The sequence below is a fragment of the Microtus oregoni genome, unplaced genomic scaffold, assembly GCF_018167655.1.
Source record: "Microtus oregoni isolate MIOR12 unplaced genomic scaffold, Mior012 000038F_ref0000394, whole genome shotgun sequence".
Lineage (NCBI taxonomy): Eukaryota > Metazoa > Chordata > Mammalia > Rodentia > Cricetidae > Microtus > Microtus oregoni.
The window spans coordinates 62501-204415 of record NW_024543097.1 but is presented as its reverse complement, the minus strand read 5'-3'; the positions used below and the strand labels follow the sequence as shown (position 1 = coordinate 204415).

General features: G+C 44.0%; 2 protein-coding genes and 1 pseudogene across 8 annotated transcripts; 1 reads left to right on the top strand and 2 right to left on the bottom strand.

Moving 5' to 3' along the window:
* Positions 1–32155: 32155 nt before the first annotated feature.
* Positions 32156–34638, bottom strand: LOC121433528 (cuticle collagen 2C-like). Of its 2 annotated transcripts, none has more exons than XM_041631995.1 (2): positions 33912–34638; positions 32156–33718 (listed from the first exon to the last, which is right to left on the bottom strand). In XM_041631995.1, the coding sequence occupies exons 1-2, from the start codon at positions 34235–34237 to the stop codon at positions 33697–33699; spliced, it is 348 nt and encodes a 115-aa protein (XP_041487929.1). In that variant the 5' UTR covers positions 34238–34638; the 3' UTR covers positions 32156–33696. The 2 variants fall into 2 exon arrangements, with proteins under 2 accessions (XP_041487929.1, XP_041487928.1); XM_041631994.1 differs by having other exon boundaries at positions 33585–33723.
* On the top strand, positions 33684–109880 carry Ino80d (INO80 complex subunit D). 6 transcript variants are annotated; one of them, XM_041631989.1, is made up of 12 exons: positions 33684–33814; positions 42369–42470; positions 54532–54622; positions 54731–54977; positions 63569–64299; positions 70684–70792; positions 78362–78586; positions 83648–83757; positions 86124–86257; positions 94012–94229; positions 94896–95053; positions 96936–109880. In XM_041631989.1, exons 4-12 carry the CDS (start codon positions 54760–54762, stop codon positions 98096–98098), a joined length of 3066 nt encoding a protein of 1021 aa, XP_041487923.1. In that variant the 5' UTR covers positions 33684–33814; positions 42369–42470; positions 54532–54622; positions 54731–54759; the 3' UTR covers positions 98099–109880. The 6 variants fall into 6 exon arrangements, with proteins under 6 accessions (XP_041487923.1, XP_041487925.1, XP_041487922.1 ...); XM_041631991.1 differs by having other exon boundaries at positions 33776–33964; positions 54822–54977; XM_041631988.1 differs by having other exon boundaries at positions 33776–33964.
* LOC121433359 lies at positions 100996–102198 on the bottom strand (annotated as a pseudogene).
* Positions 109881–141915: the final 32035 nt, after the last annotated feature.

Here is a 141915-nt window from a genome sequence, read left to right as displayed (position 1 = left end):
TTACCATTCTATCGGGCTTTACTACTGCGGTGCGGGGGGGCTGTACCACCACCAGCTTTTTAGCTGTGAGTTCTCAGGTCCTCATACTTGCAAGGCTGAACTTTCCCTGGCCCCTCTTGTATTATTTAGCAAAATAAGTAAGTTCCCTGCCAGAAAGTGGGATGTTACATTAACACCGAGATGAAAATTACTCTGTGAACAAGTGAAATAAAGTCAGGACCACTGAGCCTGTGGTCTGACCCGCAGGGTGAATTTGCCTCACTGTTAAAGAGCAGAAGCATCTGTTTGTTTTGGAAGCTCTGGGATAGTGTTGAAATATAAAAGGAAGCTGCACGGTGGTGGTGCACACCTTTAATCCCAGCACTTGGGAGGCAGAAGCAGGAGGATCTCTGTGACTTCGAGTCCAGCCTGGTCTATAAAGTGAGTTCCAGGACAGCAGCAAGATCTGTTACACAAAGAAACTCTGTCTCGGAAGAGGGGGGGGGGGGGGACAGGCATGACTTATATTCACCAATCTACTTGCCAAAGAGAAAAGCGTGCACACACAACACACACACACACAGTGCCTGTGCGTTGTGACAGTTATTTTTTCACTCAGAATCAGGAACATCACAAGTTCCAAGCTAATCTGAGTGACATAGTTTTTTTTTTTTTTTAAGATTTATTTATTTCTTATATAAACTGTATTCTGGACCAGATCTCATTACAGATGGTTGTGAGCCACCATGTGGTTGCTGGGAATTGAACTCAGGACCTTCGGAAGAACAGGCAGTGCTCCTAACCTCTGAGCCATCTCTCCAGGCCCTGAGTGACACAGTTTTAAAAATAATTGTGAACTAGTAGATGGTAAAGGCACTTGCTACCAACCCTGGGTTTGACCCCTGGGACTCCTCATGGTGGAAGGAGAGAACTCTCCAAAGTTGTCCTGAGACCATGACACTTGCACACACATACATGAATAAATGTATTTTATTTTGTTTTGGATTTGGGTGTTTGAAACAGGCCTTTCTATGTGGCTGGCCCTAATCAAGTAGATCAGGCTGGCCTTGAAATCAGAGGTCCTCCTGTCTCTGTACCCCCAGTGCTGGGATTAAAGGTGTGCACCACCATGCCCAACTTGTAATAGATCTTTTTTTAAGCCTTTTTTTCTTTCAGTGCTGGGAGAAAATGCACTCATCTGCGGTGTGTCGTTGAATTGATAGAGCTCAATAATAGAGCTTCTCTCTTTCTGTAGCTTCCCAGGCTACAGTGTCCAGAAAGCAGACACTTGGTGTTTGCTTAGCAAGAATTACACAGCCACATCTCTTCATGGGGTGGGGTTTGTTCTGCCTCTGCGAACCTTAGAAATGGTTGGGGATATGTATCCCCGTACAGCACTGTTCTCTTGGGATCTACACCCTTCATGATTAGCCTAGTTTGTGTCCTTAATGTGTTTGCTCCATCTCTTTTCAAAGCCTTGTTCCCTGTGGAAGGGAAAGGCGTTTTACCCTCTCGCCAACTGTGTCTCTGTGGCTTCCCGCTAATGGGCTTCCCTCATGTTTTCCACTCACCTTCCCATCTTGTGTATCAGTGACTAAGGCCAGGAGTGATGGCACACGCCTCTAATCACAACACTTGAGAGACAGAGGCAGGAGGATACCTCAGGCTATTCCAGCCAGTGCCTACATGAGCCCCTGAAAGAGGCACAGTTTCAAGACAGGGTTTCTCTGTGTAACAGCTCTGGCTGTCCTGGAACTCACTTTGAACTGGCTTTGACCTCACAGAGATTCGCCTTCTTCTGCCTCCCCTGCCTCTCCCTCCCGCAAGCTGGGATTAAAGGCGTGTGCCAGTACTACCTGGCTGCCTTATGTGCTTTATTTAGGCTTGACTTACAAAATATATTACTCTTTGGTAAAAATGAAATGATTCCTGTCGCAAAATGGGATAGTGGGACAAACAGTATGATTTTTAGAAAAATCTGATTTCCTGTGTAAGATCCATTTTTTATGTAAAAAACAAAAAGAAATCTCCAATCTTTTTTTCCCTAGATTTTATTTGTATGAGTTTTCTGCCTGCATGTATGTATATATGTGTGCCAAGGAGGTAGGAAGAGGGACTCAGATCACCTTGTACTGGAGTTAAAGGTGCTTGTGAACCCCGTATGGATGTTGAGAATTGAACTCCAGTTCTCTGGGCGAGCACTGAGCCGTCTCTGGAGCTCTAATCCCTAATATATTTGGTGCCAGCTATAGGGGTACAATCCTGTAATGCCAACACTCAGGGGGGTAAGACAGGAAGGAGGGTGTAGGAGTTGGAAGCCCACAGCAACTACACAATGCGTTCAAGTCCAGCCTGGGACATAGAGCAAAACTCTCAGAAACAACAAAAGCCTTCACACAGGTAAGAACGACATCTTACCCATTGTAAACTTCCTACCAGGAGTTGGTTCTTCCAATCATCTTTCTGGTTTAACCCTGTAAGTACATGTAAAAAAAGAGAAAATGAAATACAACATGCAATAGGGTAGAGAGAGATCCCTAGGGGCTTTTACTGCTTCTGATACAACCTGCTGTTACCACTAGCTTAAACCAAGGCCACTAGTAAGGACTGTGCTGACTCATGCTATATTATGGGAAGCATGCAGTGTGCTCTTAAATGTAAACACTGTTGTTTACTCTTCATGCCTGCTGCTAGTGCTGAATAGAACAATCCGAATGCTTACTCCTGAAATAAGGTCATTTTGCCTAGGCATTAAAATGTAAGGGACAGGCCAAGACAGTTATTAAATAGGTTCTTCTGTCCTGGAAGAGACCATTCCTCTCTCACTGAGACCACTTCCTTCAGGCTTTCCGACTCAGCATGGTCAGACAGAGTTAAGTTGTGTCTGTCAGTGTCTATTGCAGGCTGGTATCTGGACACATTGCTGGCCAGAGGGATGCCGCACATCCATCCCCTTCTCCTCTCCTGATCCCACATTGCTCACTCTTTTCTTCCCAATTGGTAAGTTCATTATCATTAGACCTTCTTGGTTGCTAAGTAGGTTTGACTAAGTCAGTTACATTCTTAAATGTAGTTAACTATGTTGTGCCTTATACTTTTTCTTAGTAAGCATTTGTTTCAAGGCTCTGGTTTCAATTCCTAGCTCCAGGAAAGCAAAACAAAACAGATATGTTTTTCTTTTGTAACAGCTACTATAATCATTAACTTTCTCCATTTATTTATTCCACTGATTTCTTTTAGCTTGTTAGCCACTATGATTCTCATATGGTTTATTTTGTTGTTGTCCAGGTATTAACTAGTCAGCCTTTTGTTATCTAGTACAATTTATTGGTTTACTGGAATGCTATCTTTGATTGCTTTAATTTTATAGGTAACCAAAATTGATTTAAAAAATCACTTGTAAGCATTAGCAACCCTGAGTATATTATGCATAGTTAGTTATGCATATGCTCATATTATAAACCAGTCATGGTGGGATAGACGTGACCGTGATCCCAGCACTCCTCAGATGCAAACAAGTGAAAAACCCTACAGACTTGTTCCGAAGGCCTGGAGCAATAACTCAGTAGGTGAGGACACTTACTGTAAGTATGACAACCTGATTTGAATTCCCAACAGCCACATAAAAAGTCACAGACACCTATAACCCAGTGTGTGTGTATGCTGGAGACAGGAAGGTTTGCAGGGTCCTCCTGACCATCAGTTTAGGTCCTGCTTCACAGTCGTACGACAGGGGTGGTAGAGAACATCCAGCATTGCCCTCCAGCCCTAAGTGTACATGGATATGTCTACCTCCCCATAGACCACATACACACACACAACATTTTTAATAGGTTTTTACTTTGTGGATATTTTGTTTGATTTCTAAGTCATATTTTGTGTAGTCCAATTTTATAAAACTTTCAGTTATCTTGAATAATATGCCTTCTTAGTGTCTACCTCCACATTTCAAAGACTTCTACAAGTGTGAATTAAAAACAACTTTTCCGGGCTGGAGAGATGGCTCAGAAGTTAAGAGCACTTGACTGCTCTTCCAGAGGTCCTGAGTTCAATTCCCAGCAACCACATGGTGGCTCACAGCCATCTGTCATGAGATCTGGTGCCCTCTTCTGGCCAGCAGGCATACAGAACACTGTATACATAATAAATAAATCTTTAAAAAAAATAAAAACAACTTTTCCTTATCACATGATGTGGGTTTCTGTTGTCATTTTTTATGTATTTTGACACAGGGTCTTACTTTGTAGCCCTGGATGGCCTGAAACTCACTATGTAGACCAGGCTGGCATCAAACTCACAAGAGACTTGCTTACCTTTGCCTGGAGTGCTGGGATTAAAGACATGTGGTAACCTTACCTGGCCTATTTTTCTGAGACGGGGTCTCGTGTAGCCCAGACTGGCCTTGAACTTGCTATGTAGCCAAAGACAATCTTGAACTGATTTTATTGTTTCTATCTTCCCAGTGCTGGTACAGGTATGCCAACAATACCACGCCTGGCTTGGGTTTCTTTCCCTTTCTTTCTTTCCTTTTTGTTTTTCTGCTCTTTTCATTTATTTTATTTTTGAAGAAGGATCAAATTATGTACCTTGTTACAGAACTCAACTCAATCAAAGCAGTTCTCCTGCCTCAGCCACTGCATACTCAGATTACAGACAGTTACCTCCACACCTGCTTAACACAGCCTTTAAAATGTAGGATCGGGCCGGGAGATGACTAAGTGATTAAGACTTCCAGAAAAAGATGAGGACCTGAGTTCAGATCCCCAGAATCTGTATAAATGCTGGGCAGCGGAGGTAGCCACCTGTAATTCCAGTCTTGGAAGGTTAGAGACAAAGTCCCCAGGGCAAACTGACTAGCCCAGGCAGCCAGCTTTGGGTTTCAATGAGAAACCCTGATATCAACTGTTCACACACGTGTCCTGCACACCCCACACCTAAACCTGGGAATACACACATGTGCCCTGAACATGAGAAGAAAGAGAAAACTCCCTGGAGGGCTGGGAAACTGGCTTTAAGACCTTCAGTCTCAGCACCTCCGGGGTAGAGGCCACAGAGCAAGTGCCAGGATATCCAGGGCTCCACAGAGATAGACACAGACAGGCTATCCTGTCTCAAGGGGGGGGGGGGAAAGAAGAGAAAAGCATGAAGACATTATCCTCTTGCGGTCCTGAAGCAGGAAGACACATTTCCATACATGAAATGTTGTGTTGTCACGTGTAGACAGGAAGCTAGTGTGGAAACTGTAGGGTGAGGAAGGCAGAGCGCTGGCCTAGCATGTGTGAAGCCTGGGCACCGCATCAACCCGGCCACGCTGATAACATATGTGTGATCCCAACTCTCAGGAACGTCTTCCTCAACTACATAGTACCTAGGACAGGAGACCCTATCTCAGAAGAATCCTTCTATGTAAGCAGAATTTTGATGTAAATCTAAGTCTGTACAACACTTAGTTTGTGAGATTTGCACCTTGTATATTTTCTGTGGAAAATAGTTTTTCGTCTATGACAACGTTGGGAGAAGTTGAAGCAGCCGTGCCGTCTAGTACTACTTCCTGGTGGAGCACTGACACCCCTTCATTCATGTATAGAGAGGAAGCCATCAGGTCGTTCTCAAGTGCAGCTTCTAGCTGCAGTTATAAGCTACTGTCATTGTTTTAGACGTTTTCACTATTGTAGCAGAGAAACAACTAGGGAGGAAAATTATGTTTTGATTTTGTATCTGGGAAGACGTAGTGGGCAGTGCTGCTCCTTCACGACCCCCAGGAGGCAGATGGAGAAATGACCGTTTTCTTTACCCCTTCCCTTCATTTCTTTCTGGCCCCCACACATTGAGCGGTGTCATCCACATTCAAAGAAGCCCCCCCACACACACACACACACATACCTTAGCCTGTGCTCTGGAAATGTCCTCACGTGTGCTCTACAAATCTAGGCACTTCTTAATCTAACCAAGTTGGCAATATTAACAGTCAATCAGGTATGGAGAAGTAGCTCAGGTAGTAGAGTGGTGGATGAGTCTGTACAAGGCTCTGGGCTCTGTGTTTAGCACTGACTAAGCATCAGCCAGGTGTGGTAGCACCGGGTGATGGCACACGCCTTTAATCCCAGCACCAGGTTGGCAGAGGCAGGCAAATCTCTGGGTTCAAGGACAGCCTGGTCTACAGAGTGAGTTCCAAGACAGCCAGGGCTACACAGAGAAACCTTGTCTCAAAAAACAAACAAACAAAATTAATTGGGGTGGCTTGCTTACAGTTTCAGACTTTCAGTCCATTCCCATCTGATGGGGAATCTTTGTCAACCAATTATCTTTATGAGGTGGGACCAAGTTAGGGTGTGGCTTTCTGGGACCTGGAGGGGTGCATGGGCCAGGTGTGCTCTCTCTGTCTGGTTCCCTCACAACACAGCTGAGCTTGGACTTCTCATTTCTGTTTCATGAGTTTTCGCCTTATAATAAATAAAAATATAACTGTTTTATCTTTTAGCTAGCCTGGTTATTTCCTGAATCCAGCTAACTTCTACAGTAGGCGCTGAGTCGTGGGGCTCGGGTCCCCAGCGGCTGTAGCCAGCCACTGGTGCATTTGGGTATAGGATTCCCACTGCAGCAACCCTGAGTAGCTGTTGGCTGTGGTAACGTCTTGGAGCCACTCCTTGGCCACCGGTGACTGCGTGGCTGGCTTCTGGGTCCAGCTTTTCTGTGCTGCGGAAACTCAGGGGGGACACGGGCTTTCCTGGGTGTCTCTGTTTGGCATTGCTGCCTTGCTGTTTTTGTACTTGTGTGGCTGCTGACCAGTCAGGGACCTCCATGGAGCACACAGTCTGTGATTTACACTAAATTACTGTTTTTAATTGAGATATATTTCAGTATTTAAGGCTAAAATCAGGTTCAAGCCGGCCAAGGGGCTATAACTGTGCCGCAACACCTACTGACAGATAACGGTTATTGCACCTACTCCTACTCCAACTCAACCACAAGTAAGATTTATAATTTAAAATGTAAATTATAAAATTATAATTTAAAAGGGCAAAATGATGGATAATTTAATAATACAGGAGTTCAATGCCTTTTTTACTTATACCATGTATGATATTATGCAAGGTTTATATGATTTCTCTCCTATATCCCTCTATTTGATTCTGGGGATTAGCTTTGTCCTTCATATTTTCTCCTTAAAAGCATGGTTTGATAATAGGACCAAGAATGAGGCGCTGTTAGAAATGATACAGTCTTTACAGGCTGATAATGATCAACTAAAAGGGAAATTCAGCACTCTGGAAGGATACAACCAATTTGACAAACAAAACCCAGGCAATGACAGAGGGGTCTGAGAGAATTTGTACTGTTGAATGTATTAATCAGACTCTGGTTATGATAGACTGATAGAATGTCTTTCCAAGAAGGTGATATGCATGCTATAAAAATTATCTCCAAGGGGGCTGGAGAGATGGCTTAGCAGTTAAGAGCACTGATTGTTCTTCCAGAGGTCCTGAGTTCAATTCCCAGCAACTACATGGAGGCTTACAACCATCCGTAATGAGATCTGGTGCCCTCTTCTGGCCTGCAGAGATACATAACGGGCAGAACACTGTATATATAATAAATAAATCTAAAAGCAAAATCAAATAATTATTTCTTTAAAAAAATTATGTCCAAGGATAAGATATTATCTTTACTGGACAGACTTCACACTTTGAAATCCTCAATGAGGGCATTAGAACAAAACACCAGACAGGAGATCCAGACTTTACAAAAGACAGGGGTAAAAAGATTTAAAAAGATTGAGGGATTTATCGAATTTGATGACCAGGGACAAAAGGTACAAAGACAAAATGTAGCCTCATCAGTAGGTACCCAGAGTTCTACCTGCTTTTCCAGTGACATCATCGAAAAGATCATCTGGCACCAAATACCCTAAGGTAATCAAAGAATATACATGGGAGCCCATATATATGACTGACCTAAAGAAAATTAAACAAGCAATAGTTTCTTATGGAATACATTTGTTTACAGATTACTTAATATTCTGAATTCATGAAGTCTTTGTCTTTAAGTGATACAGGTATTAAATATTATAGGTCAATAGTTGTTCATGTTTGTTATACATATGGTCAGATTATAGATTCTTTAGATACATAGAGATTGTATTCGGCCTAGATAGGTAATCTTCAACCACTTCAAGGAACTGTAGAACATGGCATTTAAATAAATTAGGTTTCTATTGACATGAGACATGATTGCTCCCGACAGCACCAATCTATTGCTGAGAGAATGTTGAGCACCAAAGATACTCTACTTGGAGCTTGTTTTCTTCTGGGCACAATTGGCCTTTGAGCAAGGAACTGCCCATACATCGACCACTGACAAAGTACATGGTATCCGAATTGGACAAGCAGGACACAGGGAAAGGGATTGCCAAACCTTGCCAAGACAGGGTAAGATGGTTCTGAAAAATTTTCCTGCCTCTGAAAATGGTCTGCCAGTTATGCTAGGCCTTAGCCAAAGCTGGTTGCTTCAACATTGCAAATGAGACTTTGGGTGATTGCTCAAGTAGCCAGTTGTCTCCATCATATACTGCTTGACTCCAGTAATATATATTTTTTTAATTATGTATACTGTTCTGTCTGCTTGTATGCCTGAGGGCCAGAAGAGGGCGCCAGATCTCATTACAGATGGTTGTGAGCCACCACGTGGTTGCTGGGGATTGAGCTCAGGATTTCTGGAAGGGCAGAGGGCTCTTAACCACTGAGCCGTCTCTCCAGCTCTCGACTCCAGTAATATTATCTCCCTTCTCAGGTCTTCGATGGGGTTGAAGATGAGATAGTCCTAGTTACCTTCCTCTTATGATTTAGCCAAGCTTATTTCCATTGCAAGACTTAGACTCTGGAATAGGATGTTTATTAAAACATTTGTCATGTGTTCCTTGCTTAATATTGTTTATGTTTGTTGTAATTTTATACTTGATATCTGTTCCTTTTGTGTACAGGTTTGTATTGGGTTTGGATCGCTCTTGTTTAGACAAGGGGGTGGGGGTGATGGGGAATCTTTGTCAACCAATTATCTTTAAGAGGTGGGATCAAGTTAGTGTGTGGCTTTCTGAGACCCGGAGCAAAACAGGCACGTGACCCAGGTGCACTCTCTCTGTGTGGTTCCCTCACAACACAGCTGAGCTTGGACTTCTTGTTCCTGTTTCATGAATTTTCCCCTTATAATAAATAAAAATATAATTGTCTCATCTTTTAGTTAGCCTGGCTATTTCCCAAATTGAGCTAACTTCAACACTCGTCATGGTGGGGAGCATGGCAGTGTGAAGGCAGATGTGCTAGCTACATCTTGGTTTGCAGGGAGGAAGTTCACTGAAACACTGGGCAGTATCCTAAGCATAGGAAACCTCAAAGCCTGTCCCCATAGTGACACACTTCTTCCAAAAAGCTCATACCCATTTCAACAGAGCCACACCTCCTAATAGTGCCACTCCCCATGAGATTATGGGCACCAGATTCATTCAGACTACTGTTGGAGGAGGCCGCTTGTTGGATCTCGGCCGCCCACAGTTTGTAATCCCGGCTCTTCAGAGGTGGCTGTAGGAGGATTGGAAGTAGAAGGCCCAGCCTGAGAGATAGCCCGGCAGTTCAGAACTCTGGCTGCTCTTCCTGAGACTCCAGGTTTGATTCCCAGCACCCTGTGGCAGCTCACAGCTGTCTGTAACTCCAGTCCCAGAGATCCAGTGCCCCTTTCTGACCTCCATGGACACAAGGCAAGCGCGTGGCCTACAGACTCCCGGAAGCTCATATGTTTATTTTTCGAGACAGGGTTTCTCTGTAGCTTTGGAGTCCTGACACTCTCTCTGTAGACCAGGCTGCCCTTGAACTCAGAGAGATCTGCCTCACCCTGCCTCCTGAGTGCTGGGATTAAAGGCGTGTGCCACCACCGCCCGGCCGCTTGACTTGTTTCTTGCCAGTTTCTCTTAACTAATTATCCTGTCTACCTTATGCCTCTGGGCTTTTACCTTTTGCTATTTGTATTTTTTTCCTTCTTATTTTATGTCTGACTAGGTGACTGGCCCCCTGGCATCCTCCTCTCCTACTTTCTTTCTTGCTCCTCCTTTCACAGTCTTCTTCTATTTATTTATTTAAGGTAGAAGAGTTGGGGGTGGGGGGCTGGAGAGACGGCTCAGCAATTAAGAGCACAGCACTGGCTACACTTCCATAGGATCTGGGTTCAATTCCGAGCATCCACATGACAGCTCACAGCTGTCTGTAACTCCTGTTCCAGGGTATCTGAGTCCCACACACAAACAAACTTGCAGACAAAACACCAATGCATTTAAAAATAAAAATAAATTATATATATATATTAAAAAAGCAAGCAGCATAAACAAATGAAACACATTTCGACATAGTTAAAGTAATATTTGACAACAGCACACCCCAGCAAGTGTGGCGGTGTTAAGCATTAAGCAGTTCTAGGAGTTACACATCATGAGTCTGTTTGCTGACTTTGAGACAGGGCCTTCCAGTGTAATCCAGGCTTCCCTTGAACACGTGTGTGCCACCAGGAATGGCTATAGGAATTCCACTTTCGTTTTTCTTCTTTGGTACTCTTGGGGTACGTCAGTGCCTTGCCCAGACTAGGCATTGTTCTACACTGAACTAATCTCCAGTCCTTTTTGAATAGTCTGGCATTTAGAAACCTCTTGCCTCATTTCCTGAGGACCTTGGATTATAGAACTAAATGGCAGAGTCATTCCCAGGAGTTTGATCTTTGGAAAGGAATGGAAGTGGGGGCTGAAACTGCTCACAGTTAAGAACACTTGCTGCTCTTGCAAAGGGCTCGATTCAGTTGCCAGCACCCACATCAGGTGGCTCACAATGGTCTGTAACTCCAGTTTGGGGGTATCTGATACCTTTTTCTGGACCTCCAAGGACACATTCAGGCAAAATGCCTATACACATAAGATTTAAAACAAGTTTCAAAGAATAGAAGTGGACACTGAGAATCCTATGGCTTTCAAAACAAGGTTTATTTTATGTGTGGAAGTGTTTTGCCTCACATACGTATGTGCACTGTATTCATGCCTAATGCCCTTGGAGGCCAGAAGAGGCTGCTGGTTCCTAGAACTGGTCCCTGGAGCAGTTGTTCTGGGAATTAAACGTGGTTCCTCTGCAACAGCAGCGAGTGCTGAGCTGTCCCTCCAGTTCCAGAATGATTTCTTTGGCGTTTTCTCTTTCTTTCTTTTCCTTTTTCTTTTTTTCCTTTCTTTCAAGACATGGTTTCTCTGTGTAGGCCTGGCTGTGCTGGAACTCATTATGTAGACCAGGCTGGCCTCAAACTCAGAGATCCTCCTGTCTATGTACTGGGATTAAAGGTGTGCACCACCACTGCCCAACTCCCAACCAATGTACACTTCAGTATTAAAACAGAAAGTGTTTCATGACTTCCTTGTGTGTGTGTGGTGGTGGTGGTGGGGTATTGTGAAAGAGGTTCTCACTACATAGTCGAGGCTATCCTTGAACACTTTTTGTTGTTGTTTCTGTTTTCGAGACAGGGTTTCTCTGCGTAGTTTTTGGAGCCTGTCTTGGAACTCTGTCTGTAGCCCAGGCTGGCCTCGAAATCAGAGGTCTGCATGCTTCTTCCTCCAGAGTGCTGGGATTAAAGTGTGTGCCACCACTGTCCAGCTACCCTTGAACTTTTTTAAACAAGCACCTTTACCTACTCATACATCTCTCGGAACAGGGTCTCAAGTGCCCCAGACTGGCTTGAGTCTTCCCGGTCCTCTTGCCTCCACTGTCTACCACCACACATGGTTGCACACAACGTCTTACATCAAGATCCTTATTTCTCGTCAGTTGAAATAGTAAGGGGGAGACAGTTTATAAACTGCTCATAGGAAGATTATATTAGATACTTGAACTATTCCTAAGATTAAGCTACTAGAGGCATCTATTCTGCAATTTAAATTATGATTTATTACATCTTACTGTTTATATTTACTGTAGTGCTTCTAACGTAGATACTCAGTAAACATTTATTTATTGAATAAGTGAATATAAAAATAAAAATGCATTGCAGCCAAGAGTATGATGAGAACATTTATTTTAAAATGTTTTTCTTTTGAGATAGGATCTTAACATGTTGCCTAGTAGGACTTCAAATTCTCCAGCTTATATGAACCCCTGGGTTGCTTCCTGGGTCATTGTCGCTACCTGCATGCATGACTGTGCCTGCCTTAGATTATTTAACTTTTTCACTTGATTCTGAGGATGTGGTTCCCAGCCAGGGATTGTGTGTAGGGTTTATAAACCACTCACTTTCTATAGCAGAGTAACATAGCAGGGTATATTAGAATCACTGCTTTTACAGCTGGGTAAAAATCTGTGCTTCTGTTACAAAGATGAAAGATAAGAACAGACAGATGGATCGACAGTTTTTCACTGTTGCTGGAGAACAAAATTAAACCAGTGTCCTGGCAGTGAGGAACTGGTGACATTGACCTTCATGGAGGGTTTAGACAAATGTACAGCTACAATTTCTTAAAAGTGCCAGACAGACAAGGTCGTGGCTAATGCCTGTCATCTCAGTACTTGATTGCCTGAAACAGGAGAGTTACTGTGCATTTGGGGCCATTGTGAGTTCCAGTCTAGACTGGACTAGAGTGAGAACTTGTCACAAAACAAAACACAACAGACAAGGCAGTTGCTTGGCAGAATGTTTCCCTTGTGTGCAGGTCTCCAGCACCACACAAATGGGCCATGATGGCAAGTGTCTAGGATCAGAAACGCAAGGTCATACCTGTTAAGATCTGCTGGCCTGGTCTGTCACCTGGGTACCCTGTCCCTTTAAGAGACAAGCCTCGCCCTCTCTTTCCACCAAGGGAAGTGGCTATTCTGCCTCCTCCAGCCTGCACTCTCTCTTTCTATCTCTCTCTGAAAACTTTTGCTCGCTCTCTCTTTCTTCCCCCTTCCTTCCCCTTTCCCTTCCATAACCCACTGAATAAACTCTATACTCAGTCTATGTATCTGTCTGTCTCTCACCCACCCATCTCCCACCTGCCCTCTGAGGCCTTGGGCTCTGGTCACCCGCAACTACCCCTCATGGGACCAGCTGCCCCTCGTTGGACCGGCCTTCCCCCCTTATATCTTTAAAAAAGAGTAACAATCCCTACATAGGGAATTTGAGATAGGCTAGAGACCCTATTTAAAAAGCAAACAAAAGTATAGCATGAGCTCTAGTTGGTCTTAAATAATAAAAACCCAGAGCCAGATATAGGGGTTAATGCTGAAGATCATAGGAACAGAGAGGCCAGCCACTAGAAAGTTCTTTTACCTCACCAATTCCCAGACCAAAGGGGTGATCCTGTCCTCAGACTGCATCTCCTGACTGCATCTATCTCCACCAAACCTCAGGCTACACTGAGCTGCTGTCTCCTTTTACCTTATATTCCTCTCTCTACCCAGCCACATCACTCCTGTCTCCACCTCCCTAGTGCTGGGATTAAAGGTATGTGGTTCAAAGTGCTGGGATTACCTTTGTGTGAGTTCTATTTCTCTGCCTTGAACTAACAGAGATCCCTCTGCCTCTGTCTCCGGAATCCTGGGATTAAAGGTGTGTGTCCCCATTGCCTGGCCTCTAGTAGCTTAGCTCTGCACTCTGATCTTCAGGCAAGTTTTATTTGTTACAACATAAATAAAATACCACTACACAAAAGAGCATGGAGTTTATTCTCAATGGTAGAGTACTCACTTCTTAGTATCTACAAATTCCTGGTTCGATCTACAACACTAACAAAATCATTTTCTAAGCAGGGCATGATGACCCCTTGCAAGTTTGGGCTGCATAGCAGGGACCCCATTTTAAAACAAAAAGGTTTTATGTTGGATTGATCAATTATCTCATGAGCCCAAATATGTTTATGTGAGAAGCAGGATAGTGGCTCCTAAAGGCATCACGTCTTGATCCCCTGGGCCTGTGAACAAGGCCTGCATAGCAAAAGAGATCCTGAATGGGGAGATGTAATGGGGAGATGACCCTGTATTATCCAGGCAGGTCTAACACAAACAAAGGGTCCTTGTAAAAGCAAGCAAGTCATATGGGTCAGAGTCAGAGAGAGACAAGGCTGCTGGCTGTGAAGATGAAGACAAGAATGCCCGTGAAGAGGAGAGGCTGTAGATTGCCCCTGCTGACTCTGGGGACACTGGGGCCTTACTACTCTCTTCTTGTTTATTTGTCTTGAGATAGAGTGTAACTATATAGTCCAGGCTAGCCAGGAACTAGCTGTTGTATAGACTGGAATAGCCTTTTTCTAAGTTCCAGGATTAAATTAACTACAGGCATGAGTAGAACACGTGTGCAGGTCGGAGGTCACCACACCTGACCTCTTCCTAACATCTTAATTTCACCAAGTAAATATTTGGGTTCTGTTTCCAGAACGATTCCGGGTATGGTAGCATACGCCTTTAATTCTAGCACTTGGGAGGCAGAGACAGTCAGATTTCTGTGAATTCAATACCAGCCAAATCCTGTCTTGAAAAAACAAAACAAAACAAAAAGCCTCAATAGGAGATAACCATTTTCCCTCCCTCTCTTCTTTCCCACTCTTTTCCTCCCTTTGAAATAGGAACTCACTGTGGTCTCACTTTGAAGTCCAGGCTGGACTCAAATTTGCAGCAATCTTTGCTTCAGGCGTTCTTCCAAGCAGTGGGATGACAGGAATGTGCCACATGTCCAGCTTTATGCAGCATCTCAAACTGAGTCTAGAAGTAGGCAAAGTGTGAGAGGGCTGTGCGCAGGGGGATCTGCTGCCTCTGTAGATGTGGGACCACGTGACAACCGACCAACAATCTGACTCGGGTGAGAAGGCAGTCCAACCCACACATGGACTTTGGCTTTATGCTGATTCCCAGGTAGATGCAGAAGGTCACCCATTCTCTTTTGACCCCCAGAGACAGATAATAAAGGGTGTTGCTTTCAAATGTTAAATCTGTGATGATTGATTATGGCAACAATAGTAAATGGTATAATTATTAATAATACATTGGCATGTGTATGTCATTACAGCTGAGATTCTTCTATCACCCCCATGAACACAAACAAGAAACACTGGGAAAAACCCAAAGTATGAGGCATTCTACCAAATGAAGAGCAGTACTCTGCAGAGTGATGAGTTAGAAAAGACAGGAAGGACTGAGTCACTGGGACTCAGAGGAAATGAATGGGAGACTGATGACATCTGAGTGCAGAGTGCTCGCCAGGACACAAAAACATACCGGAGTTATTTCTCCCAGAACCAGAGGGACACTGTAACTTAAGCAACTCACCTACTGGAACTGGTTTTCTCCAATTGTTTTATTAGTTTTAAAATCCTGTGTGTGGCCGGGCGATGGTGGCACATGTCTTTAATCCCAGCACTCAGGAGGCAGACGCAGGCGGATCTCTGTGAGTTCGAGACCAGCCTGGTCTACAAGAGCTAGTTCCAGGACAGGCTTCAAAGCCACAGAGAAACCCTGTCTCGAAAAGAAAAAAAAAAAAACTGTCTGTCTGTCTGTGTACACTGTAGCACACAAGTAGAGACCAGAGGACAATTTACAGGCTTTGGCTCTTTTTCTGCCATGTGGGTTCTCAGGCCGTCATGCTTGGTGTCAGGTGCCTTTACCTGCTGAGCCATCTTCCTCGTCCTTCCAATTGTTAAGATGGAAACGTGTAGGGGTTGGAGCGGTGGCTCAATGGTTAAGAGCACATTCTGCACTTGGAGAGGGCTCAAGTTTGGATCCTAGCACCCACACAGAGCAGTCCACAACCACCTTAACTCCGGGTCCAGTTGACTCTTGTCCCCAAGGGACATGCACTCATTTGCACATATGCATATCTGTAAGTAAAAATAAAGTTTGTTTGTTTTCTCATAATGGGGATTCTTTGTGTAGCCTTTGTTCTGGAACTCGATCTGTAGACCAGGCTGGCCTCGAACTCACAGATTCATCTGCCTCTACCTCCTGAGTGCCCAGATCAAAGGCACGCACTGTTCCGTTGTTTTCTTTTTAAGTTTCCACTGTGTAGCTCTGTCTGGCCTTGAACTCAGAGATCTGCCTGCCTCTGTCTCCTGTGTGCTGCAGTTACAAAAGGTAAGATCTTAGGGGACAGCCGGTGAGATGGCTCAGTTGGTAAAGACACCAGGTCAGCCCGGAGAAACCATGAAGTGACAAGACTGACCCTTGAAAGTTGTCCTCTGTGCTGGGCACATGTAAACACACATAAACATAACCCTCTGGCCTCCACGTCTGTGCTGGGCACATGTAAACACACATAAACATAACCCTCTGATCTCCACATCTGTGCCGGGCACATGTAAACACACATAAACATAACCCTCTGGCCTCCACGTCTGTGCTGGGCACATGTAAACACACATAAACATAACCCTCTGATCTCCACATCTGTGCCGGGCACATGTAAACACACATAAACATAACCCTCTGGCCTCCATGTCTGTGCCGGGCACATGTAAACACACATAAACATAACCCTCTGGCCTCCACGTCTGTTCTGGGCACATGTAAACACACATAAACACAACCCTCTGATCTCCACGTTTGTGCTGGGCACATGTAAACACACACGTAAACATAACCCTCTGGCCTCCACGTCTGTGCCGGGCACATGTAAACACACATAAACATAATCCTCTGGCCTCCATGTCTGTGCTGGGCACATGTAAACACATGTAAACATAAAAAAAGTTTTGAGGGGGACTGGAGAGATGGCTCAGTGGTTAAGAGCATTGCCTGCTCTTCCAAAGGTCCTGAGTTCAATCCCAGCAACCACATGGTGGCTCACAACCATCTGTAATGAGGTCTGGTGCCCTCTTCTGGCCTGCAGACATACACACAGACAGAATATTGTATGCATAATAAATAAATATTTAAAAAAAAAGTTTTGAGGGGCTGGAGAGACGGCTCAGTGGTTAAGAGCATTGTCTGCTCTTCCATTGATCCTGAGTTCAATTCCCAGCAACCACATGGTGGCTCACAACCATCTATAGTGGGATTGGATGCCCTCTCTGGCATAAAGATGTACATGCAGATAGAGCTCTCATACATAAAACAAGTAAATAAATCTTGAAAAGAAAAAAATTAAACACAGATTTTTGGGAAGGGCAGTCACCCCTGAAACCCTACAGTTTCATTTGCAAGTGGATCTCCGTGAGTTCGAGGCCAGCCTGGTCTACAAGAGCTAGTTCCAGGACAGGCTCCAAAGCTACAGAGAAACCAAAAAAAAAAAAAAGTTTTGAAAAAAGATTTCGGACTGAAACATTGCTATGTTTCATAGTGTGCATGTCAATAGTTCTAATTTCATTTCCCGTAGATTAATGTTTTTATCTTCTTTTGTAGGTTTGTTTCATCTCATGTGGTTCAAACTGGCTTTAAACTCCACATGTTGCTGAAGATCGCTCGGAACTCTCCCTCTTGCCTCCACTTGCCAAAGGCTGGGATTATGGAGACAGTTTATGTGCCCAGCAAGGTAGTTTGATTTTGGAAGAGATAAAGAATCTCAAAAATCAGGGGAAAAAAAAAGAGTAAATGTTCAAATATTTGGTCATTATCCCTGGTTTCTCACAGATTTCTGAAAGCTCTTGGAATTCATGGGTCAAAGAAGTATCTTTCTAATATGTGGCTCTTGACCTTCTTCCAAACCCCTTCAGAATAGTGGTGACCAGAAAGACCAACCTTGGTCAGAGGCCTGAAACCATCATCGCCTACCCTGTGGCCCCAGGGAAGGAAAAGGGAATTAATAATTAAGCATGTCACGTGACTGACCCTCCAGCAGGACTCCACATGCCAGGGTATGGAAGCTTCCAGGACGGAGAACACACACCGAAGCTCAGGGTGGTGTGTCCAGAGAGGCCATGGAAACCCTGGGCCTCTCTGGCCCCTCTGAAGTGCACTGCCCAGCTTGCTCTTGCCTTTGGCTGTCCGGTAGCCAGGACTGTTCCTGTTTGTATAAGCAGTTCTAGCAAATCATCAGTCTAGAAGTTGTGGTACTCCTGACTCTGTGGCCACGTGGGACACAAGTGTGGGTCGCCTGGGACCTGATGCTTGTACCTTAAGAGAGGGTTATCTTGTGGAACTGAGTCACCAAACCTGTGGAATCTGATGACAACTTTTGGTAACTAGTGTCACAGTGCCACTTTTTTTTTTTTTATTGAGAAAAGGAAAAAAAACAAGTTTCCGCCTCCTCCCAGCCTCCCATTTCCCTCCCCCTCCTCCCTCCCTTCTCCCCCTCCTCCGACCCTTCTCCCCCTCCCCCTACTCCTCTCCCCTTCCCTCTCCAGTCCAAAGAGCAGTCAGGGTTCCCTGCCCTGTGGAAAGTCCAAGGTCCTCCCCCCTCCGTCCATGTCTAGGAAGGTGAACATCCAAACTGGCTAGGCTCCCACAAAGCCAGCACATTACGTAGGATCAAACCCCCGTGCCATTGTCCTTTGCGTCTCATCAGCCCTCATTGTTTGCCATGTTCAGAGAGTCCGGTTTTTTCCCATGCTTTTTTAGTCATAGTCCAGCTGGCCTTGGTGAGCTCCCAATAGATCAGCTCCACTGTCTCAGTGGGTGGGTGCACCCCTCGTGGTCCTGACTTCCTTGCTCATCTTCTCCCTCCTTCTGCTCCTCATTGGGACTTGGGAGCTCAGTCCAGTGCTCCAGTGTGGGTCTCTGTCTCTATCTCCATCCATCACCAGATGAAGGTTCTATGGTGATATGCAAGATATTCATCAGTATTGCTATAGGATAGGGTCATTTCAGGTTCCCTATCCTTAGCTGCCCAAGGAACTAACTGGGGACATAACCTTGGGCTCCTGGGAGCCACTCTAGGTTCAAGTCTCTTGCCAACCCTAAGGTGGCTCCCTTAACTAAGAATTGTGCTTCCGTGCTCCCCTATCCAACCTTCCTTTATCCCAATCATCCTTTTTCCCCAAGTTGCCCCCATCCTCCCCTTCTCCCTTTTCTCTCCCCATCTTCCCTTACTCCCATCCCACCCCACCCCCAAGATCCCCATTTTCTCCCCGGCAATTTTGTCTACTTCCCATAACCAAGAGGATAACTATATGTTTTTCCTTGGGTTCACCTTCTTACTTAGCTTCTTTAGGTTCACCAATTGTAGACTCCGTGACCCTTATTTATGACTAGAAACCAATTATGAGTGAGTACATCCCATGTTCATCTTTTTGGGTCTGGGTTACCTCACTCAGTATAGTGTTTTCTATTTCCATCCAGGAAATTCGGGTTCAACCTACCCCTGGACCCAGCAATACCACTCCTGGGAATATACCCAAGAGATGCCCTATCATATGACAAGAGCATTTGTTCAACTATGTTCATAGCAGTATTATTTGTAATAGCCAGAACCTGGAAACAACCTAGATGCCCTTCAGTGGAAGAATGGATGAAGAAAGTGTGGAATATCTACACATTAGAGTACTACGCTGCGGTAAAAAACAACGACTTCTCGAATTTCACAGTGTCACTTTTGAGTGAGCTACAGGACACCATTATATCCAGAGAACTGAGAAACCCAGCCCAAGTCCAGAACATGTTTACATGTTGTTACACATGTTCTTGTCACCTCCCACTGCCACCCTGACCACAAACTCTGGGTCTTACTCTACTGTCCAGACTGACTTCAAACTTGGGCGCTAGAGAAGTTGGAACACACACACACCAACAAGCAAACAAACAAAAAACAACAGAGAAAAGAATCTTTCACTTTTCTTACTGCTTTTGTGGGAGACCCAGGTTCCTTTCCCAGCACCCACACGTCTGCTTACAACTTAATACCTCTAGCCTCAGGATCCAGCTCTCTCTTCTGGTCTCTAAGGGGACCAACGCTTACATTCATGCAGGTATAACAAACACATAAATATATCTTTAAAGAATCTTACATTTTCAGCTGGGTGATGGTGGCACACACCTTTAATCCCAGTCTCAGGAGGCAGGCAGAACTTTGTGAGTTTGAGGCCAGCCTGGTCTACAGAGCTAGTGCCAGGACAGCCAGGGCTGTTACACAGAGAAACCCTGTCTCAAAAAACCAAAAATAAAAAAGAATCTTACATTTTTCTCATCTCAGCTAAGATAGCTCTAGAAGCAAAAGAGAATAATAGCAAACTATTCTGGTAGAAAATAAAGATTCCATATTGGAATACATATGAACTCTATGTACATATATATATATATATATATATTTATGTATGTATATATATACATATACATTTGATCAGAACAGAAACTCCCTTCTAACAGGAAAGAGAAAGGAAGGAAGGAAGGAAGGAAGGAAAAAAGACAAATAGCCTGAGAGAACAGTTACATGGTATTTCTTAGAGTTTAAGGCCACCTGGTCTACAGAGCGTGTTCCAGGACAGGCTCTAAAGCTACACAGAGAAACCCTGTTTCAAAAAACCAAAGGGGTGCGGGGACAGTGGTATCTTGAATTCTCTGCAATTCTATTTACTATCTCCCCGACGCCCCACCACATGGTCTGGAACACAGGCTGGCTTTAGATTTTGTATGTAACTGAGGATGTCCTTGAACTTCTGGTCTTCCTTGCTTTTAGCTGCTGGGATTGTAAGTGTGTACCGCTGCATCCTGTTTACCGGGGCTTTCTGCATGCTAGGCAAACATCACCAACACAACTATATCCTCAGCCCTCCTTATTTGTTTTCACATGGAGCTGCACCATGGTGGTCAAGCTGGTCTTGAACTCCGGAACAAACTCACAGGATCAGCCTGCCTCAGCCCCTCTGGTCTGGGATGTGCGTGTGCACTGCCATGCTTGCCTGAGATAAACTCAGACAGAGGTAGACACACACTCACTTATGACAGCTCATCTCGCCATTAGGTGTATAAAGCACTCAGATTCATTGTGCTTCGATTTTATTTATTTTTATTTTATGAGTATGGGTATTTTGCCTATATGGATGTCTGTGTACCACATGCATGCCTGGTACCCACAAAGGCCAGAAGAAGGTTTGATCCCTGGGACTGGAGTTTACAGAGAGTTGTACGTCACCATGAGGGTGCTGGGAATTAAATCCAGGTCCATTGGAAGAGTACTTGGTGTTTTTAATTGCCTGGGCACCTTTTCAGCCCTGCTCTTAAATCTTAGGCAACAGGAGCTGAGGAGATGGCTCATTGGTTAAGAGCACTGACTGCTCTTCCAGAGGTCCTGAGTTCAATTCCCAGCAACCACATGGTGGCTCACAACCATCTGTAATGAGAGCTGGTGCCTTCTTCTGGTGTGTACATATTAGCAGAACATTGTGTGCATAATAAATAAATCTTTAAATAATTTTAGGTAACAGTTGGGCATAGGTGCACATGTCTGTGATTGTAGTATTAGTCAGGTTAAATTGGAAGGTTGTCAGCCTGGACTGCGTAGTATGTGTGAGGCTACAGAGCAATACAGAGAATATGGTCTTGTTTCATAAACAGAAACACGTAAGTAAAATTTAAGTAACAGTTCTCCCTCCCTCCTCAATGTAGACAGTAATTGTGCTGATATTTTTTTGGTTTTTCAAGACAGGGTTTCTCTGTAGCTTTGGTGCCTGTCCCAGAACTAGCTCTTGTAGACCAGGCTGGCCTCGAACTCCCAGAGTTCCCCCTACCTCTGCCTCCCGAGTGCTGGGATTAAAGGCGTGCGCCATCACCGCCTGGCTATTTTTTTTATGTTTTAACAAATAAAACTTGCCTGAAGATCAGAGTGCAGAGCTAAGCTACTAGAGGTCAGGCAATGGTGGCTCACACCTTTAATCCTAGGCAGACAGATGTGTGTTAGTTTAAGGCCACCCTGAGCTGCGCGAGATCGACTCTGTCTAAAAGAGAGACAGCTCACACAAAGGTGATTCCAGCATTAGGGAGATGGAGACAGGAGTGATATGGCTGGGTGCAGAGAGGCCTATAAGGCGGGAGGAGACGGAATCTCAGTGCAGTCTGCAGTCTGAGGATGGGGTGAGCACTGGTGGAGGTGAGAACTCTAGCGCCTGGCTGCACCGCTTCTCTGATTGCTCAGCTTTCACCCCGATATCTGACTCCAAGTTTTTATTACTAAGAACAATTAGAAGTCGTGTTACACACAGTGGCTACCCTTTGGCTGAAGGCTGCCTAACGGCCTTCCCTGACATTGATGTCAACACCATCCTGTACAGGCGACAGGAAGCATCTGTACATCCGCCCACAAACGGAGGTAACCCATTGCTGCAACATGTGAAGGGTAAATTCTGTCCGCATTAGTCTACATAGTTGCTCTTAATACATTTAAAATAGACACACAACTTCTGTGAAAATAGAAATGGTTTATGAGGATACTTAGTTTTTTTCCCAGTTGAAAGATTGCCTCCCCCCCCCCCCCCGCCACTACAATGATTTAAAGGAAAGTTGTATAATGAAAGATATTCTTACAAATATTTTATTGGGGTATAGAACCATCTATATTGACAGAAAAACTCAGGGTAAAAAGAAAAAGTTAATTTTTTTTTTTATTATGTATACATATTCTGTCTGCCTGTATGTCTGCAGGCCAGAAGAGGGCACCAGACCTCATTACAGATGGTTGTGAGCCACCATGTGGTTGCTGGGAATTGAACTCAGGACCTTTGGAAGAGCAGGCAATGCTCTTAACCACTGAGCCATCTCTCCAGCCCGAAAAAGTTAATGTTTAAATCAATTTCCATTTATGCCAATTTTTAAAATAAACTATATATGGGGCCGAGTGTGGTGTTGTGCCTTTAATCCCAGCACTCAGGAGGTGGAGGCAGGCGGACAACCAGCCTGTTACAGAGAAACCCTGTCTGGAAAACACATACACACACACACACACACACAAAACCAGAGCTGTTACACAGAGAAACCCTGTCTGGAAAACACGCACACACAAGCTATGTAGGATTGGGACTTGCTGCATGAAGAATGCCTTATTTTGGACTGGGGCTATGGCTCTGTTGGCAAAGGTCTCTTCTAGCAGGTATGAAGTCTTGGGTTCTATTACCAGGCCTGGATAAACTGAGGATGCTGGTTTATGTCTGCAGTGCCAGGATGCTAGAAGTCATGGCAAAAGGATCAAAAAATTTCAAGGCTATCCTTAGCTACAAAGAGTTCTAGGCTGTCTGTCTTGAGGTGGGGTATATGAACCCCTGGCTCAAATAACACAAAACCCAAAACTCCACACCTTTGTCCCCCTCCCCCCTCTTCCCTAGTCCCTTCTTTCTTACACCATTCTCTTTAGATCCAAGTATCTTTCTGACTCATAGATAAACAACGTTCAGGGACTCATAACACAGCTGCGTTAAGACTTCCATTGAAGGGCCACATATCTGAAAGAAACAACTTAAAGAGTGAGCAGATTTATTCTCGTTTATTTATTTACTGTTTCAGAGGCCTCGGTTTGGCACAGCATCATGGTAGACGAGTAGGCAGGAGTCAAGTTGCTTACCTCCAGGCAACCAGGAAGACGGAGAAGGGCAGCTGGGGACAAGAGAGGTCTCTCAAAGGCACACCCTCAGTGGCCCACTTCATTCACAAAGTCAGGGCTCCCTCAAGGATCTAACCCTTTTCTACAAGTGTAGTGAAAATTCTAATTAATAAAACCTGGAGTCAGAAATTAGGGGGTGAAAGCTGAAAAATCAGAGAAGCAGAGCAGCCAGTCACTAATTCTTCCCTCTCTGAATGCTTAGACCGAAAAGACAAGATGCTGTCTCTGCAAGTCCTCAGACTAAAAGCCCTGAGCCTTATATCCCTCTCTCTGCCCAGCCATAGCCCTTCCTGTCTCCACCTCCCTAGTGCTGGGATTAAAGGTGTGAGCCACCAGCGCTTTACTCTGTTCCTTTTTTTAGACTGATTAAATCACTTGTAGCTCCGAACTCACAGAGATCCTGCCTCTATCTCCCCAGTGCTGGGACTAAAGCTGTGTGCCACCACTCCCTGGCGTCTATGGCTAACTAGTGTGGTTAGCTCCACACTCTAATCTTCAGGCAGGCTTATGTTAAAGCACAAATAAAATTATCACCACACACAAGCTCATCAGTTGGGAAATAAACCCAGTGTACATGATAGGGGTGGCATTCCCATTCAAATCCTAAAACCCATTTTACTTCCTTTTCCACAAGAGAAGCCTTTGCATTGCCAGTTTTTTTGTTTTGTTTTGTTTTATGACAACACAGTTATTTCATGCATCTTGTCTGGCTCCTTTGTGAAGCGGGGTGACCTAAATTGCATGGACACACTACATTTTGATGAGATGCTCTAGCCAGGGTGACACATGTTAATTAGTTAACAAATTTCCCATGGATGTGTGTTTAGCTCTGCCAGTGACTGTGTGTGTGTGTGGGGGGGGTGCATAATTTAAAACTGGTAACCTCAAGTTTTTCCTCAGATTCCATCATTCCTGTGGATTTAAATGTAAGTCAAGAATGGGGCACATCTATCTACCCATCTACCCACCCATCCACCTGTACCATCTACGTTACTACGTGTACCATAGTACTACTCCTGTGCTGCGTGTTTGCGAGCCGGGCAAGGGCCTGGAGATTTAAACACAAAGACACAGAGACATGAGTCATCCTTGAAACAAGAATTCTCCCTTTATTGTGTTCAGGGGCAGCTTATATAGTGCAGCTGGCCATGCCCCAGCTCTCAGGATCTTTCAGCTGCAGGGCCACCAGAAACCACTGCCCTGCCATCAGGGTCTCGTGCTTAGAGCAGCTGCAGGCTGCTCAGAGCAAAGGAAAACAAGTTGTTTACGGGAAATTCAGGGTGTGATGGTCTGCAGTCCCCAACACCCACCTATCTATCTATCTATCTATCTATCTACCTACCTACCTACCTATCTATCTATTATATCTATCTATCTATCTATCTATCTATCTATCTATCTATCTATCCATCTATCATCTGTCTATCCACCCACCCATCTATTATCTCTATCTGTCTATCTGTCTGTCTGTCTATCCACCCACCACCCACCTACCTTTCTTGCTCACTGCTCAGTGACAGAAGATACCACACATTTCACCTTTAAAAACACAGCAGCAGTGTTTCACTTCACGTTTCTTTCTTCTTTTTTTTTTTGGTCCCAGTTCAGGCACACCCATACATGTGATATGTTAATACTTTTTTCCCTCCAATGCTGGGGACCAAACTCTAGGCCTTGGTTATGCCGAGTGATGTTCTGCCATGGGGCCTCATGGCAGAGACGGCAAAAGAGTACCAGCAAATAGGAGGGCAGGGTGAATTTTACCTGCTTTTGTCTCACTTCTTTTTTTAATTATACTTTATTTTTATTTTCTGTGCACTGGTATTTTGCCTGTATGTATATCTGTGTGAGGACAGTAGATCTTGGAGTTACAGACCATTGTGAGCTGCCCTGTGGGGGAATTGAACCCAGGTCCTCTGGAAGAGCAGTCAGTACTCTTAACGACTGAGGCCTCTCCCCAGCCCCTGCTCATGTCTTTCTTATTCTGATTTGAAAGGGATTATTAACTATCTGTGTGGTGGTGGAGGAGGCTGACTGTGCAGGTGTGAAGCCAGGGGAAAGCTCTGTGGAGCCCGTTCACTCCTCCTGCAGCCAGAGGGAGAGAAGCTAGGTTGCCCGGTAAGTATTTCTCTGCTGAGCCATGGCACTGGCCTGCCTTCCGGTTTTAAGTCTAAAACACAGTCAGATAGGGTGGATTATGCCTTTATCATAGCACTTCGAAGGCCGGGACTGAAAGATTGCCACAATTTCCTGGCCAGTCTGGTTTACACAGTTAATCCCAGGCTAGTTTGAGAGACAGTGTCTCTCATAGAGAAAAAACAAGAATAAAATGAAATGCAAATGTCTATAAGACCACATAACAGCCAGGAGCTGCAACGCACACAGATAAACAGTCTGATTTGAGTCACAGAGGTTTTTCCTCTTCTTCTGCAGCACGACCGTTCAGTCTCTGACAGTCTTCTCCTCTGAGTTCCTCCTTTTATCCCGAGCCAATGGGTTTGCTCCTGCACTGCCCTGCCTTACTCTGAACTCTGGAAGTCTATCAGAATGGTGTGCTGAGGACTCAGGAGCGCAGGTCTAAACTGATTAGTGGCTGTGGTCCACAACGTCCCATGGAAATCGTGATTACATTCCTAGCAGGTCTACAAAAGCTTGTTTAGCCAGAAATGCCAAAGAAATGAGCACTGTCACCTTGTGCTAAATCATGCTTATTATCCTGAGGTCTCTAGGGATTTCTCTCTTTACTCCATTTTACTAACCATCACTTTGGGGACACTTCTTTTTCCCCATTGTAAATTACAGAAAAGGTTGACTATCATTACTAATTCTACCTAGATCCAATCTCTAATCTTGCTTTGAAGCTTTTTTAAAAAAAACTAATAATCCCTTACATCGTGACTTGTGGTGGAGAGTTACCTTCCTGTCCCCCAATGTCTACAGTTGAGGCTACATTGTCACCTACGTTCTCCGCCTATAGCTTGAAGAGGGCCACAGTCTTGGCCTGCTATCAGCACAGCCCCTGACTATCGCGGTCTGGAAGGACTTTGAGACGAGACCTACAAAATAAACAGCCTCCTCCCTCCAGAACTCTCAAATTCCTTTCATAAATGTACATACACATATACGAGAGAAAGAGAGTGCAAGAGAGATTCACTAAATAGTCCTGGTTGTCTGGAGAGAGAGAGAGAGAGAGAGAGAGAGAGAGAGAGAGAACACAAGAGAGATTCATTAAATAGTCCTGGTTGTCTGGAGAGAGAGAGAGAGAGAGAGAGAGAGAGAGAGAGAGAGAGAACACAAGAGAGATTCATTCACTAAATAGTCCTGGTTGTCCTGGAACTGCAGACCAGGCTGGCCTTGAACTTGAAGAGATCTTCTTGCCTCTGCCTACCAAGTTGCTGAGATTAAAAGGCATGTGCCACCATGCCTAGCTTAAACTCATATATATTTTACATATATTTACAGAAATTTCACACTGAAATAATCTAAAGCTTTGTGTCTGCCCTATACAATGTGTACCCGAGACAGTTTTTCTTTCTCTGTTTACTTCTTTCATTGAGCGCGTGCGCACACACACACATATCTCAAAACATAGATTGTATTTTTATATTCTATATAGACTATATAATATATAGAATATATTTATTCTATATAGAATATCTTGATATATATCAATGAATGAGATAGTTTCTTGCAAGACCCAGTAACCACAGTAAAACCCAGTCTTTTTTTTAGATAGAAATACTATCAATGGCTGTTTCTAAAACAGGCTTAGAACTGTCTGTGGTCAGTGTTAGGCACACGGTACCTCCACCTATGCACTTCAGGGTCTTGGGATCTGCTGCCCAGTAGATACTGATGAGTCATAACCCCACAGAGCCACGAGCTGGCTCAGCTTAGCTGCCCAGCCAGCCTCTGCAATAACTGCAGCACTGTGCTGCGACACTCATTCATCCATGCAAGCAAGGTCTCTGGATCTGTCTGTCCATCCTCCTGCCTGGCATTAGCTACCAAGCCAGTGCTTAGCATGGAGCCTGTCCTCAGTGTTTAATATGCTGGATGTGGTATACATGTCCATGATCCCAGCACTTCAAAGTTGGGGGGAGGAGAATCAGCTATATACAGTTTGATGCTAGCCTAGGTCACATGAGACCCTTTCTCAAAAAAGAATAAAACCCAAGCGACCCACAAAACAAGCTCCCTCCAAATCAAACAAAAGTCTTAGTAAAACTGAGTAACAATGTCTATTGTCAGTGGATTCTTTCTTTAAAGAAAAAAAAAAAAGAATTGATGATTCTGTCACCAGACATTTGCCAGGGAAGAGATGGCTTTTTTACTGATGGCACACATGAATGTTTTTCTTTAAATCTACAATCTCTAAATGAGATTTTTAAAACTAATTCTTTAGTAAGCAAACAAAATAATGGCTATTGTTGTATTTCCATATATATCACCGTATAAAGGAGAACTTTTACAGACAGGATCTAGTTGTCAATTTCTTAATAACTTCATTATAATATTCACAATGAGGTACTCAAATTTCAGGTTTATGTGTGTGTTTTGCCTGCATGTATGCATATATACTACATGCATTTCTGGTGCCCACTGAGGTCAAAAGAGGACATTGAAATCCCCAGAACTTGAGATATACATGTTTGGGGCCTACTCTGTGGGTGTGAGGAACTGAACTTGGGTCCTCTGAAAGAGCAGTAGCTGCTCTTAACCACTGAGCCATCTCTCCAGCCAAGTACTCAATTTTTTTTTTTTTTTTGTTTTTGTTTTTCGAGACAGTGTTTCTCTGTGGTTTTGGAGCCTGTCCTGGAACTAGCTCTTGTAGACCCGGCTGGTCTCGAACTCACAGAGATCCGCCTGCCTCTGCCTCCCGAGTGCTGGGATTAAAGGCGTGCGCCACCACCGCCCGGCCCAAGTACTCAATTTTTACAAAACTAAAATCGTAAGTAGCAAACGGCAGATCCAGCAAGCTATCTTGGTGTATATAATTTTAACACTGTAGATAGGCTGTGGTAAAAGGGTTATGAATTCAAGACTACCTTGGGCCACAAAGGGAGTTCAAGCCATCCTGGACTACAGGGAAAGACCCTTCTTCAAAAAGGGGAGAAGACAGTGGTATACAGATTTAATTCCAGCACTCACGAGGCAGAGGTAAAGGGGATCTCTGTGAACTCAAGGGCAGCGTAGTCTACAGAGTGAGTTCTAGACCAGCCTGGCTAACATAGTGGAACAGTCTCAAACTAAACCAAACCCAAAACAACAAATAAATAACACATACATTAAAGTGTCTAACCAGGTGGCGCTGGTGCACACAGATCCCAGCATTCTGGAGACAGAGGCAGGCGGATCTCTGAGTTCGAGACCAGTCAGTCTACAGCATGAGTTCCAGGACAGTCAGGGATACACAGAGAAATCCCGTCTCGAAAAACCAATAAAATAAAATAAATAAACAGAAATGAAGAGTCTAGAAATGTTCCCAAGGTCTGTCAAGGGCTCAGCAATATCACTGGGGAAAACAAGGGCTCCTCCATTGTTATTAATTTGTATTAGCACCCACAGTTCCTAGGAATCACACATGGCATTGGAATGCTTTTAACTGTCAGCCTAAACAAATCCTGGGCTGGTAAGATGGTTCATGGGTAAAGTCTCTTTCTGCCAAACCTGATGACCTGAGTTTGATCCCTGAGATGGATCGATGGTGGAAGGAAAGACTCCCACAGACTGACTTCTGACCTCCACTTGAGGAACTCAGGGCCTCTCCACATGCTAAATCTAACAAATCTTCACAATTAGCTTCTCTAACAGTAGATTTAGTAGGATTTCTTCCTTCTTGGCTGAACTGTAATTTCCCAAATTTTGGCTAGCTGGGATGATGGGGTACACATGGGTTATGACAATGTAAAACCCGGGGCACGAAACAGCAATGAAATCCTAAAGTCAAGCGCCACGGCCTTTGCTGGTCACACAAGAAGGTCTGCGGTGACAGGAGGGCTGATTGCACACTGGCTGAATACTAAGGCTGCTTCAGCACACGGCATGCTGGGACCATCGTCTATATAAAGTTAAGGCACGCACAGGGTTTGCACACTGCTGGCAACCGTGCTTTCCAGTTCCAACAGTGGTCTCTGTCGTGGAAACTCTCTCGTAACAACCACTGGGCTTCGTGTCCACGTGATAAAGAACAAATACGGGTTAGGTGGTATGGTATGCGACTAATACTAGCACGTGAGAGGCAGGAGGATTGCTAGGTGTTCGACGCAGGTCTGAACTACACATTGAGTTCAGGGCCAGCTTGGGTTATACAGCAAGATCCTATCTCAAAACAAACAAAACAAAGCAAAAGAAACAATAAAACTGTAAATATAAGACAACTTCACAAGTAAGGTTTCCAAGGTGTGAGAAACTGGCTAATTTTAATGCCTATAGTTTTTCCCATCAAAGGGATGTAAAACTCTCAGAAGATATTACATGCAAATTTAGATAATAAAGATCTACAAAGAGTATCTGAATTAATCTTAAAGTGGTAACTCAGAAGTAGGCATTTTAAACTTGAGTTATCAGTTACTCCTAAATGACTTGTAATGAATTTAAATGAAAACTCCTCATTCCCTTGGAACATACGAACAGCCTGGTCACTTCCTATTGCGCTCCTCATGCCTCAGCAAGTAACCCTCCACTATGCAGAAGTAAAAGCCAGCATGTAACCCTCCACTATGCAGGAGTAAAAGCCTGCATGCAGCACCTCGGTGTCACCGCCACACCGCACACGTTAACTTTGACACTCTTTATGTACTAAAGTTTGCTCTTAAGGAAAAAGAAAAAGGAAATTCTGGGGCTGGAGAGAGGACTTAGTGGTTAAGAGCACTCCCTGGCTGCTCTTCCAGAGATCCTAGGTTCAATTCCCAGCACCCACATGGCAGCTCCCAACTGTCTGTAACTCCAGTTCCAGGGGACTCCACACTTTCACACAGACACACATGCAGGTAAAACATCAATGCACATAAAATAAAAATAAATAAATCATTTTTTAAAAAAGTAAATTCAATCCCTGACTTCAAACTCTACTACAGAGCTACAGTACTGAAAACAGCCTGGTATTGGCAAAAGAACAGATAGGAGGATCAATGGAACCAAATAGAAGACCCGGATATCAATCCACACATCTTCGAACACCTGATATTTGATAAAGAAGCAAAAAATAACAAATGAAAAAAGAAAGCATATTTAACAAGTGGTGCTGGCATAACTGGATATTAACATATAGAAAAATGAAAATAGACCCATATCTATCACCAGGCACCAAACTCAAGTCTAAATGGATCAAAGACCTCTACATAAAGCCAGTCACACTGAATCTTATAGAAGAGAAAGTGGAAAGTACACTTGAATGCATTGGCACAGGGAACCATGAAGGAGGCAGAGGCAGGAGGATCAATGTCCCAGGCAACAGCCCTCTATGTAACCAGAAAAGGAGTCTAGTTGCAGGCGGAGCAGGAAGTGAAGAGAGAGAGGAGAGGGAAGTGGCCGCTTTTTTAAAGGGAGAGAAACCACGCCCCAGTGGGCTGGTACCTCAGCGGTGATAGGCTGGAGGAGTGGGAGGACCTCCCGCAACAGAACCACTTCCTAAATATAACCCCAGCAGCACAGACACTGAGAGAAACAATTAGTAAATGGGACCTCCTGAAACTGAAAAGCTTCTGTCAACAAGACAAAATGCCAGTCTACAGAATGGGAAAAAATCTTCACTAACTCCACATCAGACAGAGGGCTGATCTCCAAAATATACAAAGAACTCAAGAAATTGGACACCAAAAGATCACATAATCCAATAAAAAAATGGAGTGCAGACCTAAACAGAGAACTCTCAATAGAGGAATCTAAAATGGCTGAAAGACACTTAAGGAAATTTTCAACATCCTTAGCCATCAGAGAAATGCAAATCAAAACAACTCTGAGATTCCATCTTACACCTGTAAGAATGTCCAAGATCAAAAACACTGATGACGGCTTATGCTGGAGAGGTGGTGGGGTAAAGGGAACACTCCTGTATTGCTGGTGGGAATGCAAGCTGGTACAGCCCCTTTGGATGTCAGTGTGGCGATTTCTCAGAAAATTAGGAAACAACCTTTCAGTAATACCACTTTTGGGTATATATCCAAAGGATGATCAATCGTGCCACAAGGACATGTGCTCAACTATGTTCATAGCAGTTTTGTTTGTCATAGCCAGAACCTGGAAACAACCTAAATGTCCCTCAACTGAAGAATGGATAAGGAAAATGTGGTACATTTACACAATGGAGTACTACACAGCAGAAAATAATAACGACAGCAGGAAAATGGATGGAGCTAGAAAACATTATTTTGAGTGAGGTAACCCAGACCCAGAAAAACAATTATTACATGTACTTACTCATAAGTGGTTTTTAAACATAAAGCAAAGAAAGCCAGCCTGCAAACCACAATCCCAGAGAACTTAGACAATAATGAGGACACTAAGAGAGACTTACATAGATCTAATCTACACGGGAAGTAGAAAGTAGAAAAAGACAAGATCTCCTGAGTAAATTGGGAGCATGGGGACCTTGTGGGAGAAGAGGCAGGGAGGGGAGCAGAGAAAAATGTGGAACTCAATAACTATCAAAAAAAAAAAAAAGACATCTCTGGCCCTTGTCAGTCTGACCTAGTCACACCTGCTTTGTCACCACCTTCCTTCCATTCCAGCTCATTGAAATCAGCTGGTCACCAGACAGGCGGGGGTGGTGGTGGGAGACAGAGATATTAGAATATGAAGTCATGGACCAGGTCTACCTCGTTTTGTGTTGAGTCCCAACACCAAAAAAAAAAAAAAAGTAAACTCATAGCCCGGTGGTGGTGGCACAAGCCTTTAATCCCAGCACTTGGAGGCAGAGGCAGGCGGATCTCTGTGAGTTCTAGGCCAGCCTGGTCTTCAAGAGCTAGTTCCAGGACAGACTCCAAAGCTACAGAGAAACCCGGACTCAAAAAACCAAAAGTAAATTCATGACATCTCTGCAGTCTATAAAGTTACTCAACGGGCTGGCACTACACTGGATGTTCTGAACATTTCAACACCCCTTCAATTCTTGTTAGAGAGGCAGACAGAACTGTAGGTAATGCAGCGAAGACCTGAACGTTAAACTATCTATACAAACTGAAGGAAGTAACACAAATGACACCCTAGATGTAATTCTTAATAAATAATTTTACTTAAAGGAAATGCAAAGCATCTTTCAGTCTACTGCTAGGTTTAGTGGAGTAACCTTCTTGGGCAGACAGACCACAGGTTTGGTCTGCTGTAGGACGCTTTAGATACACGGTGCTTTTATTTGCACTGTGAAAAATAAACAGCTATCTTGGGTCTTTCTGGACAGTCAATAGGTTTTACTTACATCGCTTTGAGAGAAGACAAAAGAAATCTCTTTACAATTGACTTGCAGCACCCTCAGTTTCGTAGATACCAAGACCACAAAATCTTAACTGTAACCTGAAAACATAAGCATGCATACATACAATATAAACGGGCAACAAAATAAATACAATAAAGTGACCTTGAAGTCTCTGAGGTGCCAATTTACAGACTGACCACCACATACGGAACTTGGGCCTGCCACAGAGAAAAATCATAATTAGTCTGAAAAAAAATTAAGCTACCACTGTCACCACCGGGGGAAAAAATTAAAATGGAAAACAATAATATCGTAAAACCTGTGTCTTGTAAAGATTTCTTCCCATCAGAGGTGCAGAAACATTCCCCCCCTCCCCCCACGGAGCAAATGAACTTGTTTCCTTCCCCGCTTTTCAGACCCCCTTAGGCGCCGGCGGAGACCGCGAGTGTGGACTTTTTCCGGAGAGGAGAGGTAGAGATTTGTACTTTATCCGCAGCCGGTTGCACTTTTCCCCTTGGCTCCTCTTTGCTCGGCCTCCAAGATGGTAGGAAAGTTGTCGTTTCGGAGGGCAGAGGACTGCTGTGTGGTGTCATGTCCCCGCGGTGCCTGTAGTGGTGCTGTAGGAGGCTGCTGCCCCTGCCAGTGCAGCCGGGCAGCCCTGCCTTCTCGGCTGGAGAGTACATTCAGGGATTTCCCCCCTAATGATCGCCGACCCAAAATAAAAATATGATCCTCACCCCTCTTGTTCGACAGGGAAAGGCTCCCGCTGAAGCCCTGGGGGAGAGCAGTAGCAGCCGAGCTTCCTAGTCCGCCGCCAGCGCCTCTCTGATCTGTCAGCGCAGTCGAGGGAAGGGCGGGGGAGGGGGGGGGGGAGGAGGAGGAGAAAAAAAAAAACAGAAAAAAAAAAAAGGCAGCTGAAAGGTAAGCAGAGGCGGCCCCAGGCCCGGCCCACATCCCCGGGCTCCCGTAGGGCGGCGGGCTGGGCCGCGCAGGCAGGGCGGGCGGCGAGCGCGCTTACGTGAGGCCGGGGATTCGCCGGCCCACGCCAGGCCGCGGGCGGAGAATGAAAGGGTGAGTGGGGCCGGCGCTAGGGTGGCAGGGGCCCGGGGACTGGGGGCCTCGGGGACGCCCGCGGGCGGCTACGGCGGGGGTTCCGGCGGCGGACCGAGCGCGGCCTGCGCGGGCCGGGCCTGGGGAACGCCGCGGAGGTGTGGGGGGGCTCCCTAGGCCTCGGGCCCCGCGGCGGCCGCGCCCTGCCCCCGCGCCACAGGCCTCCCGCGCCCCTGGGTCCCCCGGGGCCTCGGGGCGGGCGGGCGGGAGGGCGGACGGCGGGGCGGGCTGCATCCTGCGCCGGCCCCAGGCTCTCCCGCGGGGCGGAAGGCCGGGCGGCGGGGACCCGGGCGGCAGAGTGTGCGGCCGCCCCCGGCCCCGAGCGTCGCGCAGGCGGACGGACGGGCCCGGGATCCCGGTAACTGAGGGGTTTATTTATCCCCCTCGGCGGCGCCACGGACGGCCTGGCCGGGGCGGGGCGGGCGGCCTGGCGGACGTGGGGTGGAGGGGCGGCGAGAAGTCAGGTGCAGCCGCGGCCCGGAAAGTTTCCTTGTAGGCCCAGATTGGGGGTTGCTGCTCTCCGGGGAGCCCCGGTCCTAGCGCCGGGGACCCCCCCCCCCCCCCGAGGCCGTGCGGGAGAGCCCTCGGCTGGCCCGAAACTCTCCGCCAGTTCCCGTCCATTCGAGGTACTCCGCCCCTGCACCCCTCGCCCGCGCCCCACCCCACTCCCCGCGGTCCCCCTCGGGGCTGCCAACTCCAGCCCGTTCCCCACGAGCTCGCAGGCCCGGGGAGAAGCCTTCTCTTCCGGTTTGGAAAAGTTTTCAAGGGGTTTTTCGTAGCGTTCTTAGTTAGTGACTGGGCTTTGGGGGGTGGGAAGGGAGGAGGTCGGTTCAGGTGCTGTTTCCACTGCACAGTCTTTGCCCGTCGGCCTCCCCCACTTTTTGAAGTCCCGTACCCCACGGAACAGCCGTGGGGGTGTTACTTGTTCATTTATCACTCCCACCTTTTTCTCCCCCCCGGACTCCTCTGGGTCTCCCAGTGCCTCCTTTCTGGACAGCTCCGGGCAGAAGAGAGCAAACTGTCAGGGCGAGGGGCAGGACCAGGCAGGCTTCGGAGCAGCCCCCCCGGTCCCCCCAGTTGTAGGAGATTCCCCTTCTGATTTGGTCACCGTCCGGTAAAACCAACTCAGAAACTGAAGCCATGGGGGGGACCTCGCTGACAGGCGTTGCAGAGCATTCAAAATTGGGAGGAAGGAACTGGAGGGCAGGGCGGCTTTTGAAGCAAGGTCTACCTGCAGTTTAAGGAGCAGTGATTGGTTTGTTCTGATAGTGACTGTGTTTAGCCTTGTGTGATACCCTTAGATGTCTGTCTACGATTAGAGAGAAGGGGGTTTTAAGACACCGAAAGTTGAGATTGCTCCAGCTCAGGGATCTGCGGAGGAGCCCTGTGAACTGAACATAGACTTTGACTTTGGCCTACCCTATAAACGAACTCGATTTTGGTTCTGGTTTTGGTGCCATCAACTCTGAAACTTTCTTTCCCTTCTTTTTTCTTTCATGTAGTAAACTTAAATTTCAAAATCTAGATTTCCTACTTTTCAAGGATAGGCTGGGCTACAGCTGACCGCCGTCTGGTTGTTGTTTAGTGTTGAAATTGCAGCGTGCATGGCCCAGCCACCCCTAGCCCCATCGTGGGCATGTGTGGCGAGTTCATTTGACCCCTTTATTAGCAGAGCTTGGGTCAGTGTGGTGTGTGTGTGTGTGTGTGTGTGTGTGTGTTTGCAGGTTGGAGATTGCTGGCACAGGCAGTCCACGTTCTGATCACTCAGTGGTAGAGAAAAACTGCCTGTCAATTGTAGAAGCCCGGGGTAATTCATGACTTGGTCTGACTTCTCTCAGGCATCACAGTGAGGCTCCTTACATGGTTCTTACCAAGAATCCTTGGCTTTTGTCTGGCTAAAACAGAGCTCTGTTTTCTCAGTGTTAGACGGCCGGCCATTTAGACTTGTGCCTAAGAAAGTCTTGATATTTGAAGATGGTATGGATTTGGTATTAAAATGCAAATTACATGTAATGCTCGTTTTACGTTATTGATTAATTGAAATTGCTTATTGACTAGGGCATTTCATGTATGTGTATAGCAAAGCCATTATCCCTGTTATGGCCCTTACTTTTAGAGCAAACCGTATAGAAAAAAACTCATTCTCAGTCCCCCTTTCCCAGGATATTTTAAAAGTCGAAGGAAATCTTACTATTTTGTAATATGTTTTTGTGTTCATTTGTGCTGTTTGTTTTTCGAGACAGGGTGTCTCTGTAGTCCTAGAACTCCCTCTTAGACCTGACTGGCCTCAAACTGAGAGATCCATGTATTTAGTGCTTATCTTCAGCTTCGTATTCTTTAGAGTTTCAGAAACTATATATGTACAAATACTGAAAGTTTGATGTTTTTTTTTCCCCCCACATCCTGTCCCAAACATTTTAATTCCTTGTTGTAACCCATTCATGGGCTGTTTCATTCCTAAAGAAATGGTTGATTTGTTGTCTTCAAAGTTAATTTTATTTCAAACTAATAAGAGACTTTCTGGGAACATGCTGAATTATTTTAATTGAAAAAGGACTGTCTTTTTCACTATGAGTTGTTTTGTTTAAAAAGTAGATGTTTATTTAATCTATAACTCAACTTTTCTTTCCTCTGAAAGATTTCATAAAGAAATTTGAGGAACCCATCTCCATTTTTTTCTTTCCAGAAAAATCATATTTCTGCTATTTTTAAATTTTTATTTTATTTTTGTGTTAGGGTGTTTTGCCTGCAGGTGTGCCTGTGCACCATGTGGGTGTTATACTTGAGGAGGCCAGAAGAGGGCGTCAGATCCCCTGGAACTGGAGTTCCAGTTGCTTGTGCTGAGGATGAACCCTGGGTCACCTGACAGAGCCACCCACGCTCTTGACTTCTGAGCCCTCAGTCTGGCTCCCATGGCTGCTAAGTTTAGAGGGGAGGGAATTTGTATTTAGATAGACAGTCTGAAGTGTGGGCTCTTCAAAGTGTTAGTTCAACCAAACACTTTCTTTCCCTCTCGCTAAGATCTTTTGGGCTAGCTCCCAGTATCTCAGTTTGGGGATTTTAGACAGCCTGGCCATTTGTGTCTAAAGACAGCTTCTTTCCGCACCTGATCCTTTGTGAAGCAGTAGGTGAGACTGGCTCAGGGCTGTAGAGTAGGGTGAAGACAGCTGTGTTCTCAAAGTGGCCCAAGAGTCGGCTTCTCACTGCGTCAGCCGTGAGCATATCCCAGAGGCCCGTGAAGGCTGGTTTTAGACAGTGCTCCTGGCCATTTTGAGATTTGGGAGAAACCCAAGTTAAAATGTTTTGCCTCCTGCTTCTCCTCCCCGATTTAAGGTGACAGACCACTTGATTCTAGTTCTTTCACATAATGTGACTTACCTTATTTATTTATATTTATTTTGGAGATAGTGTCTCATAACCTGACACTTGCAGGACCAGAGGACCTCAGGTTCCAGGCCAGCCTGGCTCTATAGCTAACACCCACCCCATCCCTCTCTAGAAGACCTCCTTTTTTGGCGGGCTCTGTGTATCCCGCCGTCGTCCAGTTGTGTGTGGTTGGAGCGGGCTCTGTGTATCCCGCCGTCGTCCAGTTGTGTGTGGTTGGAGCGGGCTCTGTGTATCCCGCCGTCGTCCAGTTGTGTGTGGTTGGAGCGGGCTCTGTGTATCCCGCCGTCGTCCAGTTGTGTGTGGTTGGAGCGGGCTCTGTGTATCCCGCCGTCGTCAGTTGTGTGTGGTTGGAGCGGGCTCTGTGTATCCCGCCGTCGTCAGTTGTGTGTGGTTGGAGCGGGCTTTGGGTTGTGCTTTGCTCTGGTCCCGTTGCTTCTTAATCTTTGGTTTCTTTAGCAGGACAGGGAAATAAAATTCCTTGCTATAAGGATTAGATGCTTCTTCTAGCCTACCCTATGTTCTTTAGTAACACCATCTAAGAAACATCTTGTTTGTTTGCTTTTTCCCTTACTAAAAATAGTACATACTCATACTAGATTTGGAGAGCAGCTCTATCCGTCCTGCTCATTTTAGTGCCTTCTGGTCTTGTGTGAGGTGCAGACAGCTTAAGCTTGGACCCCTGCAGGTAACAGTTACGTACTTTTGTATTGGCTCAAAGTTTGGGCTTTAGAATCAAATTGGCCTTTAATCCTAGTGATATAAAACTTTACAATTAAAATGAATATTTTTAATGTAATTGTATTTTGTTTGTGTGTGTGTGTGTGTGTGTTTATGCATGTGGGGGTTTAGAAGACAACTTACAGGAGTCAAGATTTCTGATTCCACAAAGTGAGTCCCACAGACTGAGCTCAGACTGTCAGGATTGGCAACAAGTGCCTTCACCAGCTGAGCCATCCTGGCAACCTCTCAAACTAATGTTATTATTCAAATCAAAAGGAACACTAAGCTGGGAATGGTGGCACACACTTAATTCTAGGGAGGCAGAGGCAGGTGGATCTCTGCATTTGAGCCCAGTCTAGTGTATATAGTGAGTTCTAGGATCCATGGGAGAACTTTTTTTTTATAATAATAATAACAACAGCAATTATTACTACTGTTATTTTAAAGGCAGGCTGGAGAGATTGTTCAGTGTTTAAGAGCGTTTGGTGCTCTTGCAGAGAACTCCAGAGAGCCACAGGTGGCTCCCATGGCCTGCTGGCCTGCTGCAGGTGACCCCATGCCCTCCTGGACTCCCGAGAGCACCAACACTCATGCATTCGTATATCCACATGTAGACACATCAAAATAAAGCGGGGGCTGCAGAGATGGCTCAGTGCTGAAGGGTGCGTGCTGCTCTCCTAGAGGATCTGGGTTCTATTCTCAGCATGGCATTTGATTACTCATGACTGGAACTTCAGATTCTGGGGCTCAGACACTCCAGAGCTGTGCAAACCCACACAGACCATACATACTCTCATGATTAGAAATAAAAATATTTTAAAAATTGATTTTATTTTTACAAGTTTTTATTTTATGTGCATATGGCGTTTTGCCTGCATGTATGTCTGTGTGAAGTGTCAGATCTTAGAGTTACAGGCAGTTGTGAGCTGCCATTGAGTGCTAGGAATTGAACCTGGGTCCTCTGAAAGAACAGCATATGCTCTTAACTGCTGAGCCATCTCTCCAGCTCCCTAAAAGTGACTTTATTAATCATCTTAGCTTCAGGCTGGAACTTGTAGCTTACCTGTAAACTTCGGAGGCTGAGACAGGAGGATCATGAGTTTAATGTCAGCCAGAGTTGTGTTTAGGGCCAGAGTGAGGCTTTGTCTCAGTTTCTCCGTGGTGAGCTAAGCACTGACATCACCTGTTCTGTAGTACGGCTGTGGAAAACAAAGCTCTGGCCCTTAGAGTGGTGGAGGAGCGGGCCTGAGGCTGGTTTGCTTCTTTTTTTTCCCTGTAGCTTTGGAGCCTGTGCTGGAGCTACAGACGGCTGTAGACCAGGCTGGCCTCAAACTCACAGAGATTGTCTGCTTCCCGAGTGCACCACCACTGCCTGGATAATTTCTTTTCATTTTCTTGTGGTACTGGCCACTGAACCCAGGGCCTTGACATCCTCCATTCCTGCCTTGTCTGCCCTTAAGATTTAGAGTTCCTTTAGTGGCTTTGAGGGCTTGGGTAGTTTGTGGCCTTGATAGGCTTATTCTGGAGTGACCTGAGGAGGTGACAGGCTCATTGACTCCCGTGTCATTTATTCCTTTAACAGATCAACTGTCTGTGTCTGCACCTAGCCAGACAATACAAAAACTTTCTGTTTGTTAGTTTGCTTGCGCTTCAGTTTAAAAAGAAAGACAGAGTCTCCTGCAGGAAGTATGACCTTGAACTTTGGAACCTGCAGAGCAGAGATTTTAGGCATGTAACCATTATTTCTGAGGTGCTCTTTATTGATTATTGAACCCAGGACTTGTGGCACTGTTGGTGAGCAACTCTACCAAGCAACCAAGCCATAGCTCTAGGTAGCTCTTCCTCCTCTCCTCCCCCATCACAGAATTTTAGTCTGGTGGAGAAGAAAACTTAGGGAACTGATATTTACAACATTGAATGATACAAAATAGGTAAAACTGGAGGAAGGAAACCTATTTTTCTACTCTGACATTGGAAGGCCCTAGGAGGGCTTTGCATCAGAGGTTTCTGCCCTAAGCAAATGGGAGGAGTTAGGTATTTCAGGAGGTGGGACCGGAAGTCTGAATAAATGCCTAGGGACAATAGAGCTTTCTGTGTTGCTAATTGTGGCTCTTTGTGGCCTTGGACCTGGGGAGTGGAGACTTAGTGGAGACTCAAGTTTCTCTGTTGGGGTAAGGAGTATGGGTTTCTTTAAAACTTGTAAGACCTCAGAGTCTTTGGTCAAGTATATTACTTAAAATATAGTAGATTGGAGTAGTGGGTAAAATAAAGGGGGGGCAAACTGTATGGAATTCCAGTACGGCGGCTCCCCAGAAGACAGAGGGTTTGAACTACGGTGGCTGTGAGCCAGAGAACAGGCTAAGGCCACTTAGAGGGTTAGAGGCCTCAGAAGTGTGGCTGTGTGGAGGTGCTGGCGGGGTGGGTGGTGGGAGCAGGCAGCTTTGATAGTGACTGTCTGGAAATGAGAACAGGTTTGTGGACATGGACAGTCCCCACACGGGTTTGAAATCCTGGAGTCAGATGCGCATTAAAAATGGCAATAAGTGCCCTGGAAATGCTGTGTGCCTTATACTTTTGTGTGTAACTTGGTGACTTTATAGATAGAACAGATTATAAAGTAATTTGATCTTGAATGTTTAGAAATTTCAACCACTGCTGGCCTGAAAATGTTAGAATCTGTGAGAATTTTAAATCCTGAGAACTTGGAAGGTCTGGATGTAGGACCGGGTTCGATTCCCGGTCAGGGAACCAAAAAAAAAAAAAAAAAAAGAAAAAAAAAAAGAAAGGTCTCAGTTGGGCAGTGGTGGTGCACGCCTTTAATCCCAACACTCTGGAGACAGAGGCAGGAGGATCTCCTGAGTTCGAGGCCAGTCTGGTGGTCCACAGAGCGTGTTCCAGGACTGACTCCATAGCTTCTGAGAAACCTTGTCTCGAAAAATCGAAAGAAAGAAAGAAGGAAAGAAAAAAGAAAGAATTAAGGAAGGAAGGAGAGAGTGTCTCCCGCAGTTCAGGATGGCCTTGAACTTGTTGCCATTCTCCCACCCAGCTTGTTTTCTTTTTTGAGACAGTATTTCACACTCATTCTAGGTGACCTGGAATTCACAGACTTGAATTTACAGCAATCCTCCTGCCTCAACCTCTCTAATGTTGTAGATTACAGGTGTGAGCCACCACACCCTGTGAGGTCTGCTTTTTTTTTTTTTAATTCAGTAACTTGCTGAAACTTGTTTGACTTGGAGCCTTCAGAAGAGCAGTTTGCTGAAGTCTGCTTGTAGCCCACGTCTGCCCCGTCGGCCTTTCATCAAGGGCCACTATAAAGTAAATGAAGCTTGGCCAGCAGTGCCTGCTGGGTGGGAAGGCGGGGGACACTAGACTATTGGCTGAGGCCAGGAGAGACCATTTCCAAGAGTGTCACGTGCTCCCGAGAATTCTAGTAAGAGAAGGAAGGGGAAAGTGGATGGACTCAGTAGTGGAAGAGCCGTTACTCTCAGATTCTTAGAAAGAAGGGTCTGAGTTCAGCCACAACTTACTTTTTCTCCTTTCTGCTCCTGCAGCAGTCGTGACTGGGGCCCCGGCATCCAGTAAGCATTTGTTGTAAGGAATTATTAATTGGCGCGGATGGCTATTCTAATCAAATCAGCCGTGTGTGTGTGTGTGTGTGTGTGTGTGTGTGTGAATCAAACCTGAGCTCATTAGGGAATCAAACCTGAGCTCTCCACGTGCAGGGAAGAAGCAGTGCCCCAAGCCCCAGACACTGTTCCACTTGCTAGTTTTCTTTTTTTGAGACAGTTTCACTGTGTAGCCCTGGCTGCCCTAGAAATGACCATGTAGATCAGGCTGGCCTTAAATTCACAGAGAGGCACCTGCCTCTGCCTCTTAAGCGCCACCAGGCCTGGCCTCTGTTAGTGTTTTCTATCTGAAGAAAATCAACCCCAAGTGCTCTTTACAGGTGTAGAAAGCAGGTTTGGTTATAGTTTCTACTGTGGATCGCAGGAGAAACCTCTCTCTAGCCTGAATTAGTGGAGAATTACACTGTACCGTTCAGAAAACCACTAGCAGCTGGAAGAGGGCATTTTCGCCCTGCAGACTGGAGATGAAAATGATAATGCTAATAAACTACCACTTACTGCTTCGAATAGCAGCTAGCATTAAGTGATTACTATGTGCTGGGTACCATGCTAAGCATGGGTTCTTGAAATACCTAATTTAATTCTTCTAAGCAATTCAATGGGTACATACAATTATCTTCCCTTTACAGATGAGAAAATTGACCAGATTTGAGCCCCATCCCTGGTCCTTCCAGAGGCAATGAGTGATTTCTCTGCTGCATAAACTGCTCTTAACCTTTCTCCTAAGTCAGGTAAGGCCATTTAATTTAAACTCATAATGTGAATTTATCTGTACACATGCCTTTTGAGGAGTCTTGGGCACATGCTGGGTACCTGATGGCTCACACGCACTTGTTATGACTGTATTTTTGGGAGAAGGGCAGTTTTCTCTTTCAGTCATATCAGTTGATATATTTTTGTCTTCAGTCAAATTTTACTGCATTTTACACTGATGTGTGGACTTTGGATTTTAAAAATTAGTATATTTTAAATTAGCTAGATTTATTTTATTTTTTCTTGTTCAAATTACATTCAAATTCATTTTATTTTATTACTTTTTAAATTGTTTTAATGAGCATTGGTATTTTACATCTGTATCTGTATGAAGATGTTAGATGCCCTGGAACTGGAGTTACAGACAGTTGCGAGCTGCCATGTCGGTGCTGGGAATTGAACCTGGGTCCTCTAGTAAAACAGCCAGTGCTCTTAACTGCTGGGCCATCTCTCCAGCCGTTTAAATTTATTTCTAGAAGATGAAGTAAAAGAAGACCTGAAGTCTGAGTAGAGACTGAGTTTAGCCGTGGCTGCTCCTGGATAAGTAAATGTTCTCATCTGCATTAATCTGTTAGAAAACTGACGTTCCAGCCAGGCGGTGGTGGCTCACGCCTTCAATCCCAGCACTCGGGAGGCAGAGGCAGGTGGATGTCTGTAAGTTCGAGGCCAGCCTGGTCTATAAGAGCTAGTTCCAGGACAGGCACCATAGCTACAGAAAAACCCTGTCTTGAACCCCTCCCCCCCCAAAAAAGAAAAGAAATGAAAACTGACATTCCGAGAGTTGGCATTCATTCCAATGTAAAAGAATAGCGTACAGTGGAGGTCTCTGTGCTTTAAAGGAGGTGGAACATAGAATTACCGTGGCAGCTGGAGAAAGATGCTGGGGCCCTGAAGAAAGCACATGTTTGAAGCAGAATTAAAGGAATGGCAGTGACTTGGAGAGGGCCACGTGTCCTGAAGAGAATAAATAGTGTTCAGATTTTTTTGTTGTTTGTATTTTGAGACCAGGCTGGCCTAGAACTCACAGAGATCCGCCTGCCTCTGCCTCCCGAGTGCTGGGATTAAAGGCGTGCGCCACCACTGCCCGGCTCTTGTCCTGTTTTGTGGCTGTATTCCCTAAATGCTTGCCCACCTCCTAACTGCTATGTGTGCTTTCTTCTATGTTTCCAAGAAAGAACTCTGACAGTGTTCTTTATATAGATAATGTCTGTATCTAGATATAATTAATATCATAATATAGCATCAAGAAGGACTTTTTATGTTGTTTTGAGACATAAATAGTCCTGGCTGGCCTCGAACTCAACTGAGTAGCCCAGGTTGGCATGTGAATTTGTGACCCTCCTGCTTTGATTCAGGTAGTACAACCATGCCTGGCAACTTGAAGAAAAAAAACTAAACATTTGTACTGTAGCCCCTATTTCTCACGTCGGAATTCCAGTATTTTGATGTTTCTGTTGTGGAAGGTGACTGTTGCCTATTCTCAGCAGCAGCTCTTTGTGCATTTTCAGTGTTGATTCTTCGTTACTTTACATTCCTTCCTTGGAGGAGCAGAGGTCTCTTTATATTCTTCTTCACCTTTAGAATTTAAGTTATTTATTTTTGAGGCATGGTCTCAGCAGATAACCTCAGGTGGCCTTGAACTAGCTATGTAGACCTGGAACCCACAGGATCTCTTTAAATTTGAAGAAAGTTATCCATAGCTAAAGATGATGGCCATTAGATCTGTTAGTGATTGATTGATGAGTATTTTGAGGCAGGATCTCCTAGCCCAGGAGTGCCTCCGATTTGATGTGTACAGGCTGCTATAATCCCTGGATCCTCCTGCCACCACCTTCCCCTGCTGGGATGACAGGTATGCGCCACCACGCCCAATTTGTTTGTTTGTTCTTTTTTGTTTGTTTGTTTTTGTTTTTTCAAGGCAGGGTTTCTTGCCGCAGCTGTGCTGGAACTGGCTTTGTAGACCAGGCTGGCCTTGAACTTGGAGATCCTTCTACCTCTGCTTCCTGGGTGTTAGGATCAAAGGCATGAAGCACCCCTGTCCCCACTTCCCCCAGCTTTTTTAAGAAGTTTTTTTTGTTTTGTTTTATATGAAACAATAGAGCTTAGTTTTAACTTTTTGTCATTATGAATTAGAAAATCTAATAGATTTTCTACCCCTGTCCCCTTTGTCAGGCTTGGATTGAACCCAGGGCTCTGAATAACCCAGGCAAGTATTATGCCACCAAATTACAGTCCCGCCAACCATTCAGAAACTGTAAAGCTTCCAGTTTATGCAGCGTTCTTTGGTGTTTGACTATGACTGTAAGAAATAATTATAGCCGGGCGGTGGTGGCGCACACCTTTAATCCCAGCACTCGGGAGGCAGAGGCAGGCGGATCTCTGTGAGTTCGAGACCAGCCTGGTCTACAAGAGCTAGTTCCGGGACAGGCTCCAAAACCACAGAGAAACCCTGTCTCGAAAAACCACACACAAAAAAAAAAAAAAAGAAATAATTATATAGACTTTGTGAAGTACCAATTTAGTGCTTTTTAATCTAAATAGAGTGTTGTCGGGGTTTCTGTCCTGCCCGGCTCCCGTAATCACAATCATTAAGTCCCAATGAAACCATACAGAGATCTACATCAACTATAAACTGATTGGCCCATTAGCTCAGGCTTCTTATTAATTCTCTTTTTTTTAAACTTTATTTATTATATATACAGTTTTCTGCCTGCATGTATACTTGCAGGCCAGAAGAGGGCACCAGTTCTCATTACAGATGGTTATGAGCCATCATGTGGTTGCTGGGAATTGAACTCAGGACCTTTGGAAGAACAGTCAATGCTTTTAACCTCTGAGCCATCTCTCCAGCCCCTTATTAACTCTTATAACTTATATTAGCCTATTATTCTTGTCTATGCTAGCCACATGGCTCGGTACCTTTTTCAGCGAGGCATTCACATCTTCCTTCTTCTGTGGTGGGCTCACAACTGCAAAAAGAGCTTCCTTCTTCCCAGAATATTCCTGTTCTCATTGACCTGCCTCTACTTCCTGTCTGGTTGTTCTGCCTATACTTCCTGCCTGGCTACTGGGCAATCAGCATTTATTTAAAATATAATTGACAGAATATATTTTTTTTTTTTACGGTTTATTTAACTTTATTTTATGTGCATTGGTGTGAAGGTGTCAGATCCCCTGCAACTGGATCATCAGACAATTGTGAGCTGCCATGTTGGTGCTGGGAATTGAACTCAGGTCCTCTGGAAGAGCAGTCAGTGCTCTTAACCACTGAGCCATCTCTCCAGCCCTTAATTGACAGAATATAGACCATGGTCCCACACCAATAGAATCTAAGCAAAAAATAACTCTTATTTTTCACATTTGTTTTGGGAGGGGGTGCGTGTGTACCACATGCATGCATGTTTCGTTCAGTTTCAATTTAGACTGTATTGGGGACTGGAAGGATGACGTAGGAAGTACAAACCCGAGGACCCGAGTTCAGGTTCCTGGAACCCATGTTAAATATAGACGTGGTGACATGTAACTGTGATCCAGGTACTCCCATGGAGAGATGGGAGGCAAAAACAGGAGACTCTTGCAGGCTCTCCTGGTAGTTTGCAGGCCACTGGCCTGGGGCATGAAGTACAGTGGAAAGTGGAGACTGCCGCCAGTCTGCGTGCCATGCACACGATGTGATGTGTGTGTATGGTACGTGTGCATCCTCACATACACACATCATGTATCCCCAGAGCTACAGAGATAGTTTCACAGAAGTCTCTGCATGAAGTGTGCACTAATTGGGATTTGCTAGTGCTCAGGAGACCTGGCCCCCTGGGAAGGTGTTTTTTAGGAAGTGAGGGCAGGACGGGCAGTTTACACAGAGAAGGTGATGTGTGCCTGAGCTGATCTAGGAAGTAAGGGCAGGACAGGCAGTTTACACAGAGGAGGTGATGCTGAACTGATCCAGGAAGTAAGGGCAGGACGGGCAGTTTACACAGAGGAGGTGATGCTGGGCTGATCCAGGAAGTAAGGGCAGGAAGGGCAGTTTACACAGAGGAGGTGATGCTGGGCTGATCCAGGAAGTGAGGGCAGGATGGGCAGTTTACACAGAGGAGGTGATGCTGGGCTGATCCAGGAAGTGAGGGCAGGATGGGCAGTTTACACAGAGGAGGTGATGCTGGGCTGATCCAGGAAGTAAGGGCAGGAAGGGCAGTTTACACAGAGGAGGTGATGCTAGGCTGATCCAGGAAGTGAGGGCAGGATGGGCAGTTTACACAGAGGAGGTGATGCTGGGCTGATCAAGGAAGTAAGGGCAGGATGGGCAGTTTACACAGAGGAGGTGATGCTGAGATGATCTAGGAAGTAAGGGCAGGATGGGCAGTTTACACAGAGATGATGTGTGCCTGAGCTGATCTAGGAAGTGAGGGCAGGACGGGCAGTTTGCACAGAGGTGGTGATGTGTGCTTGAGCTGATCTAGGAAGTGAGGGCAGGACAGGCAGTTTACACAGAGGAGGTGATATGTGCCTGAGCTGATCTAGGAAGTGAGGGCAGGACGGGCAGTTTGCACAGAGGTGGTGATGTGTGCTTGGGCTGATCTAGGAAGTGAGGGCAGGACAGGCAGTTTACACAGAGGAGGTGATATGTGCCTGAGCTGATCTAGGAAGTAAGGGCAGGACGGGCAGTTTACACAGAGATGATGTGTGCCTGAGCTGATCTAGGAAGTGAGGACAGGACAGGCAGTTTACACAGAGGAGGTGATGCATGCCTGAACTGAACCACACCAAGCACCCCACCTCCCATGAACAGAACTGGCTCAGCTGTGGGGATTTGTGTACTGAGGTTTGTTTGTTTTTGAGGTAGAGTCCTTGTTGTGTAGTCGAGACTGGTCTAGAAATCCTAATGTAGACCAGGCTGGCCTTGAACTCCCAGAAATGGTTCTGCCTCTGCCTCCTGAGTGCTGAGGTTAAAGGCGTGTGACACCATGCCTGGTGCCTGAACTGTATTTTTCAAGATGGGTTGGTGGAATTGGAGAAATGGCTCAGCAGTTAAGGTTGTGCGCTGATCTTGCAGAGGACTGAGCTTAGTTTTCAGTTCCTACGCTCCGCCTGCACTCACGTGTCCATACAAACATACAGACATACGTCATCACAGCCGGTCACGATGTCACACATTGTAGTCCCTACACTTGGGATCAGAAAGAAGTTCAAGGTCATCCTTCATTACTTAGAGACTTACCACACCAGAATGGGCTATCTGTGACCCGCTCTCAAATCAATACGAAACAAGATGAAATTAGAAAATAGATATTTATTATAAAGTAATTGTGTTGTAAACAAATTTGTTTACATTATAAATATTTTATGATTTTTGTTGTTATGGCGTATTAAAATATTCCTGTAACTATGTTTGTGTGTATATGAGTGGGTGTGGTCCTGGGACTTGAAGTCAGGTGGTCGGGTTTGGCAGCCCCAAGAACTTTCCCCTGTGAGCCCACTCAACTCACTGTCCCATTAAGATATATTTTACCACACAGATTTTATCTATCTATCTATCTATCTATCTATCTATTTTTTTATTTATTTTTGGTTTTTCAAGGCAGGGTTTTTCTGTGTAGCCCTGGTTCACAGAGATCTGCCTGCCTCTGTGTAGCCCTGACTGGCCCGGAACTTGCTGTGTAGACCAGGCAGGTCTCAGATTCACAGATTGCCCTGCCTCCCAAATGCTAGGGTCAGCATGTACTACCACTTCTGGCCTATGCAGATTTTTCTAAAGCTACTTCTGATTAACCATGGTAGTGCACTTATATTTGGCTTTTTCTTCTTTTAAGCATCTGAAGAAGCCCACAAGAAGCCCAGAGTGTGTTTAGCAGTGCTGACCGTAGCTAGGCAGTGTGAGTTAGCTTCTGCATGCAGTAGTCCTGAAGCAGATGAGCAGGGGTCCGGTGATTCCTTCCTAGGCACAGTGCGGGGAACAGCTCTCCACCAGGGCCTGTACACAGGGCTCTCAGACTCGCAGGGAAGGCGAGGCTTGGCGATGAGCTGCAGCACATTCAGAATGGAGGAACGACTGGCAGCAAGGAGCCAACAGCTGATTATTTTGTCAACTGGAGAAAAACAGAGCCTGAGTTCCCTTTCCCCAACCTAGTGAGCCTCCAGGGAAGAGGGTTTGTGATGAGCACTTCAGAGACAGCAGAAGGAGAACACTGTGACCACATAGTTCCTGTGCTGGGGTGGAAGTGAGGTGCTGCTCTGCAGTGGAGAAAAGATGAGATTAAAAACTCAAGAAATGATAGACAGCAGGCAGCAGGGTGGGCTGGCGTCATTGAAGAATTGAATGTCACTTTGTTGTTTTTCCCAAGACAGGGTCTTAGTAAGTAGCCTGCTGTCTTAGAACTCACTGTGGAGACCTGGCTGACAAGGTCTTAGTAAGTAGCCTGCTGTCTTAGAACTCACTGTGGAGACCTGGCTGACAAGGTCTTAGTAAGTAGCCTGTTATTTTAGAACTTACTGTGGAGACCTGGCTGACAGGGTCTTAGTAAGTAGCCTGTTATTTTAGAACTTACTGTGGAGACCTGGCTGACAGGGTTTTAGTAAGTAGCCTGCTGTCTTAGAACTCACTGTGGAGACCTGGCGACCACAAACTCATAGATGTCTACCTGCCTTTGCCTTCAAAGTACTTGGGACTAGAAGTCTCTGAGGAAGACTAGAGATCCAGGTGGTGGTTCATCCTATAATTCTAGTACTTTGGAGGCTGAAGCAGGAGGATTGCATGAGTGTGAAGCCGCTGTTGTGGCCTGTACAGTTTCAGGGCAGCCCAGAGGGAGGACAGATGGAGCCTGCAGTAAACCTAGCTGGTGAATAACTGAATTTGCCAATGGAATAAACCAGGTAGAAAAACTTAAAAACAAAAACCAAAGCAAAACCAACCCCTTTTTATTAGGGCTGGAGAAATAGATGGTTCAGTGGTTGGAGCATGTGTTGCTCTTGCAGAGGACCCCCGGGTTCTGTTCCCAGCCCCCACATGGTGCTTCATAGTCACCTGTAATTCTAGTTCCATCACATCTGACGCTGCCTTCTGACCCTTGTGCTACTGGATTTAAAAGGGCTTCCAAAAGGTATGGGGTATGTGGCTCAGGCCTTTTCATTTTGTCCTTGTCTGTACGTGTGTGCGTGTAGATGTGCCTGCTCGTGTGCACATGCTCACGTGAGTGCATGCAGATGCATACTCAGGTGCATGTGTGACCACAGGAAGACCTGGGGTTTAGCTCCTTACCTTCTACCTAGTTTGAGACAAGGCCTCTTTAGTTTCCTTTCCCTCTGCTCGCCAGGCTAACTGAGTTGAATGCTCCCAGAGTTTCCTTCTCCACTCCCATCTCCTGATCAGTGCTGGGATTACAGATGTGTGGTGCTGCACCTGGCCCGCCCTTCACCCCCCCCCTCTCATTTTTTTGGTTTTTTGAGACAGGGTTGCTCTCTGTAACAGTCCTGGCTGTCCTGGAACTAGCTCTTGTAGACCAGGCTGGCCTCAAACTCACAGAGATCCACCTGACTTTGCCTCCTGAGTGCTGGAATTAAAGGTGTGTGCCACCACCACCCAGTATATCTGGCTTTTTAGGGGATTTAAACTCAGGTCTTCAGATTTGTGTAGGAGGTGCTTTATCCACTGAACCATCATGTTGGCCATGGAGATAACCGGAAATAAGTTTTTTTAAAAAACTAACTTATATGTAAGATACATAATACATACATATATATGTATTCACACATTGGATTTTTGAGGTTGGATTTCTGTGTGTAGCTCTGGCTATCTTGGAACTAGCTTTTTAGACAAGGTTAACCTCAAACTCACAGAGATCCACCTGCCTCTGCCTCCTGAGTGCTGGGATTAAAGGTGTGCATCACTGCTGCCCAGCTAAGATACTTTCTTTTAAAGATTTATTTATTTACTATATATACAGTGTTCTGTCTACATGTATGCCTGCACAATAGAAGAGGGCACCAGATCTCATTATAGAAGGTTGTGAACCACCATGTGGTTGCTGGAAATGGAACTCAGGACCTCTGGAAAAGCAGCCAGTGCTCTTACCCCTGAGCCATCTCTCCAGCCCAAGATATTTTTTAAAAATTAAAACAAAAATTACACTTATTGTGTGTGTGTTTGTGAGTGGAAACACATGTGCCACTGCGCAGATGTGGGTGCCAGAGCATGCCCAAGGACGCCTTGCAAGAGCTCATTCTCTGCCCACCGAGCCATCTCAGCCCAAGGGTAACTTAAAAAAACATCAACAGTAGATCTTCAGATAGACTTGAATTAATTCCATCAAAGATCCAGTGATGGACGAGTGGCACAGAATGTAAACATCAAAGATCGGTTTTCATATGTGTTCTGTCTTAGGTGCTCAGACCTTTAGGGCAGAGTCTTCTGTCTGCCAGGCTAGCCTGTAACAACTTCTGACCCTTCTGCCTCTGCCTTCTGAGTGCTGCTGTGCACCAGCAGCATATCTGACTTCTGCCAGCCCCTGAGACCGATTGATTGACTCCCCCCTCCCCCATTTGTTTTCTTTCACTCTGTTAGGGATTGACTCCGCAGCCTTTTTCCTGGGCAATCATTCCTGTTCTGCCTGGACTGCATCCTCATTTTAGGGGCAACTAAATATATTTTACTTCAATTCTTCATTTTGCCCTAATAAGGTGAAAAGAAAAAGCTCTTATTTTTGCTGTGTATTTGTGTGTGGTTATGTCTATTAGTGTGTACAGTTTTATTAACTATAATAATACTTTGGGCTTTTCTTTGTCTTTGTGAAGTCTGAGACCCTGACTCTGCAAAATAGGTCCACTTCATTGTTATAGACTGTATAGGACTTTTAATCTGCATTTGATCCTTCTGTGTGACGAATGTTCTTCTCCAGGATCATATAGCATCTCTTACTATCGCTGGCAGGAGAAAAGACAGTAACATGCCGTATAGTTAGCATCTGTGAATAACTTCTGTTTCTCCAGAGCTTACCATGTACTAGCAATGGTCCTAAGCTCAGTCCATGTGATCCTTGGGTCCTTAGAACCTAGTGATATTATAGCTACTGTTTTCCCTGATTCACAGATGTGTGGAAATGATTTGTTCAAGATAGCGTAGTACATGGTAGAGTTTGGACTTGAGCCTCGGACATCTGTGTAGTTCCTGTTCATTAGTGTGCCCCTCCCGCACTTTGTTCTCTCTTCTCTCTTCCCTCCAGCTTCTTTTCCTGTTTCTGGGGAGTTAACCCTGGACTTGCACATGGTGAACATTTGTTTGACCGTCACTGAACTGCTCTGGCAGCCTGGGAGCTTGTTTGTTTCTTTTTTCTTTTGAGGTAGGCTCTCATAACCTTGAACTACCGATTCTCCGTTTCCATCTCCAGAGTGCTGCGATTTTAGGCAAAGGCCTGGAGTTTGCAAGCCTATCTCACCATGCTTATTTTCATGTAGTGCTGGGGATTGAACCAGAGCTCAGCTAGCACGCTACCCCCGATGAGGTTGTTACATTGGGTCTTTGTGGGTGCTTGTGATTGACTGTTGAGCAGTGAAGTGCGTGGTGTAGATGTGGTTGGTGCTTGTGACTGACTGTTGACTGATTGTTGACTGACTGTTGAGCACTGAAGTGCGTGGTGTAGATGTGGTTGGTGCTTGTGACTGTTGACTGACTGTTGAGCACTGAAGTGCGTGGTATAGATGTGGTTGGTGCTTGTGACTGACTGTTGACTGATTGTTGACTGACTGTTGAGCACTGAAATGCGTGGTGTAGATGTGGTTGGTGCTTGTGATTGTTGACTGTGCACTGAAGTGCGTGGTGTAGATGTGGTTGTGCTTGTGATATTGACTGACTGTTGAGCACTGAAGTGCGTGGTGTAGATGTGGTTGGTGCTTGTGACTGTTGACTGACTGTTGAGCACTGAAGTGCATGGTGTAGATGTGGTTGACTAATGCTTGGCCTCAAGAAATTGAGGTTTGGATGGAACAGGTTTGGCAGACAGAATATTAGAAGGAAGTAGCGTTCCATTGTGTATGTGTGTGTTCATGTGTGAGTGCCATGGTGGGTGTGAAGATCAGGGAACCATTTTCAGGACCTGGTTTTCTCCTCCCACCATGTGGGTTCTTGGGACTGAACTCAAATTGTCAGATTTGGTCCACTGAGTCACCTTATCAGCCCCCAAATAACATCTTTTAAAAGCAAAATTTGTTCTATTTTAGGTACGTGTGTGTGTGTGTTAACTTTTTCTTTTGGGCATGTGTAGTGTGTGTATGTGCTAGGCTGATGTCAGGTGTCCTCCTCCGTTGATCTCCACCTTGTATATTGGGGCAGACTCTCAGTTGAGCTAGAGCTCACCTATACTGCTGGTCTCACTAGCCAGCTTGCCCAGAGATGCCCTGTCTGCCATCCAATTGTAGGTTGTCACACTCACCTTGTATCTGTCTGGCTTCTAGATATCTTCCTCATACTTGTGTAGCCAGTGCTCTACCACTGAGCCAACTCCCTAACCCGTTTCTCATGTAGTCTAAGCTGGTCTTGAACTCCCGTTCTTCTGGCCTCTACTCCACAAGAGCTGAGAGCTCACAGGTGAATACCATCATGCCTGACTTAGAAGTTTTATTCACTTTTATCATTGTGTATGTGATGTACGTGTGGGCATGCATGCTATAGCATGTATGTGGAGGTCGGTTCTCTCCCCCTACTTTTGGATTGACTTAGGGAACATGGGTAGCCAGGCTTGTGCAGCAGGTGCCTTTACCTCTCCCCCACACCCCAGATATCTTACTGCCTTCCCCCACCTTCCATCCTCCTTCTCTTTTATTTTTATTACATTTATTTCTTTATTTTGTGTTTGTTGCTTCTGTATACATACTTGCCATGGACAGGTGTGGAGATCAGAAGAGAACTTGCAGGAGTCAGTTCTTTCCCTTTCACTGTGTTGGTCTGGAGGACTGAACTCAGGGCATAGAACTCTATATAGAACAGGCTGATCTTGAACTCAAAGAAAACCACCTGCTTCACCTTTCCAAATGCTGGGGTTATAGGTGTGTTACAGCTCTGTTTTGTATTTCATAGAAACATTTTTTAACAAATTGCTAAACATTTTGTCAGTGTAGCAAAAAATGTAGTAAAGAACTATTTTTTTTAAAATATTTATTTATTTATTTATTTATTTATTTATTTATTATGTATACTATATTCTGTCTGTGTGTATGTATGCAGGCCAGAAGAGGACACCAGACCTCATTACAGATGGTTGTGAGCCACCATGTGGTTGCTGGGAATTGAACTCAGGACCTTTGGAAGAGCAGGCAGTGCTCTTAACCACTGAGCCACCTCTCCAGCCCCCGTAAAGAACTATTTTTGAAATTTTTCCTTTCTTTTATGTGTTTGGTATTTTGATTACATGGATGTCAGTGCACCACATGGGTGCCTTGTAGAGACCTGGGGCTGGAGTTAGAGATGGCTGTAAGCATCCTTTGGGTGCTGGGAATTGAACCCAGGTTTTCTGGCAAAACAGCTATTGCTCTTAACTGCTGAGGCATTTCTCCAGCTACCCCCTTCCCCCATCCCCTCACTTTTTTGGATTTTTGGGACAGGGTTTCTCTGTGTAACAGTTCTGCCTATCCTAGAACTCACACTCTAGACCAGACTGGCCTCGAACTCACAAAGAACTCTGCTTCCCAAGTGCTGGGATTAAAGGCGATGTGTTACCATCGCCCACCCTCTCCTCACTTATGTGGCCCAGACTTACTCAAATTTACTGTGTAGCTGAGGATGACCTGGAACTCCGGGTCCTTCTGCCACCTTCAAGTGCTGAAATTACAGGTATAGACAGACTCTGGCATTAGCTGGTGGAAGAGGCTCTAACTCGGAGCCACTTTGAGCTAGTCACAGAGTAAATATAATTTGGTTCCTGTTGGATCTCATACTTGGAATATTAAATTCTAGTCATTCCATCACTTTAGGAAGGGTGGCGGGCACATATTTAATGTTTTGGATGAGCTCACTTTGTTTATCTCTGTGTTAATGAGGCCTTTGATGTTTTGTAGACAATCTGCTTCCTTTTGATTGAGAGCATTCCAAACTGTGGTCCCCCTGGGCTCTCTTCATATTGCTGTGGTGCAGAAGATTTAAAATCAGGTATGGCTGAGAGGCCACAAGTCCCTCAGTGAAATTCTCTCCTTGAGTCGGCTTTACAGTCTCTGATTTGTTTATCATTTGGGTTTCTTTTTTGTGGTGGCCTTTTAGCTGATGTTCACAAGGAATAGAGTCACGTGATGTATGAAGGGAAACATATACACTTCTCTGAGGTTGACAATAAGCCCTTGTGCTCATATAGCCCCAAACTGTGCAAGCAGCGGCGACTCAACGGTTACGCTTTCTGTATCAGACACGTTCTGGAAGACAAGACCGCCCCCTTCAAGCAATGTGAATATGTGGCCAAGTATAACAGCCAGCGCTGTACCAACCCCATTCCCAAATCAGAGGATCGTAGGTAAGAACCACCTTGGAGCTGGGCGTGGGTCATTAACAGTCTTGGAATTTTGTCTCTCTGATACTGTTTCTTTTCAGTGTGTTAAATTTCAGTGTTGAGTCCTGGGACTGTCCAAGGAAACTTTGGAGTACTTCTGGGGGTAAGAAAGAACAATTTATTTTAAGCGGAGCAGTACATTTTAAGGGTCTTTTAAAGTATGTCTGGGTATTTTCTTCTTTTATTGATTTCATAGACTTCTAGACATTAAGAGTGTCTTTCTCCCCCCTTCCGAGAACTGCTGCTAACCCTTGAAGTGCTGCTCTGTTTGGTGGGTGGCCACTTGAGGAACTGCTGGCCTTTTTGCCCACTGGCTGCCACAGCGTAGGAACTGGCTAAGTGCTACCATCAGTATTGATTAGGGTTTTGGGGAAAAGTGCCTGCATGAAAGGTAATAAAAGATGTAATAGTTGGAAAGAACTTAAAATAATGAAACATTCATTAGATTTGCTCCATAACAGAATAGAAGTCATGACTGACAATGTTTTCTAATGTGGCCTTTTATGGTTAAAGAGTCCCATGTGCATTATATTTATGAAATTGAATTTTCACTTTTTAAAAAAATAACTTAATTATCCTCTTTATATTTTTCTAGCATTTTTGAATTTTAACAATTATTTTTTTAAAAGATATATTCATTTATGTATTATGTATACAGTATTCTGCCTGCATATATACCTGTACCCCAGAAGAGCGCACCAGATCTCATTACAGATGGTTGTGAGCCACCATGTGGTTACTGGGAATTGTACTCAGGACCTCTGGAAGAAGAGTCAGTGCTTTTAACCACTGAGCCATCTCTCCAGTCCCCAACAATTATTTTTAGAATCAGAAAAAAGCTAATCCTTATTATCTTAAATGTCACAAAATAATGCCACAGAGTGTCAGAGAACAAAACACTCTGGAGGCTCGGGGAAGCCATTTAGTCACTGGAGAATCTGGTCATGGATGCGGGGTGAGATGGGTCTCATTTTTAGCCTGACCCTGTCTACTGTGGCAGATGTCTCTCATAGGTGGTTGCTTACACTGAGAGTTAAGCACTGAGAACTTTAGCCCATTGCTCCACAGCTGCAGATGCTTGTAGCCCCGTCCTGCATGGGTGTGGGAAAACCGTTCTGTCACCAAAAGTCAGTCCCTCAGCCCCGGGAGGATACCGTTTCCTGTTCTTCAGACTCTTGCCAAGACACTGGTGTCCTTCTGGGTCCCTGTCTCGGGGAGATGCACCTCACAATTTGCCACATACAGTGTGTGGAACCTCTTGGCCCAGATACTGACCACACAGAGCTAAGCCTAGGGTTCAAGAGAGACTTTAAGAAGCATTGGTCAGTAGTTCTGCAGCCTGAGGGAGGAGTGATCAGTCCACCAGACTTCATGATGGGCTAGGCCTAAGCCAGCTCTGGTGATGGAGCAGGGACTAGGACAGCTGTGGTCTCTGTTGTCCTCACCTCACTCATCTAGACTGCTGGAGCAGGGTGTGTCAAGGACTGAGTCTGAGCAGGGCCTATTACACCTTCCATTAAGGGTCTTGGTTGGTTTGCTTTGCGTCTTAGCAAATGAACTATTTTCTATCTCGGTGGAGGACAGATTCCCAATTGTTTTCTTCTCCTTGCCCCTACTTATGCTATGGCAATGGAGAGGTCCCCAGAGTGGTAGGTAGCACTAGAATAGGAGGAAGGGATTTGGCTTCAGGATACCATTCCTGAGACCATTATTACAGAATGACGATGGGAATCTGGCTGAGGAGGCAATGCTGAAGTCACCCCAAAAGCAATGGTCCTTCTGGAAGCGGAGACCCATGTTAGGTCACATAGGCGGGACATAGGGACTGGCATCAGCTACAGTGGAAAGCATTTCATTTAGGGTCGGGCTGGCTGTCATGGTAAAAGTAAAAATGCTGCAGATTTCCAAGTGGCTGCAGTGGCAGAAACGCTGCAGGTCCCTAAGTGGCGCAGTGGGCAGCGGTCCCGAGAGCAGCCAGTCCCAGGCCCGAATGGCTGCAGCAGGCCATGAGTCCCAGGTAGGAAGCCGCGTGGTAGGTGAGAAACCTCAATGGGGCAGCTAGTCCCACCAGGAGAGACAGACAGATGGGCACGCCATGAGACCATGCTGCAGGTCTCCCGGGCAAGGAGCCACGTGGCGGGTGAGAGACAGAGACATGGATAGGCACACCATGCAGAGTGAGGTTGGATATTTACTTAGTGGGTTATGGAAGGGGAGAAGAGGAGAGAGGGGGAGAAAGAGAGAGATTTAATGGGTTATGGAAGGGAAGAAGAGGAGAGAGAGAGATTTAGTGGGCTATGGAAGGGGAGGAGAGGAGAGAGAGAGAGAGAGAGAGAGAGAGAGATTTAGTGAGTTATGAAAGGGGAGAAGAGGAGAGAGAGAGAAGCAGAGAGAAACAGAAGGGAGGGAAGGGAAGAAGTGGGACCAAAGCTGCCTCATAGAGAGGGAGCCAGAAAAAGAGAGAGACTCCTGCAAGCAGGAATGAAGATCTGCCTGCCTCAGCAGATGGTGGAGGGAGGGATTGTGTCCCGTCCCGTCCCCCCCCCCCCCCCCCCCCCGGGCTTGTCTCTTAAAGGGACAGGACAGATCATTACACTGGCTCCTTAGGAAAGCGCCACAGTTGAGGAAAGACAGGCCGGGAGGGGACAGATAACTGCAACTCCCAAAGCTGCACCCCTGTGCCCAGGGTTGGCCTTTGCTACTGCAAGAGCCTCTGGCTCTCTGGGACTCAGCTAGATGCCCTACCTCCCTCCCCCCCCCCCCCCCCCCCCTTGCTGACTGTATTTTCACTTTAAGGGGAGACTTTTGCCACTAGAATTTGAGAATTTATTAAGAACACTGTGCTATTTTTTTCCTCTACTTTACATTGTGCTTTTTGTTTGTTTAATTCTATTTTTTTCTAGACAGGGTTTTTTTATGTAACCCTGGCTGTTCTGGAACTCACTCTGTAGACCAGGCTGGCCTTGAACTCAGAGATCTGCCTGCCTTTGGCTCTCAAGTGCTGAGATTAAAGGTGTGCACCACCACCGCCTGGCTACATTGTCCTATTTTTAAGAAATGGGTTGTAATTGATTATCTTTTACAGTCTTAGGAAAAATACTTTCACTTATGTTCCTTCCTGCTTCTTTCCATTCTCCAGGTCACAGTGATCATTTTGGAACACGGTTTTAGATACTTTGTTAGGGTAGAAAATTTACATACACTCCCTCTGTGTTTATGTGTTGTCCTTGTTTAAAGTAAACAAATGTTAACCTGCATAAACTGGCCAAAAAAACCTGTACATTGCTTATGTCATAAGTTTTTTTTTTTTTTTTTTTTTTTTTGGTTTTGCGGGATAGGGTTTCTGTAGCTTTGGAGCCTGTTACAGAACTAGCATTTATGGAGCAGGCTGGCCTCGAACTCACAGTGATCTGCCTGCTGTCATGAGTATTTTTTATTTTCAGTGGGAGTCCACAAGAGTGAGCTCATAGAGAGGCGATTTGGGGTTCCCTTTTTGAATTTCAGATTACAGAGCCTAAAATTAAAAAACAGGTGCTTAGCGCAGCAAGGAAGAAAACACGGCCGGGCGGTGGTGGCGCACGCCTTTAATCCCAGCACTCGGGAGGCAGAGGCAGGCGGATCTCTGTGAGTTCGAGACCAGCCTGGTCTACAGAGCTAGTTCCAGGACAGGCTCCAAAACCACAGAGAAACCCTGTCTCAAAAAAATACCAAAAAAAAAGAAAACACTGAGCTCCTTAATGTGTGCGTGGTTCTCGGGGACTGAGGGCTGATCCCTCACCCTGAATCCAATACCAACCCTCTCTGGGTCACTCGGGCCACTGTAAATGCGTTGCTGTAGTGTTCAGTTTTGGTTATCATTCATGGCACCTCTCCTCCTTGGCTTCCTTTTCGAGATCAGAAGAGAGCCCTGCTTTTTTTTGTTTGTTTGTTTGTTTTTGTCTTTTGAGACAGGGTTTCTCTCGTGTAGTCCTGGCTGTCCTGGAACTCTCTCTAGACCAGGCTGTCCTCAAACATACAGAGATTCCCCCTGCCTCTGCCTTCTGAATGCTGGGATTAAAGGCGTGTGCCACCACCATCTGACTTGAGCTGCTTCTCTTAAAGAGGCAAAATTTTTCCTGACTGAACTAGAAGGTTTAGTTCTGCACAACATTTAAAGTAAATACGCAAACACAGATTTGACATTCTACCTGGGGAAATGGTTGATTGATGAGGTAGGCGTTTGTGAGCTGCTCAGCGTTGGTGTTTGGATCTGGACCCTGTCCCTCGTGACTGAGTGGTGAACACTCTTATCCGCTAGCCATCTCCTTCTTCCTGAATATAAAATCCTGCCTTACCATTGTGAACTGGAGTTACAGAACAGCTGAGAGCTGCCATGTGGGTGCTGGGAACTGAACCTGGGTCCTCTGGAAGAATCGCTAGTGCTCTTAATCACTGAGCCCTTTTTTATTTTGAGATAAAATTCTTGCTACATATCCCAGGCTGGCCTTGAACTTGTTGTCCTCCTCCCTTGGTATTCTGAGAAGCTGGACTTGTTAGTGTGTGACTACTGTGTTTCCCTCTTTGACTGTTAGGTTTTGATTCTGTGGTTCAAGTCCCCCAGACTGGGCTTGAACTACCTGTATTGAGGAAAGTGACTGAACTCCTGGTCCTTTTGCCTCTCTCTCCCTCACAAGTGCTTGGATTAAAGGCTGGTACACCAGTCCTGGTATTGTTCATTCTTCTTCTTAACTTCTTAGTTACTAGTTTTTCCTAACACTGCTTCCCTTACTGCCCAGTCTTAGGGCTCTGTTCAGCGTAGAATATATGTGGGGTCTGCCCAGTGTTGTGTGGAGATGTCACTTGCTTGCTTCAGTAACAGGTTCCTTCTTCAGATAGCTTTGGGGAACACTGACAGACTCCAGGAGGGTGTATCTCCCTCTTAGAGCTACATGCTGTTATCCATAATTCTTTGAGAATTTTTTCAGCAGAAGCAGGCAACAACAAAATTACTATGTCACTTTGGTTAAGCCATAATTTTCCAAATTGACTTAAGTGTGGGGTATATTTTGATGGCACACTTGTTAACGTGCTGTGGGAACATGAAGAATATGGATTAGAGAATATTCTGTTCCACAGACTCTTGACAGATTTTCAGGATGGTTAATTGGTATAACAGGTCTATGTTTTCTCATTATGTACAGGGCTGTATCATTCATGGTATCTAAGTTACAAAGGTAGTCTGCCCGTTGGGGAAGTCATCATGAGCTTTAATTTTATCTCAAACCCCAGCTTGGTCAGTTTCCCCTGAGGAAGTGGGCAGATTCAGTTTTGTAGATGTAGTGGAGTAATCTGAATCAAGGGCTTTATTTCAGTGCCTACTTCAGCTGGGCTGCAGGGGGCAATCTGTGTTCTCACATCTCTGCCTACTGAAATGCTCATTCCACTAACCATGCCATCCCTGCTCCCTTGTGTGTGTGTGTGTGTGTGTGTGTGGTGTGTCTCAGTGTGTGGTGTCAATGTGTATGTGTTTGTGAGTGTGTGGGTGTGTTTGGTGTATGAGTGTGAGTGTGCTGTGTGGGTGGGTGTGTTTGGTGTGTGACTCTGGGTGTGAGTACGTGTGACTCTGGGTGTGAGTGTGCTGTGTATGTGTGTGACTGGGTGTGTTTGTGTGTGAGTGTGTGCTGTGTGTGACTCAGTGTGTTTGGTGTGGGTGTGAGTGTGCTGTGTGTGTTTGATGTGTGTGTGTGTGTGTATGTTTGGTGGGCGTGAGTGTGGGTGGCACATATCAGGGTTATGTTACATGACCTTGGTAACTCAGGAACTTAAGTAGCTTTGGAATGTAATGTTTTTTTCCACAAGAGACTCTGAGGTGATCTTCAGACTTTGGATGAGCTCTTAGTGTGCTGTGAACACAGACGAGCACAGCTGTCCAGCTGCTCACCGTCTGCTGGCCTCTGCACTCGAGCAGACCACACTGTGCGTTATCAGAGTGACATGGACCCCAGTTGGAGACAGCTGGAGAAGAATGAGAGTTGCCTTTTCCATTTTATCTTTTGAGCTAGTGTCTTGCTGTGTGGCCCAAGCTAATTTTGAACTTATGGTCTCCTACCTAACTCTTCTAAGTGTTAGTATTACAGGCTGTGCTACCATATTTCTCGCTAGAACTTTGTTGTTTTGTTGATTTTTGAAGACAGGGTTTCTTTATGTAGCCCTGGCTGCCCTGGAACTCACTCTGTAGACCAGGCCTCAAATTCAGAGATTCACCCGCCTCTGCCTCTGGAGTGCTGGGATTAAGAACAAGGGTCTACAAACTAGCTTTGAACTCCTGATCCTCTTACACCTTCCAAGGGCTAGGATTAGAGGCCTGTGCTACCACACCTGGCCTGGCCATCTGATGTGTAGTATATTAGGATTTGGATTCTGTAGTGTGTGTGTTTATATATGTGTATATTAGGATTTGGATTCTGTAGTATGTGTGTTTATATATGTGTATATTAGGGTTTGGATTCTGTGGTATGTGTGTTTATATATGTGTATATTAGGGTTTGGATTCTGTGGTATGTGTGTTTATATATGTGTATATTAGGATTTGGATTCTGTAGTATGTGTGTTTATATATGTGTATATTAGGATTTGGATTCTGTGGTATGTGTGTTTATATATATTAGGGTTTGGATTCTGTAGTATGTGTGTTTATATATGTGTATATTAGGATTTGGATTCTGTAGTATGTGTGTTTATATATATTAGGATTTGGATTCTGTAGTATGTGTGTTTATATATGTGTATATTAGGATTTGGATTCTGTGGTATGTGTGTTTATATATGTGTATATTAGGATTTGGATTCTGTGGTATGTGTGTTTATATATGTGTATATTAGGGTTTGGATTCTGTGGTATGTGTATTTATATATATTAGGGTTTGGATTCTGTAGTATGTGTGTTTATATATATTAGGATTTGGATTCTGTGGTATGTGTATTTATATATATTAGGGTTTGGATTCTGTAGTATGTGTGTTTATATATATTAGGATTTGGATTCTGTAGTGTGTGTGTTTATATATGTGTATATTAGGATTTGGATTCTGTAGTATGTGTGTTTATATATATTAGGATTTGGATTCTGTAGTGTGTGTGTTTATATATGTGTATATTAGGATTTGGATTCTGTGGTATGTGTGTTTATATATATTAGGATTTGGATTCTGTAAAATGTGTGTTTATATATATTAGGGTTTGGATTCTGTGGTATGTGTGTTTATATATGTGTATATTAGGGTTTGGATTCTGTGGTATGTGTATTTATATATATTAGGGTTTGGATTCTGTAGTATGTGTGTTTATATATGTGTATATTAGGATTTGGATTCTGTGGTATGTGTGTTTATATATGTGTATATTAGGATTTGGATTCTGTGATATGTGTGTTTATATATGTGTATATTAGGATTTGGATTCTGTGGTATGTGTGTTTATATATGTGTATATTAGGGTTTGGATTCTGTGGTATGTGTATTTATATATATTAGGGTTTGGATTCTGTAGTATGTGTGTTTATATATATTAGGATTTGGATTCTGTGGTATGTGTATTTATATATATTAGGGTTTGGATTCTGTAGTATGTGTGTTTATATATATTAGGATTTGGATTCTGTAGTGTGTGTGTTTATATATGTGTATATTAGGATTTGGATTCTGTAGTATGTGTGTTTATATATATTAGGATTTGGATTCTGTAGTGTGTGTGTTTATATATGTGTATATTAGGATTTGGATTCTGTGGTATGTGTGTTTATATATATTAGGATTTGGATTCTGTAAAATGTGTGTTTATATATATTAGGGTTTGGATTCTGTGGTATGTGTGTTTATATATGTGTATATTAGGGTTTGGATTCTGTGGTATGTGTATTTATATATATTAGGGTTTGGATTCTGTAGTATGTGTGTTTATATATGTGTATATTAGGATTTGGATTCTGTGGTATGTGTGTTTATATATGTGTATATTAGGATTTGGATTCTGTGGTATGTGTATTTATATATATTAGGGTTTGGATTCTGTAGTATGTGTGTTTATATATATTAGGATTTGGATTCTGTAGTGTGTGTGTGTTTATATATGTGTATATTAGGATTTGGATTCTGTAGTATGTGTGTTTATATATATTAGGATTTGGATTCTGTAGTGTGTGTGTTTATATATGTGTATATTAGGATTTGGATTCTGTGGTATGTGTGTTTATATATATTAGGATTTGGATTCTGTAATATGTGTGTTTATATATATTAGGGTTTGGATTCTGTGGTATGTGTGTTTATATATGTGTATATTAGGGTTTGGATTCTGTGGTATGTGTATTTATATATATTAGGATTTGGATTCTGTAGTGTGTGTGTTTATGTGTATATTAGGATTTGGATTCTGTGGTATGTGTGTTTATATATATTAGGATTTGGATTCTGTAGTATGTGTGTTTATATATGTGTATATTAGGGTTTGGATTCTGTGGTATGTGTGTTTATATACGTATATGAAGAGCATTCTCTCACGTATGTCCACTGTTGCAGGTACTGCAACAGCCACTTGCAGGTACTTGGCTTTATCCCGAAAAAAGAGAGGAAGAAAAAGAATGATCCGGTAGATGAGGTGAAGGTCAGGCACCAGATGGATGCCATGGCGTTTAGCCTGACAGTGCCTACGCTGGCCTTGAAGATGCCCAATGGACTGGATAGCATGTCCCTCTCTCCACCTGGGTCAAGAGTCCCTCTCCACTACCTGGAAACTGAGTTCGAAGATCCCTTTGCTTTCAATGAGGAAGACGATGACCTAAAGAAAGGGGTGACCGTGAGAAAGAAGTTGCAGAGCAAGTTGGCTCAGAACCGGCAGCGCCAGAGGGAGACAGAGATTTTGAAAGTTCGGCAAGAGCACTTTAGCACCCCTCCTGCACCTCCACAGCAGCACGCCCACTTGTCACCTCTCTCCACTTCTGTAAAGCCTCCAGCGCCATCGCAGGGTTCAGTCTGCAAGTCACCTCAACCTCAGAACACCAGCCTACCAATGCAGGGAGTGGCCCCCACCACACACTCTATAGCACAAACAAGGCAGGCCTCTAACAAGAGGCCTCTGCCCCTCCTTCCATCCAGTCGGGCTCCCATCTCAGATGTCCCCAGGACTGACCGAATCCTCATGAAAGCCACCGCCTTCTCTCCACACTTGTCCTGTATAAGCCGACTGCAGAGACTGGTGAAACTGTGCACCCAAAAGCATCAGCTGGACGCAGACCTGTTCCCTCACCTAGGTGGGTCGGCCTCTCTTTTACTATATCTATTCTGTATGACATCTGTCTGTCACGTTGGGTATCTCAGCAGACCACACACATAAAGCATGCTTCTGCATGGGAGATTCCTGGTGGATAGACACAGGGCTGAACTGACCGTTTAGAATTTCTGTCATAACTTTTGAAAATTAAACTCTTGAAATTCTAAAAATGATTTTTTGACAATTACATATGAACATATAATGTATTCTCACTATATTTAATCCCCCATTGCTTTTTGTGTCTCCCTCTTCCAGTGAACCCATTTCTTCTTAGCCTAGTTCCTTTTCTACTCTGCTAAGTTTATTAGCTTTGCTTTCGTGAGCATGGAGATAATCATGGCCTTCATTAATATTTATAGCCATATATAAAAAATGGTTGTGTTTGGTTGTATCCTCTGTGTATCAGTATCTGTGCGTTCATTGAAGTTGTTGGCATCTTAGGAGAGCCTTGCTGTGTTGCATAGACTGGCCAGTTCTTAGCTCAAAGGATGTTTCTGTCTCAGCCTCGGGAGACTTTACTACAGTCTGTGAACCAGACACTGTATCACTGTCTCCTGTGGGTAACGTCATTATCTCTGCTCAGAGTTCTTTCCTTTAGACTTTGTGAATGAGCCAGGCACAGTGCCACGTGACTGTTATCTCAGCACTTGGGAGGCAGAGCAGGAAGATGGTGTCTACTTAGCGAGTTCCAGGACAGTCAGGGTTTTGTAGTGAACCCAATCCCCCAAAACAATCATTGAAGAAATGGTATTAGTGCTCATGGTAGCTCATGTTTATGCTTGAAAAATAAGAGAGGATAAGACTTATTATTCTACTCTTTGTGTGTTGTCTGTGTGCACTTGTGTGTTGTCTGTGTGCACTTGTGTGTTGTCTGTGTGCACGTGTGTGTTGTCTGTGTGCACGTGTGTGTTGTCTGTGTGCACGTGTGTGTTGTGAGCACAAGCGCGTGTGGAGGAATCTGGGGATTGAATTCATGGTGAACTGCTTCATAGATGCTTTTACCATTGAGCAAGAGAAAAGTTATTTATTTATTTATTTATTTTACTTGTTTTTCAAAACAGGGTTTCTCTGTGTAGCCTTGGCTGTTCTAGAACTCTCTAGACTAGGTTGGTCTTGAACTCACGGAGATCTGCCTGCGTCTCTTTCCTGAGTGCTGGGGTTAAAGGTGTGCTCCACTATCTTTCCCTGAGAATACATATTTTTAAAGATACATTTTAATTGCCTGTAGGTATGCCTGTCTGTATGTGGAGGTACCCACAGAGTGCAGGGACCCACAGAGTTCAAAATTGAATGTTGGATTCCCTGGCTGCTGGGAACTGAATCAAGTCTTCTGCAAGATCAGTATGTTTTATTAACTGCCGAGCCGTCTCTCCAGCCCCTAGAACATAGTTTTGAATGTGTTAGGAGCTAAAATCCTACCTATAGGAAGAATTATTTGCTTGATATGGTAGCAGTAGAAATGCCAGTAAAGAATATGAATAGCAGGAGGAATAGAAGTGCAGTCTGGGAAGTGATGACGAGCGCCTTTAATTCCCGCACTGGAGAGCAGAGGCAGAGGCGTACTGATCTCTAAGAGTTCAAGGCCAACCTGGTCTACAGAGGGAGTTCCAGGACAACCAGGGCTACCTAGAGAAACCCAATCTTGAAAAAGCAGAAAAGAAATATGAGTGGTCAGTGGAAGCCTCAATTCCCATAGCAGGCTGGGAAATAAAACAGTGAATTGCCAGACTGGAAAAATCCCCTTGGTGAACACGTGATATTTGTACATTGTTGGTGAACAGGGTGACTCAGCTAATTACAAAGTAAGTAGTTTAGGGCTTCTGACTCCTCGCTGTAGGTCCAGCACTTTGGAGATCGAGGCAAGAAAATTAGCTTGAGTTTAAAGCCTATCTTGACTTTAGAGTGAGTCCCTGTTTCAAAAATCAGTAAGAGATGATGCAGCTGTTAAGAACACTTGCCTCTCTTCCGTAGCACCTGAGTTTGGGGGACTCCAGTTCCAAAGATTCTAGTCCCCTCGTCTGCACTCCAAGGGTACCCACAGATATGTGGCATGCTCTTATATACTCTTCTTTTTGAGACAGGGTTTCTCTGTAGCTTTGCAGCCTGTCCTGGAACTTGCATTGTAGACCAGGCAAGAGATCCACCTGTCTCTGCCACCTGAGTGCTGGAATTAAAGGTTTGCACCACCACCACCACCACCACCCAGTTCTTATATACTCTTAAAAAATAATCTTAAAAAGTAAAACTGTATGGAGAGAACTTGTGTTCAATTCCCAGTACCCACATTGTGGCTTTCAGCCTCCTGAACCTCTAGTTCCAGATGATCTGGTGCTTTTCCCTGCCCTCCATGGGCACCAAGCATGTACATAGTGCACAGACATACAAGCAGGCAAACACTCATACACATAAAATAGTAAAATAAACCCCCAAGCTACACATATACAAATACATATATAATATATAGTATTTTATATACATAGTTATTAAGTTCACTTTTGGGATTCTATCCTAGCTGTGAATATCGAAATGTATGATAAATGTGCAGTGTTTATTGTATAATTGCTTACAGAATTAGCCGTTTGACGCTAACCTGAGTGTGTCATGTGCATACATGTTTCATACACTGTGGCACAGCTGTTGTGAAGAGTGAGTCTCACTGGGCTGTGTTTAACGTGACTTACTGGTGGGAAAAAGTCAAGAAGGATTATGTTCTCTTTTGTAAGAACTAGGTAGACAGAGGAAGTATGCAGAAGCATCAGTATATCCATTGCTCATGTATGTGCATAGATATTTGCCTGTATGGGTGAAATACAGATCCCAGGCTGTTGACATTGCCTACCCATGGAGAATGGATTGGGATGGGAGGTGTTATTGTAAATGAGAGTGGTGGGCTTTCTTCTAGACCTCTTAACTTTTTTACCTGGTATTAAATTATCTGAATAAAACTTCTGGATTATAGTAAGTAAAATAATAAGATATCCCCAAATCTATTAAATATCCATTTGTAAATGACCTTGGTAAATTCTATAAAGTAGGTTAAATTGAGTTCCTTTTATACATACTTATTCAGAACCTCTTTAAAAAATCTTGCATAATGTATTTTCAAGTTAATATTTTTTCATATAGCATAATTTGTCATGGCTGAATTTAAATTATTTCCAGTTTGTATTACTTTAAACTATTGTAGATTAGCAGCAAAGTAATTAGTATCACATCTTTAATTTTTCCTTAAACTATATAATGAAAACTAGAGTTGCGAGAATGGTGTGGATGGGAGGGGCCAGAGCCTGTGGTGTGGTGCGTGTGTGAGGTCAGAGGGCAGCTCTGTGCTGGTTCTCTCCAGCCTTCATCTGGGTTCCAGAGAGGGCATGGGCCCGGCTTGTGCCGTGAGGATCTTTAGCCTCTGAGTCGTCCCGCTGGCCCTTTTCCTTTTTCTGTGTGTAGTAAGTGTGTGTGTGTGTGTGTGTGTGTACACGTACATGCAAGATCATATGTGCACATGTGAGTGTGGAAGCCAGAGGACGTCTTCCTCCATGTTCTCTGCTCTGACATTCATTCACACGCATCAGTGAAAGGCATTGAAAGAAAGAGAATAATGACGCCGAGGGTTGTGGATGTAGCTCTGGTAGGTGCTCATAGGAACCACGGGACACTTGGTTTGATCCCCAGAACTGCACAAACCTGGTGGAGGATAGATGCCTGAGACAGGAGGATCAGAAGTTTAAGGTCATCTTTTTACCTTAATGGGCAGCCTAGGCTACAGGAGACTTTATTTCAAAAGTAAGAAAGTCTAAACTAAAACTAACCTCAATGAAACCAAAGCTGGTGATCCAGGCTGCAGCTAAACAGTCATCAGTATCTTTGCTCACACAGCAGAGGAGCTTCACGGGTATTTCATGCTTAGTCACACAGTATGCTAGATAGTGCTTGGGCTGAGATGTAATAAAGTAGATAATTTTTAACAGGTAAGAGCACTTGTACGTAAAACTCCCTATACTCTGCCATTTCTTTGCCTTTCCAATGCCAAGAGGTGCCTTGTGAAGAACCTGGTGACGATTTGGGTTTGGTGCCGCCGCCTGGTGAAGAAGCGGCGGTCTTCTGCCCTTGCACCGCCGTGTTGTCTGCATCACACAGGTGTGAGCGCATGCAGTGTCTCAGTCATGCTGGAAAGTGGTGCTGACATTCGGACTCCTGAGACTTTACAGACGATATTTAATAAGATAGTTGAATGTTTGTCTGCATGGTTAATGAACCAGTATTTATTTTGTATTTATTTCTTTACCTTTTCATCCATTTTTTTAATTGACACTTTTACTGATGACTAGAACTGTTTACACAGTTATTTTTTTTTTGGTGGGGGGGGGGAGTTTCAAGACAGGGTTTCTCTGTGGTTTTGGAGCCTGTCCTGGAACTAGCTCTTGTAGACCAGGTTGGTCTCGAACTCACAGAGATCCACCTGCCTCTGCCTCCCGAGTGCTGGGATTAAAGGCGTGCGCCACTACCTCCCAGCCACAGTTATTTTTGTAAAGCCTCCCGTCTCCTTACTGTTACCTGTTTTCAAATATCTGTAAGACTGATTTTTTGGATGCCTTTATTGTGTGTGTGTGTGTGCGTGCGTGCGTGCGCACGCGCGTATGTATAAAAGTTGTGGAGCACACGCTGAGGTCAGACAGTATGTTCTTTCCGAGGATTGGATTCTGGTCCTTAGTCTTGACTGCAAGGATCCTGGTGAGCTGCCAGTTCCTGATTTTTTTGTTTGTTTGTAGACTGTTTTGACCTTGAATTAAGAGTGTCCTTAGGCTGTCAAGGGCCCTGTGAATGACTTCACTACTGTGCCTGCCTGACTCATTTTTCTTCACTTTTTGAATAAAGTTTACCAAAGATAATCTAATATTTTTGTTGGTGTTTTTGTTTGCTTGCTTATTTTTGTTGTTGTTTTGGGAAAGGGTTTCTCCGTAACTGCCGTAGCTGTCCCAGAACTCTCCTAACAGATCCGTGTGTCTCTGCCTGGGATTAAAGGTGCATGCCACCGCCAACTGGCTTCCTTTTTTGTGTTTTTAAAGTTCAGTGGCTTAGAGACCTAAGACTCAGGAGGAGATTGTGATGCGCTCTGGCCACTGGCCATGTCTGCACTGGGATCACATTTATGGGCCCCTGGGCTGGTTCTGTCAGTTAGCTGTTAGAACAGGAGATATGAGGCCAAGATCAAGATTTGCTTTGCTGACGGTTAGTTTTACAGTGGAGAAACACACCTGTCTTCATGTTGCCCAGGGCCACTTTCGCTGCGTGACTCCATTGGCACTTTTTCTTGCCTGAACATATAAATTACTTTTCTCACTACTCTTCTTTTTCTTGAGTTAGAGTCTTTGATCATGTAGCCCTGGCTGACTTGGAAGTGAACATGAGATGAGGCTGACCTCATACCCACAGAGATACACACCTGCCTCTGCTTCTGCTTTTCCCTTCCAGATGCTGAGGTGAAGGGCATGAGCCGCCATGTCTGGCTTTCCTTGCCCTGTTTACTGTTCTTTTTTTTGAGAGCTGAGGATGACACTGAACTTCTGGCCTGCCTTTCCTCCATCTTTCAAGGGCTGGGATCACAGGCATGTGCTGCCATACTTGGCTTTAGGTTGTGTTGGGGATTGAACCCAGTACTTGGTGCGTTCTTGTCAGGTGCTGTCCCAGTTAGCTGCACTGCCACCTTTGACCTTGATGGCCTTTTCTCGTTTAAAATATTGTTTTAATGTATGACTCTTTTTTAATTTAATGTATGACATTTTGATATTTGAATAATTTTACCTTTTATGTACTGGGAACTCAGTTTCTTTGCTTGTGCTGTTTCCAGATGATTAACAAAGCACATTATGAAGTTTATTCTTGGAGGCCAGCACAGCCGTACTGTTAAAATGACATGTTTTTAAAGCCGGGTGTGTTTTGTCGTACATCTTTGTAAGAATAAGAATAGAAGGGAATTCATTTGGAGGGCTTTATGTATTTTAGATATTTGTTTTGTTTTTTTGTTTTTCAAGACAGGGTTTCTCTGTGTAGCCGTAGTTGTCCTGGAACTTGCTTTGTAGACCAAGCTGACCTCGAATTCACAGAGATCCACCTGCTTCTGCTTCCCAAGTGCTGGCATTAAAGGCATGTGCCACCACTGCTGGACTTTAGGCAGTGTTTTTGTCAGGGTTTTACTATTTTTCAGTCTCAGTGTTTACTCTTGATGGTGGTCGTGTGTAGCACTACCCTCCTGTGGAGGTGCTGCCCTGCCATGTGGGTCTCAGGTTTATTTTAGATATTTGTCAGACTCGTTGCCTTGCTGTTGATGAGCCTTCTCAGCCCTCTCCGTTCCCACTGTCTGCTGCAGGCTTGGACTGGTCTGAGGAGAGCGGAGAAGAGCCGGAGGACTCCGACCAGGCCTCACCTTACCAGGTCGCATGGTCCATCCGAGAAACACTCAGATACGAAAGACACACGTAAGTTTTCCTTTGTTTTCTTTTGTGGGTGTGTAGCAGTTTGCCTTTCTTCCTGGCTGTGCCAGTGTCTTTAATTTTACTATGCTATAATTAGGTATAGTCAGGCAAAATTAAAGTTAGTTCATTTTGGGAAGAAATGATTATATTGTTTGAACAAAGTTAATTTTGAGGTTTTCTTGCTAAATTCGTTTCCCTGTCTTTCCCATTCACTGATGAGTACAGTTTAATAGAATAGAATTGAAAGGGATCTTAGAGAGTATCTGGTGCAATTCCATCTTATAAAAGTGGACCACATACCCAGAGGCTAAAGAACTTGATCACTGAGGGCCACCTAGAGTCTCACTGTGCTTCTTAGCTGGTAGTTAGAAATAGTGTTTGTTTGTTTTGAGACAGGGTCTCTAACCTTGGCTGACCTGGAGCTCTCAGTGGCCCAGGTTGCCTTGAACTTGACTTCCTGTTTCTGCCTCCTGAGCACAGGCCCTGCAAAGTACTGCTTTTGTATCTCACTCTCTTCTGCAGGATTGACCATGTGTGATGCTTTTCTTGTGCTAAGTGCTTCTGGAGGTGACTCTTTGGTTCAGCTCACCTCGTAAAAAACTGGCTCAGTGTTTTTATAGTCCTCTTTAGTGTTTTCCCAGTGTGTTTTATAAAGGTATTTGTCAAGGGTCTGTGGATAATGAATGTTCGTTTTCTTTGTAATAATATTACAAAAATTTAGTGACTACTTTAGCAATATAAAGAGTTAGTGCATTGTGAGCAAATCATGTGACATCTTTGTTGGCAGGGCCAGAAGATATTGCTCATGACCTGAGCTAATAATTTAGTTAAAAATTTGGGATTTAGTCGGGTGGTGGTGGCGCATGCCTTTAATCCCAACACTTGGGAGTCAGGGGTGCATGAATCTCTGTGAGTTGGCCAGCCTGGGCTACAAGAGCTAGTTCCAGGACAGGCTCCAAAGCTACAGAGAAACCCTGTCTCGAAAAACAAAAAACAAAACAAAACAAAAATTTGGGATTTACATAAATACCCAACAAAATAGAGGCCACCTCATTTGACATCAGACACTGATCCTGTAGGTGAATTTTTCTGTCCCTCTTGTTAGCTCCCAAATCCTGATATGGAGACTTATTAACTATGAAAGCTCTGCCAATAGCTTAGGGTTATTTTTAACTAGCCCTTATAACTTAACCCATTTCCGTTAATTTATGCGATTAAAACTTAACCTATTTCCATTAATTACATGCTGCCATGTGGCTCATGGCTTGTTACCCCATCTGCACATCCTGTTTCCTCTGTATCTGTCTCCACCCTATTCCCCTGCATCTTCTCTGCTTCCAGAATCCTGACTATTAGCTGTTCAGCTTTTCATGAAACCAATCCTAGTGACAAATCTAATGTGCAGAAAGATTGTTCTACAACATTTCCTCCTTTTTGTCTAAATAGAAAGGAAAGGTTTTTTTAACTCTAACATAATGAAACTATAAATACTAAGAACAATTATCAGGTAAGAACTATATTTATGGTATCCAGTCTATTTGTATTTGGCATATTTGAAGAAAATATTTCATTATTTATTCTATCTTGATGAGTCAAGCTCTGTACCTAATTTACCTTCTATCATAACTAAGGAAATCTATAATTAAGACTGTCTAGTCTTCAACTCTATCAAAGACCCCAGAAGGATATGATGTTACCTTAGTAAAGAGGAAGTGCCCTGCAAACAACTTCCAAAACTGAAAGAAATGACAGAGACATCTGGCTGCCTGTTCAGTCACCCCAGGGTTCCTCTGCAATATTGGGGTATCCATTTTAGGCCTAGAGGCCTAGAATATCTGACAGACTATTTTGAGAAGCAGGAATTTTGAAGAACTGTCCTACCTTGTCTTGGCAAACTTCGGTAGTCACCTTTTGCATCCTGTTTGTTCAATTTGCACAGCATACTGTCAACATTTGAGGCAAGGGCAGTTTCTTGCCCAATAGCTGACTTTGTCACACACACACACAAAAGCAAATTCCATATGGAGGGTCTTCAGTGCCCATTATCCTTTTTGAAGTAAATTGGTGCTGCTAGGAGCATATGTGTCTCATTGTCATGAAAAACTTTGTTATTAAAACATTTTAAGATTCATTTATTATATATAATATATATTTTATATAATATATATCGTGTTTCACCTGCATGCCAGAAGAGAGCACCGGATCTCATTACAGATGGTTGTGAGCCACCATGTGGTTGTTGGTAACTGATCTCAGAACCTCTGGAAGAGCAGCCAGTGCTCTTAACCTGAGCCATCTCTCCAGCCCGATAAATCCATTTTAAATGTCACATTCTGGAGGTCTTTGAAGTGTTTGAAGATGACATGTCTATCTAAAATGTATCTCTACATGACCTTGAAAACATACCTTACACGATTATGTTTGATAGTTATAACTATTTTATTTATTTATTAAAGATTTCTGTCTCTTCCCCTTCACCGCCTCCCATTTCCCTCCCCCTCCCCCAATCAAGTCCCCCTCCCTCATCAGCCCAAAGAGCAATCAGGGTTCCCTGCCCTGTGGGAAGTCCAAGGACCACCCACCTCCATCCAGGTCTAGTAAGGTGAGCATCCAAACTGCCTAGGCTCCCCCAAAGCCAGTACGTGCAGTAGGATCAAAAACCCATTGCCATTGTTCTTGAGTTCTCAGTAGTCCTCATTGTCATTGTTCAGGGTTTCTTTGTAGCTTTGGGGCCTGTCCTGGAACTTGCTTTGTAGACCAACTGGCCTCAAATTCACAGAGATCTATCTGCCTGCCTCTGATTTTCCCTAGTGCTGGGATTAAAGATGTGCACCACCACCACCCAGCCCCATACCCATTTTTTAAAAGATTTATTTTGTTGTATGAGTGTTTTGCCTGCATATATGTATCTATATCTACCACATACATACCTGGTACCTGAAGAGTACCCTGAAGCTGGAGCTCTGACTAGTTGAGAGCTACCATGTGAGTGTCGGGAATGAAAACCAGGTCCTCTGCAAGAACAAAACATTCTCTTACTCAACTGCCTACAAAGGATTCCACACTTGTCCTCCTGTGTACACAGTGAGTGCTCTTACCACTGACTGACTCTCTAGCCCATCGGTACCATTTTGTTTGTTGAGACAGGATCTCTTTACATAGCCCTGGCTGTCCTGGCACTCACTCCGTAGACCAGACTGGCCTCAAACTCAAGAGAGATCCTCTTGCCTCAGCCTCCTGAGAAGCTGAGTGCTGGCATTAAAGGCAAGGACCACCAAAAGTTTAACTGTCCCCACGCTCTCCTTTCCTGGTAACCGAACCTCTTAAACACTAGGCAAAAGTTTTACTGCTGAGCTATATGTCAGATCTTTTCTTTACTTAATTTTGGGACAGGGTCTTGCTAAATTGCCCATCCTGGATCAGAATTTGCTCTACAAGTCAAGCTGGACTTGAACTTGTGATGCTCCCATTTCAGCCTCCTGAGTAGCTGGAGTTATAGGCCTTTTCCATCAGCCTTGGCATTAAATTAACTTTCCTTCTCTCTTCCCTCCCTCTCTCCCTCCCTCCCTCCCTCCCTCCCTCTCTTTTTTCCCCCTTTTTTGAGATAGGATTTCTCTGTGTAGCCCTGACTATCCTCGAACTCACCTCTCAGAAATCTGCGTGCCTCTCCTCCTGAGTGCTGGGATTTAGGTTTTGAAAATTTCACTGTCCTCAGTCCCGCTACTCCATACCCTCTTAGCCCAGTTGCTTAGCCCTTGCGTATGCCGTCCTGTCTCAGTAGTGTTTGGTGTTTGTGAGCTCTCCTGTTCCCATCCCTAACATGGATACTTCCTTCAAGGTTAGCTCTGCTGCTGTCTCCTTTGCAGACTGAGCCTTTTGTCCAACAGTGAGCACTGGTAACACTTTCTACCTCACCGTAGGCTCACAGTTGCCATGCTCATACATAGGGTGTTTATAGCGCTAATTAGCCCAGCTAGAATGCTGAATTATAGACCTACTATGACACTCTGAGAAACCATTAAAAAATTTGCTGTTCTTAGGCTCTACCTCATTAACATCCTGACCCAGCAGATCTGGGGTAAGTCCTGGGAATCTGAAATTTTAAGATGCTCTTAGATTTTCCCTTCCCAGGCGCACTCTTAGTAGGCACCTGTGTGTCATGGCCACCCTCGTCCCGCAAGGAATGACGCGACCACCGGAGCTCTTCTTACTGCAGTTTATTCCAGGACCTTTATTCACTCTCTCTTCCTCTCTTCCCCTCTCTCTCCGTTGACCTCTCTTCTTTTTTCCTCTCTCCCCGGCAAACCTCTCCCAGCCCTTAAGTAGGCACGGGCTGCCTGCCAATTCCAGATTGCCAGGTGGGCACTGCCCATAGGCCCACGCATACGCAAGCAGCTGATAAACATTGCGTGATCATAGCATAGGTCACACTTTAGCCATAGGAGTTGATTATACATCTCCATCAGTTGTGATTCCACGCAGCTCACTACAGTTCCCCCTTCTGTTTTGTAAAGCCACAGGTAAGAGTATAGGTCCGATCTCTGTTAAAAATGAAACATGTACTAGTGTTTGTCCAGGTGTCATCCACTCAGAGAACACTAGACCTGTCCGGTGCCTTTTTACAGAGGTGGGAGCTAGACACCAACCCACATGCAATCAGACTTGCTCTTCTTGAGGCTGATGTATGCTAACCTCAAGTGCAGTGTGCAAGCCTCGCATCCTGTGCTCAAATATAGATAACCAAGCTTGAGGGGACTGTCCTGCTTCAATGGCCGTGAAGGCCTGAATGATCATAACTGCATTGCGATGCTGTGAAACCCTTATGTGACAAATGCACCATAGGCATATCAGGGAGGCAAGCACCATCAAGCCTGCCAGGGCTCCTATTCCCGCCCACTCCTTCAGATGATCCATGGAGTGATCCAGGAGGATAGTCTTCTGCCAGGTGGTAACCATGCGTGTGGAATCTGCAGTCACAATCGTCACTCGCAACTTTTCCAGTTGTTGTTCGAATTCACCAGACCAATTACCTAAAAGATAGCTAGACAATTCTTTAAATTTTTCATATCACAAACAGCCCCGGATGGATAGAAATGTCTGACAGACTAAGGTATAGACTTAACATACCCCAGCTGCCATACCCCCGTGGCACATTCATTCTTGTCCAGCTGAGTGCATGGAAGACACCTTCTCCCTCGTGCACCTCTTTGGCTTCCCTAGCAACCCAGCTGATCCTGCTTCTGCTCTGAAAGGGTCCCCGCTTAAACCGCGCTTTAGGGAATTTGGGCATTGTCAATCTCTCTGGCTACTCCCTGCTGAGCGGGGACGTTGCATTCTTACGGGTATTTACTACAATCTACTGCCATTTTCTCTGGTCCCAGAGATAGCAGGGGAGAGGCTGAGACTTCCCCACCGAACTGAAAGGTGGAGGTGTGGTGGGGTTGAGCAGTCGCTCAGGGCTAGGACAGAGGTTCAGGCCCACAGATCCTACCACAGTTGTGCTTCTATGCCCTGAGGCAGGTCCTGGTGTTTGCAGTTTTGCAAACCCTCAGTGCTGCTTGGCCTTGGAGCCGCCTAGAGCTCCTTGGTCTTGGAGCTGCAGCTTCTCACACTTCACTTCAAACTCCGGAGCTCTCGGTAACTCAAACCACATGAATATAATTCCCTTCCTTAGCATACCTTGTTCAGCGGCAAAATCCAGATCTCTACCAAGCCTATCCCAGGATGCCAGAGACGGCAAACCAAAGAGCAATTGTGTCACATTTAACCAAAAACCTCTCCAAAGCGCTCCGTAACAGCTCGTTAAGAGCCAGAAAAATCAGATGTGATGTTGAAGCGCCCATTCTAAAATCCCATTCTTAAACCGTCCACTTTGGTCGTGGCTCTGACTTTAAACTGTCCGCTTTGGTCGCGGCCCTATTACCCCCACTCTCCCTTCTTCTACCGGCGAGAGCGGAAAACCCGCTTTTTGTTGCGGGTCCCCAATCTTTACCTTGAGGATTATTTGGTGCACCCCCTGACTGCAGCAAGTTCTGGGCTCCACGGAGAGAGGTTTGGAGGTTCCCCGTACGGGCCACCAACTGTCACGGCCACCCTCGTCCCGCAAGGAATGACGCGAACACCAGAGCTCTTCTCACTGCAGTTTATTCCAGGACCTTTATTCACTCTCTCTCTTCCTCTCTTCCCCTCCCTCTCCATTGACCTCTCTCCTTTTTCCTCTCTCCCAGCCCTTAAGTAGGCACGGGCTGCCAATCCTGGATTGCCAGGTGGGCACTGTCCATAGGTTCACGCATATGCAAGCAGCTGATAATCATTGCGTGATCATAGCATAGGTCACACTTTAGCCATAGGAGTTGATTATACATCTCCATCAGTTGTGATTCCACGCAGCTCGCTATACCTGTGACTAGCTTGGAAATCACTGGGTGAATTTGGAATTGCAAGCTTGTGCCACTGTGCCTCTTTTTGAGACAAGGCTCACCACAAATCCCCCAGCCTAGACTTGGATTCAAGGTAATCCTCCTGCTTCTGCCTCCTGGATATTGAGCATACATTTGTGTGTCTCCAAGCCCAAGCTTCCGATTGTTTCCCCTGTGTTAGATATAGGAAGCCTCGTTCCGTCTGCCCCACTATGTTAGTTCCTGAGTCTTGCTTCTTTGGCACTATTCCATTTGGGAGTGTATTTATCGTGTGTAAATCTCATCATAACCCCTTTTCACTTTGCTCTCCTTTGGCCATTAGCATAACAGACCACAGTGGATGCCGAAGTATGAGCCTTTAATTTGTGTATTTCTAGTAGAGGCTGTGCTGCAAAGGATGTTTCTAGGAGATACTCTAAATGGAAGTGCATGAAGTAGCTTGCTAGGGCTGGTAGGAAATAAAGCACCGCCCTAAAACCAAAACAAACCTGAGGCTAAAAATAAGTAGCATTGACGCACAGTCTCTGGGAGTGCTTGTCTTGCGTTTCCTTACAGTAGAAAAAAAGATCAACTAACACCAGTCCTTACGTGATGTGCATTGTTGCTGACAATAAAGAATAAGGTCAAATTTGTCCTATAGAAAAGTTGCGATCTTTGCCATTGGTGGTGGTAGGCGATACTGACAGCCCAGCCCAGCCCAGCACAGCCCAGCACAGCCCAGCACAGCCCAGCACAGCACAGCACAGCCCAGCACAGCCCAGCACAGCACAGCACAGCACAGCACAGCCCTGAGCGTAGATGTTCCGTCTGTCAGCAGTCCGTTAGCATGGTTAGAAGCTGTGAAAGCCCGTCAGATGCCTCTGTAGCAGCAATGGCAGTCCCATGGTTCCTGCACCACATGCTCCCGTCCTGCTCTGGTGCCACAGTGCCTGCTGAAGGCGTGCTGAGCTGAGTACTGCTGCCCAGTTGATGACCGAATTCTCCACTTGTTTTCAGGGCTACAGGGATCTCTCTAGCTTACTAAGTTGTTGTTCAGATAGATGCCACAGGAGTTTTAAACCTGTGCATGCACCAACACACATTCATTTTCACTTCCTCTGTCTTATATGAACTTCCCTGTGATCAGTTTCCACCTTTCTCTCTGCACTTCCAGGTCGGATGCCGATGACGTGGAGAGCAGGAGCTCCAGGGTGACCCAACTTTGCACTTATTTTCAGCAGAAATACAAGCACCTCTGCCGCCTGGAGCGGGCAGAGTCTCGACAAAAGAAATGCCGGCACACTTTGAGAAAAGCGCTGCTGCAGGCAGCCAGCAAAGAGCCCGAGTGCACTGGCCAGTTGATCCAAGAACTGCGGAGAGCTGCGTGTGGTCAAGCCAGGTTAGAGCCTCAGTTCCCAGCTTCCCGTGCTTCCCAGGCCTTGTCCTTCTGTTTCCTTTTATATAAGCTCTGAGGAATTGTTTAGGCTAGGTGAGGCGAACATCTAAGTCCCACGTAGTTGAGCACTGTGTCTGGTTTTCTCTCTGGGTAGCAGGACTGCAATCCTTGGCCGGCAGTGAAGTGAAGCATTGACTGTTTCTTTTCTTCCTGGAGTTGCATTAGAATTTATTCATTGAAGATATGTGAGAATGTTATTTCTCTTGCAAACAACTTTTTGAACCAGTGTTATCCAGTCTAACTTCAAAACCTGGATCCTTCTGTCTCAGCCTCCTGAGTGTTGGGATGTAGCAGATACCACTTCATCTGGCTGAGAACATTGGCTGTCTTATAAACAAAACAAAATTGAACACTTAACATTTTTCCTGTTATTCAAAGACATAATTATAGTTTTTTTAAAAAATTATATATTTTTAACTATAAAGGTAAACAGTATTTTCATTTTATAATAAAAATATATTTTTCTCATGTTAGTTATGCCTTTTCCTTTTAAATCCTTTCTTTTAATGTATATATTACCTTATATATTCACATAGTTAATTATGTTTCTTTGTTTATTTGTTTATTGAGACAGGCTCTCACTATACACTTAGGCTGGCCTTGAATTTATGCTCTTTCTCGGTCTCCTAGGTATTGAGATTTCAGGCATGTGCCATTGTATCCAGGGAAATAGGGATTTTACTGAATGTGTAATATAGATATCTGCCGTTAGACATTCTCAGTTTTATGTGTTTAAGATAAAATTGACCTGTATTGTTGAAAAGTTTATTTTTTTAATCTGGTATGGTGTCATACACTTGGAATTTCAGCACTGTGTAGGCTGAGACAAGAAGGTCCTGAGTTCAAGTTCAGCATCAGCTCTGTGAGATTCAGACCACATAAACAAACGAAAGAAAAATCACTCAACGCAAAAAGATCTGTGTCCAGTTTTTCCCTTTAAAAGTATATCATGCCCACTGTCCTACATTGTCAAAGATTCATTTGGAAATATGGTTTTATAGGACTTGCATAATTTGTTAAATAAAAGTCTGCATATTAGAAATCAGTTTTATGAAGAAATTGTAATAAAAATCAGCTAAATACCTTTTAAGAGTAGTTTATATGCCAAATGGTAGTGACACACACCTTTAATCCCAGCACTTGGGAGGCAGAGACTGGTGGATCTCTGAGTTCGAGGCCAGCCTGACCTACAGAGTGAGTTTCAGTACAGCTAGGATTACACAGAGAAACCCTATCTCAAAAAACAAAAAAGCAAAAATGTTATTTTTAACCCCAAAAAAGGTAGATTAAATTTTCTGATCTTATTTATACATAATTCTCAAATATAAATATGTATGTGTGTGTGTGTGTGTGTGTGTATGTATGTATTGTGGTTATAATTGTTTTTAGTTTTATCTGAAATACGCATTTAAAACATTGAATTGAGTTAAACATCTTGCTTTAAGGAAATGTCTTTTTTCCTTTTCTTCTGTTGGGGGACAGTCTTGTCATGTAGCCTTGGCTGGCTTGGAGCTTGATATGTCGAGCAGTCTGGCCTTAAGCTTAGGGAAACCATCTCACTTCCGAGCACAGGAGCTGCAGGCATGTGCCCCTGCTGCTTACCGGCTAGGGCACTGCTTCCGAAATTTAGATATGTAGCTCCTCACTGATTTAAAGAAAGGCTTATTCTTTTTAGTTTTTATAATTCCAGAAGATACCTTTAAGTGCATATGTGTTGGAAAAAGTAAGTTTACATAAGGAAAATATGTCACTCATTGGACTATTGGGTGTTTAAAAGTATTAGTTTATGCACTCTTAATTGATCTTAATTAAGTCTCCTGCTGTAGACAGTCATTTCCGTGGTGTATGTAGTTCTGAGAGCTCCAGCTGGTGAGCAGAGGAGCAGGATGTCACACGCACAGGTCTGTTCTCTCCGGGGAGACTGTTTGTTACTTCAGCGTTCGTAAAATAATGGTGTCTAACACTTAGGACCAAAAGCTGTCACTGTATAGTCAGTGAAGTTCTGTCTCCAGCAGAAAGCGATTTCTGTACGTAGGCACTGTATAGCTCAGTCCTAATACATGGTAATAATCTTGTCAAAGGTGTGGGGGTCTAAAAATTGAGTTTGGGGCAATTTGGTCGTGTGGAAAACTGTATTTATGACTTTTTTCTTTTTGGTGGTTCTGTGAGTTTAATCCACGTATGATAATGCAGTAGTTTTCAGAACACCTCCTAAACCAACTTTAGTGATTTTTTTTTAATGAATGATAAATGTTATCAAATGATAAAATACCAAGTTGGACTCTGGGGGATGTGGCTCAGTGGTTGAGTGATTGACCAGGATGCATGAGGTTCTGAGTTCAGTTCCCAGTACAGGTAAACAAACCAGCAAACAGCTTTTCAACTGACTCGGTGTCATTGGCATCCATCATGCCACCTATGATTAATGAAGCAGTGGTAATTCTCTTTGCTTTTTTAGTGCTATTTGGATGACACCGTTATTTAATAACTTGTCTGTAGAGTTTGGGTTTGTGAGAGAGATTGGTAAACTGAACCGTAAGGAAGCCAGTGAGCTGGCCCAGCAGGGAGAGTCATGTGCCCGCAAGCCTATGACGAGAGGGAGAGAGAGAGAGAGAGAGAGAGAGAGAGAGAGAGAGAGAGAGAGGAGCTTGTAATCCTAGAATTTAGGATGTAGGCCTCAGGAATTCATGATCATTCTTAGCTACTTAATGAACTTGAACTTAAAAGCAGCCTAGACTACATGAGACCCCCAAAAATAAAGAAAAAATGAGGAACTGTATTGCACATTAGGCTTGGTAGATAGCTTAGATTATTTAAGTGTTTAGAGAAATTATCTATTTTATATTGAGTACCATGTTGTATAAAAATCTAGACCAAGCAGCTTGGATTATATAGCTTAGCTGCTAATATAATACAGCCTTCCTTATGAAAAATTAGTACATTGTTTTTACGGGCTGAAGTTAATAGTGTAGCCGTCTTTTAGGGGCAGTGTAAAAATATTGTGAGTATGAGCTGAAGGTGTGGATGGTCATCGATTTGGCTGCGTGCATGTGGTCTTAGTGCCAGTCCCAGCACCGCTGAAAAGAAACTGAATATTCGGGGCTGGAGAGATGGCTCAGTGGTTAAGAGCATTGCCTGCTCTTCCAAAGGTCCTGAGTTCAATATCCGGCAACCACATGGTGGCTCACAACCATCTGTAATGAGGTCTAGTGCCCTCTTCTGGCCTGCAGACATACACACAGACAGAATATTGTATAAATAAATAAGTAAATAAATAAATATTTTTAAAAAAAGAAACTGAATATTCTTCTTGTTTGTTTGTTTTGAGACAGGGTCTTACTATGTAGCCTTGGCTGGTTTGGAATTCTTGATGTAGACCAGACTGGCCTCAAATTTACAGAGAATCTCCTGCCTCTACCTCCTGACTGTGGGGATTAAAAGCCCATGCCACCCATCCCAGCAAGATATTTAATATTCCCATGATTTCCTTTTCTACCTTTGTGAGGTCTTTTTCTGTTTTTAAGGTGTGTGTGTGTGTCTGTGTGTGTCTTTATGTGCTCATTTGTGTCTGTAAGCTGAAGATGCCAGTTCTGTCCTTTTACCATGTGTGTTTTGGGGATAGAACTCAGCAGATTTTGCAGATTTGGTGAAAGCATGTTTACCTACTAAGCCATCTTGCTGGTGCTTACAATTCTTCCTTTGTTTTTTGAGAGACCCTCATAGCCAAGGCTCCTCCAGTGCTTCCAGCGCCTTCCCAGTGCTGCTCTTGTGGGCTTGTGTCAGAGCGCCTGGCTTATGTAGTGCTGATGACTGAATGGAGGGCCTGCTGCAGACATTGCCTTCTGATAGAGTATGCCAAGTGATCCAAGTCAAGATAGCGTTTAAATATGAAGCATGGAGTTACAAATGTAGCAAGCTTTTGGATAGGTTCCAAGTAAGCACATTTTGAAGGATGTATATGTAGCTTAACCATATCTGCATGTTCATGTTCCCTCTCCCAGTTAGGTGCTCAGGCACCTCTGTAGACTTACTGTGTTCTGGCACTAGGTGGCCCAGTGGTCGTGATGACAGTAGAGACTGAAAACCAGCTCAGTGGATTACTGTACGCCCTGTCTCCACGGGTGTTACAGGTGTGTCCCATCTCTACTCACGGCAGCCCTGGCAGCTAATGGTGCCTTTGGTCTCTGCTTCGATGAGGCTTAGGAGAATCTGTGTAAGATGCCACGTAGTGAAGAGGCTCTGTCCGCTTCATGGTCTTTACTCAGTGACAAGAGAAAACCCATGAGTTGAGCATAGTGGTTTATGCTGTGATGTGATTTATATACTGGGGAATCCGAAGCAGCATTGCTGTGAGTTTGAGACCAGTCTGCTGTACAGCTCCTTTTATGTTAGCCCCGAGCTACATAAAGAGACCCTGTCTCCAAAGAAACCAAAAACATAAAAATAAAAATCAACCAAACCAAAAAACTAAGGGAGAGTGTCTAGGTCATATATATAATCCTAGCACTCAGGAGGTGAAGGCAGAAAGCCTGTCTCAGAAAACAAGATAAAACCAAACAACCAGATAGGTTATTTGAAAATCGCTGTGATGGAGCTGTTTGCCTTGAATGTTAGTGGGTCAGCTAAATAACACATTTGATAACTGAAATACCTGCTTTCTTTAATTCATTACTTGTATTTAATGACTATGCATAGTAAAGATAGTTACAGTACGGGTGTTGCAGAAACATAGTGTTGAATGTTTATCCTGGGGGCCAAAGGAGATGGGCAATGAGTAAAGGTGCTTGCCATCCAGCATACTGACTTGTCTTTGCTTCCCCAGAACCTACGTGGTAGAAAGAGAGACCCAACTCCCTGGAGTTGTCCTCTGACCTCTACAGCTTTGCCGTGACTTGTGCTTGTTCATGCACACACATATACATAACAAGATAAACGTTTAAAAGAAAAAAGTTACCCTGGATTCTTAGAGCACTTAAAATGAATTTTGCATTTTTCCTTCTTTAGTTGCAGCCAGACCAAGTTGAAGGAGGTGGAGCCAGCAGCGTGCAGCGGAACAGTGAAGGGTGAACAGTGCTCTAACAAGGCCCTTCCCTTCACCAGACATTGTTTCCAGCGTATCCTTTTTAACTACATGAAGCAGGCATTGGCATTACTAACTCCTTTGGGGCTATGTGCTTTTTAGTTTAGTTTAGTTTGTTTGTGAACTCCTTCTTAGAACAGGCTGGCCTGGAACTCACAGAGATCTCTCTGCCTTTGCCATCCCTGCCCCCATTAAAGGCGTGCACCACCACTGCCTTGCTTGGGGCTTTGTGCTTTCAACCCTGTGGTTTGGGAGTTGAAGTCTTCTCCAGGCTGGACAGCTGCTCCCCCACAGTTCTTCATTTTACAGTCAAGTGAGTGCTCCCTGCTGTGCTTCTCTGGGACGTGGTTTCACCGTGTAGCTGAGGTTCGCCTCAAACGCAGGAGTCTCCTGCCTCAGTGTCGTCACTGTTGAGATTCCAGGTGTCTACAACTACCCTGTCTGGCAGAAAACAAAACAAACAAACAAAAAACCCTTGTGAAATAAAAGCTATTCCACATTTAAAATAATTTCTCGTTTTCATATAGTCCTGAACAATTTTCTGGTTCTGTCATTGTGCCTACTCTTTAAATTTGTCGATCCTTTGGCGTCTTTTCATTCCACTGTTTGGAAAGGCAAGACTCGTAAGTGCACAGACTTGAGCTCTTTCTTTGTCTCCCAGAAGGAGGGACTGGGGTCTGTGCTAAAGTTGAGAGGTCTGCCTTCTAAGCAGAGAAGCAAAGCAGGTTCTGCTGTTGAAGGATTTCTTATTAGAATGGAATGGAATGCTGGGCCTTTAGGGGCCTTTACCCTGAAACTATAATGATTGTTGATGGAAAGTCAAATCACTTCTTTTATTTGTTTTTCAAGACAGGGTTTCCCTGTGTAGTTCTGGCTATCCTGGAACTCACTCTGTGGACCAGGCTGGCCTCTGCCTCCTAAGTGCTGAGATTAAGGGCATGCACCTGGTACTTTATTTTATTTATTTATTTATCTGCTTATCTATCCATCTATCATCTATCTCTATCTAGCTGTCTCCATCCATCTATCCATCCATCCATCCACCCACCCATCCATCCACCCATCCATCTATCCATCCATCCATCCATCCACCCACCCACCCATCCATCCACCCACCCATCCATCCATCCATCCACCCACCCATCCACCCATCCATCCATCCACCCACCCATCCATCCACCCACCCACCCATCCATCCATCCACCCACCCACCCACCCATCCATCTATCCATCCATCCATCTATCCATCCACCCACCCATCCATCCACCCACCCATCCATCCACCCATCCATCCATCTATCCATCCACCCACCCACCCATCCATCCACCCACCCACCCATCCATCCACCCACCCACCCATCCATCCACCCATCCACCCACCCACCCACCCATCCATCCATTCATCCATCCATCCACCCATCCACCCACCCACCCACCCATCCATCCATTCATCCATCCATCATCTATGGACAGGGTTTCCGTAGTCCCAGTTGCCCTTGAACTCACAGTGTAACTCACATACTTTCTTCTCACCTTTATGTGTGTTCTGTGGATTGAACTGAGGATGTTAGTCTTGGAGAGAAACTCCCTTAACCCACCGAGCCATCTCACTTGGTCAGTACTCTATTGGTCAGTAAATATTTTTATTAAATATTTAAAACTGAGTAGCACTTAAAATGCTTATTTTTGCTTTCTTCAGACAGGGTCTTGCTATCTATCCCTGATTGCCGGTGAACTTGTGGTCATTTCTTGACCTGAGTGCTGATGTCACAGTCTTGTGTCATCACACCCAGCTGATAGTATTCCATACTAGCAACTGCTCTAATTTGCAATCTTCCTTTTGTATTTATGCATCTGAGATACCATTAATTAGGTTATAGCCCCGCCATGTCACTATGTAACTAAGCCTGACTGGCCTGAATTTGATTCGCTCCCCCAGATACTGGGATTACTCATCTGTAATGATGTCCCTGGATGTTCCTTGTAGTTCTAGAGGACCCGATTTCAGTTCCCAGAACCCACATGGTAGCTTAGAACCATCCATTCCAGTGTGGTTGGCATACAAACATTCAATCAAAACACTCATACATAAGTAAAATAAAATAAAATACCTAAGAAAATTAAGTGTTGCTTTCAGAACAGTCTTTTTAGTGGGTATTTTAGGAGTGTGTTAACAAGAAAATGATCTTGTTCATTCAAGTTACAGAAATTAGTTCAGAATGGCCATAAGGGAGACTTGCCTGAGAACCTGCTAGCTAAGTAGACTCCCTCAGAAGCGTCAGTTAATAAATAATGATGATATCGTCACTATTATCATTTTCCCGTCAGTGCTTGAATGAGAACATTAAGGAGAGTAGCAGGTTGGACAGTGCGGTGTGCTTTCCCTGACTGCGAGCGCAGACATCCTCTTGAACCGCTCCCAGCAGCTGTTCTCCAGCTGTACCGCCAGGTTTGCAGACGGACAACAATGCTCTGTGCCAGTGTTCGACGTCACACACCAGACGCCCCTGTGCGAAGAACATGCCAAAAAAATGGTAAGTTTAGACTTGGCCTCAGTCCTGCAGTCAGGGCTGTCAAAACTGTTGATGCCTGTTCCTGCTGGGAAACAGACACTGTCGAGAGATATATGTGATAATGATATCATTAAGGAAGTACTATAAAAGCAGCGATTTTTTTTTTTTTACTCTGTGCTGTGTTGCCGTTGACTAAAAAAATTTCAAAATGTTGTGTTTTGAATTTGAGGCCCTTTTTTTTAACGAAACCAAACCCCTACAGTTTGAGGGGATACTTAGTAAAGTTTGAATGTCTCTAATTCAAAAACCCCAAGTCTTAAGATTCTAATAAGACATATCACACCCCAAAAATACAGGTTTTGGAGCCTTCCAGATTGTGGTTTTAAGATTTCTAGAGGAAAGATTCCAATATGCAAATTCCACACAAATATTCAAAAAACTCAAACCACTCGTGGTCCCTCAATGCTTCAGATGAAGAACACTAACCCTGTAATTACTCAAATAAAATAGTAAAGATAGATTTTCTGATACAAAGCAAATTTTTTGAGCTCTGCTTTGCCTTCAGTTTTTCTTTTTCATATGCAGTTCTGGGAATGACCTGGGTGGTTTGTAAAATTCAGGCAAAATACCAAGCTTTTCGATAATTTTGTTGAACTTAATTATTGTTTTTGTTAATGCTGGCATCATGAATCCTAATTAATTTAGACTAATTTGGAGGAGGGAAACATTTGAATTAGTCAAATATTTGAATTATGAAATTGCTTACAATGGTTTGTTTTGGAGTGAAGTAGCTTAGTAGTTGCATACTTGCCTGTCAGGAACTAGAGAAAACAAGCCCCTCAAAGTGGAGCTGCCTTGTGCCCTCCCACAAGCTGTTTTGAGGTGCTGTGCCGGGTACCAGCTGTACCACAAGGCTGAGGAAGGGCCTTGTGTTCTCTGCAGTTTCATGGGTGCTTCAGTACCATGGACTAGGCGGTGGGTTTATGGTTCTGGCTTTGTCATTAACTAGTATAGTTAGGCGGTGAAGCCACCTTCCTGACCTGTCCCCTTGCTAGCAAATTGTTGTGTTTAGTTCCTTGTTAGGAGGATCATGTTTTGAGAAATTTGAGTATTAAACTTCATATAGAAATATTAAGTTCATTTCCCTAGTAATATATTTAAAGTATGGGCTTTGGTTTGGTTTGGTTTTTTGTTTTTATCTGTGAAATGGTCCTACCTGTCCTGGTACTCACTCTGTAGACCAGGCTGGCCTTGAACTCAGAGATCCACCTGCCTCTGCCTCCCTAAAGGTGCCTGGCTAAGTGTGGGCGCTTTTTCTTAGTTGATTCAGACTTTATGTGAATGAAGGGTGTTTTTGTGGTGTGTGTGTGTGTGTTTCTTCTGTTTTTTTTTTTAGCCAGGGTCTCTGTACTCAAACCAACCCCCCAACTCAAGAATTATGTGCCTCAGCCACCTGAGCACTAAGATTACAAGTGTGAGACCTGCCACACCCAGCTTCCTGTATGCTTTTGAGTGTGTATATGCCTGTTCATGGGTGTATGCACTTGCATGTGTAGGTGCCAGATTGATGATAGGTGTCTCTGTCCTTTTCACCCTTATCTTTTGAGATAGCTTCTCTTACTGAGCCTGGAGCTCACTGATTGGCTTAACTGGCTGGCTGCCTGGCCAACTCCAGAGATGAGTGTGTCTCTGCCTCCCCAGTGCTAGGATTAGAGATGCCTGGTGCTGTGCCCAGCTCTGATGGGGATGCTGGCCATCTGAACGCAGGGCCTCGTGCTTGAGCATTGCTAAGCAGACCATTTTCCTAAGCCTCTGCTTTCAAGCCCTCCTGTGGACCTTGGTTGATGATTCCAGGCATCCTTGTTGGTGGGGCCCTGAGGCTTTCACAGCAGTGTAGGAGGACCCAGCTCTCTATGCTGATGTCATTCCCACAGACATCCCAGACCAGGATCTGTATTAATGGCTTAAGAGGAGTTAATGTGAGCTTTTCTTCTTTCTCTTTTTGCCTGGTGGTGAGGTTTGAGATAGTATCTTCTATATCCCAGACTAGCCTTGATAACTTGGCATGCAGCTGACAGGGATGAGAAACTTCTGATCTTCCAACCTGCACCTCCTAAGTGCTGAGATGATAGGCACACTTGTCACCCCTGGACCTCCGGCATCAGCAAGCACTCTGCCATATCTTCAGCACTATTTTTAAAAATAAGTCTGTGAGTTAAGAGTCTCTACCTAGCCTGGCAGTGGTGGTGCATGCCTTTAATCCCAGCACTTGGGAGGCAGAGGCAGGCGGATCTCTGTGAGTTTGAGACCAGTCTGGTCTACAGAGCTAGTTCCAGGACAGGCTCCAAAGTCACAGAGAAACCCTATCTCGAAAAACCAAAAAAAAAAAAAAGAAGAAGAAGAAAAAAAGAGTCTCTACCTAAGCCCTGAGCAGTAGTGGCACACGCCTTTAACCCTGCACTCAGGAAGCAGAGGCAGGTGGATTTCTGTGAGTTCCAGACCAACCTGGTCTACAAAGAGTTCCATGATAGCCAGGGCTACACAGAGAAACTCTATTTTGAAAAAAAAGAAAGAAAAGAAAACAGAAAACACGAGTCTATACTTAGGTTTACATGAAATATTCCTTTCAGATTTTTGATTTCCTTGTCTTTTTCCCTGATTTGATGCTAATGGTGTTCACTCCAAACATTACTGTCTGCAGCTTCTTAGCTGTTTAGTTAAGAGCTGTTCCAGGATCTGTAGGATGAAGAGTGTATCAACTGTTTAAACACTGTCTTATATAGCATCAGGAAAAAAAATGTTTCTAGTTGTAGATACAATGCTTTTTGATAAGTTGGAATTTTTGTTTTATAACTATTAAAAGAACTTATTAAAGAACTGTTTAGATATAGATTTTTAATCTTCCTCCTAGTCTCAGATGTATTATTTGGCATGCAAAAAGCAGTGCTTTCTTTGTTCTGAAACTATAATACAACTTAATCTACTCTGTTCTTTGTTTTCCTTTCTCACTGGGTTGTTGCTTTGAGAAGAAAGCTTGTCATTTGTTCTTCAATAATGAGTATTTGTAGCCGGGCAGTGGTGGCACACGTCTTTAATCCCAACACTCAGAGGCAGAGGCAGGCAGTTCTGTGAGTTTGAGGCTAGCCTGATCTACAGAGCTAGTTCCAGAACGCTAGGGCTGTTACACAGAGGAACCCTGCTTGGGGATGGTATTTGTTTCACTAACATCAATTTTATGCCCTGCTCTTTTTACCCTGCTACTCCTGGTGCCTTTCTGGTACACAGTTTTGTGTTGTTTTTGCCTAACCTATACCAACAGAGTGTATTACTTAATTCAAGCAATATGAGCTGTAACTGTGTTTGATGTGTATGTAGGTAATGCTGCCTGTGACCGTCATCTGGCTGACAGCAATTATAAAACGCTCCTCAGTTGCAGAGATAGTCAAATGTACATCTTAGGATTCTGGAACACGGCCTTGGTTCAGGCAGCTCTTGCCAAGTTCTACAGCGTGGCTGCCTCATAAACAGTAAAAACTTCTATCACACACTTAGCAGATGCCAGGGCTCCAGGACCAAGTGCAAAGAATAAATGCTGGAAATGTAGACTTGAGGTCGTGGGTTCGCTCTCTTTTTCTTCACATTTCTTTCTGTGCTTGGCATACGTGCACCTGTGTGGGCACAGAGCACAGCTTGCAGGGGTCGATTCTTCCACCATGTGGGTCCCGGAGATTGAGCTCCAGTTGTCAGGCTTGATGGGGCACCAGCCAACTCCCAGATCATGACACGGAGACTTACTATTAGTTATGGATGCTGGCCTTAACATATGCTTGTCCCACTAGCTTTCATAACTTAATTTAACTGTTTTACCTCATCTGTTGAAGGCGAAGGCGTAACGCCATTCTGTTGTAATAGGAGCAGCAGGCTGTGTCCCGCCACCCAGCTAGCTTTACCCGAAATAATTACACAGAAACTGTATTCTTTTAAACACTGTCTGGCCCATTAGTTTTAGCCTCTTAACCCATTTCTAATAATCTATGTAGCACCACAAGGTGCGCTTACCAGGAAAGATCTTAACCTGCGTCTGTCTGGAGTGGGAGAACCATGGCGACTCCCTGACTCAGCTTCTTTCTCCCAGCATTCTGTTCTGTTTACTCCGCCTACCTAATTTTATGTCCTAGTAAAGGGCCAAGGCAGTCTCTTTATTTAACCAATGAAATTAACACAAGCCAGAAGACTCCTCCCCCATCATTCTGTGTTTTGTCTTGGGACTTTTAACCTTTCTTTCACTCTGTATACTCCATGTCTGACTGGCAGCCACCTGGCCCTAGGTGTCTTCCTCTCTTGTTCTCCCTCCTCTTTGAAGCCTAGATTCCTCCTCCTACTTACTCTCTCTGCAGGCCAACCCTGCCTGTCCCTCTTTTGCCTTGCTGTTGGCCATTCACCTTGTTTTTAGACCAATCTGGTTTCTTAGACAGACAAAACAACACATCTTTACATTGTTAACAAATTCAGCATAAACAAATGTAAAACATCTTTGCTTAGTTAAAGTAATAATCCACAACACCTTTTACCTCATAAACATCTGGCTTTTCCTTATGGGGTTTGCAGAGACCCAGCTAGCTCCTGTCTTGTATCACTTTTATATGAGCAATAATCCTATTTCATGAGGTCTCTATGACTAAAGGCCCTACTTCCAGATATCATCATCACATTGAGGGTTAGGAACTCAACAAACGAATTTTAGGGCCACACAAATATCAAGCCTGTTTCATATGATAGGTAGAATTAAAGACTCTGAAAGTTGAGAGAGAGCAGAATTGTCAGTTTCTGATTCCTTGGCAGTTCTCTTCCCTTGCCTCTTCACATAGCCTTGTCCTTACGTTCCTCTTTGTTTGTTTCCTATATACCCTCCTTCCCTCCCTCCCTCCCTCCCTCCCTCCCTCCCTCCCTCCCTCCTTTCTTTCTTTCTTTCTTTCTTTCTTTCTTTCTTTCTTTCTTTCACAGTGTTCTTCCTGCGTATAAGCCTACAGACCAAAACAGGCATGAGAACTCATTATGGGTGTTTGCCAGCCACCATGTGGTTGCGGGAATTGAACTCAGGACCCCTGAAAGAGCAGCCAATGCTCTTAACCACTGAGCCATTTCTCCTGCCCCCAATTTTTTTTTTTTTGTTTTCTTTCAAGACAAGGTTTCTAGTGTAATATTGCTGGCACTCCTGGAACTATATTGTAGACCCAGTTGGCCTGAACTCTCTGAGATTCGCCTGCCTCTGCCTCCCAAGAACTGGGATTAAAGGTTTGCACCACCACTGCCTCCATATACATTTCTTGAAGGACTCTTACTATACCATGGATCCCTTGAGTCTGCACCTCCAGCCCTTTCCTCTGCCTCTCTAGAAATGTCATATCTCAAATTGTATGTAGGTCAGGATAAATGCCTTGACTCCTCTCCTGAATTTGCAGCTTCAGTTGTGTGAGTTAGTGAAGGAAGTGGGCCCCAGCAGTTACAAGTGCAGCCTAACAAATTTATAGGCCGGTGTCAAGTTGCAATTTCAAGAGTTTGAACAAGCACTGAACTAATGGTAATTGTCATTAAACAGTTAACCCAGCTAGACTCTCTAGAGGTATTTTAGTTTCATATTCCTTTTAACCTCACCAGATCCAAGGAGCTACCAGAGGATGTAACTCCATGTGCTTAGCATGTATGAAGCCTTGGGTTCAATTCCCAGCAGCAAAACAAAACTAATTCAAATTGAGAGCTGCAGGAGGCTCAGTGGCTAAGAGCATTTAACTTTGCAATCACAAGGGCTGGAGTTCTGTACCCACAGAACAAGCTGGGCACCTCCTAGGTGCCTGGAACCAGCTCCTAGAGATCCACTACTCTCTTCTGATTATGACATGTACACGTGCCTGCACAAACATGTGCATATATTTGTGTAGATGTACACACAAATAAATAAATAATGAAATAAAAATAATTTCAATTTGATGAGTCTGCACTTTTTTATTTATTCATTCATTTTCTTGACTGTTGAGATGGCTGGCCCTTTGAAGGCACTGCCCTCCACATGTTCAGCCCCACACTGCTGCCAGGCTGGCTTATCTTGTAATATTTCTGCCATGTGTTCTCAAAAATGACTCCTGGGTGGAAAAAAGTCTCTCATTGCATATTAAGTTTAAAATTGAGATATTCAGAATCATATATGCTCTATCCCTAAGCTTCTTCACCAAATAGCTTTTTCTTGTTTGTGCGCTTACCTTTGGCCTAGATGATCTTCCTTAAAAGATCCATGTCTTTTAAGATCTACTATTGTTCATTTTCTGTGTGTTGTGTTATCCTTTTCTTGATGTTTTCCCATGGGAAGAGTAAGTTCTTGGAGAGCATAAATTATCATACCATCTTGATTGTTTGTTGGCTTTGCTGAAAATCAGATTTTGGCTTGCATATACGAGGCAGCATTCCACCATTGCTCTGTACCCAAGCCCTCAAAATGCCTTTAGGTGGATGTGATGCATGTGTGTGTGTGTGTGTATGCGTGTGCATGAGAGAGAGAGAGGAATTAAGGTAATTTTTTGTACTTTTTGTATATAGCTTTAGGCACTTATGTAGATTATTAAGAAATTTGTGATAGTTAAGATTTTCCAGATACTCTGTTTTTTTAGATAATTATTTTCATGTATATGGTGTTCGCCTGTGTGTATGTGGATTACATGTGTGCTTCATATCTGTAGAGGCTAGAAAAGGGTGTCAAGTCCCTTCGGACTGGAGTTACAGACAATGTGGGTGTTGGGAATGGGACTCCAGTCCTCTAGAAGAGCAGACAGTGCTCTTAACCACTAAGACTTGTCTTCGGCCCTAGATAAATTTATTTTAACTTATACACAAAAATTACGAATGAAATAATGTGATGTTTCAATATTATACAATATTTAAACTGGATAAAACAGAGCTTTCAAATACTTAACTTTTTCCTTTGGAGACAGGGTCTTGTATTGACTTTGAATTTCTGACCCTCCAGCCACCACTGGCCAAGTGCCTAGGTTCCTGGTATGCACCACCATACTGTTGTTGTCCCGTGCCAGCCCGGACCCTAAATTATTTCTCTAGACAAGAGGGGCGGCGCAGGAATAATGGAGACAACTCACATGGCTTTATCAGGAGGGAGATTCTCAGGGATCCCTCATGAAATCCTGAGTTCACATCCTGAAAATTCCTCCATTTATTCTCCAAACAGCCTTTATACCAAAACATAAACTGAGGGGGAAATTCATTAGCATTCTGTTTCCTAGGTAACCAGGCAAATGTAGGTCAGGTCCACACCTTTGACCACACCTTTCTGTGCCCGTTTTGTCACGTCTCCCTATCTTCCTGCTCCGAATGCCAGCTCTGTCACGTAGGCTGATTTAACATCTCTTTTCAGGCATCCTCCAAAATACAAAGAAGGAGCAGAACCAAATCCTGACCCTTTGTTAGGGATAGTGACCCCCTCCTGTGTGGCAGGTGCAAACTATGGCCATAGCATGTAGAAATAGAGCCTCCACCACACCTGGCTTTAGGTGGTACTGGAGAGCCAACTCAGGGCTTGGACATGCCAGGTGGGCACGGTACCTACTTAGCTACATTCCTAGCTCCTCTCCTCTCTGGTGAAAACTGAGCTTTCTTCTAGTCTTGAGGTGGACAAGGCTTGCCAGCCCATAATCACCTTGTTGTGCACTATTGTGCCAGGAGTGAGGGGTGGAGTAGGTTTTAAAAAAATTCCTCTGTTCATTTCAAAGGATAACTTCTTGAGAGGAGATAACTCCCGTAAAGTTCAGCACCAGCAACCGAGGAAACCTAGGAAAAAAACGAAGCCCCCTGCACTTACCAAAAAACACAAGAAGAAGAGAAGGCGTGGACCTCGTCGACCCCAGAAACCAATTCCCCCTGCAGTGCCCCAAGGGAACCTCAGCATGCCCACCAGCGTCTCACTGCCAGTGGAGGCCTCGCAGATCTGGTTAGTGGGGTTGGGTGTGTGTGGGGGGGTGTTCTTTGGGGTGTGGCCTCAGGGTTGTCCCAGCCTCCACAGCCCTACCCTTCAGTTGTCTTTGACAGATTTACCGGTGGCTGGCTAAGTGCAGTACACTTTCATTGATATCAGTTTTTTATTATGGCAAGGAAAATAGATGCAGAAATTGAGACTCTCAAAGCGTTTACTCTCAGGGTTTTCTGTTTTAACAGAAATTATACACGTTATAATAGATGTATGTAATTTAGAAATATGATTTTTTTAAGCTTTGGCAGACTTTTTGATCAAATGAATTTCAGTTCAATCTTGTCCATTTATTTCATTTTTAAAGTTATTATCTTGATCAGATTTGAAATTTTGCTAGAACATAGATATACTAAATGGTGATCCATGCTAGTGATTTGAAGTCATCACCTGAATGGGTAAAAGCTGTAGGAATTTGTGACTATGTAGTGCGGTGTTTCATTCTGCAGCGTTTTGCTTTCACATTTTCTCGTGAAGTGAGGAGAAATCATTTTCATTTATTTATTTGTTTGGAGATAGAGTCTCATGTATTCCTAGACATCCTCACCTCATGTATGTTTCCGTCTCCCGTGTTTGTACTGAATATCTGGGGGAGGTGGGGCAGCCTAGATAACTGTGCTGTCTCTGTAGTAGTCCTTCCACGCCAGAGCTGAGTGCCGATGAGCTGCCGGATGACATTGCCAACGAGATCAGTGGCATTCCGCATGACTTAGAATTGAGCCATGAAGACTTTGCGGATGTCCTGCCACGGTTGCCTGATGACTTACAAGATTTTGATTTTTTTGAAGGTATGATTGATTTTGAAATGGTTCATAAGAAGGGAAATAAGTTTTATTTTAGACTTTTGAGACAAGCTCTTAACCATATTGAATTAACAATGCCCCTGCCTCAGCTCTGGAGTCCTGAGATTATGCCCAGTGTCACCAAATTCATCCTGGAAATACTAATAACTTTTATTATTATTGTTGCTTTGCCCATGATGTATGTGTGTGTGTTTGCACAGCACACATGAATATGGAGGGTACGGGCTAGCTGGGGAGAGCATTCTTTTCTCCCGCTTTCCCATGATCTCCAGGGATTAGACTCAGATTGTTGGGCATGTGGGGCATGTACGCTTACCCACAGAGCCATTTACTGGCCAGTTTATTACGAATTTTTTAAATAAAATAACCTTTTGCAGTTTATCTGAAATGTTTTTCCTGTCACTATACATGGAAAATACCATCACTAAAGCTGCTTTCAGAAGGTGAGGAATACATAATTAATTTAATCATAGTATATATTTAGTAGATTTATACTTTAATTACTATGTAATTTTGTGCCATTAAAGTGAGTACTTTTCCTTAATGTTTTGACAGTGCCGATCAACATATCAGTTTACTAAAATCTTTTGAGGCTTGACCTGTCTTTGGAGCCAGGCGTGGTGGTGTTTAGGTATGCACCACCAGGCCTGGTCAGGAGAGAGAATGCTCAGTGTCAATGGTGAGAGTAGCTGTATTCTTCCAGAGGACATGAGTTTGTTTTATTTTTTATTAATTGGTTTTTCTTTTTTTTTTCAGATTATCATGTTTTATTTATTTTTTATTACTTAAAAAAATACCAATCCAAATTCCCATTCCCTCCCACTGTGTATTGGTTTTTCGAGACACAGTTTCTCTGTGTAGCTTTGGAGCCTGTCCTGGCACTCACTCTGTAGACCAGGCTGGCCTCACACTCACAGAGATTTTCCTGCCTCTACCTCCCAAGTGCTCAGATTAAAGGCTTGCACCACCATCACCCAGCTAGGACCCAAGTTTAATGTACAGCATCTATATTGGACAACTTACTATTGCTTGTAACTTCAGACCCAGAAGCCAACACCCTGGCCTCCACAGGCACCCACATACATGTGGCAGAAGTTCACACAGATAGATACACTTAGTCATAAATAAACATAAAAAGAATTTAACAGAGCCAGGCTTGATGATACACACCTTTAATCTCAGCACTTGGGAAGCAGAGACAGGCAGATCTCTATGAGTTTGAGGTCAACCTGTTTTATGTGGTAAGTTTTTTGGCCAGCCAAGGCTACAAAGTGAAATCATGTCTGAAAACGACCCAAAAAATAAATAAGTAAATAAATAAAAAACATTTCTTATGGTAGATTTCTGAGACAAATAAAGATGGTCATTGAAATTCCAAGAAAACTGACATTTGAGACCTGTATTGCAGATCATCAATATTTTCTTTTTCTTTCTAATCTCAGTATAAGAAACGTTTTTTCTCTGGTGGTAGTAAACAGGCTTTTACTCCCAGCACTCTGGAGACAGAGGCAGGTGGATCTCTGTGAGTTCAAGGCCAGCCTGGTCTACAGAGAAAGTTCCGGGATAGCCAGGGCTACCCAGAGAAACCCTGTCTAAAAAGAAACTTTTTTCTTTTCACAGAGGTCTTTGTTCTTTCTCTGAGACAGAGTCTTACTATTCAGCCCTCGCTGGCCAGGAACTGGCTCTGTAGACTGGCTCAGCTAGAACTCACAGAGATCCTCCTGCCTCTGCCTCCTGAGTTGTAGGATTAAAGTCCAAGCCTGGCAAGGACTCTTGTGATGGGTAGTGTTAAATACTCAGCCGCGAGACTTACGCTTTGTCAATCACCGCTGAGCTTTGCTGATGCTGCTGGCTTTGGTTAATGCAGGAAAGAATGGAGACCTCCTCCCGACCACCGAAGAAGCTGAGGAACTTGAGCGGGCCTTGCAAGCTGTAACTTCTCTCGAGTGCCTGAGTACAATTGGGGTACTTACCCAGTCAGACGGTGTGCCAGTTCAGGGGTTGTCAGATAGAGGAATGGGGGTGTTCTCCGCAGGTACTGATGCTTCGGGAATCCAGTCCTTGAGTCGAGAAGTAAACACGGACCTAGGGGAGCTGCTGAATGGACGCATGGTCCACGACAGCTTCTCTAGTCTGGAGCTGGACGAGAACCTCCTCCGTTCCGCTAGCCTGTCTAACCCACCCACACCCCTTGCAGGGCAGATCCAGGGGCAGTTCTCTGCCCCAGCCAGCGTTGGCCTTACTTCTGCCACTCTGCTCAGCCAGAGTGCACTTGGGGAGAGAGCCTTCCCAGGACGGTTTCATGGACTTCATGATGGCAGCCATGCCTCCCAGAGGCCACACCCTGCCCAGCTGCTGAGCAAGGCAGATGACCTAATCACCTCACGACAGCAATACAGCAGTGATCACTCACACTCCTCACCCCATGGAAGCCATTATGATAGCGAGCACGTGCCGTCGCCCTACAGTGACCATATCACCTCTCCCCACACATCTTACTCTGGTGATAATATGGCAGCTACCTTTTCAGCAGAGATGCCCATCATGGCACAGCACTTGCTCCCAACCCAACTTGAGGTGCCACTTGGAGGAGTGGTCAACCCCAGAACTCACTGGGGGAATCTCCCCGTCAACCTTGGCGATCCCTCTGCATTTAGCAACCTCCTTGGCGCGGATGGACACCTTCTTTCCACCTCCCTCTCCACGCCACCCACCACGTCCAACTCAGAGACCACACAGCCTGCCTTCGCCACCGTTACCCCGAGCAGTTCCAGTGTGCTTCCGGGGTTACCACAGACCAGCTTTAGTGGCATGGGGCCTTCCGCTGAACTAATGGCCTCCACCTCTCCCAAGCAGCAGCTCCCGCAGTTCAGTGCAGCCTTCGGCCACCAGCTGAGTTCTCACAGTGGCATTCCTAAGGACCTGCAGCCCAGCCACAGTTCCATAGCCCCTCCCACAGGCTTCACTGTAACAGGTGCCACGGCTACAAGTACCAATAATGCATCTCCCCCTTTCCCCACCCCTAACTGAGTGAGCGAGTCTGCTTTCAGGCAGGTGGGACCTGGTGTTTTCTATCTTTGTTTCCTCTTTTGCACCCTCCTCTTTTCCTACAGAAGATTTAGAAACAAGAGTGGGGATTAGCAGGACCCCCTTCCCAATCAGCAAGTGGCCGCGCGGCGACCTGTGTCAGTGTTCACGTGTGCTCCTTAGCACTGGTGCTCCTCCCTCCTGGCGGGTCCTCTGGTGGCGCAGCACAGTGACCGGATAGGATTGAAGTGGAAGATACCTCAGATTACCAGTGCCCTTTACTATTTCCTCGTGTTGAGATCAGTGCTTTCCCTTCTCCAGCCAGGTTTTTACATAGGTTGTTGTAGACAGAGTGGTCTGTTGAGATCCTGTGTAGCAGGTGGTGTGCGGAGGCAAATCCAAACTCTGACTTAGCCCCGACTGCCAAACGCCACAGTGAGGCCTGGGTGCCATTCCTAATTGTGATGTGGTTAACTGAAAAGAACATTGTCTCTTGACTGCCTGTGAATGTGTGTTCCCCCGTATATGTTTCGTGCAGTGCAGGAAGTAGCTATCATGGGGTTTTTTGTTGTTGTTGTTTTGGGGTTTTTTTGTCTTTTTCTCTCAAATAAGCTTTTGGCTCTTTTTTCCCCTCCTTCCGTCTTATACCTAGCATCGTTTCTGACTGAGTTGACTAAAGCATCTGAATAGGAGGGGTGGCATGGTGGTGGTAACACGGCCCTTTGTCTCTAATGCTCAGCCTATGAAGAGAGGAGCCACGAAAGGCTGAGTTCACGTCAGTGACAGGGAGTGTCATGACAACTACCCCGTGTGGCTCAGGCTGCTCAGGTCTTTGCCTTTTCCATGTGTATTTGTTTCAAAATCCCTCGCTCATGGAACACATTTGCAAGCTGTAATTAAAAAATGTTTTGATGTGGACAAGCAGGCTTGACCAGGTGAACTTGAGAGGAGACATCTGTGCCCTGCCTGGCCTGTCATTCGCTCCTAGTTTTCCATGTTTACAGTTGTGATTCTTTGGTGAGATTTGTGAACTGTTGAGGACACGTGTAGAGTCCGTGTACCAGTTGTGAAGTGATGTGTAATATTGGAAGGACACACATTTTAAAATTTCTTTCAAAGCAGAATATGGAAATTAGACATAAATTTGACTTACCTTAGGTACTTTTAAAATAATTTAAATACTTAAGGTGAAGTAAATTTGGAAGTCTTTTAAAGTATCAAGGTTTTAGGGTGAACATCTTGTTGATTAGTGTGGCAAGTTGGTGACTATGGAGTGATGTGTGGGGTTTCTTCTTGCTTGCCTTCCCCTGCAGAGAAGGGTGGAACTTCACTTTCTGATCTGTTTGCTGAGGTTTCACTGTCCCTTTGAATGCCACTGGGTATTCACACCTGAGTTCAATTTAATTTACATCTGTATATTTTTAAAAATAAGACAACATATCTGTTAATGATGTGGTACAGTAATTCTTTTGTCAGGGACTGTTTGATCCTAATTCCTTCCTTCCTAACAAGTAAAGGTTGGGACATACTTTCCTCCTTTCCTCCTTAGGTATGTTTTCTTCATGCTATGCTATTCTGAGCAGTCCCTTCTGTTGAAGGCTTTCTTTCTCTGCCTTACAAAGGAGTGATGTGAGCAGCAGGCAGTATGCAGATACCGTGTGCCTGGGCTTTGGGAGGGAAAGTCACATGACTGTATGAAATCACGATATGCCCTATTTTATATTTATTGAATTTGGGGAGGGCAAAATATGTGTGTAATGTATTTCTTTTTTTAAAAAATTATGTTAATTGCAACATTTAAGGTATTAGCTTTGCCATTTTTCAGATTGAGAAATTTTTAAATTAGAAATTATGTCACAAAGAAATTCTGTTTAGTATCACCATGAGCTTCTCCTAAATGGTGAGAATCAGCTCTGTGCCTGTTTCTCACCTGTGAACTTGTGTCAGCAGCTTGTTCGTGTTGGTGCACTGTAATGAAATGGTAAGGAGTGGTTACCTCACCTCCAGAGTGTCGTTTCGTTTGCTGAGCTGTCTTCACACCCCGCTGTAATCATCACTAGATAACTGTGCATCCTCAGAAAATTGTTTTGTCTCCATTGTGTCTCAGTTGAAGATGGAAGCAGAGCAGCACTGGACTTCCTTATCAAGCTCCTATTTGACCGCGAGAAGAAAGTCATGGGTTATCAGCTTGGACTGTTAGTGGCCATTTGTCCCTGCATTAGCTGCTGAAAATTCTTTAGCTGTCGAGGCTGAGTTTGCAGTAGGTTGCACCTTTTTATTGTTTGCAGTTTTCTCTTTTTTTTCTCAAATTTTTAGATGTTATACATATATTTATATATTTAACAAGTTTGTGTACTTGACAGAACTCCAGCATAACAGCCCATAACATCTAGAAACACCTGAGTCAAGTCCAAAGCAGGAAGAGCACAGGCTCCATTTAAGGTGGTCGAGGATCCGAATCCTATACAGGCTTAAGGCTGAAAACAAGTGTTCTGAAGGGTTGCCACTTAAGAAAAGGCTACACAAACCTTTATTCTAACATTTAAAAGAAAACTACAGCTTTCCCAGTCCTGGCAGCCCAATAAGTTACACACACTCAGGCACTTGAAGGCTACGGACACAGGTGATCACTGGGGAGGTGGCCAGGGTGAGAACTTTCCCACATTGAGTGAGACCCCACAAGGACACTTTGGGGTCACAGGCCATGGGAACTACTGCAGTGGAACCTTCCTCCAGATTACTGAACCAGGAAGAGCAGCATGGTTCTTGCTCAGGTGGGGCTTCCTGGATGCAAGGCCAGGACTGCCTGCTCAGCAGGGGACCGGGGGCAGTGATGATGCTCCCGCGGGGGTCTCACAGCTGCACAGTGGCCACGGCTCCGAATTCTCTAAGACGATTTGCTAGTTAGCTTTTTGGTTTTTTTGGTCAGTCAAAGACTTTGAGGAATTAGCTGTGATCCAGGGGTGCTCAAGGACTTCCGCTAGTGTTAGCCTCTGGCTTGCATTGTGCTTTAACAGTCTTGAAATGAGGTCACAAAGTTGGGGAGTGTGAATTCAACCCGTGATATCCTTCTGTAGGTCTCCTGGTAGGTCTGTGCCTCAAAGGGGGGGGGGGGGGCATCCCAACTAGGAACTCATAGCAAGGACTCCAGGCTCCAGAGGTCCACCTTCTCGTCATGCATCCGGCCCTCAATCATCTCAGGGGGCAGGTAGTCCAGGGTGCCACACAGTGTGGTTCTCCTGGAAGATGGAGCATGCACAGACCACCCGAAGTCTGTGATCCTCGACTCTCCATTTGGCCCAAGAAGCAGGTTCTCTGGCTTAGTGTGTCAGAGCGTTTGCCAGCTTGGTGATGTAGGTAGCCGTTCTCTGCTCTCAGACCGGAAGTGCTCCTGGAGCTTCTGTAGACTGTCCCGATTAGATAAACTCTGGTGGCATCGTGGAAATATCCAGACAGCCTGAGGATGTTGGGGTGCCGCAAGTGGGACTGTATCTCCACTTCTCTTTGAAGCTGGTGCTCCACCCCTGCTTTCTCCAGCTGGGTTTTAAACAGCACCTTCAGGGCCAGGATAAACTTGCTTTTGCATCTCCCTTGTCAAGTAAACATTTCCTAACTTTCCTTTACCCAGGGGGCGGCCATGTCAAAATCTCCAGAGTCCACTGCCTTTTTTTCGAGTCTTCAGTTTTCTGTTTTGATGCCTGTCCCTTTTCAGAATTATTTCCAGAGGCTGTGGGCTGTGGCTGCTCACTCTTCTGGGGGTTGGTGAGCTGGGAGACAGGTCGATGAACGCTGGCAGCTGGCAACAGCTTTGGCACTGGCCTCTGACATGAGGCCAGTTTTTGTGCTTGTGAAGGGACACGGTGGGAGGAGTTGGAAGGACACCGGACCCTCAGGGCCTGGCCACTGCTAGCCCATCCTAGGTTCTGAGAAGGAATCTGCTCTGTCACCAAGACTCGTTTTAGACCAAAAGGAGCTGTGGTCTCAGCAGGCCTGAAACCACAGTTTTCTTTACCTCTGTCCATGTCACCCACGGGCAGGATCCTGCCTCTGACCGAAGCCTTCAGCGATCCCGGGAACTCCGCAGTTTTCTGTTTTATGTGCATTTAAAAGCCCTTCTTTGCTTTTGAGTAAGAAGGCATGAAGTGATCAGGAATGTTGCCAGTTAAAGCTTCACGCCAAAAATCTTGAGTAAACTCTCTTTTGTTTTGCTGCCCATGACGATAGCCGAAGAGAGAATAGTCTTAGAAAGTACTGGTATAGAATTGAATAATTAGCAAAAAGCACAGATTTCTAATATTTCAGAACTAACATCCAAGCCTATAGTCTGCTTTTCTTGAGCATCTCCTGTCGGAAGAGTATCCACAAGCCCAGCGGTACCCACTTTGTTTCTTCTCTAGTTTTTTGGAGCAGTTCTAGTCTCTCAATAGTAGGTGGGGCATTAAGATGCAAAGAAAAAAAAGCATCTTTTATAATGCTTACATGAGAACAGCACTTGTATTATGGTAAGGCAATACTGGAATCAAAAACCTTACACAAGGTCTTATAGGGTAGATGCTAGCTTTTGCTGTAGTGTTCAGTACATAAGAGACAGTGACAATGAAGGCTCAGTCTGTCTCTGCAGTTCTTTGGGACCATTTCTAAAGGCCAGTTAGATTGTGTTACTGTGATTTAATTTTTGAAGTTGCTGCAATTAATGAATGCATTCTGTGCTCTGAGAATTTGATATTCAGCAGCCGTAATCTCTGGTATCTGAAGAGAAAATGGGCTTTCTCTCCTTTAATTGTTAATGTTATTTTAGTAAAGTACTTAAGATACTGTTTGTTTCCTCTGTAAAAATGGCTTAGCAATGTCCACACCTGGGTAGGACACACAGCTAGTAAACAATCCAGGATGGTAACTGGCGGTTCCAGGTAGACCAGCAAGTGACAGACTATGCAATGGAAACAGCTGCTGAGAAGCAAGGGTTGTTTTCTAGTGAGCGAACCATGTGAGGCGTTCCTGCTTCATAAACGAGAGCAGTTTCATGTTGGCAGGTAGTGTGGTGTGTCTAGTGGCCCTCAGAAGATTATGGTTTCAAGAGAATCAGATAGTCATTGGACATGGAGTTGGAAAGTGGTTGTTTAATAATATTCCTTAAAGTTGATGTTACCATTTTTAGTGGTGTAAGGCTAAGGACAGTTAATACTTTATCTTTGCCAAATAACTATTAAGATTAATCTTTTGAAGTAAACCAGACTCACCTGAAGGTTAGGGATCATCCCCTCTGTGGGTCACACTAAAACTTTTCCAAAGCTCATTCTCAGTCCATGCTCACAGTCCACACAGTAGAGGTAATTCTTTGTTTAGGAAGGAAGCCATGTCCACGCCAGATAGAGGTGTCCTGGGCATGTCGTTTCTGGTGGCCTGTAGCATGGAGTCTTATAAACCGGCATTAGAGGTGCATCACACAGAAGTGAAGTCCTTGTGTGTCTGGCCTAGAGTCTTCTCTGCACCTTGGCATCCTGGGCAGCGCCGGGGGTGGGACGCTCACCTCTTTGAAGTCACTGTCTCCCTCTCGGAGTTCCGAGCATGGATGTGCAGAATGTGGGGATGTTAACACTAAACTATTCAATGGGCTTGGAATTCATTAGAATTTCAAAAGTATTTACTTTTTAGACTTTTCATCTTTCCTTTTTAGACTTAAAAAGATGAAATTCTGTTCTTTGGCTGACTTGTGTAGGGTAATCTAATAGAATGGGTGTTGAAAGGTCAATACAACTTTGCAGTGTAATGAGGAACTTCAGAAACACCGTTGAGTTGAGTTGCAGTGACTCCTCATTTGTATTTCTTCTATTACTGCTCTCCACACTGTTCTAAAGGTTTCTTTTGTTAAAATTATTTCATGGGGATAGTCACTCATGAAAAGTTATGTATCCCCCCCCCCTTTCAGTAACTTGAAAATCTTCCCTGGAATTATGTAGAAAAGAAAAATAATGATTGCTTAATATTTTGGCTTCTTTAAGCTTCCCTATGTTATTATATTCTGGTGGGAACCAAATCACACTTTAATTAGAGTAGTATTTAAATGCTGTCTTTCACACGTGTATAATGTGATCTCTGTGAAGTGCATAGATGGAGATCTGTTAAGCGGTCTCCCTAGCCGGCGAGTTAAGAGGAACTTATGAATGTTCATCATGGCTTTTCCAACAGCCCAGTGTCATTAACACTGCAGTTATAGGTTAGGTTAGGGAGCCGTTTGTTGTTTTTCTTGGCTCCTTTTTCTCAGTTAGCTTTCCCCTCTGCACTGTGATAAGGAACAAGTAAAACGAGATGTGGCATTTCAGAGAGAAGTGTTATGACTTTATTGACCCATATTCCAGAGTATCAGTAATTTTTGAATGGCTTGAAGTATAGATCCAAGATGGTCTTTGATTGATCTAAGTCAGGGTGCAGAGCCATCTTCTAGGATAAAAGCTGGTCGATCCTGGAGGCCAGTGGGACAGCATGTTTTCTTTCCTTCCTCCTCTGCCTGTTTTGCACGCTCATCCCCGGTGCTGCAGTGTGCGCATGCACACACATGAGCCGCACTCACCTTGGCCCAAGAGTGTAGAATCTTTTTTTCATTGGTTTTTGTTGTTGTTCTATGTGTTTGTTTGTTTGTTTGCTTTTTAAGCTGGGGACCACTGACCTAAGCTCTATATGCACCCCAAGTTCCCCATGGAAAACATTTCAACACGCAAGGTGGAAGGCAACAGAATAGCTCAAGGCCACACCGTTGCTTTTCCTTGGGGAATAAATTGAATTGCCCCCAAATGACTCCAGCCTGTGTCACTAAGGTTCGGGTGTCTCCAGCGGGTTAGTGCTGACGCGGTAGAGAGTGTGACATCTGCTGACAGCATGCGCCTGTCTTCCAGAGGGTTGGGTCAGTTCTCAACAGTGATGGCTCTTCTCACTGTCTAGTGTTGAGTATGTCTCAGGGATTCCTTGCGGAAATTAGGGCAGTTTTTAAAATAAAAAAATAGTTTTAAAAGAAACTAAAGGTGACTCATCATTGATGGGAGCTCAAGAAAGAGAAAGCATTTGGTTTCACAGCCCGTGGTAGCTCACCGAGGACGTTTTCCTTTCTACTTCAGGCTCTCATCTCAGCTTCAGCGGACAGAATCCTTTCCCATCATGCACAGCTTTAAAACTTTTATTTAAAAACTTCCCCATGAGCTTTCAGAATACTTATTGTAGATTTTAAGAGAAAAGGTATATTAATTTATGCTATTAACATCACCTCATAAATTATAAGTTTTATACTAAAGCTGTATTGAGTGTAATGAATTATGTTGCCTATGTGTTTTAATAGCTTAAAAATTATATATGAGCTTCTTTTGATTTTTATTTTTATCTTTGACAAAACAAACTAGTGACGCACCTTTTTACACTGGATCTCTGCCGTGTCAAGGTGTACAGCTGTCCTTCGCTACCTTGCAGATATATACAAAAAAGGATAACCTGGGGCCTCACAGTGTAGAACACCCTTAGACCACATCTTATCCTTCCTAGAGCTGTTGAGAATCGTGTTCTGTAGTACATGATCTGTGGTTTACACTTATGATGGCTAGACGCTTAGTTACAGGGTAAATAGAAGCAAATAGATCCAGTAACACTCCCACTACTGTAGACCTCTGTTATTGCCTATGGATTTATTCTTTAATTTACAGTTTATTCTGTAAATTGAGAAGTAAAATTAATAAATCTAGATGTTCTCAGTGTCTCATTCAGGAACGTTTCCCCCTCCTCACTAAGGAATTCCCACTGTGACTTAAAAATAGAAGTAAATTACTTGTGTGTGTGTGTGTGTGTCTGTGTTTTTACACACATGCAAAAATAGACATTGGGGGCACGTGTGTGAGATGAATGTGTGCTTGTATAAAAATAGAAAGGTAACCGAATGTATTATAGAAATGTTTTATCTAGCTGAGGGTATTCCAGTTACTTTCCCATTGTTTCTTTCTTATAAACATGCCATATTCTTTGCTATGCTGTGTTCAAAGGCTAGCTCTGATATCAAGTGCATTTTCTTTTACCCTTTGAATTAACTTAGGGTGTCTTTAAAGTGGCATAGGAAAAGCAGATTCTAAGGCCGGCCTCATACTTACGAGCAGAGACAGACCTGGATAACAGCTTGTTTATATTGAGGTAATGGGACCACAGATTTGTTGAAACACTTTTATGTCTAATAAATGTTCTTTATATTCCGAGTAATAAAGTATTATGATGTTTTCTTGATCAAGTTCAGATCACTTAGGCCTTGATAAAGAAGCTTTTGAAGCTTGTTTAAGGACTTGGTGGGCTCATTTCACTGTGCATATTCCAAAGCTGGCGTGATTTTCGTTATTTCAAAACATTTTTTAAAACTGAATCGTATCATTGGTTATGGAACAGAGCACCGCAGCCCTAATCTTTTGGCTGTAGGAAAAATCATGCTACCTTTTATGCCTACCTGATTGACGTGGAGCTAAAAAGATACATTCCTGTACTTTGAGCTTTGCCATTTTGCTGTGCCCTCTTGACTGGAGCATCTGATGGTCTGAGACAGTACTCCATCAGGTTTATTCTAGAAAGAAAACTCTATGCTTAGGGAATATATCAGGGCAGCAACTCCTGAGTCCATGTTTGAATTGGTAGTTGTCTCTGAGGCCTCGCTTAATTCATCTTAGTCAAAACCTGGGAAAGCTTTCTATGTTTTTTACGATGGTATTTTTGTAACATCTCCCTGTTCCATTCACTCTTGCTATTGGACTTCTTGTGCAGACACATGCAAATGAAAGGAGGAAGTTTGTGCTGATGCCATTTCTCCCTTCAGTTGCTGCTTAATGGAATTTGCTAGAATCAATTCCCCTTCTTGAAGGGTGAAAACAGACCCTGTGTGTATCTGTACAGAGATGTGTATATGGGATGTGGTGGCACTTTGCTGAATGTGAATTTGCCTTGTCAATGGGAATATTGAAAAGTATTATGTTTATTTATACATTTGTATAAATCTCTATATACACGTATGTATATGTGTGTGTATAGATAAAGCTATATACATATATTTCCCTAAAAATGTGTGTGTGTAATAGATTTACAGCCTTTGCTAAGCAAGATTATGCATCTGTGGGAAATTCTGGATTATTCTGCAAGCCTGTGGAAGTGACAGCAGTCTAGAATACATCATCAGCCATACTGAGATAGAAGTCCTTCAGCTTAGAGTCACAGATGACAGATGACATTGGCCACACCAGTTGCACTGCCCGCAGACTACAAGCTGGTTTCTCTGTGCTGACCACTCACGCCTGCGCTGAGCTGTGTGTTGTCCGAGTGCTGGAGATGGACTCCTGAGGGTGGCCTGGACCGGGCATGTGCTGAGCCACATCACCCCTCCCTTCCCCTTTCTGACTTAGTTCTCTTGCCTTGGCTGTTGCTTTTACATCCCTCTATCACTGACAGTCCCCATAGTATACAGCTTTCAGTAATATTTTCTTTGAGAATTGGGTAGTCATGAAAAATAAAAAGCCAACATTAATCAGTTAATTTTGAAATTTCCTAGGCAACTTTGGAGTGTTTTACTTAAAGTGAAAAAAAATTACAGTTATGATTTTATGATTGACGTTAGTGTTAGTATATTTCCACAGCTGTCATCGTTTAAATAGTTTGATTAACTTTGTCCTTTAAATCTAAATTTATCCTTTGAATTTTAACAAAGTATACAAAGTCACATGGAAACCTCTTAAATCTACAGCTGACTCATGCTTCTCATGATGAGATGCTCTAATGAGTTCTTGTGTCTTGGATCTGCTGTATTTCCTTTTGACTTTGCTCACAGTTGTGACATTCAGTTTTAACTCTGCCACAGCTCTCTAGAAAACTTTCACCCTTATATATCGTGCCTTTAAAGCTCTTATGCACACACAGATCAAAGTGTATATATATACATGTTGGCGCATGTGTACATATACTTTGGTATATACTCACACAGTATGTCTCCAAGATATATTGTGGGAGTGGACATAGAAATATTCAAAGGCAATGAAATGTTGCTCTCCAGATATATATGTATATAAATAGTGTTGATATAACTGTACATACACATGTATATGTATGAGTTCTAAATGGCAATCTTTTACATTTAGCAAAATGCTGCCCTACTGGAATACTGCCACTGCAATGGCAGTTGTATGTAATGATTTAAAATACATTATCAAAAGTTATTTAAAGAACATTTAAAGGTCTCATCTAAAGACAGCCATACACTATTTATTTAGCTTCCTATTTTATTGTTGTGTCTGTGTAACTGCAAGGGAGACTGTCATTTTGAAAGCAGCATCTGCATATGAGAGATGAGTCCACTGGGGCATTCTGTGCATCTCCCTTCTCTGCAACAGCGACATCCCACAGCCAGCTTGTTTGTTTCAGTTTTAGAGCAATCCTAGCATTGCCCTTTGTGTGTTATCCACCGTCTCCTTCATCAACTTAGTTCACCAATTTGCCTCTTCCTTTCCTTAATGACTAGCGATCATTTCGGTCATGTTGCTGGGGGAAGCTGACCCCTCTCTCGCCGCAAGGGGATAGATCATCTACTCATTTTGCCTTGTTCACAGTTCACCTTGGAAAGAAGATGCTTCTCAGGATGCTGTCCTAAGCGTAGTTTATTTTACAAAGTTTGATTTCTTTAAAGATACTACTTAATTTTTTTGAAAGAGCTCTTAACTCTTAAGTTGCATGTACTTGGCATATATTTAATTCTTACTGCTTTCCCCCGCAAGGTATTTTTTTTCCATCTGTCTCTCAGTTTTCTGTATTGAATGCAAGAACATTAAGACAAAACTGTTAAATACTGTTTTTGTTTGTGATGAGCTGGCAGCAGATTAAACCTTGAGAATAGGGGGAGAGAAAGGTAGACGGATAGATAATCCTAAAGGCTATGTTAGCTGGGAAGTGGAGTAAGGGTACTCCTAAGGAAGCAGATTGCACAGAGTAGCTCACTGGAACTGATATCAGAATCAGCCTTTAACACAAAGCCTCTTGGCAGATGTATGGTACTAACCAGAGTGCCCAAGTGTAAATTGAAACTAAGTTGCAGTGGGAAATCAAAGGTGAGGTAGCCATTGGAAACCAGCAAAGGACAGGCAGGCTGGACAGTTTTAAAATGTCTTTTAACAACGGAACTGCACGGTAGCAAGGACTAGCCGTACCGAGAGCTCTTCCTTTTCGGTGTTCTCGATCACCTTGGCACACAGTATGCTTCATATGCCATACATTCAGAGCATAGACAGGAGGGCAGCTGCTTAAAGGGGACTTACAAACCAAGCGTCTTCTCGAGTCTGTCACAGCACGCACACTGGGAGCAGCTAGTGTCTGCACAGTGCAGGAGAGGAGGCTGGAGATTGGGAATAGGCCTATCTGTGGCGCAGGCGGAGGTTCTGCTGGGGAGGACACATTTGGGGAGACGAGAGGTTTTGGTTTGTGATTTCCCTTTAAACAGGAAGAGATGGTTCACATTTTCCATATATATATATCTCAATGAATGTACTGTATTACTGTTTTAAAAATTTGATGAAATAATAATGGATTGGTCTCCTTTTGTTATCTGGTCCTTGTTTAATTTGTTTAAGGGTTTTTGTATACAAAAGTTTACATTTTTATGTATATTTTTCTTGTGTAAAAACTGATGTAATATGTGTATAAAACACTGTATGTATTATCTGTATATAGTGTGACAAAATGATTTTTCTTTCTTTCTTTTGGATGTATTAATAAATCTTGCTGTGACGTAGCCTTGCTTTTACTAATCATTTCCTTTGCCTGTGATGGAGCTCCTGGTGCAGGGTAAGTACTTTTCCTTCTGTTTCGGGTCTCTGAGACAGGGTTTTTTTCTGCTTCCCAGATGGCTTATAACTCAGTGTGTGGACCAGGCTGTTCTTGGAGTTGCCATTCTCTTGCCTCAACCTCCCACGTGCCACTGGGGTTGTAGGGATCTAAGCCACCATGCCCAGTTAAGCTTCACTGTTATGAGACAAAATTTTACCAGGTGCCTCTGGCTGGTGTGGAACACACTGTAGCTTAAGATGGCCTTTGATTTCGTGGATGGTCCCTTCTGTCTCTGCCAGCCAAGGACAGGAATAACGGACATATGCCATCACACTCAGTTTCCCCTTTCTTAAATATGCTGTTTTCAATTTTGTATCAACGATTCTAGGGAGATATTCACGATCTTTATGGCTAGCCTAACAAGTTAAAACCACATTGGCTTCAGCTATATTATTCAAGCTTGGAATCCAACCACACGTTGTATGATACAGTGGTATTGTTGCAGCCCAGCTCTATGTCATTTCACCCAAAGCCATTTCTCTCAACCCGCCCCCCCCCATCTTTTATGTGTCCCAGGGATGATAGATGAATGGTTTTCCTTACTCAGTTTCCAGTGCTACCGTCACAGACTTATACCAACTTCAGAAACTAGAGTAACAATTTCATGTTGTGCCCAAAGTTAAAAACAAAATGTAAAAGTAACTAATACGGAGACTTAGCTTGTGGAAGCCGCTGGATTCAGTCCCCAGTATCACCAGAAAATACTCAGTCCTGAGCAGTCAAGGCTTTTGTAAACTGGTCTTGTCACTGCTTGGTTCATCCTTTGATACTGAGGGAAGCTGAGCTATTCTGTGGGGCACATAAAGGATGGGACCAAAGTCCCAAGCAAGAAGTAATAAACAGCCAGTCTCGTGCACTCCATGGAGGTGCGTTTGCATGTGTAATTAATATATGTTTAAGACATTCTAAAGTCTCACTCCCCCCCCCCCAAAAAAAAAGCTGGGTGGTGGTGGTGCACGTCTTTAATCCCAGTACTCAGAGGCAGAGGCAGGCGGATCTCTGGGAGTTCAAGGCCTGCCTGGTCTATAAGAGCTAGTTCCAGTTTCGAGAAACCCTGTCTTGAAAAACCAAAATAAATAAATAAATAAAGTCTCACTTCCCTAAAAATAGTAACCTTTTGAGATCAAAAGCACCAGAAGAGCTCAAGGTGTTTGAAAAATAACCAACATGAACAAGGAACTCATGTTTGCTCTACTTTTGGACTTGCCGTGGCCTAGGGAATTATGCTTAGCAGTGAACTGCTCATTTCTTCAGCTGTACGGCTGACTTAAAACTTGCTTTTTACTTCAGGATGCTTTACTCTGTGTTGCTGGGCTTTGAACCCAGAACTTCCCATGGGCTGGTCAGTGCCTCCCCATCGAGCTGTATTTCAGCCCACCTGCTGCTCTTCTGAGTCCTGGAACTAATCTTGAGATTTGATGGGTCCGTTTTTGCTTAGATTTAAAGAGAACTATAGCCATAGGAAGCAAGCCTGTAGGGTGGTGTCAGAGTTGAGGCCATCGCCTGATGGTAGTGTTGAGATCTTTGGGTTTCCAAGTGAAATCAAGATTTGGTGGTGGCGCGGCCGTACTTAGGAGACTAAGACCGACTAAGTCCAGCCCGAATGACACTGAGAACTCATCTTTAAAAAAGATGGAAACTGATAATGATGCCAGGGACAAAGGAAAAGTATGGGAAGACTTTCCCACCTGAGAAAGCCAGAGTGCACAGAGCTTGAGCTGGGACTGATAGAGCGGGGGGGGGGGGGGGGGGGGGGCAAGTGATGGCTGAAGTTTGCTCAGATGAGAGGCCTGAGTTAAGGAGACAGATGGGGAAGTAATGGCGATAGACTTCAAGTTGGCTGTAAGAGATCAGGGATGGCAGGTAAGTATAGCTGTTTTATTTCATTTTGAAAATAGTAATTTTTTTCTAGCACTTCATGTTCACCCCTAACTCCTCATAGATCCACCCCAACTTTTGCCCCCCTCCCCAAGTACATGACTTTGGTTTTGTGATGCCCATGTACTCACAGGTGTGGGACTATCCATTAGAATGTGGTCAACTTCTATGAACTACATCCTTAAAAGGCTTTCTCTCCCTAGAAGCCAGCAACTGTTAGTTCCCCAGTTAGGGGTGGTGGCTCATGAGCCCCTATCCACTGCATGCTAGAAAGTTAACTGACTTGATCCTGTGCAGGGTGTTGTCCAGAAGACGGGGTTCCCCTAGTCTTCCCTGACCCCTGCCTCTTACAGTCTCGATGCCATCTCTTTGGCATTGGTCCCTAAGCTTTGGAGAAGGGGTGTAAGACGTTCCATTTGTGGGTGAATACTTCACTGGCTCTTACCCTCTGTATTTGACTAGATCCGAGTTCCTGCTTTGACACCACCCACTGAGCCAAGAAACATCTCTGATGAGGTCTGGGAGCTGCGTTAATCTGTAAGGAGAAAACTACAAATTTGGAGGGCAGTTTGAAACTCTGTTCAATTAGCAAAACAGTGGATCAGAAATCTCAATGTTAGACCCAAACCTAGAAGAGCAGGGAATGTACTTCAAGATATATATAGGCTCAGGTAACCTAGGAGTTTCTGAATGGGACCCTAGTCATTCAGGAAGTAAGCAACCAATAAATGGAACTTGATGAAATTAAAAGTTTCTTTACTGCTAAGGACATTGCTAATTAACTGAAGAGGCAGCTTGCAGACTGGAAAAACCTTCACAGCCATATACCTTCCAGAACTCATGTCTAGGACATAAAGGCACCAAGAAGACTCAGTGAGAAAGTAGACATGGCACTTATTTCATTTACAGTCCTGAAAATAACTTGAGTATCTCCTCAAGTCTTCTGGCTTGTAAATTATGGAGCTGGCATTAAATTCCACCAGGCTGTTTCCCTTCTCCAGCACTCTCATAAAAGTGAAGGTGTTTAAGAAAACACCCCCCTCTTACCCTTGCTTTGGGGGACCTGGGGACATGTGCTGCTTATCCCCCATGCTCCACTGCAATGACCACTTACTTTCTGGACACTGCTGGGTGTCTGTCCTCAGTCTCAGGGTGCTCGTCTATCTGCACACAGTGAGCGTTACCAGATGGAGGCAGTGTGCTGAGGAAGTCGGTAAGCACAGGGACTGCAGACTTGAAGAGACGGGAAGGGGAATCCATAGGAGGTCATAGAGCTGTGTTAGGGTTTGAATTATCAAACATCCCCCAGAGACGCCTGTGTTTCTGGTGATGCTATTTGAGAGGTGGTGGAAACTTGAGGAGGTAAAGCCCAGTAAGAGAAGGTCAGTGGGGTGCCTTGTAAGGTTATATCTAGCCCCCCAGTCCCAGTTTTGTTCTGCTCACACACACAGATTTATGCTGTAAGTTCCTCTCTCTCTCTCTCTCTCTCTCCCTCTCTCTCTCTCTCTCTCTCTCTCTCTCTCTCTCTCTCTCTCTGTGTGTGTGTGTGTGTGTGTGTGTGTGTGTGTGTGTGTGTGTGTGGAGAGAGAGAGAGAGAGAAGGGGTAGGGATTTATTGGAATGACTTACAGGCTGCAGTCCAGCTAATCCAAGTGGCTGACCGTGAATTGAAGGTCCAAGAATCCAGTACTTGCTCAGTCTACAAGGCTGAATGTCTCTGCTGGTCTATAGTATATATTAGAATCCCAAGGAAACAGGCTCTAATACCAGTGAAGAAATGGATATGCAGGCAAGACAAGGGCACATAGAAAGCAAAGGTACTTACATAGGCTTCCAGCAGAAGGCATGGTTCCAATCAATGTCTCCCCACATCAACATCTGGATCAAAGGTGTGTGTCTTCCTACTTCAAAGGTGTGAACTAGAAGTAGATTCACACACTTCAAGCAACAACAAAAAAAAAATCTCACAGGTGTGCCCCTCATTTCTGGATTGTAGTTCTTTCCAGATGTAGTCAAGTTGACAACCAAGAATAGCCATTGGGTCGTCCTTTCTCGCTATTCTCTTACTCCTTGCTCTTAGAATGGGAATATTTGCCCTGTGCTGTGTTATCTTGGAAATAATAGAACTTTTTTTCTTTTAATTTTACAGGGGTTCACAGCTAGGAGTTGACCTTGAATTTCAGAAGAGACTGAGTTTGGACATTTGAATAATGTTGGGATCCTTTCTCTCCTGTCTTGGTTTATGCCTTCTGCTGATTAAACAGTGCAACTGTTGCCTCACCGCTTTCCCAGTTCCAGCCACTTTCCTCCAGTTTTTCTTTTAAAGGTTGATTAGATTTTAGAACTCTCTATTAGATTGATCTCTTCAAGACAGTCCTCAGTGAGGCAAAAAGAATCTGGTGGTTTCTGAACTGAGCATCCATTAATCCATCTTTTCCTGCTACCCAATCAAAAGGTTCTCTCTCTCTCTCTCTCTCTCTCTCTCTCTCTCTCTTTCTCTCTCTCTCTCTCTCTTGCCCCTTTCTCCCTCATTTTTCCTCCATCCTTCCCTCCCCCTTCTTTCTTTCTGGCTCTTTCCTTGAACTCACAGGTTGCCTGCCACTGCCTTTCAAGTGCTGAGATTAAAGACACGTACTGCCAAAGCTGGCTATGGTATGATTTTCAAGGACCCCTCCCCTAATAAGGTGTCTCTATCACATCTTTGCATGATCATCATCACAAGCACGCTTCCCCTCACACTCCAGTCTTCCAGTCACGCTCCTCTGCATGCACACCCAAGTCCACAGCTGCTCTGCTCTGTGGACCTGGGATGGTGAGACCTGTGAACAAACAGCTTCCTTGGCACTTCCAGAGACATCATTATTCAAGTCTACGTCTTCCTACTGTAAGAAAAACTCCCCTCACCAGGGAGATCCTTAGCCAATTTCTGTAGCAGCATCTACTCTTAGGATTTATTCTTTCTTGAGAGCTTATGTTTGTGACTGTTTTCCTTCTCTCTGTGTAGTAGTAAAATTCTTTAAGTATCTCCTGTAATGCTGGCCGAGTGGACACGAATTGTTTTATCTTGTGTTTATTTTACAAGGTCTTTATTTCCTCACTGACTTTTTAAAACGTTTAAAATGTATGTGATGATTTGAAAAGAAATGCCCCTTTCCATAGACTCATGTGTTTGAATGCTTGGCCCATGTAAGGAGTGGTGCCATTAGGGAGTGTCACCTTGTTGGAGTAGGTGTGGCCTTGGAGGAAGTGTGTCACTGTGGAGGCAGACTTTGAGGTCTCATATGCTCAAACCGTATGCCCAGTGTGACAGTTTACTTCCTGTTGCCTGCAGATCAAGATATAGAATTCTCAGCTCCTTCTCCAGCACCATACCTGCTTGCAGGCTGCCATGCTTCTTGATATGATGAAAATGAACTCAACCACTGAAACTGTAAGCCAGCCCCAATTAAATGTCTTTCTTTATAAGAACTGCTGAGATCATGGTGGCTCTTCACAGCAATAGAAACCCTAAGACAACATATATACAAGTAACATACAGATTGAACAGCATACATTTATGTATTTAAGAATATATACATGCATTTGCATACTACATATATGTATGTAGAAGTAATGAAAAGAGGCTATGAATTTGAAAGAGAGCAAGGAAGGGTATATGGGAGGGCTTGGAGGTAAGACAGGGAAGGGGGAATTATGTAATTATATGGCAATTTCAAGAAATAAAGCATAAATTGTAAAAGGTTTAGACATAATTCACATACCATAAAATTCACTCATTTTTAATGTATAATATAACCATGATTTTTTAATATTATAGTAGTTTTTAGGTTGTGGCAAGTATAGGTATCATAACTGTTTTTCATTCAAGTATATATTGTACATTGAGCATATCCCCAAAGCCATTCCGCTCCTTCCCTCCTTACTCCTCCGCTTAGTCTTCTTTGTTCCTCTAGACAGCGTTGGGGAGCCACCTTTTGGGGGTGACTTCAGCCATGATCCTAGCCACAGTGGGTAGGAGCATGAGGATTAGAAATGTTAGGTAGGGGAACAGTGATAAGAAAGACAGGAGACGGGATAGTATCGGGAAGACAACTCAGTGCCTCCTCATGATGAGTTCACCCACATTTATTTTTCTATACACTTATACCCCAATACAAAAGGAGGGAAGAAGGCGAAAGACTGCTTTAACATGATACAAAGGACACTGGAACAGTCATTTGCTCCAATACTTGGGACATCAAGCCATTCTTGAGAAAAGTATTTGCTGTTTGGGTAGTGAACCCACCCTAGACCAGGTATCCTGCAGGCAGCCACTCCTAAAGAAGGAACAGAAGTAGGCTTGAATTCTCCAACCTTTGGTCAGGGTGGAGTAGATCTACCTCTAGGGACTATCTTAAGGTCCTCTTTGAGAGAGCAAAATAAACTCAAACTCTCTGACCTTCAGACAAGGTGGAATAGGCTCACATTTTTGGGTCCCAACAAGACAGCTGAATCTCTGCTTTCATGGAGTCACAAATGAGAATGGCAGAAAATACATGTTATCGGTTTTCCTGAGACTGGACCTATTTGTTCTATTTCTTATCTCTAGCTACATCCATTTTCCTGCAAATGCTATAACTCTATTTTTCTTTATGACTTTATTTTGAGGCAGAGTATCCCCATGTAGCTCAGGATGGCCTGCAACTTACTATGTAGCAAGCATCTCTGCAATGTTTACTTGGAGCCCTTTGGTAAATGCCCAAAAGTGCTATAGTTAAAATGGTAGATCTATTTTCCATTTCTAAGAACACCTCCATACTAACTTCTGTAGTGGCTGCACTAGTTTACACTCTCGTCGGCAGCGTACCAGAGTTCCCTTTGTTCACATCTTCATCAACATTTGTTGGTTTGTTTTTTATTTTTTTGTGTTTTTTTTTTTTTATTTTTCGAGACAGGGTTTCTCTGTGGCTTTGGAGCCTGTCCTGGAGCTAGTTTTGTAGACCAGGCTGGTCTCGAACTCACAGAGATCCGCCTGCCTCTGCCTCCCGAGTGCTGGGATTAAAGGTGTGCGCCACCATCACCCGGCTTGTTGGTTTGTTTTTTAAAAGATTTTTTTTTTAATTCTTGCAGAATTTCCTACATGAATACAATATATTTTGATACTCAACTCCCCACTCCTCCCAACTTCTCTGGGATCCACCTCCACATATTCCTCTTCATTTGAAAACAATCGTCTGAATCAGTTTGTGTTATCTTTATACACATTAATGTGGGATCATCCACGGAGCGTGGTCAACCTACCAGACCTTTAAAGAGGATGGTTCCTTCTACAAACCATTAAACACCTTGAGATAGGGCTTATGAGCCCCTGTCCTTTCGTGCTAAATGTTGACTGGCTTGATCTCACACAGGCTTTGTATAAGCAACAAAGCTGCCGTTGAGTTCCTGGGTGCAGTGACTGTATCCAGAAGTACTGGATCCTTTTCTAGTTGTTTTTCGAGATTTTTGAAACAGGGTTTCTCTGTGTAGCTCTAACTGTCCTAAAACTCACTTTGTAGACCAGGATGGCCTCAAACTCATAGAGATCTGTCTGCCTCTGCCTCCCGAGTGCTAGGATTAAAGGTATGAGCCATCTCCACTTGGCTTAGAAGACAGTTTTGTCTTGGTCTTCCCCAGCCTCTGGCTCTTCCTCAATGTTCAGTGAGCCTTGGGGTAGAGAGTATGGTATGGATATCCCTTTTATCGGTGACTACTTCATAGACACCTATTCTGTGCATTTGAACCAGGTGTGAGTTTTTGTGTTAACCACCTTCCACGCTACAAAGAAACTTCTCTAATGAAGTCTGAGAGCTGCACTAGTCTATGGGTAGAGAGAGATGTGTTTATAGGGCAATTGAATACTATATCCATTTAGCAAAATACTAGTAGCAGATCATAAGCCCCTAGAGCTTATGATCATCCCAGGCATAAGTTCTTGGTCAGATTTTTTCCTATAGAGTGAACCTGAAATCAATCAAAGAAAGCAGCCAATTATTCCCATAACATTCATGCCACCGTGCACCCTAGGGCATATCTTCCTATGCTGTTGTTGTAGCTCATGGGGTTCACAGCTGGGTAAAACTCTTGGTGATTTTTCTCCCCTAGAAATCTTCCTACCACCTCTATATTGTGAAAACTAGCCAACAAACAGGAGACTTCCTACTCAGTTCCAACTTTGTTCTTCAAAGTCTGTGCTGTCTTCAGCACAGAGTGGGCAACCAAGAGAAATGGCAATAGCCTGTATTGTTTTGGGGGTCTCTGGGACCACCCTGGCCAAAAACTTGAGGGGAATTGTCTCATGCCTAGCACTAGGCTTTTATCAAACCACACCTGCCACTGGGATTTTTTGCTTTATTTGCTTTTTTTCATGTGTAGGGGTATTTTATCTGCATTTATTTCTGTGTAGACCATGTGTACAGTGCCCACAAAGGCCAGTACAGGAATTCAGATCTTCTGAATCAGAAATTACAGACCACTGTGATACCATGTGGGTGTAGGGGATCAAACCCAGGTTGTCTGGAAGAGCAGCCAATGCTTCTAACCTCTTACAGCTTGAAATATATCATTCTGTGCCTTCATGGCTCTTAGGTTTTTGCTGAGTGAGGTCTAATATTATGCTGGTGAACTGGACTTTTAATATTGCTGTTTCTTTGTTGTTTAGTCTATGCATTTAAGAGGTCATATGACATGGATGTTCTTTCTAGTTCTACTTTTTTTTTTTTTTTTGAGACAGGGTTTCTCTGTAGCTTTGGTGCCCGTCCTGGAACTAGCTCTTGTAGACCAGGCTGGCCTCGAACTCACCCGCCTGCCTCTGCCTCCCGAGTGCTGGGATTAAAGGCGTGTGCCACCACCTTCCGGCTAGTTATGTCTACTTGGATTCTTTTCCAGGATTCAGGGAAATTGAGGCTGTTATCTTATTGAATAGATTTTCTGTATCTTTAGTTTGTATCTTACCTCCTCTACCCCAAGAATTCTTAGGCTTGGTCTTTTGATCATGTCCTAGAGGTTTTTCTTTAAAAAGTTTAGGTCATGATTGTTTTGTATTTTTTATGTATAGTATATGTGTATGCACACTGTATGTCTTTCTTTTTGATGCAGTTCATTGGTTGACACTTCCTACTGTGACGTTATAATTTGACTCATTGAACTTTTAATTTCCAGGATTATTAAGTCTCCTCGCTCCCACCTCATTTCAGTTTCGTCATTGAATTTCCATGTTTTGGAATTCTGGTTCAGGCAGGTCTTTTAATGAATTCCTTATTTAATTCATCTGCTCATTAGAATTCTCTTTGAGGTTGATGTGGGATTCCCCACTATATGCTATGAATATGTTTTATTACAATTGTTTAATAAGGAAGCTGTTTTGGCCTATGGCAGGGCAGAATATAGCCAGGCAGGAAAACTGCACAAAGATATATATATATAGAAAGTAGACAGAGTCAGAGAGATGCCATGTAGCTGCCAAAGGAGAAAAATGCCTAGGTCTTACCCATAGGCTATAGCCTCGTGGCAATACATAGAGTAATAGAAATGCGTTAATTTAAGATGTAAAAGTTAGGTATAAATAAGCCTGAGTCATCAGCCAAACAGTGTTGTAGTTAATATAGTTTCTCTATGATTATCTGGGTCTGGGTGGCCTGGAAACAAACCAGCAGTCTCCACTTACATGACGTCACTAATCATTTTTTAAATTATTTTATTTTGTGTGTTTTGAGTGCTTTGCCTGCAGGTATGTCTTTGCACCCCCTGCGTGTTTGATACTTATTGAAGCCAGAAGAAAGCATTGGATCCCCTGGTACAGGAGTCATAGACTTTATGAACTAACACAAGGGTGGGTGCTGGGAATTGAACCTGGGTCGTCTGGAAGAGTAGTCAGTGCTCTACCACTGAGCCATCTCTCCAGCCCTTGACTAGACTTTTCTTTAGGTTCATTTACTAAAGAGCTCTTGCTTCTGGTGGTGTTCAGTTGCCTTAGTTTTTCAAAGTTCTCATTTTTCTGCATTGCAATTGAGGATGTGTTGTGAAGGATATATCTTTCAATATGTATTTTGTTTTTCTTTTTCTTCACTTGTTTTATGAGAGTCCTCATTATGGGCCAGCTTTTCTTGGGTTTATGATCCCGAAAACCACTTTGAGAGGAAGACGCAGACAACAGTAACAAAAAGTACAATATGACAACAAACAAGGTACTATAATAAAGTGTAGCACAAAGCAATTGAAATCATCAACTGCATCTTCAGTTGAAACCATCAGCTGCATCCTCAATAAGGTCAGGAAGTAAGCTGCTGGGACATTCTTAGGACAAACAAGATTTTAGAAATCGGTAGAGCTAAGCTGTGGAAGAGGAAGACATCATCAGGTGTAGAAGTGTGCATTGCCTGTGATCCCAGCATCTACGATTGTCATCGCTTTGAAGCAAATGACAGCCAGTGTGAGCTACATAGGGAAAGTGTCTCAAACACAAACAACCAAACCAAACAAGCCAAAGGGGTGCATGGGAAAGGAAAGGGACAGAAGCAAGATAACAAGAAGGGACTAGGATGAGCTTTTCAGAGACAAGCGTGAGGGAGAACAGGCTAATAGTCCAAGGGACATAACAATCCCAAAACCAAAGCCAAGCTAAACAACAAACCTCAAGTCTATGCTTCCTCCCGGCTAAGAAGAACTTGGATTTCCCTCAGGTTTATCTTTTGAAACTTGCTGTGTGGGTGGTATGGATGCTTATCTCTCAGGAGACTCAACAAGTTAGACTAGAAATGACTGCAGCCTCGACCCATCTTCTCTTTCTTTTCAGCAGCTACTGTCAGATTACTCATGCCCACCGAAAAGCTGTCTCAAGCCTCATAGCTCAGACTGAGCCATCTCTGTACCTGTCAACCAGGTTCCCTCTTGACCCTCGCTGCTAAGTTGTACATGTGGCTGAGTATATCTGTGTTTGAGATCCTTGGGGGGTCCCTGCACATACTAATATTCAGAACAGATCTTTCTCCTGTTACCAGAGTTTGTGCTGCTGTGAACGCCCACCGCCCACCCACTGGCTTTTCTCTGCTGCTGTGTGGGCAGACTGGGCAGCCAGCAGTCTCCATACATTTTACTACCTTTCACGAGGTTGAGCCCACCAGTCTCTTGGGCTCACAGTAGTTCTTAGGGTGGAAAGGAAGGAAATCTCTGTGGCTTCAGAATTAAAAGCAAACAAGTCAGGCAGTGGTGGTGCACTCCTTTAATCCCAGCACTTACAAGGCAGAGGCAGGCCTAATATCTGTGAGTTCAAGGGCAGCCTGGTCAACAGAGCGAGTTCCCCAGGATAGCCAGGGCTGTCTTGCTTTCTCTCCTTTCCTTTCCAGAGAAACCAAAACCAACCAGCCAAACAAAAAAAAAAAAAAGAAAAAAGAAAAGCAGACTCTTCTACAATCTATAGCCAAGGGCTGGAGAGATGGCTCAGTGGTTAAGAGCACTGACTGCTCTTCCAAAGGTCCTGAGTTCAATTCCCAGCAACCACATGGTGGCTCACAATCATCTATAATGAGATTTGGTGTCCTCTCTGGCCTGCAGGCATACATGCAGAATACTAAGAATACTGAATACATAATAAATAAATAAATCTTTAAAAAAAACTATAGCTAAGAGGTTTGATTACAAAACTTATCCCAGGATGGCCTCAAACTACTGGTGGTCTTACAATGAACTGGGATTACAGGTGAAAGCTACCATATCAGTTACTGTGTGTGCGTGAGCCTGCGTGTGTGCGTGCGTGCGTGTGTGTGTGTGTGTGTGCACGCTTATTTGTGTACAGGGGCACATATGTATAGCTATATATGTAGTTGCATGTTCATTTGTGTGGAGGGCAGATGTCAACCTCAGTTGTCGTTCCTGAAAGGTCATTCATCTTGGTTTTTAAATTTTGGAGGTTATCGTGCACATATGCATATATGGTGGTCACAGGACAACCTATAGAATAAGTCTATTCTCTCCCTCTCCCATGTGGATCCTGGGGATCGTATTCAGCTTTGGTGCTTCTCCCTCTGAGATGTCTCTCTGGCCCTGTCTCCTTCTGTTTGGAGGCAGGGTCTCCCATTGAACTGGAGCTCCCCGCGTAGGTTAAGCTGATTAGCCAGAGTCTCAGGAATCTGCTTGTCTCTATCTTCCAGTGCCAGGATTGGGTTCAGGAAAGTAAACTCATGTCCTTATGCTTGTAAGGCAAATGCTCTATCATATGAGCCATATCCTCGGTCCTATTTAGTTTTCATTTTGATTTTAAGACAGTGCTTCACTACGTAGCCTTAATGAATTAGAACTCTCGATGTAGACCAGGATGGCCTTTACCTTTTATTGTTCTGAGATAGGGTCTCTTGTAGCTCAGGTCGGCCTTGAACTTGCTCTGTAGCTGAGAATGTCCTTGAACTCCTGGTCCTTCTGCCTCAGTGTCCCAAGTGCTAGGATCACAGGTGTGGGCCACTAATGCATGACTCATATCAGTAATTTTAGTAGATTAAAAAACACATTGGTTCCCTTTAAACTTCTCTGTTTAGAAGAGCTTAAGTCTTTCTCCATTCTGCTTGCAGTCTTATTGTTCAGGCCATGTTTCCAGATCCAATGTTGGGAGCCTCCGGGCCCCTGCTCTGCTGCAATGGGCTTTCGGAATCAGCCCTCAGATGGTGTTAGATTAGCCATCACTTTCGCGCAATGTTTTCTTTGGCACAGACTTGTAATTCGGCCACTGGTTGGCATTGGGAAAGTGTTTGGATTGCTTCTAATATTACAAAGAACATTTGGAGCCCAAGTTAATCAATTATTCAAGGATAATTTCCAGTTCTGTTTATTACCCCAGCTCCCAGATTCTCTAATGTCTCCTGTGGGCAACTTATCTTCTGGACTTTGCATGCTATATAAGTGTGTGCACCTCAGTGTATAGAGTGGGGGGGCTCCCTTCCTTCGGGCACTTCTGATGCTTCATATGGTGGGGGTGGGGACTCCCTTCGGGAGCTGCTGATGCTTCACATGGAGTGGGGGTGGGGACTCCCTTCCTTCGGGAGCTTTTCATGCTTCACATGGTGTTACTAAGCAAGTTCCCAAGTGGCGCTGAGTCTGAATTACTCCAGCCATCCGACACTGCCCATATGATAGGCTCTAGATAGCCAGGGCAATTCTTCAGATTCAGTTCTATGTGAGACGCTGAGGAGATAGGTCAGCCGTTAGGAGAGTGCACTTGCAGAGGACCCGAGTTTAATGCCCTGCGCCCACTGTCTTAGGGTTTCTATGGATGCAACGCCAGGACCAAAAAGCAAGATGGGGAGGAAAGGGTTTATTCAGCATACACTTCCACATCACAGCTCATCACCAAAGGAAGTCGGGACAGTCCCTGAACGTCAAGTCCCTGGACTTGAAGGCAGGAGCTGATGCAGAGGCCATAGAGGGGTGCTCCTTACTGGCTTGCTGTATATGGCTTGCTTAGGCTGCTATCTTAGAGAACCCAGGACCACTAGCCCAAGGATGGCACTGCCCACCATGGGCTGGGCCCTCCCACATTGATCACTGTTATGGTTTTGGTCCCTTTAAGAGACAAGCCATGCCCACCCCCTCCTCCATCCGCTGAGGCAGGCTGATCTTCAGCTTCCAGCCTGAGCTTGCTCTCTTTTCCATCTTCCTCTCGGAGAGGCAGCTTCGCTTCTGCCTCTCTCCCCACTTCTCTGCTTCCCCCCTTCTCTGTCTCTTTCTTCTCCTCCTCTCTCTCTCTCTCTCTCTCTCTCTCTCTCTCTCCCCTCTCTCTCTCTCTCCCTCTCTCTCTGTCCCCCCCTTCACCCTTCCTCCTCCATAACCCCCTGAATAAACATTCAACCTCACCCTGCATGTCGTGTCTATCCATGTTTCTGTCTTCTGCCCGCCCACCATGTGTCTCCCTGCCTGGGACCAGCCATTGCTCAGGGACCAGCAGCCATCTCTGCCTGATGCCCACTGCCTGCTGCCACATGGCCCGCCACCACTGCTCTGGGACTGGCAGCCATTTCTGCCCGGGGCTGGCTGCTCCCAGAGCCCGCTGCCTGCCACCACATGGCCCGCTACCACCATTTGGGACCTACAGCATTTCTGCTGCCTAGTGCCACGAGGATCTTGCAGCATTTTTTTTTTTTAAAAAAAAAAGAATAACAATCACTAATTGGGAAATTGCCTTGAAGCTGGATTTCATGAAGGCATTTCCTCAACTGAGGCTCCTTCCTCTCTGATGACTCTAGCTTGTGTCAAATTGACATAAAAACAGCCAGTACACCATGAGGAGGGTAACTCCTAGCCATCTGTAACTCCAGCTCCAGGGGTCAGATGCCTCTGGCCTCCGTGGATCCCGTGGTCTTCATGGATACTGGCATTCACATACATACACCTACATGCTGACCACCACACAGCCATATAATTAAACATGAAATAAATCTTTAAAATTTGATTTGAAGTATAGAATAGTAGAATTCAATTGGTATTGTTTTGTTCATTTTCTGCTGCTTGCATTCAAACCCAGGCCTTGAACTTGCTGGGTAGGAATGCTAGCCTGAATTACCCAGTTATGAGACTACGGGAATCACCTTTTGTGTGTCCGGTTTTTTGAAAGAGGGTTTCTCACTGTAGTCCTAGCTGTCCTGAAACTTACGCTGTAGACCAGGTTGGCCTTGAATTCACAGAGATCCACCACCTATCTCTGCCTCTCAAGTGCTGGTATTAAAGATGTGTGCCACCACCATCCAGCAGGCCCTGTGATTACTTATCAATTCCTAGGTGTGCATGTAAGTGTGCATGCATGTGTATGTTTGTGTGTGAGACAAACCAGCCTCTTGTACATACGAGGCACATGCTCTAACACAGCTACAGCCCCAGTGCTTAAACTCAGTGTTGGAGACAGGATCCCATGGAGTCCAGACACGTCCTGACTTTCCTAAAAAGGGAGGTCTTGAATTCCCAATCCTTTTGCCTCTGTCACACAAGTGCTAGGATTATAATTCTGTGCCATTGTACCCAACTTGATACCTAGTCATTCTTTAAAAATGGCATTTTATGAGATAAAGATAGAAAATTCATTATTAAGTCAGTTAGACTAGTCAGGGTTGAAGAGAATTCTGTTAAGGAACTCAGGAGACTTTTCATTTTTTATCTAAAAGCTAAAGTGTTTTGGTTTGGCTTTTTACAGGGTAGTCAGTGGAAGGAACTGTGTAAGATGGATACATCTGTTGTCACTAAGGCTTCTGAAACAGGAAGATCCTGAGTCTGAGGTCTATCTCCATCCCACAGAAAGCCCTGGTCTTGGTTTATATCTACAGATAAGTGTTGTCCTTACCCTTTCTCAAGGAATCTTTGTCAGGGACCAGTCTCAAAAACACCTCTTGCCAGGGCAGGGATGTGGGGATTTAGAAATATAAGTAAAAAATATAAAGACATGAAAATAATAAAACAGGAAAACATAGAATAGTACTGGGAAGGAGTTCCAGTGAATACTGAAATTGCCCGTGTATAATTTCCAACTGCTTAAAATACCCCAATCCCAAGAGGTAGGAGTAAGATAAAAAAAAAAAAACCAACTGCATTAATATGGTACAAGGAAATGAACAGACTAGTTGAAGGTCACTGGCTACACCTTAGTTAAACATCCTGTTGCTAGAACAAAACAAGCCATGCTCACACCCTAGACCAAAACATTCCATAGGCAAACCAGTCCCCGGGTGGAATCCAATGCTATCTCCATAAAGTTCTTTTCCCATTCTGTAGGTTATTGTTTTGTCTTGTTGACCATGTCCTTTGCTTTACAGAATATTTTCAGTTTCAGGAGGTCCCATTTATTAATTGTTTCTCTCAGTGTCTGTGCACTGGAATCATATTTAGGCAGTGGCTCTTTGTGCCAATGCATTCAAGTATACTTCCCATTTTCTCTTCTAAAAGGTTCAGTAGTTTGGCTTTATGCTGAGGTCTTTGATCCATTTGGACTTGAGTTTTGTGCATGGTGATAGATATGGGTCTATTTTCATTGTTCTACATGTTGATATCCAGTTATGCCAGCACCACTTGTTAAATATACTTTCTTTTTTCCAATTGATATTTTTTGCTTCCTTGCCCAAAATCATCTGTTTGAAGATGTGTGAATTGATATCCGGGTCTTCTATTTGGTTCCATTGGTCCTCCTGTCTGTTCTGCCAATACCAGGCTGTTTTCAGTACTGTAGCTCTGTAGTAGAGTTTGAAGTCAGGGATTGTGATGCCTCCAGAAGTTCTTTTATTGTTCAGGATTGTTTTGGCTCTCCTGGGTTGTTTTGCTTTTCCAAATGAGGTTGAGTACCGTTTTTTCGAGGTCTTTGAAGAATTTTGCTGGGATTTTAATGCGTTCAATCTGTAGATTGCTTTCGGTAAGATTGCCATTTTTACTATGTTAATTCTGCCTCCCCAAGAGCATGGGAGGTATTTCCACTTACTGGTGTCTTCCTTAATTTCTTTCTTCAAAGATTTAAAGTTCTTTTTTTTCTTTTTTTAAATTAATTAATTAATTAAAGATTTCTGTCTCTTCCCCATCACCGCCTCCCATTTCCCTTCCCCTCCTCCAATCAAGTCCCCCTCCCTCATCAGCCCAAAGAGGAATCAGGGTTCCCTGCCCTGTGGGAAGTCCAAGGACCATCCACCTCCATCCAGGTCTAGTAAGGTGAGCATCCAAACTGCCTAGGCTCCCACAAAGCCAGTACGTGCAGTAGGATCAAAAACCCATTGCCAATGTTCTTGAGTTCTTGTCATACAAATATTTCACTTGTTTGGTTAGAGTTATTCTGAAATAGTTTATGCTATTTGTGGCTATTGTGAAGGGTATTGATTCTCTGATTTCTTCCCCAGCCCTTTTATCATCTGTGTACTGGAGGGCTACTGAATTTTTTTGAGTTAATCTTGTATGCTGCTACATTACTGAAAGTGTTTATGAGTTGTAGAAGTTCCTTGGTAGAATTTTTAGGATCACTTATGTAAATTATCCTATCATCAGCAAACAGTGAGAGTTTGACTTCTTCTTTTCCAATTTGTATCCTTTTGATCTCCTTTTTCTGTCTTATTGCTCTAGCTAGGACCTCAAGAATTATATTGAATGGATATGGAGAGAGTGGACAACCTATTCTTGTTTCTGATTTCGGTGAAGTAGTTTGGAGTTTCTCTCCATTTAGTTTGACGTTGGCTGTTGGCTTGGTGTGTATTGCCTTTATTATGTTTAGGTATGTTCTTTGTATCCCTGCTCTCTCCAAGATCTTTATCATGAAGGGATGTTGTATTTTGTTAAAAGCTTTTTCGGCATCTAGTGAGATGATCATGTGGTTTTTATTTTTAAGTTTGTTTATATGGTGGATTATGTTGACAGATTTTTTTGTATGTTGAACCATCCCTGCATTTGTGGAATGAAGCTGACTGGATCATGGTGGATGGTGGTTCCGATGTGTTCTTGGATTTGATTTGCTAGTATTTTATTTAGTATTTTTGCATCAACGTTCATGAGTTATATTCATCTGCAATTTTCTTTCTTAGTAATCTCTTTCTGTGGTTTGGAAATAAGGGTAATTGTAGCATCATCAAAAGAGTTTGGCAATATTCCTTCTGTTTCTATTGTGTGGAATAATTTGAGGAGTAGTGGTGTTAGTTCTTTGAAAGTCTTATAGAATTCTGAACTGAAACCATTTGGTCTTGGGCTTTTTTTGGTTGGGAGACTTTTGATGTCTGTTTCTATTTCTTCAGCAGTTATAGGTCTGTTTAATTTGCTTATCTGGTCTTGATTTAATTTTGGTAAGTGGGGCTGGAGAGATGGCTTAGCGGTTAAGAGTATTGCCTGCTCTTCCAAAGGTCCAGAATTCAATTCCCACAACCACACGGTGGCTTACAACCATCTGTAATGATGTCTGGTGCCCTCTTCTGGCCTGCAGGCATACACACAGAGAGAACATTGTATACATAATAAGTAAATATTTAAAAAAATTTGGTGTGATATTTATCCATTTCCTTTAAGTTTTCCAATTTTGTGGAGAACAGGTTTTCGAAATATGACCTGATGATTCTTTGTATTTCCTCCGTGTCTGTTGTTATGTCCCCCTTTCATTTTTGATTTTGTTAATTTGAATATTCTCTCTGCCTTTGGTTAGTTTGTATAAAGGTTTGTCTATTTTGTTGATTTTCTCGAAAAATCATCTCTGCCTCATTGATTCTCTGTATTGTTTCCTTTGTTTCTATTTTGTTGATTTCAGCTCTCACTTTGATTATTTCCTGCTGTTTAGTTCTCTTAGGTGAGTTTGCTTCTTTTTGTTCTAAAGTTTTCAAATATTCTGTTAATTCACTAGAGTGGGATTTTTTCCAGCTTCTTTATGTAGGCATTTAGTGCTATGAACTTTCCTCTTAACACTGCTTTCATTGTGTCCCATAAATTTGGGTATGTTGTGTGGTCATTTTCATTGAATTTTAGGAAGTCTTTAATTTCTCCCTTTATTTCTTCCTTGACCCATTGATGATTCAGGTGAGCATTGTTTAATTTCCATGTGTTTGTGGGTTTCCTGGAATTAGTATTGCTGTTGACTTCTAGTTTTAAAGCTTGGTGATCTGATAAGATACATTGGGTTATTCCAATTTTTTTTTGTATTTGTTGAGTGTTTGTTTTGTTTTATTACTGAATATGTGGTCAGTTTTTGAGAAGGTTCCATGAGGTGCTGAGAAGAAAGTATTCTTTTCTGTTTGGATGAAATATTCTATTGTCTGTTAAGACCATTTGAGTCATAACATCTGTTAGTTCTCTTATTTCTCTGTTCATTTTTCTGTCTGTTTGACCTGTTCAGTGGTGAGAGGGGAGTGCTGAAGTCTCCCACTATTAGTGTGTAGGGTTTAATGTAAGATTTAAGCTTTGGATGTATGTCTTTCACATATGAGTGTGCCCTTGTATTTGGGGCATAGATGTTTGGTATTGAAATTTCCTCTCAATGGATTTTTCCTGTGACTAATATGAAATGTCCTTCTTTGTCTCTTTTGACTGATTTTAGCTTGAAGTCTATTTTGTTAGATATTAGGATAGCTGCACTCACTTGTTTCTTAGGTCTGTTTGATTGGTATGTTTTTTCCCAACCCTTTACTCTGAGACAATGTCTGTCTTTGAGGTTAAGATGTGTTTCTTGTGTGCAGAAGAAGAATGGATTCTGTTTTCATATCCAATATGTTAGCCTATGCCTTTTTTAGAGGTGAGTTGAGTCTATTTATATTAAGGGATATTAATGACCAGTGACTGCTATCGCCTGTTTATTTAGTTTTCATCATTGGTGATGTTAACTTGTGCCTTTTTTTTTCTTCTTTGGGATTTGCTGTTATGAGATCATCAGTTGTCTGTGTTTTTGTTGGTGTAGCCATCTTTTTTTTGGTTGGAGTTTTCCTTCTAGTATTTTGTATAGGGCTGGGTTTGTGGCTAGGTATTGGTGAAATCTAGATTTGTCATGGAATATCTTGTTTTGTCCTTCTATGATGTTTTGTTTTGTTTTTTGAGACAGGGTTTCTCTGTAACTTTGGAGCCTGTCCTGGCACTAGCTCTTGTAGACCAGGCTGGCCTCAAATTTACAGAGATCCGCCTGCCTCTGCCTCCCGAGTGCTGGGATTAAAGGCGTGCGCCACCACCGCCTGGCTTGTCCTTCTATGATGATTGACAGTTTTGCTGGGTATAGTAGTCTGGCCTGGCATCCGTGGTCTCTTAATGTCTGCATAATGCTTGACCATGACCTTCCAGCTTTCATCATCTCCAATGAGAAGTCAGGTGTAATTCTGATAGGTCTATCTTTATATGTTACTTGGATCTTTTCCTTTGCAGCTCTTAATAATCTTTCTTTACTCTGTTTATTTTATGTTTTGATTATTTGTGGTGAGAGGACTTTTTTTGGATCCAGTCTATTTGGTGTTCTGTAAGCTTCTTGTATCTTCATAGGCATATCTTTCTTTAGGTAGGGAAAGTTTTCTTCTATGATTTTGTTAAATAAATTTTCTGTGCCTTTGAGTTGAACTTCTTCTCCTTCTTCTATACCTATTATTCTAAGAGTTGGCCTTTTAATGGTGTCTGGATATTTTGGGTTAAGCTTTTGTTAGATTTAATGTTTTCTTTAACTGATGAGTCTATTACCTCTATTGTATCTTCAGTGCTTGAGATTCTCTCTTCCATCTCTTGTATTCTGCTGTTCATGCTTGCGTTTGTGGTTCCTGATTTTTTTCTCATGATTTCTGTTTCTATAATTCCTTTGGCTTGTGTTTTCTTTATTGTTTCTATTTCAGTTTTCAAGTCCTGAATAGTTTCTTTTATATGTTTGATTTCTTTTTCTTGGTTTTCTTTAAGTGGTTTGCTTTTATCTTCCAATTTTTTGTTTGTCTTTTTCTTAATTTCTTTGAGGGAATTTCTCATTTAATCTTTAAGAATTTCAAACATTCTCTTTTTTTTAAAATATTTATTTATTTATTTATTATGTATACAATATTCTGTCTGTGTGCATGTCTGCAGGCCAGAAGAGGGAACCAGACCTCTTTACATATGGTTGTGAGCCACCATGTGGTTGCCGGGAATTGAACTCAGGACCCTTGGAAGAGCAGGCAGTGCTCTTAACCACTGAGCCATCTCTCCAGCCCCCTCAAACATTCTCTTGAAGTTACTTTTTAGGTCATTTTCTTCTGGTTCATCCATTTTTGGTTGTTTAGGTCTTGCTGTTGTAGGGTCTTTAGGTTTTACTGGTGTTGTGATCTTACCTTTTCGATTCATCTTTTCCTCTAATAGGTGTGGTTGGGGCTGTCTGAGATTCTGTTGAATAATCTTCTAGGTGCCAGTGAATTCAGAGCTCAGATGGTTGTTCTTTGTTTTACAGTCAGTGTCACGGTTCTAGTTACCCCATTGGTTACTCGATATTCCCGGAGATAGCTCAGTGCTCCTGTGTCTTGCTCTACTTACTTGCAGTTTGCAGTCTCAGGCCTACTTGGCTTAGGTTTCTGGCTTTTCCCTGTTTATGTAAATCCTGGTCTGGATCTCCTCCTGCCGAAGTCCCTGGCTTGGACTTGAACCTGTTCTGGTGGAGATGGCTGACTCTGGATCTGGTGGCTGGCTCAATCCTTATCTGCCAGTGTCCCGGGACTGGGTTGGCTTCCTGGACTGGATTTGCTCCTGGCTTCTGTTCCCAGTGGAGCTATTTGCTCTCTTTGCTAGGTAGCTTGTTTTGTCCCACTCCGGTTCTGGGTCAGGTTGCTGGCTCAATCCTGGTCCACCAGTGTCCCAGGACTGGGTTGGCTTCTGGGACTGGATTTGATCCTGGCTTCTGCTCTTCAAGCCTCCTCTTGTCTCCAGGCTAAAGCAAGGGACCTGAGTCTTCACACTTTATGGCTCCTGTAAAGCTTGAGGGTGGGGAACCAGATGGTAAGAAATCAGACCTTAAATGTCAGCGCCGACCTTCCTTTCTTCTTATTTTTACCTTTTAAAACTTATATTTGGTTAATGTTCATTTATGGTGCACATTAATGATCCCTGCATCCTTTTGCCTCTGTGTTTTTATTTTAATTACTTTTATCCTTTCACTCTCTGACTTAATTGTTAGCACTAAGTTCAGGCTACATGACTGGTGAATTTGGCTAGGGACTGCCGTGAGTGGTCAGGCCTGGGGTAGTCTTTAAGTGGCTCTGGGGCACTCTTGTTCTCAACGAGGTCAACCATCCCTCATTTCCAGAACCTTCCTTCTCCTTTTCAATTATGCCTTAAAAGCAGAAAGCCTCAATCCCTTCCTGGGCCTTCATACCCTTTCTGGTAGAATTAACAAGAATGAACCAGGAAAACAAGCATAATTCTCTATGTGTTGGCTGTTTGGGTGTGACTGGATACGGATGCTGGAGTTGCTCAAGGAAGCCTAGAACTGGGCTGTCCCATTGGGAGCCTCTGGCTTTAGGGGATTATTGAGTAATGAAACATGGTTAGTTGGAATTGAGTCTCACTTTAAGATACCAGATTTCAAATGGTTAATATAAAAAAATAATTAAAAGCCATGAACCACATTTTGAACTATTGAGTTAAATGAAAGACACATTGGCAGAGTACATGCCTGTTTTAGTTAGGGCTTCTCTTGCTGTGAAGAGACACCATGACCATGGCAACTCCTATAAAGGAAAACTTTTAATTGAGCTGGTACCTTACAGTTCAGAGGTTCAGTCCATTGTCATCATAGTGACACATGGCAACATGTAGGTAGACATGATGCTGAAGGAGTAACTGAGGGTTTTTCATCTTGCAAGCCACAGTGTGATCTGTCTATAACACTAGCGAAGTTTGAACAGAAGAGACTTCAAAGCTCACCCCCATAGTGACACACTTCCTCCAAAAAGGCCTTACCCACTTCAACAAGTCCACACCTCTTCATAGTGCCGCTTTCTTTGGGATTATGGAGGCCAATTACATTCAAACTACCATGTCCTGCTTCTGGACCCCCATAAACTTGTAACAGTATCCTAATGTACTTACTTTTACTTCAAAAGTCCCCATAGTCTTTAACAGTTCCAATTTATTTAAAAGTCTAAAGTTTAAAGTCTCTTCTGAGACTCCTGGTAAGCTCAATTAATAAACAGATCACATACTTCCAACATATAATGGCACAGGATATAAATTACCATTTCAAAACATAGGAGAGGGAGTACAGTGAGGAAACACTGGACCAAAGCGAGTCTGAAAGCCAGAGAGGCAAACTCCAAACTGCATCTCCAAGTCTGATGTTAAAATGCTTTCATATCTCCAACTCTATCCAGCTTTATTGACTGCAACACACTTCTTTTTTCTTGGGCTGGTTCCACTCCCTGTTAGCATCTTTCCTCAGCAGGTATCCCAGGCTCTGGAATCCCCAGCATCTTGGGGTCTCCAGATTTCACCTTCACAGCTTTACACATGGACCCTCTAGGCCTCCATTCAAGGACACCCTTGACACACGCCCGACCTCAGCAGCTTCCCTTAGTCTCAGAGCCAAATTCCACAACCCCTTACTTCTCTTCTTAACTTTAAAGCCAAAATCAAGTGGTCAGCAGTGGCCAAGTTCTGCTGCTTCATCAACATCTGTGCCCAGTTACATCTTCACCAACTTTCATTTTTCATGGTTTCTTTCATATCCTAAGCTTTTCTGCTCTGAAACTGGATCTGTAGACAAGGCTGGCCTCAAACTCCAAGATCTGCCAGTCTCTGCCTTCCAAGTGCTACGATTAAAGTGTATACCACCACACAAGTTGGACATTTAGCTGAGTGGGATCTTTCCCTGAGATCACCACTCCCTTTATTCCATTTTTTAATCTGTTTATCTCTATTTTGTGTGTGTGTGTGTTTATCTCTTTGAACACAGGATTTAGCTCTGTTCCACTTTCTGGTGCCCTGTTTCTCAATCTGTACATTTTGTATTTTTATGTGCTCAACTTGCTCCTTTTCATTATAAATCTTCATTAGAGTTACCACTGATAACCACAGAACAGTCTGTAATAGGCTCTTTTGAGATTTCTTCTGCCAATGGAGTTAATCCAGAACTCTTCATTTTAGCCTCAGGCAGACTCTTCTGACAAGAGCAAAAAGCAGCCACATTCTTCACCAAAATATCACAAGACTGATTTCTAGGTAAAACACTAAAATTCTTCTCTCCTGAAAGCTCTTGAAGTAGCCCACAGTTCACCACATCGCACTCAGCACCACTGTCTTCCATGCTTCGGCTAGTGTGGCCCGTTAAGCACTGTGTAAAGGCTCCAGCTCACCTGCTAGCACTACAAGGCATTTTAAAAATGTATTTTTTTTTGTGAGAACCAAAATTACATTTTAAGTTTTAATTACTATGCCTAAGAGATCCATGAAACAAAAATGTCTCTGATCTTCGAGTCCCTTGTTCAAGGGCAGACCGTTCCTGAAATGCTGGAGGCTATTGTTTATGGGAGATAACAAGCCACAAGTTTTTCACTTCCCTAACAAGATGTACCTGGTCACCTGTTGGTGGGAGATTCATAAGCAGGAAATACGTCAGGATGTACACTTGCCCCTGATTGGATATAGGCTGGAGGTCCATCAGGATGTAGACCTGATTGGAAATGCAATGAATTATGGGGTTTCCTTTATAAGCTGCTGCAAACTGTGATTCTGGGCCATTTCTTGGGAACTTGGGTATAGACCTGGCCAGAGCCCATGCACTTGGTCAGTATTTAATTAAAACTTGCTTTCGGCCGGGTGGTGGTGGCGCACGCCTTTAATCCCAGCACTCGGGAGGCAGAGGCAGGCGGATCTCTGTGAGTTCGAGACCAGCCTGGTCTACAAGAGCTAGTTCCAGCCGGGCGATGGTGGCGCACGCCTTTAATCCCAGCACTCGGGAGGCAGAGGCAGGCGGATCTCTGTGAGTTCGAGACCAGCCTGGTCTACAGAGCTAGTTCCAGGACAGGCTCCAAAGCCACAGAGAAACCCTGTCTCGAAAAACCAAAAAAAAAAAAAAAAAAAAAAAAAAAAAAAAAAAAAAAAAAAAAAAAAAAAAAGAGCTAGTTCCAGGACAGGCTCCAAAACCACAGAGAAACCCTGTCTCGAAAAAACCAAAAAAAAAAAAAAAAAAAACCAAAAAAAAAAAAAAGCTTGCTTTCACGCTGGAGGGTGATGGCACACACCTTTAATCCCAGCAGTGAGGATTAAAGGCAGGATTATCTCTGTGAGTTCGAGGCCAGCCTGTGCTTTAGCAAGGCTTTCTCTCAACACACATGCAAATTGGAACTATGAATGTGTGTATGTAGGTGTGTCTGTGTGTGTGTCTCTGTGTGTGTGTAGGTCAGAGGTCCTCACTGAATGTCTTCCTTTATCCCTTTTGTCTTAGTTAGGGTTTGTATTCCTGTGAAGAGACACCATGATTTCAGCAACTCTTATAAAGGAAAACATCTAATTGGAGCTTGCTTAGAGTCCGGAGGTTTAGTTCCATTATTGCCATGGTAGGAAATATGGTGGCATGCAGGCAGACATGGAACCAGGGAAGTAGCCGAGAGTTCTGCATCTAGATCCATAGGCACCACAAAGAGAGAGTAACACTGTGCCTGATGTAAGCACTTGAAACCCCAAGAGTTACCACCAGTGACATACTTTCTCCAAAAAGGCTACACCCACTCCAGCAAGGCCACACCTCCTAATAGTGCTACTCCCTGTAAGCCTATGGGGGCCGTTTTTATTCAGACCACCACATGTCTCCACCATATATTTTGGTGGCAGAGTCTCAGACTGAACCTGGAGCATCCTGGTTTGGCTAGACTGGCTGTTGTCATTGTCTCCCCAGCACTGGAATTACAGCAATGCATTGCCGGGCCTGGATTTTTCACGAGTGTTAGGGCCTCAAGCTCAGGTCCTCATGTGCTCACAGCAAACATTTGACTGTCTGAGCCATCTCCCCGCCTCCCAGATGTGCATGTTAACCAGCTGCTGAGGGGAGCAAGGCAGAAACCCATGAGAGGTACCTTAGTGATGGTGCTCTGTGTGCTGACAGTACTGCACTCCAGCATGGCCTCTGTACTGCAGCGAGCTACACAACAGGTAAAGCGTTTGCGAAATGCAGCTGCTGCCCCTGTTTGCGCTCTCCTTGGGTCAGGAGGTGGGAGTGGAAGAGGAGAACATGTATCGTGGGAGACAGGGAAGTGTAGGGACAGACAGAGTTCCTGTTTGTGCACTGCAGTTATTGGTTAACTGTGTGTTCACGCAGGAGCCGTTCAGACTGTAGACTTTACTTCTGACCCCTTTGCTCAAAAACTTTTGTTCGTGGCTCAATCACCTCTTGGAGAATTACAGACAATGGGAAAAGACTTAGATCTTTAATACCAAAGCCTCATGGACAAGAAGATTACACCAGACATAGATCTGTACTTTTCATTTGGTTCTTTCTCTCTCTCTCTCGTTTTCAAGACAGAGTTTCTCTGTGTTGTCCTGCCTGTTCTGGAACTCACTGTGTAGACCAGGCTAGCCTTGAACTCAGAGATCTGTCTGTCTCTGCCTTCCAAGTGCTAGTTTTAAAGGTGTGGCCTCCATTGACTGGCCTTTTAGACCCTTTAAAAAACCAATTAGAGCTGGGCGGTGGTGGCGCACGCCTTTAATCCCAGCACTCAGGAGGCAGAGGCAGGCGGATCTCTGTGAGTTCGAGACCAGCCTGGTCTACAAGAGCTAGTTCCAGGACAGGCTCCAAAACCACAGAGAAACCCTGTCTCGAAAAACCAAAAAAATAAAAAAATAAAAATAAATAAAAAAATAAAATACCAATTAGAAAGAGGGAAGGTGGGAGGGGAGAATGAATACAGGAGAAGTGAGTGATATTGAGCCTTGCGGAGATGACGCTGCTCAGACATTTATACCTCTGCTCTTCCCTTTGGTCTATGGATGCTGGAAATGCTGAGAAATTCCTAGCCTTGGACTTCTGGGTTGTCTGTCAGAAATCTATTGTTGGGCTCAGCCTTCGCTGGTCATCACTTCTTGTTCACTCCTTAACAGTGCAAAGTAAGCTTGGGCAGGTGCACAGTGCAGTGCGCAGAGCCTGCCAGGCGTGCAGATAGATGTTCTACACAAATGTTTGGAAACAGGGTTTAATGAACCTTTGACCCAAGCATGCAATGTGTAAAACAAAAGGAAAACAAAGCCTTTAAAAATGGTTAACAGACTTTTTCACCCAGGAGAATGAAATGATAAAACACCCAGAAATCTAGGGAGAACTTGACATTCATGGTGCTGTCCGTGGTGGGCAGGTTCAGGGACCAGACTGTAGAACCTTGTAGAATTCCTGTGTCTAGTGCTCTGTTCCTTCCTACCTTCTCTTTCCCAAGAACGGCTGAGAATAAAGACTGCGTTTACTGCCTCCTGCAGCTGATGGAAAAGAAGTGGAAACTGTAGGCAGACTTGGCCGACTCCTGAGATGCCCCTTTCACAGTGCTAAAGATGAGTCAGGCCGTTTCCCCTTTTATTTCCCTGGATCAAGCCCAGTGAACCATACTACAGATACCTGCTGGTCTGATCTACAGAGGCAGATTTATCCTGTAGCTTCTGTGAGCCTTTCCCACTCACCTCCCTGGGCTTCGTTTCCTTTGAAATGGTGTGGATGTCTAATTACTGTGAAGGTTTGATGAGGTATATTCACACACAGTAAAGAGTGTCCTGCTGTGTCTGTAGCTTTAGTGACTTTGTATTGCAGAACCAAATTAGCAGTCTTTCTATTGATTATTGAAAAGAAAACATATTTGTAGTTTAAAAATTCTCTTAAGGTGAAACTCTAAAACAGCTGGATGGGTCCTGGTGATGGTGGTGGTAGCGCACGCCTTTAACTCCAGCACTCGGGAGGCAGAAGCAGGAGGATCTCTGTGAGTTTGAGGTCAGCCGGGTCTATAGAGTGAGTTCCAGGCCACTCAGGGTTACACGGGGGGACCCTATCTCTTCCCCCTCTAATAGCTGATGACTTTGAGAGAAAGAGATGTACTCAAATGGTTACATCCAGCACCTTCTGTTCCTTTTCCTCTCGCACCCCGTGCTTTTCTCCTTCCTACCCACACCCTGCCCTTTCCTCAGTAGTGTGCGCCCTGGCCACAGACCTCTGTGCGTACACGGATGCACATATATGAGTGATGTGGGATCCCCTCTGCATGCCGTGAATATGGTTTACTACCATTGGTTAATAAAGAAGCTGTTTTGGCCTATGGCAGTGCAGAATGTAGGTAGGCAGGAAAACTAAACTGAATGCAGGGAGAAAGAAGGCGAGGTCAGGCAGATGCCATGTAGCTGCCAACGGAGAAAGATGTTAGAACCTTACCCGTAAGCCACAGCCTCACGGCAATACACAGATTATAGAAATGGGTTAATTTAAGATGTAAGGGTTAGTTAAGGAATATGCATGAACCATTAGCCAGTGTTGTAATTAACACAGCTCCTGTGTGATTATTTGGGCCTGGGCGGCTGGATCTCCGTTTACATATATCCATGCACACACAGACTGCTTGCAGCCTGTGTTTGCCATCTGACCTGCAGAATGGCACACAAGGTGTGTTTCAAAGCTGAGGTTTTCTCTAGAGAAGGGGGAAGCAGATGAGAATGGTGGAATAGCTGTTTCCTTTGACATATGCAAATGGTCGCCTGTGGCAGCCCTAGGGCCAGACTTGACTTCTGGGCTCTCTAATACGCCTGGAGGATGTTTCAATTATTGATAAGAAGGAAATTGTGGTTGGCAGAAAGAACTGGGGATGAGTTCCATCTTGTTCTTACTCCCTTGCTCTTGCCCTCACTCTCTTTGGATTTTTAAGGCAGGTCTCACTCAGTAGCCCAGCCTGTGTGTGTATTTACACTACTAAGAATTCACCATGCGGCCTAGAGTAAGCAGTCTTGAACTCACAGTGATTCTCTTGTGTCAGCTTCCTGAGAGCTGAGCTGTTACACCCATTTGGATTCCTTTTCTCATTTTGGCTTTATTTTGGGTATGTTAGTATTCTTTAGTTGGTACTAACTTCATTTGGCCTATGTGATGCCACCACTGAGTGCTACGAACTAAGTAGAATTTAATATCAGTAGTTGTGGTGGCTCTGAGTATTATCATTCCTTTTTATTCTCTGGCTCCATTTGGTACCAAAGCATTTCAGATCTTGCCACTGTTCCTGCCAGTTCTCAGATGTCACTGCGTCTGAATGCACTGGCTTTCCCAAACACTTAAAAATGCTCTTCTACAGTGTCTCTTCCTTAGCGTGTTGACCCCTTCTCTCTATTTGTTCTTTCTCAGCTCTCCTTGCTCTTCCCTCTGAAGCTATCCACAACCTGGGTGATGTACCTGGCTTTTCAGAAACTTGACTTTGGAGTAGACAACCCAAGATTTGAACCAGGGAACTTACCACACTCTTATAAGTCTGTAAGCTAGTCATTCTGTCTATCTATCTATCTATCTATCTATCTATCTATCTATCTATCTATCTATCTATCCATCCACCATCTATCTTCTACTTACCTGAAATAGAATGTATGTGTATATACATGTTTGTGCATTTACATATACAAATAGTTATATTCCTGTGTATTTATTTATATTACTAATTTCTATGGAAAATTTCAAAACCTGGCTACTGTGAATTTCCCATGAAGCAACATTTGGGCTCAGCTGAATAGTTGTTGTCTTTTAGGTGATGTGGTTTTGTCCCCACCCCTGTAACAAGGCAGCTTTTGATGGAAGCTGTCCTTGGCAGGGCTCCATAAGGTTCTTTTTAAAAACTTTTTTTTTTGGTGGGGGTGGGGTGGCGCTCGTGATTAAGAACACTGACTGCTCTTCCAGAGGACCAGAGTTCACTTCTCAGCATCCACATGGCTGCTCACAACTGTCTAGAGGACCTGACACCCTTATACAGGCAAAACACCAATGCACATAAAAATAAGTAAATATCAAATATAACAAAACTTTTTTTAGATTTATTTTATTATTTTTGAATGTGTATGAATATTTTGCCTGCATGTATGTCTACTACATGTACAACTGATGTTCATAGAGATCAGAAAAGGTACTGGGTCCCTGGGGCTGGAGTTACACGTGGTTAGGACAAACCCAGGTCTTCTCTAAGAGCAGCAAGTGCTCCTAACTGCGGAGCCATCTCTTCAGCCCTCCATAAGGATCTTACCCTGCCTTAGTCGTTTTCTGAAGAAAAGCCCTACCTTGCTGGTTAAGATGTTCCTATGTCTTTTCTGTGGATTTATGGAACTCAGACGTGTAATGACTTGGGTAACACTGCACTTTAGCTCTATGCATATGTCTGTCCCACCTATGTACAGAGAGCCCCACCCGCATTGTTCCTGCCCACTGCTTTTCTCTTCCTGTAAAAACCTTTGCATCCGTAAGCTCCCTACAGTGCAGCTTTGAGGCAGGAGGTCCTCTATCATTTCAAGCTGGCCTTGAGTAAGCCTGATTCCTTCCTTCCAATTCTCGTGAACAGAATAGTCAGCTGCCTTTGAGTAGCAGACATCCAGGAGGCTTCGTTCTGGTAACACATTGACCTGGGCCATTAGTTTTTAATTGTTGGCTTTTGTGAGTTGTTCTGAGGGCTCTGGGAGCTTAGCTGTCTTTAGAGCCCTGCTGAACTGCAGCCAACAGTTCCTAAGGTAAACAGGAGAGAAGATAGCGAACTGGCCCTGAGGAGATAGCAGACCTGGCCCTGAGGAGTGCTGCCATGGGCCTTTTCTACCAGCCTGTCTTTCATGTCCTGTTCTCCTCACCTGCTGTACCTTTGGCCAGGATTATCCTATGGCAGGAGAGCAGACAGACAGGGAGATCAAAATCAGAATATAAAAGAAAGCACCTTGGAAATTCCCCCCAGCCAGGCCAGCAGGGAACAGAACACGTACAGAAAAAGTGTGTGGAACAAGCGGAGCACAAAGGTCCCAGTCTTCAGGGCACCAAGCACCTTTGAACTTCTTTCTGTTCCAATTCTGGCCCACCTCCTTTATGGGAAGTGCTCTCTCTTCTGTCTAATTTCTTGATCTGGGGATCCTGGCAGGTGCCCACCAGAACTTATACTGGGTACTGGACTACTATTTCTTAATTCTTTACCTAAGAAGTCTTTCTTCCTTCAAGGTTGCGGATCAACAATGCACACCACTGCTTTGGGCCTTTCCCCGGGTAATCCACAGTACTGAGGCACCACCACTCTGATGGTGCCTGTGCTTTTGTTGAACACTGACCTCTTTACATGCCTGCCTTCCCTGGTCTGTTTCCTTTCTTTAGATTACCATCTTTCTCTTAACTCTATCCTTCTGTCCCCAAACATCTAAGCTGAACTGAATCACACTCTTCAGGAAGATTCAATTTTCTGTTTCCATATTTTTTTTTTTAAGATTTATTTATGCCGGGCGGTGGTGGCGCATGCCTTTTATCCCAGCACTTGGGAGGCAGAGATAGGCAGATCTCTGTGAGTTCGAGGCCAGCCTGGTCTACAAGAGCTAGTTCCAGGACAGGCTACAAAGCCACAGAGAAACCCTGTCTCGAAAAAAAACTTATTTATTTACTTAATGTGTATGAGTACTCTATTTGCATGTACACCTTGTAGCAGAAGAGGACATTAGAACCAACTATAGATGGTCATGAGTCACCATGTGGTTGCTAGGAATTGAACTCAGGACCACTAGAAGAGCAACTGGCATTCTTAAATGCTGAGCCATCTCTCCAGCCCCCTATTTTCATACAGGGGTATACTCAGACAGAATACAGAAGTATTCTTGATGAAGGGCACAGAACTGCACAATGGGAGGAGCATGCTACATTCTACTTCCTAACTCATTGTTTTCACAATGCCTGGCACATCCAATGAGTTCAACACACCACGACTGAAGGAAAGAGGAAATGAGGTGTCCAGAGCTACGACTCTTCATCATCCCTCCTCTGAACAAGCATGGTAAGTACTCACCAGAGTGGATTCTGTGCTGCCTGTGAAGGGGCATTCTTCAGATGTTCCCAGTTGTTCCTGCAGTTGATAAGTGTCGGGAACCACCTTTTTAGGGTGACTTCTGCCGTGATCCTAGCCGCAGCAGGTTTGCAGGTTTTCCAGGGTAGGGGCGTGAGGATTAGAAAAGTTGGGTAGGAGGAACATAGATAAGAAAGAAACACAGAGACACAGGATAGTAACAGGAGGGCTACTCAGAGAATCCTGAATGCTGAATTCTTCTTCTGAGTTCGCCCATGTTTAGTTTTCCATACACTTTTATACCCCAATACAAAAGGGGGGAAGAAGGCAAAAGACGGCTTTAACATGACACAAAGGACACTGGAACAGTCACTTGCCCCAAGACTTGAGACGTTGAGTCATTATCTCTTGGGAAAAGCTTTCTTTTGTTTAGGCAGTGGACCCACCCTGGACCAAGTCTCCTGAAGGCAGTCACTTCCTAGGTCAAACCTCCTATTTCAAAAGATGGAGCAGAAATGTGCTTGAATTCTCTGGCCTTTGGTCAGGGTGGAGTGGATCTACCTCTATGCTTAATGTTGAAAACACCGGGTCACCACACTCTAGGTCAGGGTGTGTAGCC

Coding starts and splice junctions, on each gene's coding strand:
- LOC121433528 (XM_041631994.1), bottom strand. CDS start 34,237: ATGCAGCCCGCCCCGCCGTCCGCCCTCCCGCCCGCCCGCCCCGAGGCC. Junction 33,724..33,911: donor CGGCGAATCCCCGGCCTCAC/GTAAGCGCGCTC, acceptor CTGCGCTGACAG/ATCAGAGAGGCGCTGGCGGC.
- Ino80d (XM_041631989.1), top strand. CDS start 54,760: ATGTATGAAGGGAAACATATACACTTCTCTGAGGTTGACAATAAGCCC. Junction 86,258..94,011: donor AAGAACATGCCAAAAAAATG/GTAAGTTTAGAC, acceptor TTCATTTCAAAG/GATAACTTCTTGAGAGGAGA. Junction 95,054..96,935: donor AGATTTTGATTTTTTTGAAG/GTATGATTGATT, acceptor TGGTTAATGCAG/GAAAGAATGGAGACCTCCTC.